This window comes from Melanostigma gelatinosum (assembly GCF_949748355.1).
Source record: "Melanostigma gelatinosum genome assembly, chromosome: 4".
In the NCBI taxonomy this organism is placed as follows: Eukaryota; Metazoa; Chordata; class Actinopteri; order Perciformes; family Zoarcidae; genus Melanostigma; species Melanostigma gelatinosum.
The window spans coordinates 16,344,746-16,488,924 of NC_136637.1; the positions used below are offsets into that span (position 1 = coordinate 16,344,746).

General features: G+C 42.5%; 2 protein-coding genes across 2 annotated transcripts; both read left to right on the plus strand.

Moving 5' to 3' along the window:
- Positions 1–5,915: 5,915 nt before the first annotated feature.
- gpc1a (glypican 1a) lies at positions 5,916–41,717 on the plus strand (the record flags this gene model as incomplete). Its single annotated transcript, XM_079266726.1, has 10 exons — positions 5,916–6,104; positions 32,881–33,039; positions 34,390–34,607; positions 35,451–35,624; positions 37,304–37,469; positions 38,390–38,520; positions 39,117–39,257; positions 39,697–39,827; positions 41,035–41,210; positions 41,536–41,717. The coding sequence occupies exons 1-10, from the start codon at positions 5,954–5,956 to the stop codon at positions 41,715–41,717; spliced, it is 1,629 nt and encodes a 542-aa protein (XP_079122852.1). The 5' UTR covers positions 5,916–5,953.
- A 5,092-nt stretch (positions 41,718–46,809) lies between these two features.
- LOC306776430 (ephrin type-B receptor 1-like) lies at positions 46,810–117,733 on the plus strand (the record flags this gene model as incomplete). The annotated part of the gene is made up of 20 exons (XM_079267123.1): positions 46,810–46,903; positions 74,351–74,415; positions 75,128–75,418; positions 76,042–76,260; positions 76,376–76,556; positions 84,018–84,173; positions 88,526–88,788; positions 91,191–91,266; positions 92,618–92,742; positions 100,002–100,167; positions 100,538–100,643; positions 101,580–101,641; positions 101,723–101,920; positions 106,598–106,845; positions 108,681–108,748; positions 111,214–111,361; positions 111,540–111,689; positions 115,777–115,973; positions 116,061–116,219; positions 117,625–117,733. 20 exons carry the CDS (start codon positions 46,810–46,812, stop codon positions 117,731–117,733), a joined length of 3,081 nt encoding a protein of 1,026 aa, XP_079123249.1.
- Between the last annotated feature and the right edge of the window lie 26,446 nt (positions 117,734–144,179).

The following is a 144,179-nucleotide window of genomic DNA, read 5'->3' on the forward strand; positions in this document are numbered from 1 at the left end:
AAACTGTAAATGTCAAATTCGGAAATGCATGCCCTGCACTAGACAGCATTTCTTTTTTTATCTGAGTCCATCAATCTTTTTTTCTGATTTGCTCGAATCAAGTACTAGTTCAAGTTATGTGTCGGTACTTCTTTATACTGAAGAACAAGCTCTTTTACTTTTCAATAAGTAAGTAGAGTAAACTGTACTAGCCAACCTTGGATCTCGTATCCCTCAGGTGTTCAAATCTTTTAATTACTTTATTGTGACTGTGAAAAGCTAATTGTTTTCTTAAGCTTTTGGGTTAATAAAAGACCCTTGAATGTCAATGACTGCTGAAGGAATCTGTAAGGCAGTGGTGTGGCAATAATTGTGGATCAGGTTTTTAGGACTTATTTAACCCTGAAAGATGATCAGCTTCACAGTGGATGGCAGCCTCCTTATCCACAGTCTATGATGCCAACATAGAGCAGCTCTGCTGAAGCAATCAGAGATCAAATGTCTTGCTGACACATCAGTTAGTTTCAAAGTTCAAAGTTCAAAGTTCACTTTATTGTCAAAGTTTCCACATGTGTTATGCATACAGAAAATTTGAAATGCCGTTTCTTGCAGTCCCACAGTGTAATATAGACATGAACATATAACATATAATAGAATAAAATAGAAAAAAAGTTAAGAACATAAGGGCCTAGATAAAGGATGAACAAGTAGCAGCAGAGAATAAAAAGTGACTGGTGCTGGATGAGGGAAGGGGTGTGAGGGGGAGTAGATGTCCTGGTATGTTCCATTTGAGGCAGTGGGGAAGGTGGGTGAGGGGGAGGGTAGAGAGGTCAGGGGAGAGATGGCAGAGATGGCAGGGGGGGAGAGAGGGGGAGCGAGAGGAGAGAGGGAGGGAGAGAGTTCAGCATCCTGACCGCCTGGTGGAAGAAGCTGTTCCTCAGCCGGGTAGAGCTCGAACGGAGACTGCGGAACCTTCTCCCTGAAGGCAGGAGGCTGAAGAGGCTGTTGGAGGGGTGGGTGGGGTCACCCGCAATGCCGAGTGCTTTGTGGGTGAGGCGGGTGTTGTAAATGTCCTGTAGTGTAGGGAGTGAGACTCCGATGATCCTCTGGGCAGAGTTCACAATGCGCTGCAGGCTCTTGCGGTTGGAGGCGGTGCAGCTTCCGAACCACAGCGTGATGCAGCTGCTGAGGATGCTCTCAGTGGCGCCTCGGTAGAATGAGAGCATGATGGGGGGGGGGGGGGGGGGCTCGTGCTCGCTTGAGCTTCCTGATGAAGTACAGGCGTTGCTGGGCCTAGTAGTTTCTGTGTGAAAGGAGAGCCCTGAATCATCTAACTACCCTTAACACGCCCATAGATTCTCAATCATTCCTTGTATGCTCTAGTCTAAACCACTAATTGTTTCCAGGAAAACCAGCAACTACAGATTTTTTGTTTTAAATGTTCGGGCATATTATCACCTTTTGAGTTGAGCAAAGTTGCCTCTTTACACATCCAGCATCAGCCCTGTCTCCTAAAATGTTCCCACACAGTGATACTGCGTTGAGATTTAAGTTTATTCAGCTTTTGACGTAGAAGAAAGAAGTTTCAAATGAGTCTACTGAAGTCTGCATAGGTAGGGGGTTGGGGTGATGGCTAGAGACCCAGGAGACTGCTGTTTGTGTCCCGTGTGTACAAAGTACTTTTGTTGCCTTAACATAACCAAGTACACTGCTCTGTTGCTGGTCCAATCCACTGCGTTAAGTTCAGTATAAAACTAGCCTGCACAAGCATTGTTAATCAGGGTTACCAGCTCAGCAGCTGACTATTTACAACTGAGTTAAAACATCACGATAAACTGTGGGGCATTCACTGTTTGGGGCTTGAAGAGACTGGTGCTAAAAAAGAGCGTTTCAGACAGAGGGTGAATACAGGTATACTCTGACATACAGTATGAAAAAAGAATGTGTTTTCTAACATTAAAACATATCAACATGTTTTAGAAGAAACCCAAAATACAAGCATGAACCTTATAATGAGCATGATTCACGCTGCCCTGGTTCAGTGAAGTCAGTGCAGTTGGCTGTTTCTGTGTTGAAGATTTGTTCGTACACGTCGTTGAGATATTTCAGTTTGGACCAAACAGCCTCATCACCAGCATTGCTCAGAAGACACAAGCTCCTCCCCCGTCCGTTCCCTTACGTTTTACGCTGACGTTAACTGACTTTGGCCTTCAGCATTAACTTCATGCACTTTTTAAGTTGAAGCAGGTTGACAATGATCTGGATGCCAGCCAGTCATTCTCTCCCATGACATCAGCATATATTGGCTGCGGCTCAGAGATATTATCTTAATTGACAAATAGTTTGAATCAAGTTTGCAAGGTGAGCCATTAAAATGTCATCATGTATGATTTATTGCTACCAAGAATGATTGCATGGGAGTCAAGAGCACCAATGGTTTAAAATCTGCTGACAAGGAAACGTCTGTCTTACAGACTTGAAGGGAGAATGAGTCAAACAGAAAAACACTTCAGCACAACACATTACAGGTCATAGCAGGCAGGCTAAGCTGTCTTGTCTTTCATTATTTTTTCTCCCTGGCATCTTCATGTTCTGCTGCTTCTCAAGCATCGACCTGGAAACGCATGAGCCCTTAAATGTATCTGCATGATAAAAAACAAAAATCATAAAAGGCCAAGTGTGTGTGGAGAGCAAGGTGCAAAGATGGCGAACAGGGAATAGATCTCACCGATCTCACCCGACACTGTTCGAAGGCAGGGTACACCCCGGACAGGTGGCCCGACTATCGCAGGGCACATGGCGACGGACAGCCATTGACGCTCACCTTCACACCTACAGGCCTAAGGGTAATTTAGAATCCTTAAGCCCTCAACTGAACTAACCTGCATGTCTCTGGCAAGATGCCAGTTGGGATGTTATCTGACAGACAGACAGACAGACAGACAGAAACCTGGCAAAGTAACCTCTTCTGTGGTAGTTCCTGCTGCTGTGGGTGTCTCCAGGACCACATTTTAGCATGATGACACACACACAGACACACACACACACACACACACACACACCAACTCACAAGGTGAGAACAATACCAATATGGCTGTCTCGTAAAAATATCCTCGTCCAAAATCTGGCTACATCAATACATTTCCACAACAGGAAGATGCCATGAAGACAGGTGCAGTCTGAGAGAGAAGCTGTTATTTGACATGTTACTCACCGTTTTATCTCACTGACAACTGCTGTAAAACGTCTTTCTCCCTGAAGGCTAAAGTGGCTGGTATATGTGCCAATCGCTTGTAACACATTAATCCCAGAGGCACGTAATAAATCATTGGCTGGATTAACACTTGCCCTCACACTCCATGGGTGTGTATGGAGGGGAGCATGTGTGAGATTATGTGTGGGGCTCTAATTCTCAAATTCTAAAGATGTGGCTGAACCTGTTGATCTAAAATGAGATATTCCAGCCAAAAAAATAAATGGTGTATTTGATCTGGACGTTGTCCTCAAACAGCCAAAGAAGTGGTCTTTAGTTAATTCCATGATACACAGAGGGGTCATGTGAACGTTCCTGACTTAACGAGAGGACCAGCCGAGTGCACCATGGACCTTTTTCTCACACGGCGCAGTGGGAAATGCACAGGTGAAAATAATAAAATGAATGATGTTCTGTTTTTAGCTTCCTCTGTTTCAGAGTCCTGGTATTTTGCATGCGGGCCCGTTGACACATGATTAGGGCTTAGTGGGACGCCTAAATCCTCCAGAGCCACTGCTGGTGTTATCAATAACACCTCTGCTTTTCCTGCTGTGACAAGTCAAAATGTTTGCTGTAGAAAATGTATCTATTGGGTTCAGTTTACACTGCACTACCTGCACAACCAATCAAGTTCTTCAAAACCAAACTGGTTTGGTTCAGCAGTGTTTTTACTGTCTTGAGCGTTACATAGTTCCTCTCCATCAAACTGCGATCAGAGTTTCGAACAACAATACTGTGACAAAGAAGTAAAGACTGTGGTACAGTAGACCGAGTTTCCTAATGTTCAGCATTTATTATTATGAATTAACATGTCTTAACCTTGTGCCTGGAGCATTAGCAGTGCTCACTGTTGCCTACACTCTCTTTTGCCACATCCAATTTAAAAGTATTTAGGGTGCATTTAAACCCTTTTGTGGATTTCACTTCACCTACAATTGATTTGATTTCCGCTGCATTTCTGAGGAGTCAGATTTCAGGACTGCCTGTGACCTTTCCCTGCTGATGGGGAGGATGTAGGACGATTGGGGAGCGGCTGACAGCTCATCGGTCACGTCCATCAACACTGCCAGAGGAAGGCACTGAATCCTCACCAGACGCTGGTTTCCCTGCAGGGATACACAGCGTGTCTACAGCTTTGTGTGTGTTTGTGTGAGTCAGGTGGCTTTGTTATAAAACAAATATTTTTCTTTTCTTTCTTTCTCTTTTCATATATTTACTTGCAGAAGAGAGGGTAACCTTGAACCTCAAATCCAGACCTCGGTATCATTGTTTAAGCGTGGCGAAAGCTTTGACTGATGTTCCAATGCTGCAGGCCGACTATGGTTGAAGAATAACTCAGTCTGGAGCCCTTTAGCTTACAAACTCATCTTTTAAATCTCTTCAAAATGTTTACATGAGACTGTTACCCCTACAGTAACGTTCTAATATGCATTATTATATTCCATCCCCTGTACTCTTAATATTTTATTTTATTTAATTGTAGTACAGAAACTATTTTCCATTGAACTACCTACACCATTTTTTTAATTTTAATTGGTTGATTATATGTTTCAATTAGCGTAAAATGAATCGGGACAGACAACAGATTTGAGAGCTTCTCATGATTTTAGGGTCAATACAACATGCTGTATTTTTTAAAACTATAATGTAAGCAAATCATAAAGGTTTTATCGTTTATTTTCAATCAAAATAACTTGCATTCGCACACATTGCTCTGGCTGAAGAGTTTTTCATGTAAAGAATACTGAAGCTACTTGGGATTCAAAACATGCATCCCCATTTGATTTCATAAAATGGAAAACTTTTTCTATATTTGTGTTTAAGCCTTGATTTTTGAGGACTGTGTAGGAATAATGAAACCAGTGTGTACTCTGTCATTTTCAATTAATGAGAATAAATATTATACATTTTTGATGGGGATTTCCCTGGAATACCTCTCTTATACGCCTTCCTCCGAATAACACGACCTGCAGGTGGCGCTGTTTATGCCCTAGTCCTTGCAGCAGAGGACACACACTCATATTCACACACAAAGAGAGAAAGATAGAGACAGAGAGAGAGAGAGAGAGCATCGACACTCTACCGCACACCATCTCATTTCATTGTCCCAAAGACTGGAACGAGAGATTTACCGCACAGTACCGGCTTTTGCTCTGTTGTTCCCTTTAAACGGGCTGATTCCCATAATCAAGAACCGGTGGTCTACGCGTGGTGGATATGCACCGCTTTGACTAAGCGACACCTGCTGGCACACACACACACACACACACACACAGACACACACACACACTCTCTCTCCTTTCGTCTCTCTTTTGTCTCTGACACCTCTGCATCTCACGGCCAGCAGCGCTGTGGAGGAGGAGGAGGAGGAGGAGGAGGAGGAGGAGGAGGAGGAGCGGGGTGTACCTGACACCTACAACCGCGCGTCGCACCTCTTCTCCCGCAGAAACACACAGGACTTGCCCGCCACGGGTGCCTTTTTTTCCCCCTTCTCTCTCGCCAGGTTGGTCCGTGCGTGAGTTAACCGGAGCTCTGTGCAGTTTGGACGGAGGACACTGCTTCTCCTGACAGACTTAAGACTCTTAACAATATATAAAAAAGCAACACAGAAGACAGGGGGTCTCCTAAGAACTCCTGCTAGATTCACTCGGACCACAAATCTTCCGGATTTTATGACTGATTGTGAGCAAAGAAAAAAGAAAAGGGACTAGACTTCAGAAGATGCGTCTCCCGGTGCTTCTCTGTGTCTTGCTGTGTTTGTCTGCGGCACCGGGCCCGGTGGCCGGGGCGGACAGGAGCTGCACCGACCTGCGGCAGTTCTACACCGGGAAAGGGTTCACTCTCGTGGAGGTCCCCCAGACAGAGATCTCCGGTGAGTTTTTGTGGAGATCTTTCACTTCGCATCACTTATTCAATCAGTCTTTACAATGAAAACATGAAATAGCTGGCTCGCTCAAATAGAACAGGATGTTATGATACAATGTTCTCAACGATGACTTTTCTCGGACATCGTGGGGTTTTGTATCTCATATGGCAACAGTGTAAAAGCTTGGCCAAGTTTTAAATTGCATTTACATGTTTCATCGTTGCAAAAGGCAGGTGTGATTATATTAAGCTACATATATTAAGCTCTCAGTGTATGCCTCTTATTGTGCAATTGTCTTTATACACCCTCTCCTTTTTCCCATTTCCCTCACTGAGCAATGCACCCATCCTAAGTGAGGTGTCTCCCAGTCGATGCTCTGCTGCACATCCCAGTGCTTTCTGGGGGCATTTTCATTGTCTGAAGTCAGGGTTGCAGATGGGTGTGTGTGTGTGAGAAATGTGCCTTGTGGAGCTGTTGTGATCTTTTCAGGGCATTTATTGTTGTTTGCACTGTAGGCGTGATCAGATTTCCATGTAAACAAAAGAGGAGAATATGGATTTGCTTTCTGCTGGTGTCTGCTGTAACTCCATGTTAAACCACAATTATGTGTTGTGGGGCATTTTTCATTGTCTGCTCTGCTCTGGACTGCAGGTGTGGGGTGTGTATGTGTCTATGTGTGCGTATGTGGGACTCAATAGATGCGGAAATGGCCTGTTTGTTTTACCGTTTGCATAAACTAATAATTTCATTTAATAATAAAAAGCACCGGTCAGCAGGCTCGCAGCATAACCTGCTGTCACAAAGTTGGAAACAGTAAGATTTGGGATTGTTTTTCTGTTCTTTTGTTTCATCGTGGCACCCTTCTCAGTCAGACAGCCATCCAGCCATTCAAGCAATCATGTGTTTCATCAATCAGTCAATTACCCAGCCAGTCAATTAATCAATTAGCTCAACCCGCAGTCAGTCAGGCTACCAGACGTCCGTAGCTCATCTCTCTGGTCGCCACTCTTCTCACATACTGATTAAATTGTCCCGGCCTTGAGGAAAGTGCAGATGGGATTTGTGTAAATGGAGTTCTTTCCCCCCTTTAAGGCAATGGTCTGACTCTCTGTCTCTTCCTTTGTTTCACCTAAAGATGTGCAGGAGGAGATGAAAGAGAGGTGAGACTGAGGCGTGTGTATGTACACAGCGCGTATGATCTGAAGGTCATTTGCTGTTGTGTCAATGAAAATAGTCATGTGTGCCGGTGAGTTATTAATATAGGATGTGTGTGTGTGTGTGTGTGTGTTTGAAATAGAGACCAAGAAACAAGACAAGATTGAGCCAAAGAAAAGTGGAGACAGAAACAGACAGAAACAGAGACAGACAGTGAGGTGGGTTGACCGAGCAAGTGAGTCACTCAAGGTCTCAGTCAAACCCGACACGACTCTCTCCCTCCCTTTCCATTAAAAACTCATCTTTTATTGACAGATGAAAAACACAATGCTTCAGTCGCTCGGACCTTGATCTGCTCTAGTTATTTGAGCAAGACTTCCTCCTTCCCAGAACCCATTAGAAAACTGACAACCAGATAGGAACCGGGCCTCTTCAATCTTTCTCATCCCAGAGACCCAAGGTTGGTAAATTTAGCTTTTTTTCTTCCCCGCTCAGGGAGAAACAGACTCCCCTGCACTCCTGTGTCAGTGTCACTCTGCAGGGTGTTAGCGTCGAGCAGGGTTCCTCACACAAACTATACCATTTGGTGCAACCGGCTCATGTTTGCACCTGAAATGCTAATTCATTCATTTGGATGCCTTTTCTGCACCTTCATGGCCATTAGGGGGAATGTAAATTGTTTGGAAGATGCAACTTCATTGTTATAGTTTTTGCATCTTCACCCACCGTTATTTTTGCTGACATGCAAAAGAAGTGCTCAGATGTAACTATCGTTTCCATTCACAACTCAATGTTTTAAAATCTAAGACTGTGTGGATAAAATAATCAGTAAGTTACCGGTAGTTACAAAATCATCACAGGACTCATTTTATTTACTTTAATCACTGTGTGGTTTTGTAAATCATAAGTGGTCTGTCCTGCCTGCACTATTGACACAGGGGGAGCTTAATAAAGTTATATATTAATAGATATATTCATAGAATAAACACTTAAATGTGTTTTACTGAAGGGAAATTACCGGTATGTGTCAAATCAGTGAAAAATCAACATTAGAAGCAAAAATAGTGATATTAAAGCAAAACATTCAGGCTTGCTTTCTAGATGTATCTGTGATCCCTCAGCACTGGAAACATACATATAGATTTTTCAGCCCGTCCTGTTCATGCAGGCTCGTCTTCAGAGGATCAATCTGTTATTAATGATTTGGGACAAGATCCAGCCGTTGCCAGTCAAGAGGAGTTCATGATTAGCATTACCTGCAGAGCACAATAGTGGAAGGTTACTTGTTTTTACTGACTCCACTGGGAGACAAATCCCTGAATATACAGGATAACACTCCTGGTTAGGGATGGCTATTGATTTGGAATTTTTTGATACCAATACCTGCATCTCATTACCAAAACAGTAGTTTTTCCACAAACCCTTTCATAAAGTAAAAAAAGCTCAATAAATGACAAACTTTCATTCAGACAGCCTCACGGATAAGTGATTCAATGTCAAACAAAAGTGCTTTTGATTTTGAATGAGTAATACATGACAAAATTGTGGGCAGAAAGTTATTATTGTTAAGGGCATTTTTCATGAATTTAGATTTTTGCAGGTGAATTCTGGCAACTGCCACCTTCTACTACTACTACTACTACTCTGACTACATTTACTACTACCAACTAGTAAAACATCAGTGATGCAATTCTGCCCAATCTGTCTCGCTTGTTATTTTTTCCAAACCAACATAGTAGCAAGAAATTTGCTCGCAGATTCAAAAAGGAAGTGTAGGATCTCAGTATACTTGCAGCCAATTGCAAAGGAAAGAAGGAATGAAACACAATATAATGCCAGATATGCAGAAGACAGTCTGGATATGAAATGCACATTATTGACAGGTGTAAACAGGTTGTGAGATCTTTATCTGTAAGTGGATATGATAAATAGCATGACACCAAAGTAAACAGTGTGTAATTTGAGAAGCCGATGCTCTTAATTCCTGCGCAGAGTTTAGGAAAAAGCCTCTATTCTTCTCACACCTTTTGAGGTGTAGGTTTTAGGTGTAGGTTTAACACCATGTGAATGGAAGTCGTCTTTCCTGCTGTCTACCCGTCTGTCTTTGTGCCTGCGAGCGTTTTCAGCTCACTCACATTGTACCTGGTCAATAGTTAAAGACTAGCTCCTCCTATAGTGTGTGTGTGTGTGTGTGTGTGTATGTTTGTGTGTTTAAAAGTCAGTGAAAGCCAACACCTTCTCCAGGGAAGACACTTAGTTTCATTCACACATGCATTGTCCATGCAGAGCAGCACACACCCATGTGATCGTATGACACAGGACGGAGAGAGACTTTGTGTCCTGCGCGCTTCATATTCTGCATTGGGAGGTGGTGAGTTTGGACGCCCGTGTGGGTTATGTAGCCTTCATATTGAGCATTCGTCACGTTTCTTTTGAAAGAACATAGTGTTTTACATAGTACACTGTGTTTTAGGTCAGATTACCTGTAGATTATGATACATTACTGGTTCGGTTACCAGTCAATAACACCTTAACCATGCTGAGTCAGCGAGGGAGCCTCCATTCATTTACATTCACACAATGTCAATCCCCTTTCTTTAGATGCCCTGTACCTGAGGCTGAGGAATAATGCAATATATCACTCAAGTTTCCTTCTGAATGAAGTGCATATTTTCGCAGAAAAACAATACAAAGATGTCAGTTTGGGCTCTAAATAACCCATTGATTACTTTAAACAATAATTGATAGGTTACCGTAATTGATGATGAAAAGGATCCATAGTTGCAGACTTACAATTATATAAAGAATGTTTAGAGAGAAATTGTGTGCAGCATTTTATAACGCCACTGCTAAAGGTGCAAATGGTCAGTTCCGCACGTTGCTGGGAACCTTAAGGTGAAACTGCTGGTCAGAGAAAAGCAAACAGCTGATAGTTTTGCTCTGATGAAGAACCTGTGAGGTTCCCTGCCGAGAGCCTGAGAGCATATCCTCTCTGTGTGTTTTGATGGTTTACTTTACCTGTGAGAATACTGCAATACTACAAAGCCCAAGACAAATGTGTGTGTGTGAATTTATGCCAGTTTACCTGCTCTAGCATCCGGTGATGCCGGCTCATATCTGTCCACTGTGTCTGTCTGTCTGTCCCTTGTGTGTGTGTGTGTGTGTGAGCGTTTACGTATGTGTGTGTGTGTGTGTGTGTGTGTGTGAGAGAGAGGAAATTGATACTGTCCATCATCTGTCACACATCACATGCTCACTCAGGCGCTCACAGCATACGCCACCAAGTGGAACGCCGGATATCCAGTCCACACACACACACACACACACGTGCACACATACAATCTCGTTATCACTTTTGCACTCATCCCTGCCCCTGTCCCTTGTTGTCTGTCTTATTCCTGCTTCCTTCTCTGCATTGTTTTCCAAGACAGGCTCAGATCTATGAGAGGAGGGTTGCCTTGTGTTTGTGAGAGAGCGGAGGAGGACGGGAGGTGTGGTTGGCTCGATGTGTTAAAAGCAGAGCTGTGAATCTTTCATGATGTCTGATTCAGCGACATGAGAGAGAGAGAGATGGACAGCGATAGAGGAGGAGGAGGAGGAGGAGAAGGAGAAGGAGGGGAGTGAGCAGAGGAGATCAAAAGGAAGAAGGGTGGAGGCTCTGTCCTGTCATCTCTCCTTCATTGACATGAGATGGGTGTCGCTACAAGTGGTTTGATAGTTCGATACTGATCGTGGCTCGGGTGCTCCCGTAGCTAATATCCAGAATGACTGTGGCTGTAGGCCCAATAGATTCAGTTCCTCCATTGCCAACATATAATCAAGTCAAAGTCACGAATGCAAGAGTAAGTTTCATACAGCCCTCCTGCGTCTCCACGAGGATCACATATTAAAGGAGTGGTAGGTAGAGGGGAACAAACAGGAACGGAGGAGCAAAAGCACAAACCGTTCAATGCCGTAACATCAATCTTTGCACCTAAAATCAATGCGGTACAAACCAGCATCGTCTCTCGATAACCTCTGCTTCTCTCTCCCTCCGCTCTGGTTCACACCTCTCCTCCTTGTTCTCTCTCCTCCCTTTGAATGTTTCCTTCCTCCTTCATATCAGCCGCTATTTTTACTTCCTCCTCCCCCTCCTCCTCCTCCCCCCAGTCCTCCTCTTCTCATCTTTCTCCCCCTCTCTGGGAGTCGAGCGTCCATCTGTTTTCCAAATGAAAAGAAGCACAGTTTGTCTGATGTGGTGGACTCGGTGGTTGCTTGGTTGCTTTATGAGTCAACGTTCTTCATACATATGCTCCACGGGGCCCGATGCATGTGTGTGTGTGTGTGTGTGTGTGTGTGTGTTTGTGTGTGGGATGAAGATTTATTGGTGTAACCGGCATTTACATCGTGAAATGAACTAGTTATACTGGTGGTTTCTGAGCTGATATTTAGGTTACATTAATGCAGTCAAATAGCAATTAGTTGATAAATTGAATAATTTAACAAAAAAAATCTGGTTAATTGTATAATTGAGGACAAGAATTATGAACACAATAATTCATAATGAAAATAAAAGTTACTTGCAGCCCTACATTCATCTATTACTGATTAATTCATGTTCATCAAATAGTTACATTTTCACTGTGTGTTTTAATTGACACATTCAATCTATATCTGCTAAAAAGAATAATGAGATGAGTTTCATTCCGGAATATAGTGCAACACTATATATATAGATGTGTAGTAACTTCACTTGCACTTGAAGCATTTTTAATAACTTCTCATGACAGTGAATCGACAGGACGGGAACGGATGAGATGTGTCGGCTTAGTGCGTTCACTCTGCGTTGCAGCTCTGCTTATTAGCAGTCATGCAATGGGTGGTTTGTAATTTCAGGGAAGGACGCGAGTGCAGTCTCCTCAGTGGGTTATCTACATGCGGTATTAGAGAATGTAGCGAGGCTTTACAAAGTCTCTCACGGCCGGATTCCTATTAATTGGTTATTACAAGGATTGATATCCATCGTTGCAATTCAAGTCTTGGCAGCGAAATAAATGTCGATAAGATGAAACACAATCAGTCCAGTTTTCCATGACATTGATTCATCATTGTGTAATGAACTGATTCTTTTCAATTGTTTTGTATAAATACACACTAAGTTGCCAGTTTATTAGGTACACCGAGTTAAAACGAATGCAGTGTAATACAACTCTCGTGACATAAATCTTGCTGTCGTGAAGGAGGATTTATTGCAGGACACACAGAGATGTTTCTGCTATTCAGCCTGCCCTGACTGATATAAATGGGGTGGGAAATAAATAAAAGGACCACCTGCTAGAAACACCACTATTTCAGACCGTACGGATTTATTGCAGGACTGCTGTGTGATGAGTCAAACATCAATGCGTTGAAGTTTTTCACGGCGATATCAAGCTGCTGCTGCAACACAAAGTAAGACAGTTGAAAGTGAGCCAACTGAAAATGGCTGAAAATCAGTCAAGCACAATTCATGTCAACTTTGTCAAGTAAAAACAATGAAAGAAAATGACCATAAAACATAATGTATTCACATGATAATTTATATTAAATCAGCAGCCAAGAACATGTAACGGTCAATTAGACTCGCTGTACTGTACAGCCACCAGGGGAGACATTACATTCATATTCCCACTAATTACAGAGCTTGTAAGTATTTTCCTCAAACCCCAGCTGGGTTTTTATCTGTTTTATAGCTTGAACGGTCTCGGGAGAAGGAAATATAAAGCAACTCGGTGCTTTCGTGGATAAGAGGATGTTTTTGCTCGTGACATAAGAAAGGAAGTCACAACCACACATGCAGCATGCACACACCCAGAGCACTGATAGATCACTGACCGGTGCTTATCAGAGGCAGATCTCGTTGAGTGCGATTGGGCCATCTGTGGCAGGTGTATCTGTCACAGCTCTACAAGCTAACTTAGCACCAGTTTCCAACAGCAACGGAGGGCAGTGACCGTGACACGTTACAAGCTAGTGGAGTGAAAAGATGATGGATTTTAATGCTGATGAAAGCCGGATCAATAAAGGATCATGCTGAAGCTTTTACCTGAATCCAAGTGTAAGCTCTTTTGCTGCTGGTCACCGCTTCCTGCGATATCAGTAGATGTGTAAATGAATCGAGAACGTGATACTAAATGCAGCATCTAAAGAAAGGATCCATCGCAGTGTGTTTTTCTCATGTGTTTTCAATGTGAAAATCCAAACTCCATGCTGTGTTTGTGTTTCTATGAGCTTTACTGTGCTCCGTACAGCCAGTTCTCCTCTTACTTTTTTATTTTTTGTGTTATTTGAACCTCCTGAGTGTTTGCTCAGAGGCCATTTCATGTTATTCTTTATTGATATTTTTATGGCATTCCTGCTTTATTAGATAGTTTGCCATCGGGAGTGACGGATCATTTTATTTGATAGAGGTGGCGAACTGCATAAAAAACGGCTCCTTGGCTCATAACATTTTGAAGACGCGTTGTGCGTTATAATCCTGACGATACACTAGGGTGTCCCTATCAGTTTCTAAAAAATGTATCACATTGTGTGCAGTAGATCCAGCACAATTCTTACAGAGCCTTGCCCAAAGGCACCATGGCAGGCATAATCATGAATTTCTGTGAATAGACTTCCAAGCGGAAGAAGAAGTGCTCCTTATGAAATTTAAAGAGCTGCTTTGCATTTTCCTAACTTTCCTTTTGAATGATCACATCGAGCAGCCTACAAACCTGTTTCAGACCCTAAATTTGAAGTTACGGAAGATGCCAAATACCTTCACATTTTCCAGCGGTAACGCTGCATTCATTTCAGCTCATGTTAGCTTGTTTGAATGATGTGAACATTTGGCAAAGTAGTCAGGAGTCCTTGTAATCAGCACCATAGTAACTGCTCTAACTGCAAGAATTACCTTCAGATAGTTCTTGTTTTAAATAATAACCCCTCTTTAACAACTGCATACAGATGTACAGAGATACAGATGGTGTTTGAGTGTATTACATCAAAGGCTACAAGGGAGTTTCAAATTTAGTCAAACGTCAGATCACATCGCCGTCCAGCTCCCTCCAAAATCCCGTGTCTGTTCTCCCAGCAGCTGTAATCAGGCGGCGAGTGCCACATTCATTCACTTTCTCCACTGTTCTGACATTGAAGTCTTGACCTGGAAACGGCTGACCTGGGGCTGTGACCTAATGTTCCCCCGACCACAGAGATTTAACGTTCCCTGCTGAGAAAGAGCAGGGACGGAGAATCTGCCTCTGATGTGCCCCCATTACCCCTCATCTCACTTCACACACACACACACACACATATTCCACCCCTCTATTTGCTACCTCACCGTTACCACCACCACCACCAGCACTGTGCGTTTGGATGCCTAATGTCTAATCTGCTGCTAATCCCAGCCTGTTAATCTGTGTGTTAACAGTTTTTCAGCTCACAGCATGACAGCTATAATGCGCTGACCTTGCCACAGAGGGAATAACACACTATCTCACTGAGTCATTTGCATATTTGTTTCTGTCTTTTTGACCCGTCAGCATCTTTACATTTGCCGAAACAGTCACAGGGCAACACAATCCCTTATTTGCGGCCAACTGTAAGCAAGGACTAATCCCGTCAGTCAAAGATAGCTGATTGATGCTTGATTTATCCACCTACTCGCACAAACATGCACCGTCAGACACCGACTCTCCGCAGCGTGGCACACATCAGTTGACTGAGTGAAGGAAAGTCAAAGTAGTAGTTAGTTTAAGATCCTTTAACTACTCCGAGAAACAACATAGAATTATGGTATTATATGGTGAAGTTGGTGCCATGTGAACACACACACACACACACTTGCTGGGCAGCAGACAGGGCTGGACTGTGGCGCGGTGGGGTATTTTTAGTTCAGTAATTGTATAAAATAAGGAAAGCTTCACCCAAAACACTGGTAGCCTACACCTCCCTCTCCTCCACTCTCTGCCTCTTTACTCCGTCTTTCACCCTTTCATTCCCTTTTTATTTCATTTTTTATCAAGCATCAACAATTACATCTTTCATTGCTCTGTGTTGCATGTTTATTTTGTTCTCATTAAACATGCCTGTATTGGCAACAAGGAACACAGTATTTCCTATATATTGACCATGGTTAATGCGCTGTATGAAGAATGAGCAAAACAAGTGGTGGCACTTAACAGGTACTCGTATCCACCACTTTGATTCAGACTGAAATATCTCAAAATAGCATTTTCTTGTGAGAATGTTAGCATCCTGATGTTAGCATATAGCTGCACCACTGTGCCCAAGTACAGCCTCGCAGAGCTGCTAGCATGGCTGTAGACTCTTAGAGTTGTTGAATGAAGGCTTCAACTACAACGATTATTTTCAGTGTCAATTAATCTGATGATAATGATCACTTAGTTTTTTAATTATTCAAAAAAAGCACACGACTGCGTAGCCTGTGCAGCATGTGAGCATGTCTTCCATATGTGTCAGTACATGATGCGTTCAGGTACAATAGGGATCTTTTCTTTCAGACATGCCATGAGATGGATGTGGGAATTCAAAATATTCATTTCATGATCACATAAGACAAAGAAAAGAAAAAAAAAACACTCACATTTGAGTTGGCACTGTTGCTTGAAAGAGAGTTTAAGAGAAAGAGATTAATTAATCATCAAAATATTGACAAATCAGTTCACCCTGACTTGAAGTACAATTTGCATCTACAAAAGAATTTGGCAGTATTCTTTGTGGTAAAGATGCAAATACTCATTGATCTGCATGTTGACCAGAGCTCTCGAATAGCTCTGCTTGCTGAGGGAAAATTGTGATCAACCGTCACAAACTGCAGCGTCAGTCATTTTTTTGTGATGATGGAGAATCGTGTTCAATGAAGTGTCCGTCAATTACACAGTCATTTGTGAGAAACTGTGAATAAATAAGCCCAAAAAAAAGACTTTCAATCACAATGTCACAGAGAAAAGATGTCAACTTGAGATTTATTAGACACTTAGAAGTAGATTACAGCTTTATATTCCCTTTTTCTCCCCCTCTCTGCTTCCACTTCAGTCTCCACCGATGATCTTCCACTCCTCTCTCCCGCCTCTCCCTCTCCTTTGATTTCCATTTTATTGCAATCTCATCCCTCCAGCTCTCTCCCCTTTCATCATTACAGCTCCTCGGCCCCCCCCCCCCCCCCCCCCGCCCCATCCTCGCTTTTCGTTGGATGTAAAAAGGTAAAAGTGTACTTTGGGAGGAAGGCCATGTGGAACGTTAAATCACATACAGGTGCCCTTAAGAGAGTGTGATACGGAAACACACACACACATAGGCACCATCAGCTCCTCATTTAGGTAGCAGTAATTTGCCGCAGTAAGCGACAGGGTTATTGTAAGACGCTCATTAAGAAAGGGAAGCAGTGAATAAACGTCTGACTGAAGGGAATAAATTCAAACCAGTGCACCACTTTTACTGCTCAGCAATAAGCCGCTTTGATGTGGCGTGTCATACCAGCGCTGGGGCAGACTCAGGGCGTGTGAGTGTGAGTGTGAGTGTGTGTGTGTGTGTGTGTGTTCGTTGTAGTTATGTCCTCTAACAATGATTGTACGTTTAACATGTAATGTGATCACAGTATAACGTGTGATCCTAAAAGAAAGTGCAAAGGTGACTTGTTGCGTTGGTAATCTCTTTGTGAGTCCGTCTAGTCATATTCTATGATATGGGACATGGAATGACATTGGCCATGAATGACTTCAATGATTATTATAACCAACAATGTATTTCAGACTCAATCCATATCAATATTATATTTACACTTTTAGCCAGCTAGCGGTGCAGTTCGAGGAAGGGCCATGTTGGTTTGGACTGAAATTTCTCTGGACTAGCATGAACCTTTGTACAGACATGTTCCGCAGAGGACGGACGCTACTAACGTTGGTGATACCCGGATGTTCCCTCTAGCACCATTAACAGGTTCACATTTATTTATTTTGAGTGAAATGTCTCAACAACTGACTTGAATGTGGTGCAGATATCCACAACCCCCTCTGAGCATGTTAGCATCAAGCTAAAATAAGATGTATAGTGAACATTGCACCATCTAAATCACAGCATGTTAGCATTGCCATTATGAGCATGATAGCATGTTTCACTCAAAGCGTTTGCTGTGCCTAAGCTCAACCTCACAGTGTATTTTACAGACAACATATTGTAGCCAGCATAACTTCAGAACACATATTAGATGATGACATCTATTTAGACACACTCACGCACTCTTTATAGGCGCAGATAATTCTGTGTTATTACAATGTTAGTCCTGTTTTTGTTCTGTTTGTCATAATTACTGAGCTCGGAGGACGCAGTAACATTGCTGCACAGTCCAAAAGGGTAAGAAACTGGTTGTACATAAAACCAAACTCTTTCGCCAGATGATCTAAACCATTTTATTTTCAGGTGAAACTCAAAGTGACCGCCTGGTTAATGTCTACATTTGTTTAAAATATGTCGTAAAAGCTGAGTGCTTGTATTTCTTGCTGACTTATCGACAAACTGACTTATTTTAGCGATACTTCCAGATCACTGCAATAAAGCTGGTGAACACGATGTCAGTGACTCCGATAGAAAAGGTGAAACGTGTGACTGATGTTGTGATGAACTGGAATTACCTTTTAGGGGAATTGTTTCATTCTTTTAAAGGGACAACAGTGATGCTCCACCCTACAGGAGAGCGGTTTGTCAAACTCCACGTTTATTCCTTTGTCAGCAGCTGAAACACGTTGAGCAATGTTCTAACATCTGGAAACTAGTGATTTGAGAGACTTCGGTTATGCTTTACGGTGCGCTGATTCAGCACTATACTGTCCGACCTCTGAGAAAGATTGGTCTGCAGTGTTGGTGCAGGTTAGATGTGTGATGGAGCACTTTTGTGGCTGAGACTGTAATTGGATTTACACGTCTCATTTAACCTGCTCGATGCCTCGACAATCCCAGATATTAGAAACATTGCTTGAGTTTAACCAAGTAAAACCAAATTGATCTTGTATTTTTCATGCCACAGAAATAGTCTTTCATTACTGTGCAAACAAAAACAACTTTCAACCAGTTCAGAAAAGTTCAGCCATTTCGATGCTTTATTATGATTAAAGTTATAATTGCAAAGTCTGGCAGTCTTTTGTCTTGATTCAAAATAAATTAGGATCTTCATTTTGTTGAAGCTGCAGTGATCCACAGTTTATGAAACACCAAAAACGGACGTGTTAATGGCTTTACAGAACATATTAAAAGCTGTGGTGTGTTTGTGTGTGTGTGTGTGTGTGTATGTGTTTTAAAAAGATAAGAGATTATCTTGTGTGTACATTCCTTTTAGCGTAACCTACAGCCTCAGGGTATTATGTCTTAAACATTAAATCTCTCCCTACCTTTGTGTTAGTACGTGTGTGTGTGTGTGTGTGTCCATGGATAAAAGCTTACACATAATTTAAATAACTAGTGTGCATGCTTTATGAAATACAGTGACCTGATCTTCTTAATTGTGTTTCTGGTGACCCTGATCCACCTAATCAAGGCCACAAGAAGAGCCACGTGTGTGTGTGTGTGTGTGTGTGTGTGTGTGTGTGTGTGTGTGTGTGTGTGCTCTCTTAAGCTCCCATTCACTGATGGAAATGGGCCCTTTTGCCAGTAGTATTAATCTTACCCTGTTTGGATTATCATTATATATATATATATATTGTGACAGCCCCCGGGGTGGCAAGGGGGTTTCACGACAACACGGACCAATAAACACAACCAGTCGGTAGATAAATGGTGCAAGTGAGGTTTTTACTGAATATAGAGAGTGGATAGAGGTAGGATAGACACTCAACAATACACTGTCCGCTTTCCAGAGGGATGGTCGGTGTTCACTTCCACGGTTCGGTGCACAACGGGTATTCCTCATACGGTCCAGGGCGCGGGCAGGAGCAGGGTAGTCGTACAGGCAGGGGTCGGGAGCCGGGCGGGTAGTCAGACGTTCCAGGGTGATCAAGGGGTAAGGCAGTTGTCTCCAATGGGTTTGCTTTTTCTCCGTCTCCTTCCACTCCTACTCTCTCCTAGTTTCCTGTGTCCGGGGCCCTTTTATAGTCCCCTCCTCCTCCTCTGATAGGGTGTGGTCGCTCCCTCGTCTCTCCTCCTCAGGTGTTGCTTGTTGGGCTGATGGTGGTTTGGCGCTCTTTTCCACTCCCTGACATGGGGGCTCCGCCTCCATGTCAGGCAATATCGTCCCTCTACCACTTCTCCTCTGAGGTTGCCCCTCCGGCTGCCACATACCCCCCCCCTTAAATCCGACCTGGGGGGAGGACTGCTCCAGGAACCTAGGGCGTCCCGTCTTGACAGGGCGTCCGCGTTTCCATGAGCGGCCCCGGATCTGTGGACAACAGAGAAAGCATACGGTTGAAGGGATAAAAACCAGCGGGTGACCCGGGCGTTATTGTCTTTTGAACGGGACATCCATACCAGGGGGGCGTGGTCCGTGACCAGGGTAAAGTGTCGTCCCAGCAGATAATATCTCAACTCCCCCAGAGCCCATTTGATGGCCAAACATTCCTTCTCGACCGTGGCGTATCTCGTTTCTCTCGGTAATAATTTTCTGCTTACGTATGTGATCGGGTGCTCCTCTCCATCCCTCAGCTGGGACAGGACGGCACCCACCCCGGTCTCGGAGGCATCCGTCTGTACCACCAACGGTTGCGTAAAGTCCGGGGTCACCAGCACTGGTTCAGAACAGAGTACTTCCTTCAGCTTCTCGAAGGCGTCCTCGGTCTCTGCCGTCCATATGATCCGATCTGGCAGCCGGTTTTTTGTTAGGTCCGTCAGGGGTGCTGCAAGAGCAGAGAACTGGGGAACAAACCGTCGATAGTAGCTAGCTAGCCCAATGAATGCTCGTACCTGTTTCTTTGTGCGGGGGCGGGGCCATTCCCGGATCGCCTCGACTTTCCCTACCTGGGGCTTGACGCAGCCGCGGCCGATGGTGTACCCCAGGTAGTCAGCTTCCCGGAGGCCGAGGCGACATTTCTTGGGGTTGGCTGTCAGCCCCGCCCCTCGCAGAGCTTTCAGGACGGCTTCCAGTCTTTGGAGGTGAGCCCCCCATTCCTCCCCGTGCACGACGATGTCGTCCAGATAGGCTGCCGCGTATTCTCGATGGGGACGTAGTACCTGGTCCATCAGTCTCTGGTACGTGGGGGGGGCTCCGTGGAGACCGAACGGCAGCCTCTTATAGTGGTACAGTCCCATGGGAGTAGTGAAGGCCGTTTTTTCCCTGTCTTCGGGGGCTACTGCCACTTGCCAGTAGCCTTTAGTCAAGTCGAGGGTGGTTATGTATCTGGCCCTCCCGATGCGCTCTATCATCTCGTCCACCCGGGGCATCGGGTAGGCATCGAATTTTGAGATGGCGTTGAGCTGCCTAAAGTCATTGCAGAACCTGACTGAGCCATCGGGTTTCGGAACCAACACTATAGGGCTGCACCACTCGCTCGTCGAGGGTTCGATGATGTCGGCCTCCAGCATACTCTGTACCTCCCTCTCTATCGCCCCCCGGCGGGCTTCGGGGATGCGGTACGGCCTTAGCTTCACCTTCTTCCCGGGCTCGGTGATTATCCGGTGTTGCACCAGTGTGGTGTATCCGGGGTCCGGGGAGAACACGTCCCGGAACCGATCCACCATTTCCCGGACGTCCTGCTTCTGCCGGGGGGTCAACTCTTCTCCCACGGGTACCTCGACTGGCTCCGTTTTTCCTGGGAGGGTAGAGAGAGAGAAACAGAGCATGGCATCCCTACGCACCCATTTCTTGAGCAGGTTCACATGATAAACCTTCGTCGGGTGCCTCCGACCTGGTTGCCGGACTCGGTAGTTTACCGGCCCCAATTTCTCCATCACTTCATACGGCCCCCTCCATCGGGCTAGAAACTTACATTCCGCCGTGGGTACCAGGACCAACACCCGATCCCCTGGGTTAAACACTCGGGGTTGGGTTCCCCGGTTGTACACGCGGGCTTGGGCCGCCTGTGCCTCGGCCATGTGTTCTCGGACGATGGGCCAGAGGGATGCCATCCTCACCCTCATCTCCTCGACGTGGTCCACCATGGTGCGGTAGGGGGAGGGTTGGTGTTCCCAGGCTTCTTTGGCCAGGTCGAGTAGCCCCCGGGGTCGTCGACCGTACAGGAGCTCGAAGGGCGAGAATCCGGTAGATGCCTGGGGCACCTCTCTGATGGAGAACATCAGGAAGGGTAGCAGTTGGTCCCAATTCTTCCCGTCCTGGTCCATGGTTTTTTTCAACATTTTTTTCAGTGTCTGGTTGAATCGTTCTACTAGTCCGTCCGTTTGGGGGTGATACACCGACGTCCTCAGTTGGGTCACCTTCAGCATGCCACACAGATCCTTCATGATCCTAGACATGAACGGGGTTCCTTGGTCGGTGAGAATCTCCTCCGGTATTCCGACCCTGGAAAACAACATCACCAGCTCCCTTGCAATGCCCTTGGTGGCCATAGAGCGTAGGGGAATGGCTTCGGGATACCGGGTGGCGTAATCCACTATCACCAGGATGTACCTGTGTCCCCGGTTGGTCTTGGGTAGTGGCCCCACTAGGTCCATCCCGATCCTGCTGAAGGGGACGGTGATGATCGGCAGGGGCACCAGCGGGTTTCTGTGATGGGGTTGTGGGGCCACTTGTTGACATTCGGGGCAGCTCCGGCAGTAATCCTCCACGGCCTTTTTTATTCCGGGCCAGTGGAACCTGGCCCTCACCCTTTCCAGGGTTTTCTCCACTCCTAGATGGGCACCTAGGATATGGGAGTGGGCTAACTGGAGGACAGAGGGTATGAAAGGACGGGGTACCAGTAACAACCTGAGGGGGGCCCCGTCCCTTATTACTACCTGGTAGAGGAGCCCGTTATAAATGGAGAAATGTGTGGGAGGGAGGTCTCTTACCCCGTCCAGTGGTCGTCCGTCTACGGCGGCCACCTGCCGAAGGGCGTGGGCTAGGTTGGGGTCCTCCAACTGGGCCGTCCCAAACCTCCCTGTGAGGGGCCCGGGTAAGATGGGCTCCTCCGGGTCCTGGGGAAACAGCCCGGCCAGCTCCTCTTCTTCGAGGGAGGGGGTATCTGCCTCCTCGGGGATGGGCGGCGCCTCTCCTTCGGGCTCACTGGGGCTGGAGGGTCCGTCGTTCTCGACGGCTGTGGCATATACGTCCTCGGGGTTGGGTTGGGTGGCCTCCACCAACGCCCGGGCCACGGCACTGGCGACTCCTTCCGATAGGGGATCGGTGGAGATCTCCTCCCCCAGCCCACAGATGGCTTTCTTCTTGTACTTTCGGTGAGGGGTCGTACCTGGTTTCACCACCAGGCTGCGCCACAGCTCCTGGAACACGGGCAGGTCTCGGCCGACCAGCACCTCTACGGGGAGTCCTTCCACTACTCCTGCAGTGCCGACGTATCTACCCCTCGTCGTGTATATCTCGAGGGCGGTGGTGGGGTATTCGCGGGTCTCCCCATGGATGCACGTGACCGCTCGGGTGCCGGTTAGGAGCGGGTACTGAGCAAACGTAGGTCTCACCAAGGTAATAGCGCTCCCGGAGTCCACCATCGCGGAGGCGTCGCGGCCGTTTACTTTGACCGGGGTGAGGGGCATGTGGTCCTCGTGAGTGGCCCAGCATCCGGTAATCAGTCCGCATGGGCGACTCCCCTCACTGGCCGTGGGCATGGGTGCGTCCTGGCGGTGAGGACATTCCCAGGCGATGTGCCCGATCTCGCCGCAGTGGTAGCACCTCCTCTCTTCCGGTCCAAACGCCGGCCGACGTCGGGGAAAGCCTGGGGGAAAGGAGGGAGACACATAGGTAGTTTCCTCCGTTCTCATCTTTTCTTTGCGGGTGGCCCCCTCCACTTTCGGGTTTCTTCCCCCACGCACTAACGCTTGTGCTGCGTGGTAACCCTCCATGATCTCTACCAGTTCCTCGAGGTTGCGGGGGTTTCTCTGGCCGGCCAATTTTTTTGCCTCATACGGGAGGGATCTAAGGAATTTGTCCATGACGACACGATCGGTGGGCGACACCTCGGTTGGCTCTGCGTGCAGCCAGGCCGTCGTAATCCTCTTGATCTCATGCATCTGGGCTCGCGGAGAAAGGGAGGTGTCATATGTCCATTCATGAAATCGTTGTGCCTTTATTAACAGCGTGACCCCGCATCGCTGTAACGCTTCCGCTTTCAACACCCGGAAGTCAACTTTTCCAGCGCGCTCTAAGTCCTGATACGTTACTTGCGTTTCGTTGATCAAAAAGGGGGCTATCAACTCAGCCCAGTGCTCTTCTGGCCATTTTTCCCGGAGTGCCGTTGTCTGGAATATCTGAAAAAACACTTCAACATCGTCAGCTGCCGTCTGCTTGAGAAGGAAGCGCGCTGGGTTGGCTTTCTCCACGGTACGTTGCTCCTGTTGTGTCTGTAACATGCCCTTGATTTCGCTTTGCATCGCCTCCGCGCGTTCGGTTTGTACCTCCATATACTTCTCCATGTGTACTTGCTGTTGGTATTGTTGTTGCTGCTGTGCTTGGAGGATTTGCATTTGTACTTGCATGGCTTGTTCGTGGCGTTTTTGGGTTTCCTGGTTGCTAGCGATTAGCCCCGCTAGCAGCTCTTGAAATGGCACCGGGGTGGCCATGCTTACTGGGTCGGTCGGTCTATCGGTCAGTGTTGCCAGAACCGGACTGTGCCCACGTTCTCCACCAAATTGTGACAGCCCCCGGGGTGGCAAGGGGGTTTCACGACAACACGGACCAATAAACACAACCAGTCGGTAGATAAATGGTGCAAGTGAGGTTTTTACTGAATATAGAGAGTGGATAGAGGTAGGATAGACACTCAACAATACACTGTCCGCTTTCCAGAGGGATGGTCGGTGTTCACTTCCACGGTTCGGTGCACAACGGGTATTCCTCATACGGTCCAGGGCGCGGGCAGGAGCAGGGTAGTCGTACAGGCAGGGGTCGGGAGCCGGGCGGGTAGTCAGACGTTCCAGGGTGATCAAGGGGTAAGGCAGTTGTCTCCAATGGGTTTGCTTTTTCTCCGTCTCCTTCCACTCCTACTCTCTCCTAGTTTCCTGTGTCCGGGGCCCTTTTATAGTCCCCTCCTCCTCCTCTGATAGGGTGTGGTCGCTCCCTCGTCTCTCCTCCTCAGGTGTTGCTTGTTGGGCTGATGGTGGTTTGGCGCTCTTTTCCACTCCCTGACATGGGGGCTCCGCCTCCATGTCAGGCAATATCGTCCCTCTACCACTTCTCCTCTGAGGTTGCCCCTCCGGCTGCCACAATATATAGTGGTCTATGATTCAATAAAGAGATAAACTCAACCACTATAAGATGTTGAGGATCCTGTCCTGATTAAAAAAGCTTTTGGGAAGTAAAGTGAAGCGTATTGCCTGCAGTATACCTGAGGTTTAGTTTCGACTAACACAGCCAGCTAGTCAGAGACCGGTCTTTTCTGTTGACATTTTGTTTTAATGTTTCGCATCAATAATATTTTTCACTAAAAAGTATGAATTTCAAAGAAACACGTCAACATTTGTGTAAATGCGCCGCTTTCTTTCGGAGAGTGAGATAAGGAGGTGCGTTATCTCTGAGGAGCACTAATTAAGGAGATATAACTTGTTTGTTTAATCCACACCAAACAGTAAAATCTAATTGATAATGTGTTTTAGAGGGAGCCAATCTATACAGCTTTGTGCTAAACGAGGTAATTTGCCTCCTCTGACTCTATCAAAGGAACAAAACACGAGAGTGACTTAGATCTCATCATCTAACGAACCATTCCTATTGACAGATGACAAATGAATAGTGGATTAAAAATACAGATGCCACTGATAATAATTACGCATCCATGATCTCAGTGGAACTACTCGAGTTAGATCAGGACTTTATTTTAAATCGGGCAGTTCGTCACAGTCAGTGTATTGCACTCGAAAATAATTCACTTGAGCTCAGCTACAGAAAATGTGTGATGTTTTTGCAAGCAAATTCCAGTCCATGCTGATTACTGGACCAAAATCGGTGTCGTCAGCTCGCCATGTCATGAAGCAAAGATAAACAACTTGTCGAGCAAAAACATGAACATTAAAAATTCAATTGACCGCAGGGGAAATACCAATTATCAGTCAGCAACAAGACACCATAAGTCGAAACAACATTATAATTAATGTGTCAGAAAGTAGCAAAGAGACAGCTGCTGTCAAGCGTTTTAATCAATTCCTGTATCTTTTATTGAATCTGGGTGTTGCCAAAACTAGAATATTTGACATATTTGAGAGTTTGACTTGATGGGAGTTTAATTTGAGTTTCAGTTTACTTCTGCTTAAGGTAATGGTGTCTAGATTATAGATGTTTCTCTGTCACAAGAGGCAGAAGGCAGAAAGCGTGGTTTTGAATCAGCTCTTGTTGCTTGAGGGCTTACTGTCGACCTGCATTGCGGTGCCGGGTACCTGTTCACCTGCTTGGCACGCGTGCCGATTGCCGGCTCACGTGTTGGGACGGGCTCAGGTGTGTCGGGGTTGCCACGAGGAATGCAGCGAATAACAGGGAGACAGAGCAGGAGGGTGTGACGGAGAGAAGAAAGTGAGAGAGCCAGATGCTTTTGATGGGAAAAAGGAAATGAATGGCCAAGCAAAGTTGTCTTGATGTGGTCTCCATGGCGACCCGTGTAAGCTGTTAAACGTCTGCAGGCAAAACCAAGAACAAGTTTTGAATGAAATGGATTTACTAATGATTAAGTGCACAAATGCCCTGCGGCAGAACAAGGTTCTGCAGTTTCTTTACAGCAGCACTTAGCTCCAGGAGGGCTGTGGGAAGCTATGATCTCTACTTGGCACAATATGCAGCATTTAATGAATTCATACACATTAATATTACATCACACATTTCCACATAATCAATACTAAAGAATTTACCTCATCAGGATTCATGCCAGTTCAACCAGGTGAATAAACTATATTCTGCAAATAATCAGCAGGGTGATCTGAGCTTAGATGTATTTTACCTCGACTACATCCTTTGACTCAGAGGCCATGAGGTTGTCGGTTTGAGTCCCTGAGCTGCTGGTGAAATGTAAGAGGAGAACGTGAGTGAGCAGTGGCCAAAAATAGAAGAATGTGATTGAACTAAGGAGCACTCGGGGTTGATTGTGATGATGATTATATAACGAGAAGCCGGATTTTACTGGATAGAAGCCCAGCTGACCTTTCCTGGATACATAAATGTTTAAAATATGAATGGTAATGATTGTACAAGAGGTTTTTAAGTTAGATTACTTCTTGTTACTTTTGTTTCTTCAACCCATTGTTTTGGGCAGGTGAGTCAAATTCATGTCAGGCAGAGGTGAGACACTCACTGCGTTCTAAATAACATACTTTATCTCTTCAATCTGAGTGCAGCTCCCCTTACAAAGTATAATGCATGCAGGGTACATTCAATTAGGACATGCTACTTCTCTAACATTGGACCCTGTGCAGAAGATTGTGGATCAGACTAGTCAGAAAGCCATGCTGCAAAATGCGATGCATTTGACATATGTGTTTCCTGCCATACTTAATAGTACAGTAGTATAGGCATTGCAATGCACAAAAGGTCTCTCTCTACTTTAGCTGCACACTCTCAAGTTTCATCTTTGTTTACAGTGCTGCAGGAATTCACCTTCTGCTGACCAGGTCTTTTCTAGGAAGCAATAAAAGGTCCACATTTTCACACCGGGGCCCACTTCCTCCACTGTGACGACACGAGTGCCTTTCTGAAAGAATCGGATAATTTCAACGATAGAAGCTTTCGCAGTGGCTGCGCAAAACAAGTCGGTGCTCTCTGATGATGTGAAAAGTGCTGGATCCAGCTCTACTCATTAGGAACAGTTATGAACACACAGTCAGCCTCACACTATCATACTTCTTAGTGATAGTCCAGAAGGAGTTTGTCTTATCACTGCTGGACAGAAAATAAAGCTCTGCATTTATAACTTAGTGTGTTTCTGTGATCCTGTAGTTCTACCCTATCTGTGTGCTGACCAGTTAAAACTTGGTCGAGTAATGCTGTCCCCCATGTCACAAATCAGTTTGGAACAAGGCACCAAGAGCAATGTTCGGTGAGGTCAGTGAGTGGGATAAGATCCTGAGGTGCGCCACAAAGATGGTCGGGGGTTAGGTGACCGAGTGGAAATATTTGAGGTCTTTTGTTGAGGGGATAAGAGAAGCTCCAGATTTTAGAGTAAGAGTTAGTAGCATAGTTGTGATTACATTTTTTGTGACTTTCCAAACACAACAAACACGAATGGTCAATTGCTACGTCATTCGCTTAGCCCCGCCCCCTGCTGCTACCGTGGAGGCCGCACTGTCACTAACTGTACTGGTAAGTTTGTTTGATAGTATGGCTGTGATACCAACTGAACGCAGCACAGACTACCTTTCAAACCAGAACAGGCAACCAATGACTGACAACAAATCCTGGAAAACCAAATTATATTCCAGCATACTTTTTATTGCATTTATTACTCCTGTCTCAAGGTTGATTTATTGTCATTGTACAGCACAGGGTTGAACACAACATTTTTCAGATAATTCGGCCGACGTCTTAACATTAACAATTCAACATCGGGCAAACATTTTCCAACAGCTTGGACTACGTTTGAGCACCGAGCTGTTATTGTGTCTCACGATATTTCCTCCTCTTCCAATGCTCGTAGCGTCTTGTTTTTCTCATCTGAATGAGGCCTTGGGCACAAGGGATTTTTTTAAGTCAATGAGGGTCCTCGCAAGTGTGGTACAAGCTTGTGTCTGTGTGTGTGTGCCTCTCGGGATGTGGACTTTACTAAATATATACTGAAGCTTGAGGGAAAAAATGATGTGAGCAACCAAATCACCTTTAGAAATTGATTTTATTTGGCCCAAATCTCTCCTCTCCTCTCATCTCCTCTCTGTGTTTACACCCTTTTTCCATGCAGCACTTAAAAGCCGTGTTTTCTCTTCAAGGCTTTGCTTAAAAGGACTTTCCACCATTGTGATAATCTCACCCTCTCACTATAAGAAGATTGTTGCCCAAAGGCTTTCCATTTCCCACCACAAAGCCCTCTCATTCACAGATTTTGTGAGATAGCCTGCAATAGGTTTTGGTCTTTCAACTCCTGTGATGTGTCCGTCGGCATGTATTAGCATGTTGCCGAGCTTGCTTTTTGAACATGTGTTAGAGTGTCACCACTGTGTTCAGTTCTGTCTTTTACCAAGTAAATTGCAAAGTACATTTTTATAGCAGGATGCTTCCATTACCCAGTAACACAGGAATGCAGTAAAGCATGTGTCTGTGGTAAACGCCCTGCGTCGTCGAGGTTGGTAAGCAAACCAACAACTAAATGCTACTAACATTAGCTGCAGCACATGAGCACACGAAGAGTGTGTCTAGTGTCTCTGACCCACATGTGTGACCCTGATGGTGTGGTTTGAAACCCCAGCAGAGGACTCTGTTCCCATTGATCTGATCAAAGACAATGACATTGATTGACACGTCAGATCTCAGCTGTGTTACACGTTATGATCCATTGACATTTTAGGACTGGCGTTGCAACGAGAAGCACCAAGGCTGGATTACCAACCAGTCCCCAGACCGTTAGGGCCACATAGTCACTGTATGACCGTATAATGTATGTAGATGTAGTCATCATGACGGCACCCATCGGTTTGTGGACTTCCGTTGTGAAGCGTCGAGTTCGGCGATTTGTCCGTCGCCATCTTGACTTTTTATACGGCTCCGGTAGCAGCAGCGACCTGTCAATCACAGTAAACGTGCCCTAAAGCATACTCTAAGTAGGACCATCATTTACTAAATGAACAGCATGCTTTAGTGAAGAAGGAAGTTGAGGAATAAGTGACAACATCATTGAACGAGGGTTACTGTGATTGATTGTATGAGATTGTGCAGGCGCTGCTTTCCGATTTCAGTAGCATTTATGAAAAACTAAAGATTTCCCTCAGATGTTGATAAACACAGAGGTGATGCAGTAGTTCTCTCTGGGAACTTACAGGCTCCTGGTCGTGTGAAAATGAACAGCCAAAGTGTGAAGAGGCCGTTACATTTTTAAAACTCTTTCCAACTTTCAACAATCAGACTGGCACGCACATGCACGCACACACACACACACACACACACACACACACACACACACACACACACACACACACCCGCGCATGTCTCATCTCAGACTGACTGACCTGCACTTGACACTTGAGGATTACTTAAGAAACGAGAATATTAAATGAGTGTGGTGGTTGATCTGTGGAGTGTGTGTGTGTGTTTGTGTGTGTGTGTATTTGTGTGAGGTTTCAACTTCAGCTCCAGACCTGCATTCCTCTTCCACTTGTCCTTTTGTATTTGTGATAAGGCAAAAAACAGCATCTTAAAATATCCCAAAATGGCACGTGAGAAAATAAGTAAGATGGAACATAAACTGCTATTTCCTGTGACTACTATGACACGCGCACACACACACACACACCAGCCAGTGCCAATGAAAGATTCATGCAGGAGTGATGATTAAGGCGTCTCCTCTTCTGCTCCACTTACCCTGGTGGACAAATTCTGCCCCCAACCCACACACACACACACACACACACACACACACACACACACACACATACAGGACCTGTTAAAAAGAAGGAGAGCAGTGATGCACACAGCTGTGGGGTACTTACTTACCCTTAACCTTCCTAGGCGTGGGCATACACAGACACACACCCACACACACACACACACACACACACACACACACACACACACACACACACACACACACACACACACACACACACACACCTACACACCGAGACACACATCCAGTCTATCAAGAGACTGATGCTGCAGACTGCTTTCTAGGCTGTCTGGCAGACTCGGTGTGTATGTGTTTAAAAAAAAATCATTATTTTGACTCTCCCCCGTAGAAGTATCCCCCATAAGAATAGAAAGAAACATGGTCAGGTTAGCAATTTTCTAGCCTCCTATTCTACATTTTTATAAACCGGTATTCTAAATTAGAGCAGAGGTTCAGGTTTTGCGTGTCTTGATGGTGTTATTTATTGGCTGAAGGGTTAAAGGAGTCAGTGAAAAAAAAAATCAGATTACTGTCAGCAATCATCCCTGCAAAACATTCTGACCGAACAAACAGTTCGTCCTGTAAACTGACACAAAACTGCACATTTAAAGGTTGATAAAGTTACTTTTATTATTATTTTCTGAACATTTGAGTCTTTATTTTGATATTTTCAAAGAAAAGAGGGGCAGAAGTGGACAAACAGCTGAAAAACAAACATGGCTGCTCAATCAAGTTTACTGTCTTTACTGTACAGAGAGCTTTTCTGGTTGGTAACTATCAAAGGATCCCAATAAATGATTCATGCAGTGGTGTGAGAGGCACTCAAATCCTTTACTTGAAAAGCAGCAGAACCACATTGGAAAAACACTTCAGTCCGGCATTCAAATTGTAATTAAGTCAAAGTAAATAAGAAAAATGTGCGCCATACATTACACCAAAACGTTTTCCTCTTGAGGCTGTTTAAATGTTCTGTAAACGTTTACCCTTTCTTAAATAGTTCCTGAAAGGGCTGAGACTTGGAGATTTGAATCTGAATATTTCTATAAAAAGGTGGGAGAATTGAGCATGTAAACTAAAGAACATCAGGTGATACACAGTCGGCTGTTGCTTTGATGAGTATGAGTATGTTTTCCATTGTCACACAGTGCATCTTACAGGCACGGCTGTGCCTAAAGCCTAAGACTAATGTGATTATGCTGACATGTTAATGTTGCAGGTATTATGTTTACCATGTTCAACATCTTAGTTTAGAATGTTAGCATGCATAACATTTGCTAAATTAGTGCCAAACACAAAGCACAGCTGAGGCAAATGGGAGCTTTGAAGGTATTCAGTCTTAAATCTCTATACTTAGAAGTATAGAACACCTTCAAATGGATGACCTGGTGAGAAGGCGAGGGGGGGGGACATGAATGTCTGAGAAAGAATTCATCAAAAAACTAATCAAAGCCACAAATGTCAACCTCTTGGTGGCACTAGAGAAAACGTTAGGGGATCAATGCAATAAGTAGACAGTAGGCTTCACCCTCTGGGAACCATGAATGTCTGGACAGAATTGAATGGCAGTCCATTGAAAAAGATAGTATAGATACATACAGTAGGGCCATGCCACTCATGTTGATAATAATAAAAACTATACACCTGCATTTATAATGACTTAGCTTTTATCTTCCGCTCATTTCTTCAATCTCTTCCTCAATGTGGGGAAAACAAAGGAGATTGTTGTTGACTTCAGGAGAACCCACTCCCAACCCCCCCTCCCTCTGACCATCAATGGTGCTGCTGTGGAGCAGGTGAGCAGCACCAAATTCCTGCGTGTGACAATCACAGATGACCTCACCTGGAACAGCAACACCACTGCACTGGCAAAGAAGGCCCAGCAACGCCTGTACTTCATCAGGAAGCTCAAGCGAGCACGAGCCCCCCCCCCCCCATCATGCTCTCATTCTACCGAGGCGCCACTGAGAGCATCCTCAGCAGCTGCATCACGCTGTGGTTCGGAAGCTGCACCGCCTCCAACCGCAAGAGCCTGCAGCGCATTGTGAACTCTGCCCAAAGGATCATCGGAGTCTCACTCCCTACACTACAGGACATTTACAACACCCGCCTCACCCGCAAAGCACTCGGCATTGCGGGTGACCCCACCCACCCCTCCAACTGCCTCTTCAGCCTCCTGCCTTCAGGGAGAAGGTTCCGCAGTCTCCGTTCGAGCTCTACCCGGCTGAGGAACAGCTTCTTCCACCAGGCGGTCAGGATGCTGAACTCTCTCCCTCCCTCTCTCCTCTCGCTCCCCCTCTCTCCCCCCCTGCCATCTCTGCCATCTCTCCCCTGACCTCTCTACCCTCCCTCCCACCCACCTTTCCCCACTGCCTCAAATGGAACATACCAGGACATCTACTCCCCCTCACACCCCTTCCCTCATCCAGCACCAGTCACTTTTTATTCTCTGCTGCTACTGTAAAAATACTTTAAGGAATATTCTCTTACACTAGAAATATTTGCACTAAAGACAATAATAACCTGCACTACTGTTGACTGTGTTGATATATATCTTTAGATAGTACTTAGTTTCTTGTTAATCCTTTATGTATATTGTGTTTGATATATATCTTAGATAGTTTGATATATATCTTTAGATAGTTTGATATATATCTTTAGATAGATCTTTAGATAGTACTTAGCTTCTTGTTAATCCTTTATCTAGGCCCTTATGTTCTTAACTTTTTTTCTATTTTATTCTATTTTATTCTATTATATGTTATATGTTCATGTCTATATCACACTGTGGGACTGCAAGAAACGGCATTTCAAATTTTCTGTATGCATAACACATGTGGAAACTTTGACAATAAAGTGAACTTTGACTTTGAACTTTGACTTTGACTTTGATTTAAGCCTGGTGTTGATTTGGTGGCAAATGTACACGTTGAAGAGCCGACATATGCAGTGATTAAGATATATACATTCAGTTAAATAAAACAATTAACGCTGTGTCTTCCCCACCTCGCCAGGTGAACATCTGAGGATGTGTCCTCAGGGTCCAACGTGTTGCACCAGCACCATGGAGGAAAACCTGGGCGGTCTGAGCGCCCGAGAGACCGAGGGACTGATTAAAGAGGCCGGCAGGTCGCTGCAGTCTGCCTTCAACGCTCTCCACAGGGCCTTCGACAGTAAGTACGATATGTGTGCGTTTGCAGGACAGATGCTCATTACTGCCAGCGCTCAATACCAAAGTGCCAGCAGTGGGCCCAGAGGAGTATGACATTAGTACGTTTGGTATTTGTGAATATGTGTTTGGAACAAGCTCTGGCTGTGCTTAGCGCTCAATACTGCAGCTTCAATATGTCTGCGTGTGTGTGTGTGTGCGCGCGTGTGTGTGTGCGAGGGAGGATGTGTGTGTCCGGCGCGTCAAGGGGACCCCTGACTGGGTGTTATAATGAGAGCGGAGTCAGCCAGACACAATGAAACGTGATAAGCCGATCCCCTGATCTCGAAAGGACACACATATACACACACGCACACACTCGCACACAAGCAGAGGGGTGTCCCCTTAGGCAGCGGCTGGTTCAGCTAATGAGCAGTTGACCCACTGAGGAGCCGAGGCTGCAGATCACTGCACATCAGAGCGAGTGGGAGGAAGAAAAGAAGGGGAAAACTGAGAAGTGCCACAGCTAACAACAGGACAGACAAATGCAGCGAGTGAGAAAAGTGCCATTAGTAGGAAAGAAACCTAGGAAAGAGTCAAAACAAGAAATGAAGAAGAAAAAGGAGCAGGAGGAGGACTAGTCAGGGGAGAAGGAGGAGGACAGTAGTATTAGACTCAAGGCAGCAGGCCACCTCAGTAGCAGAAATGTGGCCGCCCATCTGGTTGTGGTTACAACAGGCTGGCACCGGTCCAAAGCCTTTGAAGCATGAGGGAAAAAGCCCAGACCAATATACTGTAGAGACAGCGAGCTGACTCCCTTATTCTTTCTGTTTGACCTCTCCATCACTTTGTATCCATCTGGCTGCAGAGAAAAGTTCAAGGAAACCTTTAAAAATGTTAAATAAATGGGCAGAAATGTAACCGCACAGCATCCAAAGCCATTTTCTATATACCATCTAATTCCTTATTTATTTATTCATGCTTGTTATTGTATATTTTTTTTTCAATAAAATAAAAAGACACTATGTTTGATGTGAAAGGGGCTCATAGCGACAAACGGAGAATTATCTCCCAACTCTGCAGTTTGAGTATTGATTTAACAGCGCTCAACTTTTTGGTTTTGGTTGGACCTTTCCGCTCTCATTAGTAAAGTTCACAGAGGTAACAGGCAGCTCTGATAAACCCCCTACTCGCCCAGCATCAAAGAGCACATTAACAAAGGTAGTGGCTACCCGGGGAGCATCGTGGAGCATTTAGCAGCTCAGGAGTTTTCTTACTCCTTCCTCCTCCTCTTATTTCTCTGCTGATCAACTCTTCTCCCTCTATCTTTCCGTTGTTTATTGTCTTTTTTTCTTTGTCTTCTCTCCGCCTCCAGCCTATTTCACTGAGCTGCATGGCCGCTCTGAGCGCTCCCTCCAGGAGATTCTGTCTCCCCTCGGTCCTCTGTACTCCCAAAACACTCGTCTCTACGGAGATCTCTACGCTGACCTGCGACAGTACTACCGGGGCTCCGCTCTCAACCTGGACGAGACCCTGTCTGAGTTCTGGTCCCGCCTTCTGGAGCGCACCTTTAAAATCTCTGCTCCCACAGATGTGAGTATAGAAGTTCAACTTTTTGACACATTTTGAATGACGGACTGGTGTACAGAATGATGAAAAGATAACAATTAAAACGGTAAAGCAGAAATCAGAGTGCTGATTGGATAACTGAGATGAGTGATGAGATGCTAGGTCACAATATGACACTGTCAGTTGTATTTTGGATGTTTAATAAAACCCTTATAACCATCAGATTATACAAAAATATGTTCGAATGGAAATGCTTTTTTAATATTTTCAATTTAAATTCTATTCAGTTGATATAGCGTAAATCATAACAGAAGTTACCCTGAGGCACTTTTCATACAGAGCAGGCCAAAACACAAAAAACTGGTACTTGTGGCAGAATTATTGCTCCCACTAAATCATGTATTGACCACGACGAACTGTAATATATTGTGTTTTGTTTACAGTACAATACAGGAACAATGTTCATGTCATCTTAAGTATCATAATGTCTGGTTCTGAGAGAATAATCACATTGGTTTGTTCCTCCATTGCATTCTGTATTCATCGTCTATGTTTACAGAATGACACGAGATAATAGTGTTTCATATTTAACACATCAGTTTGCAGTTGGCATATGGAAAGAGACATTTATATGGTGTTTGTATGCAAAGTTGCGATGCAAAAATAACATTTGTAGAAGCGTTCATATCGTGTAAAAGTGTTTTCTTCTAGAGATGTGAGATGTTTTGTATTTAGTCAGTTTCTGCTGTTTGTGTTGAGATTTGACAGAGAGTGCTCTAATTTCGGAAATTATGTTTTTTGCAGCTGCAAAAAACTGTAACATTCTTCACCAACATTTTGTCTTCCTGTCACCCTCCTGTCTGGCAGGTCAGCCTGTCAGAGGACTACCTTGAATGTGTTGCTAAGCAACAGGAGACGCTGCGGCCATTTGGAGACATCCCACGGGACACGAAGGCGAAGCTGATCCGGGCTTTTGTCACAGCCAGGTCGTTTGTCCTGGGGCTGATAGTCAGCGGAGAGGTGGTCAGGAAGGTCTCACAGGTGAGAGAGAGAGAGTGTGTGTGTGTGTGTGTGTGTGAGTGTGTGTGTGTGTGTGTGTGTACATGAGACGTAAGGAGAGACACGGAGTGAGTCAGACAGAGAGAGACAGGGTGAGTTGTTGGTGTGACAGAGACAGAGTTCAAGAGTCAGTGTGTGTGTCTTAGTGGGAGAAAACCACTGTGTGTGTGTGTGTGTGTGTGTGTGTGTGTGTGTGTGTGATTGACATGAAGGCTGCTGGGCTGAGTCCCAGGAAGGCAGATGGATGCGTGGTCGTCACACCCTAACTGTCAGAGAAAACGTCTCCACCCTAAAAATGAAAAAAACAACAAAGATCATCAAAGATGAAGCTTCAGACTCTGCCATCAGAACAAAGCTCCCATTTGGAGGGATGACAACAACGTTGTCAAATTACGGGAGTGATGATGTCTTTTCAGCTCTCGGTGCAGTTTTTCCCCCAACACTTGAAGATGCAGTGTGTCAGATGTGACTGTGTGATTGTTTTCTTCTGTGTGTATTGTTGTGAAAAGGCTTTTGTTAATATTTGACACAGCTTACATACTCACAAGAACATTTTCTACACCTTTATTTCTCCATCCATGCCCTATAAGTAAGTATGCTAGATTCAGCAATTCTGCAATGTACAGGACCATGCCAGTGGTTTTCCCCACTACTCCCATGTTCAGTTCTTCACAACACAGTTAATCATTTTGCAAAATGTTCTACTATCTTTTAGCAGTTTATATTAATTTCCCATTGATGTGAGAAACTATACCACGTTCTTGAAACTAGCTTGAAATGTGTAATCTATCACAGTGAACATCGTGTCTGCATGAACTCTTGTCAACGCTGCATTATCGTTGAGTCCAGACTTTTGGTATCAATACTTAAACAACATTACCACACAACAATAGTGTAACATTAGCAATAGCAGAAGCAAGTGTATTTCTACAGCACAATCTGTACACGAACATCCACATATAGAATATGATTAAAAGATACTAAGTACATAAAATACTAATTAAATTAAGGGCAACGTAATTAACACATAAACAACATCAAATAAATACATATGTACATACATATAATAGAATGATTCATCATATTTGATCAATCATGGGTACATTGACACAAAACAATGCAGATGTGATGTTGACAGTGAGGGATTATATGCAACTCAAGTCTGTAGACAATTTTTCAAACTATAAAAATAAATAAATGCATCCAAATATCTAAAACTGTGTCGCATGGATTTTAGAATAGTCGCCACAATGCAGTGGACATCTTGCAAACTTACTGGTGTGATCCCTTCCCTCCCTGCCCCCATTTAGGAGGTGTGCCTCCATCACATCTGTGCAGGATAGTGGTAAAATAACTCCACTGTGGAACTGGACACCTTTTCATGACAAGCGAACATAATCAGAAGCTGACAGTGTAACAGAAACCATGTACTTTCTAAAGACGAGGAGGGCTGTCACTGCTTTCGTGTTCAGGTTGTGTTTATTATAGTGTTACCATACCGCCCTCTGCTGTCTGTCCTTTTCTTTGAGCTATTTCTACACCATTATGCACGACCCTCATGGAGTTAAATACACAGGGCCTTGTATGAACAAACTCCTGCCATATTCAATTCCCTTCTTTTACTGCTTTGTGATGCTAACTTTTCTGTGGAACCTCCGCAGGTTCACCTGAGTCCAGAGTGCATGAAGGCCCTGATGAAAATGGTTTACTGCCCCCACTGTCGCGGCATCGCCTCGGTCAAACCCTGCTCCAACTACTGCTCCAACGTCATCAAGGGCTGCCTGGCCAACCAAGCTGACCTGAACCCCGAGTGGCAGAATCTGATAGGTGAGTATCAGACCCCAAACCAAGACATTGTGGAGTAAAGCTAGATCATCCAGATGGATTTATTAGTCTTAGTCTATTGACAAACATTGGTCCTCATGCAAGAACCACTCGAATACAAACAGATTCATTCTAATGTGGCACATACGAATGATTTAAGAGAATTTGTGGAATTCATCAATTTTCTTCGACTGACAATAAGTTTATTTGAATTTTCCCTTTGGGAATTAATGAGTAGTCCTCATTTTGAGCTACAATTATAATGGCTTAATCTGAATTAATTAATCAAGATATCATAATAAAATGAAATATATAACTAAGACAAGCTTTGTGCGAATATTCTATTCACCATATCATGATCATTATGTCTTCTCCATTTACTGAGAGTTCTTTTCCTGAGCATTTGGCCTATTTCACCACGGTACCTTGCAGTAGTTGTCAGGATATTTCTCTCACTTCAACAGCTACTTCAGGTACCTTATGCTGGTCCCTGTTCATATCATCCTCTTTTGCGCCCAACAATGACACTTGTCCATCCATATATGGCAATTGTAGCAGCGATGATAGTGACCACATCTCAGGAACATGCACGTCCTCATCAGGAGAAATTAAGCGATTTACTGACATGTTTGTCCAGTTCATAAAGCGTCTGGGGAATTCTGCTTGGAAGTCTTGCACAAGCAAGTATGACAGATTTAAGCTAATAATACGAAAATGTTCTATGAGGTCCACTGAGTGTAAGTCACAATGACGTTAAGATTAGAACAGCAGATAAAAAACTGAACATGCATTTTAATGTGGTGCATAGAAATGTATCTGATATGTACTGGTGAACTTTGATTTAGAGGCTCATTTAGAGGATTTAGAGGCTTATTAAATATGACGTTTTGTGACCCCAAAAATCCTTCTCCCTCTCCATTCAGACACCATGATCCAGGTGGCCTCTAGTTTCAGCACGGAGCCCAGTCTCGATGTGGTTCTCTCCTCCATCCCGGCTCGAATCTATGAGGCTGTTCACTTCCTGCAGGAAAACATGGACACCTTCACAGCAAGAGTAAAACATCTCACTTTGATTCGTCACTTACAAAAACTTCCCTGGGAGCATTTTTATCTCCAATCAAATGCCAGCTTACCTCTGCAATCTTAATTCTCAATTAAATTGCACGGCTTTCATACTTTTACGGAAGAATATATCAATGCCCATTCATGAGACAAGCAGTGAGTGCAGCCATGAACAGTCTTGGCCTTGTTTTTAAAGCCAAGCTGCTCTAATCTTCACTTTGTTAAGTGCAGTTTATTTCCAAGTGTGTTAACTTTAATTTTCACATCGATGTCAAATCAAGTGTAACATTTCCATTGATATCTGCTTTTTATAATACTTATCACTGTAGGCAACATCAATGCTATGCTATTGGACACATAGGCCACGGTTGCTCACATGGCAACCAAACCAAATCCTCACAGTTTGAAAGATTCGTCTCTGGCGACATCTAGTGGATGTTATTAGTTCCTACAAAATGTTGTAATACGGACCAAACTATTTTTAGAGGTGTATATCAAACTTCAGAGTTCACCGCTTCAAGTACATGTTTGTGTTGATGTGCGTCTGTGTATCTGTGTGTGTGTGTGTGTGTGTGTGTGTGTGTGTAGGTGTACCAGACATGCGGAACTCCAGGTGAACCAGGAACAAGAAGTCCCGCTCTTCATGAGCAGCAGAAGAAGAAGAGCGGCTCCCTGACCGCATCTGAGTACAAACCCTCTCCAACCGCTGGGCTCAGATTGGAGATGCAGGTGTGTGTCTACCTGTGTGGATGGGGAGATATTATGACTATTCAAGGCACACTCAACAAAGAAGAGTGTAAATGTGAATGTCAGGGTCTGTTATTGTTAGAAGCGTTGTATCATTTCATTTTTTTGTGAAAGAAAAGATGCATTATGTCATAGAAAACCTGGAATTCCTGGCTGTGTTTGAACCACTTAGTGTCTTATGTTGAGACTTCATTCCAGGATGTCATTGCCTATGTTGCATTTGAGTGCCTTTGTCAAATGCATTACAATGGATTCTACACTTTGTATGCAACACGTAATCCTTTCCTGATTACATTTAGAAAGGGTATTTAATGAGATTTAAAACCCATTATGACTTGTTTGGATTCTATACCCAAACCATATGATTTGGGAGTTGAGACTCACCTTTGAAGTAAGAAAGCAACACTGTCTCTGTCCTCAGGTGTCAGATCTGTCCAGTAAGTTGAGGGAGATGCGGCAGTACTGGACCCAGCTCCCTATGGCACTTTGCAGCAAATTGGCAGCAGGAGGTGCTGGTCAGGATAAATGCTGGAATGGCATCACCAAAGCCAGGTGAGGAAGAAACCTGCTCCAGGAAAACGTTGCTTGTCACTGACTGATCACAAGCTATTTCTTCTCAGACAACAGTATTGAATGGAAATGTATTCTATAGTGTTATGAACTGACATTTCTTCCACATACAGCGATTCAAAAGCTGGTGGAGATTCACATCCTGCAACACAAGCAGTCACGGCCACACACGTACAACCCCAACGCCTCCCTAATCCACGCGTTACAAGTGATTCCATGTTGGCATTTGTGCATGTTATCTCAACCTTCACACACACATACACCTTGCATCCTTTACAGCCAACTGATGAGATTTGTGCTGAGCAGAACACTTACAAATATATGACAGTAAAATGCCGTGTGTGTGTGTGTGTGTGTGTGTGTGTGTGTGTGTGTGTGTGTGTGTGTGTGTGTGTGTGTGTGTGTGTGTGTGTGTGAAAAGGGCCATGAAATACAGATGAATCACTGACTACGTTGGACAGATAAAAGAAATGAGTGTGTCGGTGTGGCGGAGTGAATTGTAGCAGTTTGAGACTCTACAGCGACATCTCGTGGATTTCTTAAGAGCTCAATAAATGTCACACACAAAATTATAACGAATAAATTCTCAGATGCAAGATGGAATGTAGCGTTGAAGTATGGAGTTTAAATAGGGTTACATGAATTCTTTCATTCTTGCAGCTGCAAGAACATGAATTAAAATCTCATCACGAAGCACGTGTTGTGTGTGTGTGTTTGCACCTCTATCTTTGTGAGGACAAAGAGTTTTAAATCCAGATGCTGCTATTTAAACAGAGCACAGAGAAGCTCAGATTACAACACACTGAGGGAGAGTGACTGGATTCTCTGCTTAGGTAGATGTTACTGCACTATTTCGTCACATGACAAACAGTTGTTTGATGCAACATTCTTGATCTGAATATTGTATCGAGACTCTCTAAGTTTCAAGCAATGAAAAAGCCAAAAGCTCGATCTTTATCTCTGCTTGAGGTTATCAGCTCGAGGCTACCGGCATAACACACCCGAATCTCCCCGCTCGAACTGTCAGTGATTGAGTTGCATTGTGGGTAATGAAGGCACCAGGGTTTGACAAGAAAGAAAAAAGCATGGAAAAAGACCAGATCTTCCAGATCTACCAGATCTTCTCCCTTATAACCATATAGATTTGTTATCGATTGTTTTCCTTCTATCCCTGCTCTCCTCCAATCAGGTACCTTCCAGAGGTGATGGGTGACGGCCTGGCCAATCAGATCAACAACCCAGAAGTGGAGCTTGACATCACAAAGCCGGACATGACCATCCGGCAGCAGATCATGCAACTCAAAATCATGAGCAACAGGCTGAAAAACGCACTGGATGGCAACGACGTGGACTTCCAGGATGCAAGTGCGTCTCTTTCTAATATTTGAATGAAAGATATAATATTTCGTACACGGCACACCTTTGTTGTTGTGTTTCTGCCTTTCACAAACACAAACACGCACATATACCCCCGTATGATAGTATTTAATGGTCTGATGCCCCATTTTAAACCAGACCAAATACTCCCAACTGACTGATCAATGTAATTAGAACATTGATTCTATTCATGAAGGTCAAATGATGCCCACTCAGCAATTAACACTTGCAAACTGAAAGGTGGGAGCTTATCAGGAGCTGTTGAAGGTGACATCTTTCTTGTTTTCCGTCTCACTCCGATGACCTCCTATAGGTGACGACATCAGCGGCTCAGGAAGCGGGATGTGCGTAGGTGGCCAGTGTTCTAGGAGCAGACCGGGATTGTACGCCTACTCGCCAGACAACAACCGGGTCAGAGGTGCAGCCGCGTTCCAAACCCGCCTCTGTGGCCTCCTGCTCCTGCTCCCTCTGGCAATCCTGCTGCTTCAGCGATGATGGACCGCTGCTGCCTCCAATCCGACTCTAAAGTCTAGAGGAGGGCTGAACGACGGGACGGACCAAAAAGGGGTTTGGTGGGGGGGGGGGGGGGGGGAGATTAGTAACATAACTTTGCCAAAAAATGAAAATGACAATTTTGGAGAATGAATGGACGACATTTTCTTTGAGCAAGAGAAGCAAAACTTGACAGTGACAATATTCTTTTATTTCGTTTTGCTCAGTTTTTTAATGTCTTAGTTCAGTTTGTTGAGCTGGTTTCAATGGATTGTTGGAAGACGATGGAGATGAAGACAAAGAGAATGATGGCTGTGGATGACGATGGTGATGTTGATTTATTGACACTCTATCAGGTCCATTCAGCTTAACTTTCCAGTCAGGAGGTGGCAGAGCTCAGTGAAAAAATGTTGAGTTCCCCGATATGTGGTGCGTTCAACAAGGCTTGTTTTTTTTTATATTTTAGTTTTTTTTACCTCAAGTCGAGGTTGTCTACCTTTACAAACATTGTGTAAGTTGTAAATGTGTGTGTACATTAGCTAAAAGACTGGCACCATATTGAGCCATGAATGTACAGTATAATACTATATAGGCAATGAATCCCCCCCCCCCCCACAATCTGTGATGTTGTCGTCCAGATGTTTTGGTGTGTGTTGGCATAAACAGATACATTCATTAGGATTCATTTCAAATATTGCAGATAAGTTATCCCAGTCCTGAAATGTATGACAACCTTTCTAACAAAACGAGCAGCGTCACGAAAGCCCTTGTAAACGAGCACAGACGCGCAGTTTCCTTAAATCCACTAATGCCAGAGAGGACTCCTTGTTGAACGCACACCTGCATTAAATAACTTTAAACAAAGTCCAAGCAACACAGTGGCTGATATACAGCAGGTCAAACCAAAGCACTTGTCACACTGAACACCCCCCCCCCCCCCTCCCCGAGTACGTTGAACATTAGTGACAACTGTTTCACGATGTTTTGTAACTGCATATGTTAAAGAAGAAATATCAACACTAAGACAACAAATGTGTTGTACAAACAGTACGGGATATGGGCAGAATACTGACGTCGTGTGTACAATCTGCCTGGTGATACATCATTTACTCGGCATGCCTTTCTTGCAGTCTACACTACTAATACTACATATGGGACTCCTGACTCACACAAGTCTCTTGCACATACACACATTCACACACACTGGGGTTGTGTATGAAGCAGATTTTTATTCATCGCTGTATTCAATCACACATTTCATTCATTAAACTCTGTTTGATTGTTGCAGTGGATTTTGCCATGTATATTTTGATTTGATTGTTTCTGATTAGCGTCCATGAATAAGAAGGAAGCTCTTTATTTAAGGTCAGAATTGTATAATGTGCTCTGTGGCTCTGGATGCTCTGGAGCTTTCTAAACGTTTGAGGAAATAAGCCTGAGATGGCCTTAGGAAGTCATCAGCTGGGGCTTGGAGGCTGAAATTGTCTGGAAATGTTGTGTGTTGTAAACTTGGGGCATCAGATTTGGAAGAGGTGGGTTTTCACCAGGCATGGAGGGTCAAACAGAATGATCACGTCTGTAAATTGGTTCATCACTTTGGTCCTAAGTGAAATATCTCAGCAACCTTTTGATGGATTGCCATAACATTGGTGTTCGCCAGCACTTTGATGATGCCTTGACTTTTCCTCAATAGCACCGCAGTGAGGTTGGCGTTTGTGGGTTTAAAGGGAAATGTCTCAACAACTATTGGATGGAGCCAGCAGGATTATTTCAAATCACTTTTGGGATCGCTTAACTTTTAATCCGACGCCATCAGCGGGTCAACATGTACACGTGTCCAGTACTTTTGCTTATGCCCAAATACCTGCAAACCGCATTACATTCACATGAACCTCAGCTGTGCGTGAACCAAAGGTAAACTAAAATGATGAACATTATGCCTGCGTGGCATCATTTAGTATGTTAACAACATTATTGCGAGCATGTTAAAATGCTGATGTTTACACTCGGCTCAAAGTACCACTGTGCCCGTGTACAGAGCCCCACAGAGCCCAGCACGAACACGTAATGTTGTTCAAAAGTCTCTTTCCAGTTACCCTAACTTTATGGAGGTGCAATACGAAATCACTGGAGTACCCCTGGCTATAAGTTCTCTCTGTTCCTCTCAGTGAAAAGTCATCTGATCCAGCTTTTCATTGTGTCTCCAGGAATCTATCCATAAGCCACAGAGATATGACCAAGCACCAGTTGCTGTTGTCTTCACTTTGCCTGTGCCTGATGCTCTGTGGCCACCAGATTTACCACTCGCTCCCTGATTTCTCTCTTTTTCTAGAAAAGCTCAATTTGCCAGCTGCACTACGGCTATAAATAGACATATAACTCTTTGGAACAGGCACTGACAAGCCTCATGTGGCCCTGCTGGAGAAAAACGGGGCCACGTGTTGTGTGTGTGGGGATGACAATCCTGCACCAGTCACGGGGTTTGGAGTTAATGAATGATTTATTGTCCTGATGCGTGCAACAGAATGAAGCAGAGCAGCAGGCACATGCACAAACAAGTTCCTGTCTTTAAATGATGGAAAAGTCCAACATCTTTTCGTGTACAGGGCTCAAATTTCATTTCTCAACACCTGGTCTGAACATCTGTCCTTTTGCTACATCATGTGACTTTCCTGAATTGTATCTTGTCCTGTAATTGTGAATGATGTGGACGTAAAAGTGAAATCTGAACTGAGATTCAATGAGATGTGGGAGGACACACGTGGCAGTCGCAACCGCACTGTTGATTTCCCTTGTCGAGACATGAAGATGCATCGATGCTCGGCAATCGAAGAGTCAAGCTGTCCGTCTACGATCACCATGTTGAGTCTCCCAGGTGAGAGTTACCTCTGAACAAAAGGTGCCACAACTCTTGCTGCACAAATTCAAGAACTGTAACGTAACTCTGGAGACAGCTTAAACATGATCGTTCTGCTCGGGTGGCAGCCGGCAGGTCTAGAATTGATTTCTGGGTCTCCAACGGTTTATAATGCCTCCGACTGCCGGCTTTAAGATAAGAAGCATCTCCCTCTCTTTGTCTGCCTCTGTCTTACATACAGACAACTCTACAATACTGGTCAATGTGTACAAGGATGCGAGAGCCACTGAAGGGGATTGTTGTCGTGGTACATGGTGTAGTGACACGGAAGCTACTGACAAGTGAAATGTACTGTCTGCCCAGCAAATGAACTGTCTGAACTGGAAAATGCAGTGTCACAGCAGTGATCTGAACTGTCGTGTTGTTCAGCAGCTTTTCCCCTTCATACAGACAGTGTAAGAGACAGGAAGCTGCAGGCGATGAAGGAGGCGAGAGACAGGAGAGAAACTTCAAGAGTAAATTGATCCAAGGCCGTCAGGGGCTGAAATGTAAGTTCAACTTTTAGCTTGTTGTTGCAGAGGGCCAAAACAACTTTTTCCTATTTCCTGTTCACTCACTGCTCCATAATGCAGCTATTGGGGATGCACCTATCCTACCTTTTCACTCTCCTGTTACCAATTGCAGTATCTCAAAGCACCAATCCAAGACAGATGCTGTTTTCCCCAAAATGAACCGATTTAAATCGTTTTTTAAGTAAGATGGCGTGAAGCTGGTGATTGTCTGTGGCACTAAAAGCTGTGTCAGTCGTGACTGAATGTCTATGAGTGACTGGAAAGAATAAATTCACTGACATTCACAAATAAACGGTATGTTAATGTCACCTAGAAAATACTGCTTCATTAAAGCAATTAACCTTTTAGCACCACCCACTGTTCTGCCTGTGGGATGCTGAGAATATGAAGAAGTTCCACAGACAGCGAGGGCTATTTCAAGTTCCATAAACATGAGCATGTATTATGTGTTGGATTTGTTTTTTGGGGGGGCGTAATTGTGGTTACTTTAAAAAATAACTCACAATCCAGGGCAGTCCAATAGTGTAATAAGTCTTTAAAAACTTCACGTCTAAATGTATAAAAAATATTTTTGGGGTTTTCATTTGAATGGGCCGACTCCAAAAGGGAAATGGGTTAAAGGTGATAGACTGGAAGGTTAAAGGTGCACTGTGTTGGATTTGGCGACTTCAAGCAGTGAGGTTTCAGATCGCAGCAAACTGAAACTTCTCCCGCGGGCCAAGTGTGAAGTAGAACTTTCGGTGGCCGACATGAAAATGCAAAGACGCAGTTGGCCCTAAATATCTAAAGCCAGTGTTGGTTTGTCCATTCTGGGTTACTGAAGAGGGCCCGCTCCACATGTACATATAAAGGGCTCATTCTGATGTTAAGAAAACACAACAATTCTTATTTTTAGTTTTTTAGTTTAGTTTAGTCTTTAATCAACTTTAATACATGTCTGTCCCAGTACACCAGGACTTTCCAGCTGTGTTGTCTTCATCAGAGTGGTGTCTGACTGTTATCGGTATACTGGTAATCATGTGACTTATAGATCACCATTTTATAGATCACCATTAATTGCCTCAACAGAAACCTCAACTCTGGTGAAGGCAGAGCCGAAAAAGGTCTGGTGAATGAAGTCTATGTATCGCTGAAGAGCGGTGTCGTGGTTTTGTTCTGATGGACTTGTGTCGTCAGTTTACCTCTTGTATGTAGACTTGAACACTTACAATTCATATTCCTGCACCGTGCCTAAAGACTGCAACTTCCCCTCCTGTCTTTAGGCACGAGACGTGTCCTCTTCATAGACTGTGGTCCTCTCAGTTGAATTGCTGTACTTCCGTTTGACCGCTGGGTGTCGCTGTCCCGTCACACAAGCCGCCACGCCAGGGGTAAGGGGGGAGACCTGTCCATTGGGCATTCAGCGTTGGTCAGGTGGAAGGGAACGGGTGATTGGTTTACGATCCGCCATACTGTCGCCTGATTGGACAGAGAGAGGCGAGAGAGCGCTGGAGGTCCACCAGCGAGTGTATCCGCTTCAGTCCCCGCTGACTCTGCCAGTGAAGCGCATACATACACGCGCACCCCCCCACACACACACACATTGGGGGCTGAGATGTGACTGTCAACCAGAGGAATACAGCGTGTTTCTGTGGGATTTCTTTTTTTGGTACTTGTCAGCCGGCTAATGAGAGAGGACAGCCGGGGAGTGATTTTGGCCATGCGGGCCACTTGGGTTGCGGTGCTTCTCTGTGTGATTACTTCGGTGTGCGCAGTGGAAGGTAAGTGTGCAAAGAGGGGGACATTCGTCTGTTCCGATGGTGCAGGGTGACTGCTTGAATGAATTTAACTGTGCTTCTTATTATCTGTGTTATATTCTCATGGACTTTAACTTTCTAACACGAACTTGCGTTTTGACATTTAGTCTGAGTGACACTTCTTCAGGATTCATCAGTAAGTTTTCCTTGTTCGTCAGGGTGCGTCTGGTTTCATATCGGGTTCATTTACCTCGCAACTGGAATTTTGGACAGTACAGGAATGCAGCTGTGGCTTATTAAAGTCACAGCCCACATTTCTGTATTATATGAAATTACAAAATAAGTACGCTATGGGCTCTGTGTGCTACTGCTCCAGCATGCTCTTCTGAAAATGTTTATTCTGCATTTATACAATCTAATTGTCTTCTAGTAAATATATATATATATATATATATATATATATATATATATATAATCTTGAGGGACACAATGTACATGCAATCTGCTACCAAGCATTAAATATCATGACAACATTTCCTCCAATATTATGCATTATGCCAATTATGCATTGTTATGAAATTAAAGGCTTGAATTACACCAGGTATTCACCCATAATCTCATTTTGTAATGTTCTCTGATGCTGATGCATATAGTGTGTGGTGTTTAGTAACATTATTGTGTTTCTACCTTCTGAGTGCACTGGAATATGAACACACTCGCTGCTGCACACTTGGAGTGGCAAAGTGAATGATCATTGTAGCTCACAGCTGTATAGTGGCGGCTGCCACCTTCCCCGCGTCTCCTCCTCCCGCTCCTACCCGACATCACCTCCTGCTCGTTTTCCAAACATAACCTGCTGCCTCTTTTGTTGCACCTCTCCAAGAATGATCTGCTACTTCTCCCAAAGCATCACCAGCTGATGCCCCTGCTGCTCTTTAGCTCCTGCTCCTCCACAAGCATATCTTACTGCTGCTGCTCCTCCACAAGCATATCTTACTGCTGCTGCTCCTCTTTGAGCGTATCTTACTGCTGCTTCGATGCGAGGATCACCAACTGCCCCCTCTGTTACTTCTCCTCACGCATCTCCTGCTGGCAGCGCGTCTCTCTCCAATTATCTTGCTGCACCTCACCAAGTGTGACCTCCTGCTCCTTCTCTCAATGCATTACGAATCCCCCACTGCTCCTCGCCCAGAATACTGCTCCTCCAAAAGCATCACCTCCTGCTGCTCCCTCTCTGACAGCTGCTACTGCTCCTTCCTAAGCATTTACTCATGCTCCTTCTGCCATTTCTTCCCAAGCATCGCTGGGTTGTTTTATCCGAAGCATCACCTCCTGCTTCTCCTTTCCAAACATCCAATTCTACTACTTCTCTTTCTTAAGAATAACCAAGTCCGCCTCCAGCCACCCTTGCCAGCTCTTTCTTATGCTCCTCCCCAAACATTACTTACTTCTTCTCCTGCTCCTCTCCAAGCATCTCCTACTGGCGGTCCTCCTGCTCGTCCCCAAGAATCGATCCTGCTGCTCCTCTCTGAACATTGCCTGCCTCCTCTTCCTCCTCAAGCATGACATCCTACTAATTATCCCTCGCTCCCCCAAACATCACCTACTGTTTTTCCTATTGCTCCTCTGCAAGTATCTCCACTTCCTGTTGCCGGCCATGCACCACTTCCTGCTCCACCCGCTGCTCTTTCTTACACTTTACCTGCTGCTCCAGCTGCATTCCTTGCTCCGACATCCTCGCATATCTGTTCCTCCCGCTGCTCCTCTCCCACTCATATCTCCTACTGCTCCCGCCACTGCTGCTCCCCCACAAGATCCCCCTTCTAGGTCCCCGTAGCAGCACCTCTGTTTGTATCTTAGTTCAGTTTAAAAGGATAGACACTCATCCATTGTTGTATCAAGGCCAAACAGACGGTCATTTTGATTTAGTCTTCTCAACCAACATGTATATGTGTGTGTCATCTGTGTAGCCTTTGGATTTTGGATTGAACTTGTAGCTGAACTTTCACCTGATGGAAGCATATATCAGGAAACAGCAGAGGACGGAGACAGCTTCCTTGTGCATTACCAGCAAGTCATGCCTCACAGTTGCATGATCGCCCAGACTAACAAGAAAAAATTCTACCGTGTTTGTATGAATAAAGCCAATTTAAAGCACTGTCAGAGAGACAGGGACCCATGTCCTCTACCGCGTCTCCTCCTGTTCCTCCTGCTGCTGCTGCTGCCTTACGGAAGCGCTAGATTAGTCTCCTGCTGTGTTTTAATGGTGCGCGTAATGACTGACTCCGTAGTGAGTCTCCAACATTATGAGACATGTAAATGAGCAGGTCTATTTTGATTAAACAGAACACTGTGTGTGTGTGTGTGTGTGTGTGTGTGTGTGTGTGTGTGTGTGTGTGTGTGTGTGTGTGTGTGTGTGTGTGTGTGTGTGTGTGTGTGTGTGTGTGTGGGGGGGGGGGGGGGGTAGTGAGGTAAGAGGTTAAGATGGAGAAGAGAGACAAATAGGTACAGTGTGGGTGGTGGGTTGTTTTGTGGTCACGGTGGCCTTTTCATGGTAAGTAGGTGCTTAATGAACTGGTGCATAAGCTGATCTGAGGCCATATCCACACTAGTCCAGTTTTCCTACGTTTACACTGAGCAGCCACACCACACCGGAGTTTTGGAGCAGCCTTAACGGAGGAACCTGAAAACTCCGCCGACTCCGGGGTTTTGGTTGAGTGTAGACGTCGGATACGGATGTCTGTTAGAAAAAATGAGCCCACACCCGTGCTCGCTACTGGATTGGCTATTACCAGCCATGACGTCTCCGTCCCTGATTCGTCACACTCACTATCACGTGACCCGTACCCGGAAGAAAACAAACAGCCGGGCGACCAGCAGCGATTCATTGCAACATGGATAAGCCTTGCTTGCTTTGTTGTCTGTAGTAGCAGCTATTGTGGAGTTCAATTGGAAGCGAGTGATCGACGTGTGTTGACCACATTTATGGACCATAATCGAGTAAACGTTTCCGTGTAAGTGTTCCGTGTAAGGTGAAATATTCAGTTCATTGACGCTTTATGTTGCGATTATCACACCCAGCCCACCCAAAACAAGAAGAGCTTGTGGAAACAATCTTTTGAAAAGTTTGTTGAAAGTTTGTGCCTGTAGGTCCTCACTACACAGGTATCGTTAGAATCAGTTGTCATAACCGGCACAGTGTGCCTTTTTCTTCTTCACTTTTAATGGACTCCAGACAACAGTACACAGAGATACACGAACACATTAATGACGCTTAAGTAGGAACGGTATCTCAGAGATACAATAGTTCACGGATAAATGAAATAATCGATGGAGAAGCCATGCACTCTCTTTGTGAATCTCAAAAACGGATTGCCAGTCACTTTAAAAATCCGGTATTAGTCATACTTGAGTGTTTTCTCTATTTGCCTCTGTGTTTTTCTGTTTCCAAACCCTGCTGACTGCTGTGTATGAAGTGAGTACGTTGCTAGATTTGAAATATTTTTGTCTTGATCTTTTAGTCTTGATCATATCCGTTGTTTACAAATGTACCCGGCAGCAGCTTTTCGAAAGCCTAAAGTAAGGCAGTCTTTGCAGATTTGGGCCAAAAATACTGGAAACGTTTGCTCTCAGCTATGAAAGCATAATGAAAACATCCGTCTGGCTATAGCTGCTTGCTGTCATCTGGGTTGCCTGCACATACACAGTGACCTTTACATTCCTTCAGGGCTTACACCTTTTCATAGATCCCAAAAATGCAGTACAGTAATCCATATTTTGACCCTGTAATTCTGAAAGTCAATGCAAACCCTGACCCAGCGGCTATTGTTCGGTATAAGTGCTACATATCCCGCAAACAAGCCTTGGGAGGGGTGGCAAAGTCATCTGTGTCTGAACCAAACGGCCAGTCAGCAGCAGGCTCTGGCACTGAAATTGCTGATTTGTGTCAGTGTTGAGAGCTCGAGGAGTTAATTTCTTTCGACTTTTTCCATGCAAGAGCTGCTACTGTAGTCGGAGCCTAAATGAGCTATCCTGAATGTGTTTGTCGGTGCGACATGACTCCATGTAAAAAAAATGCACTGTACGTATGATTAACTGCACATATCATTCTGCTCCTACACGTAACCTATTTTAGCCCCCCCCCACGTAACCCCCCCCCCCCCCCCCCCCCCCCCCACGTACGTGTCGAGCCCCATCTGTCATCTTCTGGGACCGCTAAAGGTTAAATATCGTAGATCCGTTTTGTTTATGTTGGTATTAATGTGTAAAAAGTGTGTGTGTGTGCGTGCGTGCACCTAATGATGAACAAATTATTTCCTCAGGGAAACTCATCACATACTTATTGCAAATAGACATGCAGATGATACACACACACACACACACAGACATACTGTACCCTGCACCATGCTCTGCCAGCTCATGTTTTAAAGATGTGGTTTCTATATTCGTCTGGTGACAGGTTTTCAATGTGACAGACAGATTGTTGAACTGGGGGAAAGTGGGAGGAGCCTGGAAGAAGATCCTTCGCACCGGTCCTGAGGCTTTTTGCTCCAGTGTTTCCCAGTCTGGCTTTCCTCAGGGCCTCCCATCAGTATAAAATATTTATTTCCATGTAGCATTCAAATTGTTTCAGAATACATTTTCTCCTGGAAGGTACTTGGAAGCTGTGGGGATATTTACCTTCTGCTGAGAGACTCAGATTCCTGGGCTTTGGTGCTGTGTGCTTCCCACAGTGAATTGGGCATCAAGAAGCAATTTCTGATCAGTGAGTCTGGTTTTGGAAACTCTGCTTCCCTGATCCCACGCGGGCTATCAGACCGCAAAATCACAGCTTTCAGTAGTTCAGGAAGTCATTTCCAACAAAACATGCTCAATGTTGACTGCGGTGTGATTAATAACTTCTATTAGTGTGAAACGATATCCTTGACGATGTATCTTCACAGCTTGGCTGTGAATTTTCACACAACTCCACAATCCTTCGAGCATTTGAGGGAGAACTTGTTGTGATAAGTCAGTCGTGTCAATTACAGAGGAAAGATAGCTTTTTGTTCATGCGCACTGTTGGCAGAATTTCTATACCAAATATTTGGGTCACAATGTACATCTCTGTCTAATGTGGGTTGTGGATGAGAGTCTGTGCAACTTGATGTTCAATAGTTTCTACTGTAGCTGCATCTTTAGCTCGTTTTTCAGATGGTTTCTCATTCGTCTTTCATTACAGAATGTTACAATGCAAAACGTGAGGGTTGAAAAGTAAACTTCTTCTGCCAAGCCCTCAAGTCTAAAGTTCAGGCTGTAGCAAAACCAGTACAGTGTAACTGAGTTACATACAGAGACCTTATTTGGCACTCTGTGCTCGCAGTATTGTAACTAGTGACTGAGACTAGGACTCAGGTAAACAGAATGTAAAAAAAATCAATAAAGAAATCATAGTATTGCACTAGTGCTGAAGCACATACAGAGTATCACGATGTAGAGGTTACAGGTTTAGATCCTACAACTTTCCCAAAGTCCTTAATTGATCTTAAATTGCACAGAATACATCAGTGTCTGCACATACAACGTAAACCTTTAACCTGCTGACTACATTTTCCTGCACACTTCAGGGCAGCAAAACAATCTGTAAACACAACATTCACACATAATCACCTCACAAAGTAAAGATGTCCTTGTTCCTTCCCGATGCCGATTCGAATTGCTGACAACTTGCTCGCTCTAACGTCACGCTCTCCGCTAGCACTTGCTTGATCGGTACAGCGCATGTGCAACTCTCAACAGAGAGGAGAAAGACGTGAGACGGCTCACTCGTTGGCTACTTCCAACAACTATTTTGGACTCGCCAATCGTTTTTTTTTTCCAGAGCTGATGATGGAAGTAACAAACGAGTGAGCCGATCTCATGCTTGTTTCTCATCACTGTTGAGAGTTGCACATATGACACCTGTTTTTGTTGTGGTAGTTGTTGTGTAGTGTTAATGATCTGATAAACCATATAATAACCTGATATTGGAATAGTGCATATAGACTTGTGGACTTGCAGATACCCAATCCAGTACTTTAGGCTGAGGAACTTCTGATACTGGTATAGGTATCGGAACAATTCTATGATAAGATCGATGTGCATGTTAAGTGTGCAAACAGCTGCCTATTTAAACATCAGCTACAGAGCAACAATAGCATTCATTACAAGTCGTCGTTTTGTTCACCTGATGAATCTAAGTTCAATCTTTTAGCTGTTTTCTTCTCCACCTACTGTCTCTCTCTTTTGCTGCTAATTGCTCCACTATGATTTCACAAGATAGTTGCACATTTGTTCTGCCTGTCACTTGTGCTTTGCAGGCAGTCTACTGTTGGTTTATCAGGGCTTTTTTTGCAGCTGCCTGCTGGAAATAAGGTGGAACATTTAGAGTGAACCAAAAGACCAAAACAATGAGCTGAGAGACACTAAAGTGCTCAGTAGAGGTGAGGGGATCATACAGCAGCTTTGAGCTTGACATGGAAAATCTGCGCCGGTGTCTTAGCTCATCTAAGAAGTGCTGCAACCTGTTCTGTGAATACACGGTTCATATTAACAACAGTCAATCAGCGTCTAAGCACCTTTATTACAAACATTTACCTCCAATCACTATTTCTCCTCCACAGCTGCCATCACTGACATGTTTGAAAAAAAAAAAAGCGTGAATTGATTTTTAGCTGCAGAGAGAAGCAGAAGGCTTGTGCATAATAAAACACTTCACCACCCAAACTCCTCAGGTTATTTGCATAACAAACCGGTCTAAATAGATTATATTTCCCAGATATGAGACTATAATTGATACAGAGCTTTGGTGGGCATAAAAGGAATGAAAGAATCCTTTGTTTTCATCTAAAATTCCCTCTTTTCCTTTCACTTGGATCCATTATGCTGTCACTTCAACTAATTTGCAGCTCAAAGAGTCACATCAATACATCGCCGTACTAGACAGTTGGAAATGGCATGCTCCTGGAGTTGTTCTGTCTCCTCCACATGCAAGGTAAGCGACAGCAACAATTGCCCGTTGTTTCAGGCAAAGGTAAAACCATTTCTCTACGCTCTCGCAGTAGACTTCACCAATAGATAAACACCTTATTTCATCTCGACCTCAGGCCTCTCGCTGACTTCTATACCCGTCGGCCGTAGACAAGAAAGAACAGGGAGAATGAGAGAATTTGAAATATGCATTTACTTCTTTTGAATGCAAATCAGGCATAATGGGAAGGAAAGATGGCTCCAGATTGCAGTTCTTTGAGATATCCTGGAGTGATGCCACAGCACCATTATTCCACCTCAGAAGTGTTACATGCATATTCTTGTGTGGTGCTGGCTTGAAGTATACAGAACGTTAAGTAATACACTTAAAAAAAAAAAAAAGAATATCACAATTACATCCAAGAACAATGAGGTCAACCCTGGTTGGAATGTGAACACGTTTTTATATCATGGCTGCAACTAACTATCCTCTACATTGTTGCCCAAATCCCTGTTATCTGTTGAAATAACTGCACGGTTTATAAAAATGTTCAAATGTATTTCTGGGGTTCTGGTGAAAGCCAGCAGATACCCGGGCCAAGCCTTCCTTTTCCATGCACTGCTCACTGTCTCCAGTCGGATAAGCAACTTGAGATGTGAGACTGGAGTTGAGAGATGTAGGTTTGTTTCACGAGTAGCCAGTTAACAAGCTCATTTCAAACCAATAAAAAGCTAAATCATCATCGGACGATAGCCGGCGTGTTCCAAGATTGAATTTCGGTCAATGCGTTCTGCCTCTTTTGCTCTCCTGATAGTTTACCTGTATTCATTCGAAGCCTGATTGAAACAGAACCTCTGATACCAAAAAATACCAAAGAGTAATTGCATACAATCAGTAAGCCATAACTGTAGTTATGAACAGTCTGAAATTCACGAACATTTCGGTTACTAATCCCAGTAACTTTGACATTTTTGGGGGTTGTTCTCTGTCGCACCGGCAGCGTGACGTTTGTTTTGTGTTTTCTTAGTGTTTAGCGGACAAGACGTGTCAGCTTAGCTCGAGGTGTGGGGAGGCGGTTCGAGGTGAAATGCTTCTCCAGGTAGCTCCAAGTTCTCTTACTTATGCCGTTTTTTGTTAGCTTGCCAACGTCGCAACCTTCCACCAGTAATCACAGGGTTGATCAGGTTTGGCAGGTGTTTACGGTCCCTTAGCTTCACTGAGCGGACAGCCTGTGTGCAAAGTGTCCTGTGACATAAGCTAGAACTGTAGACTGAAAATGGTTCAACCGCATCGTTTTACATGTGTTAAACACAGAATATGTAACATGTGGGTGAGCAGGTTTTGAAGATGTTTAAAAAGCATCCTTGATGGGACTGAGTAATGTAACGAGTGGGACAACAACCTTTGCTGTTGAGTAATCAACAGTATCGGAGTATTATTGAAGGCACTCCCTTCTATTCGGTTGTGTTCTTTCCTGTTCTTCCCTCTGTATGCTGCATACTGCAGCTCTGAGCTTTGGACCTTCATGGCTCAGCATATGATTGAACATAATGGCCCATTATTTATTTGCTGGTTGAGAGTGGGCTCTCTGCCAGCATCTTCAGGGATCCTGCTGTGGGCATATGGTCTCACAGATAGCCATGCTGGATATTAAGGACTGTGTCAGTGTTGAAGCAAAAGAAAATGGGGAGAGAACATAATGGGCGAGACAACGCACATCAGTGAATTCACCTCACCTTGAAAATGTTTTTTTTGGGGGGGGGGATTTGAATCAGTTTTGGATTTGAAAGTACGTTTTGCCGGCTGTATTCATTCCTCCTGTTGATACGGGCCGTATTCCCTCGTGATGTGCTTCTAATCTAAGTAATGGGGGACAAAATCCACAGCCCTCGTTCAGTGGGAAACGGCTTCATCTGAAGTCAATATGAGGCATCAGCATTCGGAGTTAGACAAATGTTGATATCCTTCAATTAGATTCCCTCTCTGTGTTTCCCTGTTAAGCTGCAGTGGAGGAAAACAAGATATTTTCTTTTCTATAAAGGCTGTAACTGAAGAGATATCCACTAAACTCTTTTTAGCAAAGGGACACGGGTGAGGTTTAAACCCTGCTGCGGTAAGTAATCAGCCTTAGTGCTTGTGGAGCATCACCACTAACTACTCAATATTCATATGGGCACCTGATTTTAAGATGGACTTTCCTTTTAAACATTTAGTCAAAAACAGTAAAAAAACAAAAGTCTATCATGATCAAGGTGATGTCAACCAGCAGGCAACAACCTAAACATAATCCTCACACTTGAGAAGCTGGAGACGGCAAATGTCTGGAATCTTTCTTGATAAATGACTCAACGGATTTACTTTCAACATCTTTTTTTCTCTGTTTGCTGTTAATATAATATCATAATAATCAACGGTCTCATTGAAATCTCCCATTTTCAGCAGCTGTCAGAAACCAAAGAATTATTTGTAGTATTTAAAAAAAAAAAAATTTAAAAAAAAAAGCAATATCAGTTTATAGTTGTAGTTCTCTACCTGCACAGAGTACAGGTAATATTATCCGGTGTTGCCATTTCAGTTTAAACTTTATCAACTCACACTCTGTTGACCAAGCGCCCATGCTCTTTTAAAGCTGCTTCACACTTGCTCGGTTTCATCCACACCTGCCTTTTACAGCCACAGGCTGACCGCTGTAAGCTGCTCTGCTGGAGCTGTGGGTATGTTCAGTGATTCTGCTCTGGAATAGATGGAAACTGACCGCAGGAAAAAGAGAGATTACTGTTCAGGTCCGACATGTGGACTCCGAGTGTCGGCTTTTGTCTGGCAAAATGTCACATGCTTGAACAGTGCACGTATCGAGACCCAACAGTTCAGGCTTTTCTTTTCCTTTCTTCTCGACTAAACTTTCATCACAACAGGGGCAAAGCAAAAACCAGGGCAGAGCAGACAGGCGACAGAGGACAATTTCAGTTTGACAGTATTACTCTGCGTGACGTGAGAAAGAAAACGAGTTAAAGCACAGAGAGAGACATCAATGGAGAGACGATGAACCCGGTGGTTAGCCGTCTGCAGTTTGATATATGGAGCAGAGAGCCAATAAGTGTCAGGTCCCTCCCACTGGGGAGCCATTTTAACAAGCTCTTAGTGTTTGAGTGGCTGTTAGCAGCCTTGTAATCCAGACTTGCAATTTCTGACTGCTGTGGAATTAACATGTTACAGCTGTGAACTCATACAAAGGTATACACAAGTAAGCAACATATTGCCACCTCTTTTTTTATTGTTATTCTTTCAGGTATCGTCTTAGATGAAGATAGAAGAGATGTGAGGTGTATACAATGCATGCAACGTTCTGTTGGTCGTGAGCCAAATTCAATATCCACACTGCAAACATTGAGCTTCATTGCAAACATACAGTGTGTGCTTTAAGCCAATGGTCCACCTGGACACTTCTGAGCTCTAACACATTTCTTCACCTCAAAATGAGAACATCTATTTTGTATGTGGCTCCTGGCCTGGAGTACACAGTAATGTACAGTATACTTGATTGTTTGGTGAAAATCTCCTTCACTGGGACACTGACCTCTTTGGTATATACTCTTCAAGCTCATGACTCTTGCAGCTCTTTCTGACAGAACCATCGGTACACTAAGGGTGAGCTGTCATGCCGAAGAGAAAGTCAGTCTGCCAGGAGGTTTACTCCAAAGGCAGCGCATACCAGATCCACTCCTTCCGGTCTTACCTTTCACAATACAAGCCCAGACATGTACAATGCGTTTGACAGAGGGAACGCAAATTAACTTTGAGCATTTTGCCAAAAGGGAAACTCTATAAAATAGCTTACAGTAGCTGAGGCTATAACAACAACTTACCTCAAACGGACTGCAAGACGCTGCTCTGGGTCAAGAGGATCCCGGTTGAGTCCTTTGCCTGTGTAGCACAATTCACATCTCTGCCGGTATGAAGGCTTGTGATACCAAATATTTGCGGTGAAGTATTTCGCTTTTTCATGTTGTTTATCTGCCACGCCCCCCGGGTTGTGTAAAGGCCTTTACTGTGCTGCATTTAACTAAGTGTTTAAGGTGTCTTGTCTTTTTCTATATTTATAATGAATGCATCATTCATTTACCGTACTGACCTGCCACTAGCTTATTGTTTAAAATGGCTTCCAGTAAACATTTCAAAGGCAAACTCTTCAAAAGTCTTCAGCTTGCATTGGAAGTATGTTTAACTTGCTGCATAACTGTGAACCTACACACAGTGACGGAAAAGGAATGGTAATAGTTATTTGGTGTCCCCAATATGCGTTTGCACCCTGACTGGTGAAATTGATCAAATATTTCCCTAATATTTTGTCCGGGAAAACACAACGTCAGTCATGTGTTGCAGTCCAACTTGTACATCACTTGCTCTACACTGCTTCTCTGAGTGTAGACTATATATTTAAGGGATTTAGGAAGGCCACAGCAAAGAGTAGGCTTGCACTCAGTCGGGGACCCAATTTATACTTGAACACTGACAAGCTGCGCTTCAAGACCTTCCGAAAGTAAAAGACAGCAGTGATGGGGCAGAGGGTGGAGATGGGGAGGGAGGGAAGCAGACATTCTCAGAAGGAAAGTGGAGTTGGATGCAGCTGTTGTGTTGCAGCCCTGAGGATGGATCCAGGAAGAGTCACAGGCTCATCTCTATTACAGTAGATCAAACTGTGTGCATATATGTGTATAAATGCACTCGAGCGAAGCAATGCGGTTGACTAGACTCCAACACTTGACTTTGACAACCCACACACACACACACACACACACACACACACACGGTATGCTTGGTTTACCTGAGCTTGCATGCGGCATTTACATAACCATCGTCACTGACTCCGAAAATAGCTGTGGCATGTCACGGTACAGGCCACCTTTGGGCGAACTCTGCTTCTTAAACTACATATCTTCACGTCTAAATCTGTTCCCCTCACCTCCGTGACACAAAACTGGTGGGTTTATGAACAGAGAAATGGATTTTGAAGAGTTTTTCTGTTCAGTGTTGGCACTTGATTTCGCAGCACCTCTCCAAAATGTTGAAAGTGGCCTCTCAGAATTTAAATGAGTAACAGGAGATATGAAATGGTACATGTTAAAGTGGCTCGTACAGCAATTGAAAATGTCTATTCCACTGTTTGGAACAGTGATGATAAATTAGTAAAAATGTATTAGGAATCTATTTGCAACTACTATTTCATAGAGGCGGTTTAATTTTATTTACAAGTTGTGGCGGCCGTAATAAACTGTAGCTTTATCCTAAATTCTTAATCCTAATTCTTTGGACATACGTTGTTCTTGTTTTTTACTGTGTTACGTGGGGGGGGGGGGGGGGGGTATTGCATATTGTGTTATTTTATTGCCAAAGTGATTGTGTAATTATCTAAAGACTAAAGCAATTTCCATTTTAATTGTATGAATGTATCATCCAGCATTTGTAGCTCCACTTACAAAAAAGAAGACGTCGTAGTTCGTAGATATCCCACGAAATTATTTTGTATTTTATCCATCAATCATGACCGATGAAGTAAAAAGATTGCTAAAGCACACACAGGGCGGGTGGATGGGTCCAAAAACAGCAATCTCTCACCCAGGAGATCGGTGCTGGTTCCCCGTGTGATACGAGACGTCAACGTTGATTTGAATAAAGTAAAACAACACATGCAGTTCTTTCCACTCTCCACTGGCTCCCTGTGTAATATGGAGTAATATGAGTTTTTTAAATGATGGTATATAGACTTTGGTTAATATTGGGAATGAGTGTATAGTGCAAAGGGTAGTGGTATGGTAATGTATAAAACCAGCAGAACAGAAAGTTCCATGTCCTGTATTAATGCTGTGTGGAGGATGAGGTGGAGTCTCAGTCTGAGGAAAGAAGCTGCTCTATAGTCTGGTGGTACGGCAGCTGATGCCTCTGTCGCTTGCCAGCCGGCAGCAGGGTGAACAGGCTGTGGCTACGGTGGGTATTGTCTCTCAGTATCCTTTGAAAATAATTGGTTGGTAATCCACAGTTTGCTCAGCAATGTGACGTCTTTTGATTTTCTGTTGATCACGATTAAGTTTCTCTGCCAAAAGCAATCCTCAAAGGTGGAATCTTTTATGTACTCTTTTAAAATAAAGACACAGATTTAGGATGGGTGATATATCTGTGTTTTGTCCATGTCTGGATATGAGGATAGATATTGTCTTAGATTTTTGGAGATTGTAATATCGTAATATGGCAAATGCGATTCACAAATGACTGCTGCCCAAGATTACGTCTTCAAATGTCTTGTTCTCATCTCAACCAAAGATATTTAGTTAACATTGATATCAGATAGAGAAAAGCAGCAATTTATCACATTTGAGAGGTAGTTCTGTGAATTTTGGTTTGAAAAAAAGGAAATATTAGTTTTAGCAGTGGATTTCTTGTTTTCAATGTGAGCACCACAAACACTTTTAATCTCACATCCATTTTATTAGTGGAAAATGCACAAATTGAAGAAGTCTCAAAGCCTCAACATATACAACGAAAAATATCTGTCTGCATGACAAGAGAGACTAATAGTAGACTTTCTATATCCATCAGTAACATATAGTCTAGAGTCTAGACAACACCAACCCTCTTCCTGTCTTCCTCTCAGGGCTCCACCCTCACATTGTGGTCCACAGTGAGTCTGGTAGTGTGTGCAGCTCCACGCTGACAGGACCACGCTTCATACTGTGCGAGCATGTGTCTCTCAGACATGTTGCACACCGAGTTAGCACAAGGTGTCTCGCTGAGCGAGCGGATGTCTTCCAGGCTGGCTTCGGCAGAACATCTGTCAACAGATTGAGCCCTCTGACAGAGTGAGACTGTCAGGGGAGATGCAGCAGAGGCATGGTGGCATGTGGTCAGCTGATATCTTTCTCTTTCTTTCTTTCTTTCGTTCTTCATTTCTGTCTTTCTCTGGCTGTCTCCGGGGAGACAAGCGGAGACACATGCTGACGTGTGATGAACAGATCTGTGACTAATGGTCTGCCTTAAATGAATACCAATTAGACGATTAGACAACCTCTTTTATGCCAAGCAAGGAAAAGCAAGGTTAGCAGTCTCATGCTTAAAGCTGGAGTCTGCTTGTTTGTAATTATCTTCTTGTATCCCAGATATGGGAGGGGGATGGGATAAGACTAAAACTGGCATGGCTTGGTGATGGGCTTTGATTTTTGGGAAATATTGATTGGCTTGTCTGGTCATGCTTGTTCTGGTGTATAATGTCAGTAAATTAAAGAATATGTTCATGTTTAAATAAATCATATTGTGACTAAATCATATATTGAGATATCAATTTAGGTTGTCTAAATTAATAATGACAAGCACATACTACTTTCCATTTGTCATGTATTTAATTCACAAGGGGGTATACAAAAATAGGCTTTGCCGTGTGGTTATTTCATTGATTTTATTTATTATTCAAGATATTAAATGACACATTTATGAATAGGTTAATAGCTTAGTTTTACCTTGTTTTCAATCTTACCTGGCAACCCAAAAGACAATGGAAAAGGAAAAGAAAAATATGATGGTCATGCTTTCATTATTAGTTGGTGTCAGAATTTCAGAGGGTGGTGATGATACTGACACAGGAACATTAATGACAGTTGTAAGAACATCCCCGTTTCGTGTTCTTATGATTATGTGAATGACGGCAATAATTAACACTCAACACCAAAATTGCCTTGTTGCTTTTTGCATGTTTGGCAAGGCAAGGGTCAAATATGTCAACTGATGAAAAAGACACGGAGAATACATTAATTAATTAATGCTGTCTTTGAAAAAACAAGTCGATTCTGACACCATATACATATTATTGTGGCTAGACTCAACAAATACATACTGTAGATAAGAAATGTGTGAATTACAATGGATAATTATTGATGATTTCAATCAAAGCTCTATTTAGTCTTTTTTGAAGTTGTTAGTACATTTAGTTAATAAATCAATTAGTTAATTTATAGAAAAGTAATTGATAACTATTTTTCAAATTGGACAATTGTTTATGCAATTCTTAAGGAATAACCAATGCCAATGTTTGCCAGCTTTCTTTCATTCTGTCTTCTATCATATTGAACTGAATATCCTTTTATATGTTTTCTTTTATGGTATTTTGTTTTTTACAGAACAAATAATAAATTGATTACTTCAGAAGAAGAGAATACATTTAATCAATAATACAATTTTCATTCCAGAAATGATCATTAGTTGCTGCCCTAGTACGTTTTTATATTATTTGTCAAATGTCGAATGTTTGCTAAAACAATTCGCTGATTTTAAGAACGCAAGCACATTCAGCGCAGTTCAAAGGAACTCTTTCTTCTGACAAAGACTTGTAATTGTGGGCTCGGATGAAAATGTCGTCTTGTTGCATTCTTCAATACGCTGAAGATGTGTCGTTTTTTTTAAACTTCTTTTTCACGATCCACATTGCCTCCTGAATGCACTTCTATAAGCCTAAGAGGCTGTAATGCTGCTGTGGGTGTGTTCTTTGTGAACAGGATGATCTTGTCACTGTTTGAGATGCGTTGTAGATGTACAGTACTTAGACACACAATGCACACTGTGGCCCATTTCCTTTCAGCTACGTTCTATTCAGCTACCAAATCCTCTTCTATCAGGCTTTGTCTGAGTCGTCCAATTATTTTGACACCCCACTTTGATGGACTCCAGTGGATTTCTAAATTATTGTCAGTTTACATGTCAAAATGCAAAATAAGTACATAATGGGAGTATATTTACTCAAGATTGATTTGATGAGAAGTGTGGGGGATTAGGGCTTTGATGTCGGGGGGCATGGAGATTAAATGTTGGCGTTTGGAGCTGTAATGCTTCAATGTGCAGCTCTCAGTTCGGAAATCTCTTGATGCTCTTAAAGCCCTGCTGGATTTTTCTGCGCAGTTTTATGAGTTTGGTGAACGTTGAAGTTGTAGTATCATTCACAGTGTACTCTCATTTCAAAAATGACGACAACAACAAAAATGTTTCTGACCATCAAACAGATGCCAGTAGAAGTTCACTTGACAATTATAATCATTATCAGCCCATTAAATGCAGTAGTAGTAGTGGATGTGGGTGGGTGTGGGTGTTGGGCTCATGAAGGGAGGGGTTTACCAAAAACATGATGTTGGTTGTATTATGAAAAATGTGATTCATCATTTTTGGAACTCGACCCATATTAGGGACCAAATATCCTGATGTCTCTGCTTCAATATTGACCAATCCTTTTTTTAATCTGTCTGTTATTAGTTCCCCAACTTTATGAGAGTGCAATATTAAATCGCTGAGATACCCATTTAGCTTTAGATTTGCCCTTTTGAAGCGTTCATCTCCTATCGAACGCAACTGAAGCACATGTTGAGGGCTGCATTGAGCAGGATTACAGTGCATTTCAAGTGTCAAATATTATTATTTTTATTATTATATGATATACAAGCAGCAGCTTGGGATGTATCAATCCGACTTTGCACTCTCCCGATTCAAATCCAGATACCGAACCTATAGTCTACTCCTTATCCGAACCAATGTTGTTCCTGTTTCCCGAATCATTATAATGCTTCCCTGCTGCGTTGCACATATGTGGCTCTGTCATGTGAAGAAACATCAGGCTGGATCTATGACTGTAACGATATCATTGTCAACAACTCAGGTTTAACAATGAAATGCGTTCATTGTGAAGCACATTGTATCTCCAGTCTCCTAAATAAGGCCTGTATCAGAATTGGTGCATCTCTTTGCTTCAGCATTCAACAGCTGTTTCCTCTCTCGCCTGGTTTTCACTCCGATGCCTCCAGATGTATGCTGACAGCACATGGAAGACACTCTATTCAGCCACACCAGAAATCAAACAACAACCAAAGTATATATCCATTGTCCTTTAGCCCCATCACACATTGCTTCATTTTTAAAATTTTATTTTATCTGTTTTTATACCCATCTAATAAAATAGGACAAATGGCTGCCCATCCCACTCATCCATATGCTCCACAGTGAGCACATACACTTGGACTTGCGCCTCAGCCTCACCGGTGCCCACTCATGCAGCCTTTCTGAATTACCCGTCCAATCAAAGCAGTCAACGTTCACGTTAACAAATGTTTAATGTGGTGTCTACAGGCGCCGCTCTCCTTAAAATACAGAGCACGTCAGTTAGAGGCCTGTTCCCCTTGTCTTAGTCACAAAGGCACAAAGGATTCTGCAACACTGACAGTCTGGATGCTTCACACAGAGCTCCTGTCTCTGAGTGAGCGTGTGCACATGTTTGTGTAAGTGTGTGTTTCTTTTTGTGGGAGTGACAATTTCATGTTAAGCTTTCTTCTTCTTCTTCTTCTTCTTCTTCTTCTTCTTCTTCTTCTTCTTCTTCTTCTTCTTCTTCTTCTTCTTCTTCTTCTTCTTCTTCTTCTTCTTCTTCTTCTTCTTCTTCTTCTTCTTCTTCTTCTTCTTCTTCTTCTTCTTCTTCTTCTTCTTCTTCTTCTTCTTCTTCTTCTTCTTCTTCTTCTTCTTCTTCTTCTTCTTCTTCTTCTTCTTCTTCTTCTTCTTCTTCTTCTTCTTCTTCTTCTTCTTCTTCTTCTTCTTCTTCTTCTTCTTCTTCTTCTTCTTCTTCTTCTTCTTCTTCTTCTTCTTCTTCTTCTTCTTCTTCTTCTTCGAGAGAGAGAGAGAGAGAGAGAGAGAGAGAGAGAGAGAGAATCAGGACTCTGCTCTAAAAATACAAACTCAATATGTTCTCGTTTTATTGTTGTGCCACTTTTCTAAAAGACAATAAGTTTGTTATATATTTATTTTACAGTGACTAACACACCCTGTTGTCTAAAAGCTCATTATGCTGCAGTTGTATTTATAGTGACAAGCCTCTACTTTGACAAGCAATCATATTCTGGAGGACCACGATACATCTTCTGTGTTTTAAAGCCACAAACCTGCCCGGCTTCATTAAAGGTTATGTATTTTGTTGACAGGTCTGCCCTGTTTTCCTGCGTTGTATTGAATTATCTAACATATAATATGTCTTTCTGACAAGTCGTCAACTATACTATTGTAAAGAAATCCAACATTATCAGAGCTATGTGCCAGCATTTCTCAACCTTAATTTTCTAGACAGACGCGATGAAGAAAGCTGTAAAACGGGCAGTTATCGGGGCATTTAACCGGCCTTTTTTTCAGATTGCAGGTTTCTGTAGGACAGCGATGATGGGATATGTTTTTCCAACAGTGACGAGCATGTCCTCCTTTCATCAAGCGAAATCGTGACACCACAAATTTTCTAGGTCGAGGCTGTTAACAACGGAGGGAAGAGGGGAATAAGAGGAGAGGTAAAATCAGAGGGTGAGGGACACGGTAGAGAAAGAAAGAAAGAGTCTGAGCCTGAAAGTGTGTGTGTGTGTGTGTGTGTGTGTGTGTGTGTGTGTGTGTGTGTGTGTGTGTGTGTGTGTGTGTGTGTGTGTGTGTGTGTGTGTGTGTGTGTGTGTGTGTGTGTGTGTGTGTGTGTGTTTTTTGTTCGGGATGCTTGTTCAACAATAGACTGCGACACAGATAAATGCTCGTGTGTGACAGCCTGGTTGTTCTTTTTATCACAGTGGCCCTGCACCTTACCCAGCTCCCATTCACAACAGCGTGTCAGCAGTGAGAAAAACAACCTGATAAGACAAGGCATTGGTTACACTTGTGCTCACATCCGATCCTACAGATCTGTAGCTGTGACAGCAGCACACTGCTCTGTGGACACATTTGGCCTGAAAACGTCTACAATGAGTGTGATGGATGGATGGATGGGTGGAGGAATGTCTTTAAATCTGGGTCCATTTATTATCCGTTTATCACCTGTGGTCAGGTTGTTCATGCTGCTGCTTTGGATTGGCTTCATGGAAGGGTCAAAAGTTTCACATGTTTTGAAGATATATGAATCATGTTGTGAAACTGTTTTTGGCCACTTGTGGGGAGCTGAACAATCTATAAACACAAGACTGACAACTCTTTAACATGGTGTGTGTGTGTGTGCGTGTGTGCGTGTGTGTGGAACAGCTACCTATTTACACATGCTACTGTAATATGAAATGTTTACTCGTGCAGCTTTAATTCAGCTCAATTCAATTCAACACAGGTGGTAGAATCTGTGCAACAGCACAAATCCAAAAACATCACATGATAAACAACAACCTATATATACTTAACCTTCATATATCACACAACATGTTGCATACACAACAGCATGACAGTATATATCAACATGGTGCATTGGTGCATAATGCTGTCATGTGTGCGGAGATCAGCTGAGGAGTTTTAAATTTGAGGAGTTGAAGATGTGTTCTGCGGGGGGAGTCGTATCTAATTACTACTTACATTAAATTATAGTGGCAGTTGAAACAATGATACGGGCGTACACATAAAATCATTTGTATCAGGCCCTATTATCCGTTTTTATGGTTCAGAAATAAGAAGAGAACCAATATGTCACTGCAGTGGGCCCACTTATATCAAGTGACCAATTAGGCTATTCCCATTTGACCTGCTTTACTACAACACTATGATATGACTTCATAATTTATCGCATGTCGTTCAACTGAACTGCTCTATTCAGAATGGTCCGTGTGTCTGTGTTAGCAGGGCTGGAGTCTTGAATTACCCTTCTTGGTAAAAGGAGTTTAAATGTGCATAAATAAGAGTGGAGCGGACAGCAGCTGAAACCAAAACTACTTAAAGAGGCATAGCACCTAATTTAGCAGCTCGGAGCCGGAGAGCAAAAGCTGAACACCACAAGAGCAATTCAGCAACCTCAAGTGGAACTTTGACACAAAGACGCCTTCATTGATAAAGCATCACCTCGAGTTAAAAAGGACCCTCCGGTTCTGCCGAGTGAAGCCGATGCAAGTTTTAAATGTCTTAAAACTCTACTTCTCACTTGATTTATTACCCGAGTAACGATGTAAACATGAGTTAATGGTCTCAATCGCTAGTTTCAAGTCTTCTTCAACACGGCATGATGTTTATTTCTAAAATTTTGGTCCCTTTTTAGAGTAAAATAGACCATAAAGCGGAGTATGCTTAAGGGGGGGGGGGGGGGCTTACTGTGGGTGACGGGTCGCTGTAGCTGCCAGAGCCGTACCCGGCATCACTACGTCAGTCTTTTGCATTCCAAATATGATAACTTCTGTTCATCTGAAACAAAAAAGCGAGGATGGCGATGGCCCTATTCCAAGATGGAGACGGCGTCACAATGACTTCCTCCACTTCTTATATACAGTCTATGGTTACGTGCTATGTTCACACTATCAGTGACAGAATCAACTAAATGGCCACGCGTGGCCAGCTACATGGCCAGCAGGCTGCTGTTGAAGTGTTGCTGAAGCACTCCTTGATGTATTATGTTGCTTAAATCGCACTGGCTAGCTGCATTATTTTTTTTTTTTGGATGGAACAGGACAGGTTGAGGACCAAACACATGATTGGTTGACGCTTGACTGTGTCATCGGAGCGCTGAAGAAAAGTTGAGACCAACTTTGATTTAAAGTGTGTCAGGCATCACTTTGTAGCTTCATGTCACCAGCAGCCATGGAAAATAACTTACTTAATAGACCGACTGACAGTTTAAATGTAGCTCATACGCAAGTTCAGTCAGGAAGACATTCGCTTGTGATCGCTGTCTCTCCTCTCCTTGTAATTACTCTATCAGCTGATTGGGGGCGTGCACTGTTAAGCAACCAACCAGATCCGGCACACCGGTACCTTAAGCCAATCAGCTCGTTGCTGTCAAACTTTAACGCGTTCTCCTCTCTGCTGCTGGCAGTTGTCATTTCAGCGTTAAGCAGATGCGACCCGCCTCCACCCCAGTCACCTCCAGTCAGCAGCACAGTCAGGCTCCTGATTCATCATCAGATGGCAACAACTCCTTTCACCACCAGTGTCTGGACTCCAGGGGGGATGAGGCCTGTTGGACCTCTGTATCCCTACCCTCGGTGATAGTACTTCCGGATGGAGTCCAATCGCCAAAGACTTTGCACTTTGCATATTTGAAGCTTGTATAATAAATCATTGTTAAATTATAAAACAAGTCTCTCCTGATTGAATTACTAGTAGTTGAATTTACATCAGCGCATCAGTTATAAAAGAGGTATCAGTACGTGTTAGTTTCACTCTGATGGATAAAATGAAGAAAATGCCCCAAAACCAAACTCTGTCCTTCGTTCAAGATATGATGGTGTTGTAGCAGAATTGTAATTTTGTCCACAACACTCCCTGTGTAAATCTACCGTTGTTGCATAGTTATGTCTATTTTGTGCTGATACAACGTGGTTTTGAACTGCTGAGCAGACTCTTTTAAGACAACAGGGTCAGCCCATTAGCCAGTATACTTCAGATTGTTGTTGAATGTGAAAATGATCAGGTGAGACTTGTGTACCAGCCGACGCCGAAGGGAAGGGAACTGCGTGCAAATAAGTAGCAGTTTTGAGACACTGGGGCATAATACAGAGTCTGCCGGAGATCCTGTGGGCCTAATACAAGAAAACATTTTGACAGCAGCTGGAACTTGATAAGGCTTGTTGTATACTTGCTTTTGTTCTTTTTTTCTTATAATCCAAGCCATTTTTTAGTTTAATTATAATTGCGCAATTTCCTGTAGATACGTAAATGTTCGCAAAGGTTACATGTGTGAAAGAGTTTTTTTAGATGTTAGAGCAGTGTGCCCGGCCTCATAATTGTTTTCATAATTGATTTTAGGGGGAATGAGAGAAAATAAAAGCTGCTCTGTGTGAGTCCTGCAGAGTTTATTTGTGTGTGTGTGTGTGTGTGTGTGTGTGTGTGTGTGTGTGTGTGTGTGTGTGTGTGTGTGTGTGTGTGTGTACTGCATATCTTGTATGTGCATCTGAGAGAAAGAAAGAAAAGTACGCCTGGGAGCATCGTATTTATGGTTAAGGAAGCACGCACACCAGCCGGACGCACGCTAAAAGCCCTCCTGGGGTCAAAGACGTCATGCCGCCAGCAGAGGCAGCCGTTGACCAATCGGGCGTTAAAGTGAAATGGCACAGCATCACGGCAGGACAAGTGCACACACGCATTCAGACGCAGATGTGCACTTACATAAATCAAATATATGTAGGCTATACACATACTTGTGTACACCCTCATATTCTCACACACACACACACACACACACACATTCAGAGGCATATAAATCAGCACTTATTTGCAGTCTTTGAACAGTAGACTAATCTGGTTAGAATACTCTAGGCTAATTAGCATAAGAGGAACCAAACGTACTTGCCAAATTATTTGATCACCTGTACTTCAACACACACACACACACACACACACAGAGAGAGAGAGAAAAAAAAGAAATAGGAGTTGGCAGTGAAACAGTAAAATTACTTCTAATTCGGCGTCTGTGATGGAAATACTTTTATTCCTCCCTCTTGGGCCACAACAAGGATTTAACGGCCTCTTTGACTGCTACAATATCGTACAGATTTACCTGCTGTTTCCTCTGCCACACAATGGTTTTGGTTTTGTTTAGTGGTGTGTGGATTTGTTTGAGGAGGTGCAGCACTGCGGGGGAGGTGGGCACACTGCTATCACAGCCTCCAATATGTCAAAAGTAATTAGGCTGATCGGAGAGTATACCCTATCATGCACAAAGCGGTGTGTGTGCTGTGCGCCGTTAATTAGACTGATGAGTGTGCACTCTAATAAGCCAAGCGTAGACTTCTTCTCTTTCAAAATGAGAATTCACAAGGCAGGTTTGCAGATGTGGTTTGGTTATACTGTGCCCGTACTCCTTGTAATTGTACAACGATAAGAAGAAAATCAGCCAATGAATTGTCGATCGAAAGAAAATTTGTCAGTTAATGGATAATTTAAAAGAAATTGGGGGCAAAAAAGGACGAAATGCTCACATTTCACTTGTTTAACTGACTCAAAATATGCTTATACGTTTCGATACGAAGCCTTCTTCAGAGCGCTTGACGTAAACAGATTCAGTTCAGTAATAAACACAAGGGCAGAGTTAAAGTACAGCCGAGTGTTGGATTCAATTATTTAAGAACCAATCACTTTTCTTTTCCCACGGCTCTAGATACAGGGACCAATCACAAGCTTATCATCAAATTTGATCCAAACGCCGTTACATACAATGTTGAGCTCCACAAAACACTGTTTCTGGCCTTCGTTGTGTTACTGTTCAAATAAAAAAGGGGACACTTCAACAAACATCAATGTTTTTTCAGAATGTTTAGTTGCTGGTATTACTGATGATCATATATCATCAAGAGGTCAGTGTCGGCGTAGGTTTGCTTCAGCAAAGTGTTTTGCGATTGTATATTCCATTCTGCTTGTGCAGATTGCAGTTTTATGCTCAGATATTCAGTGTTTAAGGCGTTGTTCAGTTTCTCAGACATATGCCACACCACAGGGACATAGTAACATATAGAGCATATGTGTTCATTTACAGTTTAGCGGACGGGAACTTTCCTCCCTTTGTGGGGAAGATTGATCGATTCTGTGCTTGTTGTTTTGCTGCAGCAGACGCAGTTCCCACATGGACACACATGCCAGTTGTTGTCAGCCATGTGGTCTTGTTTTGAGTCATATCTTTGCACGTGACAATACTTTTAATTGTGGGTGCTCTCCTGAATGAGTAGAGGGGCAGTGATTTGCATGTGTTTCAAGCAGAAGTGGTTCTGCTTGAAACACATGCCGGTGTCTCCTGAGTGCCTCTTTAATCTGTGAAGCACAATGGTCGTATTCTGCAGAGAAACAGGCCCGGCTTGAAATCTTTGTTGTTGTTTTTGCTCATTAGATAAGAGATCAGAGTGAGAGGTGGTGTTTACAAGATGCAGGGCTGTCTGATGTTATGTATGAACAGTTGTGTTTTAACCTCAAAAATTGACCAACTGGGATTATATTTTACTGGGATGATTGCTAGCAGCATGCGATATTGAGTTGCATTGTCTTGTCTGCAGATGGAAGTATGGCTCCAGTTTCCTCTGCTTGCACGGTCAAGTTCAAGTGATTGATTTGGGAAGTGCTGTATTCACAGGTTGTTTTCAGGAAACTGGAGCTGTTATTCAGATATGACACACTTTCTATCAATTCCCCCTGCACCCCCTCCCAACATAACACAATGCCATAAACAGACCATTTGTATAGCTTTGTCTTTGAGTGATATGCGTTGTTTTTGGGGTCATGTATAACCGTTTCTTTCCGTTTTCCCCACAACCAATCCCGCCACAGAGGGCACTGTCCCCATTGCAGTCCATTTCTGTTGGAGGTACCAGTTGTATTTGTATTGCATCGTTACAGATTATTAGCACAGCGACTCAGAACGAGGTGTCGCAGTTCAATAGGAATGCGTTGGTTGGACTTTGGGTTGTTTGTGTCTCGGATCGGTAGAGTTCAAAGCCTCTTCATGGGGAATGCAACCATATACGTTTTCTACATCAAGGGAAACCAGTTTTCTGTTCTCATTCAAAGCGCAATCACTCAGAACATTCAGTACATTCCTTTCTGTCTACATGACAGGGTACTTTTTGACAGAGCCTCTTCATGAGACTGTTGGCCTGAGAGTGGGTTCTGTAGCATGTTTGGGGATTTTGGGAATGCTATAAATAACGGGGGTAACTGGATGCTAGTTGGTCAGATAGGCACACAATTCTTTTTTTGATCGCAAATGAAATATCTTTGTTTTTTTCCTGTTTCTCGACAAAACGAACAGTGTAAGAATGTTACCCTGCGCTTTGGGTAATTATGAGGAGCATTTTCACTTTTTTGCTTTGCAGATGTTCCATGCTTGAAACCTTGATGTTTTATAGGTAACTAGTGCGGTGCCTGTTCAAAACGTGCCCGTTTCGAATGGTTGAAAATGATTGCTTGGCCTCCGGGATTGTTATTTACAGCTTTCTCGAGAACCTCTCAGTTGCATCATTTGTCATTTGATGTGTGTACATAAGTCACTACTAATTAATATATCTCGTTCTCAAAAGATAACACTCGACACTGGAACTCAATACACTGGAAGTATGAAGTCGACCGGATGAACGGTTGTCGAGAAAATCAAAGAGCCGCCAGCCAGAAAGAGACTCCTCCTATTTCAGTTTGATAAGGTGCTGCTGTCATGGCCCGGATACAAGAGATTTTGACTGTTAGTGAGATTTAATAAAATAGATGAATCAACAAAATTAACATAATCAATGATGAAAATGATGGTTCGTTGCAGCCCAGAAAGAAGATCAGACATTTGGTAGAGTTTCTTATTTTCATGAATTTATTGAATATATGATAAGAAGTCTTTTCAATGTGTACACCCACATTACTCTCCCTGCACTTGTTCTTAATGCTCCAGCTGTGAACAGTATGCAATAACATGAAGTGATGAATCACAGAGGTCTCCCAAGAGTTCCTGGGCATTGTGGTGCAATCAATTTTCAATATACGTATACCAGCTGGGATTGTATGCTCCAAGTGCGTGAGAATATGCCTTGAATACCCTGTTCTTGAAATAGAAATATGGTGTTATGGTGGAGTATGACACTGCACAGCCATTGTTCTATTCTTTAAGCAAAGCCCTGAATCAAATCCTGTCTTCTCTGCTGGAAGGTACAGCTTGTAAGACTACATGAACTATTCCAACAGCTCCTCTGCCAACATTGTGGATTTCTCTCGATATTACCATTTTTCTTTTAAGCCTCCTTTTTTTTCTTTTTTTTTTAAACCCAAACTTCAAAGACCTCTGAACAAGCAAAATATGCAAGGCATAAATAAACTTGGTCTATATTCTGCTGTGGATTGGTGTTTGAAAATCTTTGTTGACAACATGCCACTAAACGCACTGAAGCTACAAATTAGATGGTGACAATTGTCACCGTTTGAATAAGCTTTGGTCCAAGACTTTTGATAGTCAACCACATTTTCGTGTGACAAGCATTTTTATATTCACAAACGACCTTCTCTCCCGAGGGAGAGCTGGAAAACTGGGTTCTGCTGTAATTAGGCTCGCTGGCTGGCAAGAAAAAGAAGCGCCCAAGGTAGAGGGTGAGATAAAAGACGGGGAGGTAGAGTGAAGGTGGCGGGGATGTGAGGAGGGAGGGAGGGAGATAATGAGAGGCAGGGTGACGGATTGAAAGGGTGCAAGAGGAGGAGCGTGTCAAGAATCAAGGGGGCTGTTTGCCTGTGGCTGCCTCGCGGTGTGATGTCGTTGAATCGTCTCACTGTGTTTTATTACAAAGGACGATGTGTTGAGGTCTGTATTGTCAGCATGCCAACTAACTTATGTCGACTTGAGCGTCACAGCCGGTCCGCTCACTGTACATTTTGCATACAGCAGCTTATTTCACCCACAAGTAACGTAGGAGAGCTAAGAAAACGCCTGAGCAAAATGGTGTTTGAAAATAAAAATTATACAACAGCTTCCTATGTGGCTCAAATATTATTTCGTTTTTTACTTTTAGTCTCGTCTTTTAGTTGCAGGAGAAGTAGCATTTCATGCACATGTTAAGGATTGCCATCTTGCTCCTCTGTCTGCACTCTACCAATATGTAATGAAAAGTGTCTCCCATAACCTCCATCCTACGTGTTAGATATCATGTGGTTTTCCTTTACTTACTGTAGGTTGCCATTTCAACATTAATATGAATGGACATTGTTGGCGCGTAAATCATTTTTTCTCTCATGAAATTTCTCACATTTTCTAATTTTCCAGCCTGCATTGCTTTGCACATACCAGACAGAAATGAATGTTGACATCTGTTTTTTTTTTGTTTTTGTCAAGTCGGCTGGCTTTGCGTTTATCCGTGTTGCCGTCTGAGAGGGAACATTTAGCTTAGCGATGCAGTGTGTGTGCAGCGCTCAGTGTGTCGCCCTGCTGTGATTTAATCAGGTTAGCATGTGAGATTACTGTTGCAGATGAAGCTGATAATGTAGGTTCAGGTGGGGACACGCGGTCATTAGTGGCACCCACATCAGCAGACTTCCTACACACATTCACATGATATCGTTGTCTATTTAATTGCTATTGCTGGCACTGACTGATTTATCCTGAATGTAGTTATTGTTTAATAAATAGTGGTTAAAACGATACTACCGCCGCCTTCACCCTCACCCTTGGCCTTTACTTGACGTAAGACAATGGCGCCGGTAATTGCTTTCTGTTGCCGTGTGCTAGTGCTAATACTAACTGCTCTCTGTTGTTGCCAACTATTACAGCTGTTGCAAAGCTGTTTCCTTGTTACTTTTGTGTATTTGTTTCGGTTTATTTGTGGCTATTATCTCTTTTTTGATAGGATGGAGAGAAACAAAAGGGGAGAAGCATTACAGAAAACAGAGTAAAGCGGGATTTTATGAATATGAATGACCTGCATCACGATGCAGTGCTAAAGTTGGTGTCTGAGCGGACTGTTGCTTAAACTCATACCTCCCTCTTTTCACCTCTCTCCTTGTCTGTTTCTCTTTTTGTCTGACAGAGACAGTGATGGATACAAGGACAGCGACAGCTGAGCTTGGCTGGATATCGTTCCCTGCCAACGGAGTAAGAACAATGTGGAGAGCTGTAATGTGCTTGTGTGTAGTCGTACGAACGTGTGTACCCTTGGGGAAAGCAGTTTGAGTACACTTTACAGCGCTCTAATAAGGAGTCTGTCAAAATCCTAATTACAGTTGCAAGGTGACACCAATTAACCGCTGTTGATGCAGAACAGAATGGATTCCAATAGATCAGGGAGGTGTAGCTTACAAGAGTCTGCAAATTAATAGAATAGATCAAATAAAATGGAATAAGAGGAAATAGAACAGTGTCTTCCACCCCCTTTCTTGAACTCCTTTGATTTTTTTTTTTTTGAAATGCTGGCTTGGCTACTAGCCCATTACAATAGAGTGTGTGTGTGTGTGTGTGTGTGTGTGTGTGTGTGTGTGTGTGTGTGTGTGTGTGTGTGTGTGTGTGTGTGTGTGTGTGTGTGTGTGTGTGTGTGTGTGTGTGTGTGTGTGTGTGTGTGTGTGTGTTGAGGTGAGCGGCTCTAATTGTGATGAATGGTTGTCCCTCTTCAAAAAGGAACAAGGTAGCGGGGAGAAAAAATGAGGATGGGAATTGGGGAGGTAGGAAGAGAGAGAGACAAAATGGTAGGGAGGGGAAAAGAAAGTTTAATTTGTGTCAGGTCTTGGTAAACCCATTCATCATTTTGGCCTCCCCTCTCATCCGTACCCCCTGCCCTGTCCTCACACACACACACTCACACATTCCCCAGTGGGAGGAGGTGAGCGGCTATGATGAGAACCTCAACACCATCAGGACGTACCAGGTGTGCAACGTGTTTGAGCCCAGCCAGAACAACTGGCTCCTCACGACTTACATCGACCGGCGGGCGGCGCAACGCATCTACGTGGAGATCCGCTTCACCGTACGCGACTGCGCCTCCATCCCCAGCGTCTTGGGCTCCTGCAAAGAGACGTTCAACCTGTACTACCTGGAGACTGAAAGGGCCGTGTCAGTGGGCATCAAAGGGGTGGAGTACTGGGCCAATGCCCCTTTTCTCAAGGTAATGAGTCCAGAAAAGAAGAAAAGTGTGTTGTCGGATTATAAATTGGCATTTCAAAGTATAATTTGGATGGTAATCTCAATGTTAAACACCTTGCTTTTTTTCATTTAACATGGGAGTGCTAAGTGCTGTAGTACACATGGCCCTCATCAGTTCACCCTGGAGAAAATGGAGCACAGAGGCTAGAAATCGGACACCTTGCTAATTCAGTATATTGGATTGGAGAACCCATTAGATCAGGGGTCTCCAACTGGCGGACCGCTGTCCGGATCCAGACGCAGTTGCATCCGGACCCAGGACCTAAAATCGATATTTCGGAATCATACATATTAGGCAGCGAGTTTGTACTTTCACCGGCGCATCTTATTCAGCCGTTACGGTACTTGTTCAGCGGTGCAGGACACACCCACCAATGCGTTGTAAATCCTGACTAAATTCTAAAATAATGAATTGATAGAGTATGTGATCATACAGCATTTATCCAATATTATACAGCAGATTCAAACGTTACTTCGTGAATCTTAATTAAGAACCAAGAAACGGGGACAGAAGAACCTTAAAGAATTCTCTTTCTTTCTTTTGCCACGCCCATCCTTCCCTCTGTCTGTCTCTGTCACTGTAAGGTGGACACCATCGCAGCAGATGAGAGTTTCTCCCAGGTTGATTTCGGGGGAAGGCTAATGAAGGTGAACACAGAAGTGCGGAGTTTCGGGCCACTGTCCAAAGGCAAAGGCTTCCACTTGGCCTTCCAGGATCTCGGTGCTTGCATGTCCCTGCTGGCTGTCAGAGTATTCTACAAGAAATGCCCCAGTGTGGTGCAAAACTTTGCTTTTTTCCCAGAGGTATGGACCAGAACTAACTGAAAACTGCGGTGCTCTTTTCATCAGACTTTGGTGCAGCATGTACACAGACATTCAAGTATATATACATATTTTTTATGATTCTGACTCTCTGCAGACACTGACTGGAGCAGAGTCCACTTCATTAGTCATCGCGAGAGGAAACTGTATCCCCAACGCTGAGGAGGTAGACGTGCCCATAAAGCTCTACTGCAACGGAGACGGAGAGTGGATGGTACCCATCGGCAGCTGCAGCTGCAGGGCGGGTTATGAACCAGACAATGGCAACGTGTGCCGAGGTAAATCTGTGCTCTAATGAGGCTGTGCCAGTCCAAATTGTGCTTGTGAAAAATGAAGAGGCATGTGTGCTGTGTTAATTCTCCTTGTTCAAAACCTGTTCTGAAGACCTTGCTACAGCAAACACTGTTGCATGCTGCACACAAAATTTCATATTGTTTTGTAGCACAAGCTAATGAGCCGCTATGACAGCAAATCAATATCCAGCAAACATGCTTCTCATCAATCGTAGCAAACATGCTATAGCAGCGGGCAATATCTCACAAAGCCTACAACACAAAGGTATCACCAAACATGCTGGAATCAAACTAATCGTTTCAACCTTAATCTTATAAAAAGTTGTGCGTGAAACAAATATGGTATTGAAATTATATTTTGAACAAAATATTTGCATATCCATTGTCTTTGTTTTTCATTCACGAAGACAAATGTGCCATATTGAAGTGCTGGCCTGCTTTACAAAACATGCTGGACTACAATGCTGAGTCAATTCTGTTGAAAGCGCAATTTATGATGTGTAAGTGTGTCATTTCTGGCAGTCCTTGCTGTTTAATCACATGCATGTATACATTTTCAGATGCCCAAGTGTGAGATGTTCCATATGTTAATATTAGTAGAAGCAGACTTGGGTGAACATGGCACAGAAATAGCTCCTCCATCTCATTTACCTCCTTTTTATATCTGGCCTCCTTCCCCATTTCCTCTCCGAAGTAGCACCCATCATTTCTTATTCTGCCTGTAGAGTCTCATCCATTTTGGGTGTGTGCAAGAGTGTGTGTGTGTTGGGGCGGGTGGGCGTGTGAGCATGTGTATGTAATGTAGGTACATATGGTGAAATGATAAGTGAGGCCGCTTCATCCCATGTTAATTACTTTAGCCTGTTCCAGCCAGATTAGTCTGCTGCAAATGTGTCCTGAACTGCTAGAGAGTGTCGACAAGATAGAGGGGCATCTGGAAGGAAGGAAACAAGGAAGGAGGGAGGCAAGGAAGGAAACCAGGAAGATAAAGACAGTACAGCAGAGCCCTCTGGAGAGTTGGACTGGCAAGGAAGTAAAAAAAAAAAAAAAGACAAACCAAGGACAGAAAGGTAAAAACTGTCAGAGTTGAAAGAGATAGAGAACACAGAAGGGACTGATGAATGGTATTCTATCTATCTCCAGTGAAATGTGTTCAATTTGAGCATTGCCTTTTGGTGTCAGTGTCTCTTTTGCACAGCAATACTTTTTCTTCTCATCATATTTGTGTGCATAGAAAGCCAGAAAAGATTCATGGGAGACAGTGATTAAATCTGACAATATTACAGGGCTGTTGATTGCCACTGCAGAAGGAATTACGGCGAAATCTTCATTTTCTGTCAATCTCTTAAAAGATATCGAGCTTGCAATTGCTGCCCTTGAAAAACCAAACCAGAAAGAAGACATGACAAAATATTTTATTGCGATAATAGGTTTCATATAAATTGATACGTTGAGTAAATTGTATATTCACGACGGTATAAATTAGTTGCGTTTCAGCTTGAAATGACCTCATAGGAGATTCACAACCTGAAACATGACAAAAAACAAATCATACGAGCAGAAAACAGAATATCTAATTAGATCCATAAATTAAAATCAAATTGTAGACGGCACCCATTGGAGCCATGTCTTTTGCTATTAAAAAAAGAACAGCATGTGTGATGTAGTAACGGAGGAAACACGACTGATGTTACAGTTTGTTAGTGTTTCTGGTGATGGGTCTATTGCTGGTGAGACTGCACTTGCTTATGCTTCAGGTGATGGACTTAGGTCATGGTATTTCCACAGGTTTTCCCCTTTCTTAACCCATCTGCTTCGTGTCACTTTAAATAGCGTTAGCCGGGCTCTTTCTGATACTGTATCATCCACTGCGTGACCAAACAGGACATTAAGTAGCCAGCGGATCTCCACATTTTGTCCACAATCTTTCCATGTTGTAACTATGTAGCTGCTGATCTGGGTGCCGACATGAAATAGTTTCCTCAAAGGGAGTGTTTCTCTCCCATCCAACTTCAGACAGCAAAAGAAAGTGGTGTTTTAAGCTACTCAACCAATTTTTCAGTTCCTATAATACTGCTAAATGATTGGTTAGAAGCAGCTTTGTTTCTGTGTTGGGATCGGGTTATTTGTAAGTTGTCACGCAATGTAACTTATGGACATGATATCAAAGTTTCACATCTTCTGACAGAGAAAATGTTCCATTGTGAAAACTGTTCATATTGTTTGTGTGGCCCAGCTGCACTGGAAAGTCATACTGGATGCAGTCTTGACAGTTTCCAGGTACACCTGCCTCGTGTGTTTTATTTAAAGCTTTAGTGCTTAAACGGTGATTTGAGATCTCGTGGGACGGAGCCTGTCCCGCCTGTCTGCATCAAGCTGGCATCTTTTGGGTGTGCTCTTCTGCCAATCAGCTGATAACAACTTGGCAGGAAACTGGACTGACTATTGGAACAGATGGTTGTCTTTCTCTGTGTGTGTGTGTGTGTGTGTGTGTGTGTGTGTGTGTGTGTGTGTGTGTGTGTGTGTGTGTGTGTGTGTCAGGCCACAGAGATGGTGTTTATTTTGCACCAAACCAGCATATTGTGCAAACCATCCAGCAAAACTGGCTCGACAGTACAATAACTGTGTGTGTGTAAACACATTTAAATAGCCCTTACTTCAAATGCATCACACTGCAAATGTCAGCACAACCATTGAATACACACAAACAACTCCCCTGCTGTGGACTTCGACGATGAGAGTTTTTTAAAAATCTGCAGCCGTTCACCACACACACACACACACACATACACACACACACACATGTAAGTCTTAAATAATTGATCAGTGAGTCTGTATGCCAACTTCAGACAATTGTCATCTACATGGTCGCTGTGTGACTCCACACAGCTGGCTAAAGGCACAGAGGAAAACAGAGGGAATAATCTTTTCCCTTAACTCTCCCTTTCTTCCTTCCTTTCTTTCTTTCTCTGGAATGTGCTTTGCTATTCTTTTGCCTTTTTCTTTCTGTTTTTGTGTCACCTTCCATTCTTAGATTTCTCCCATTTGCATGATGGATTTTCTGTCTTGTGAGCTGCGTCAGTTCAAACTCCAAGGCAAGTTTCTATCCACACCAAATATTTTACATAAAACTACAAGAATTAGAGTAAATCTATCTTCTTCTGTAACGGGGTTCATAGCTTTTTCCATTAACTGATATTCAGTATCAAAAATTTCCACAACAAACGTTCAACTAGTGCCCCTAGAATGTTACTCTCCAAAGAGTTGATTTCAAACAGTGGTACACGATTGTGTGTGCACGTAAAGGCCGTCACACACTGGGGACGGTTTTATTGCCTGCCATTAATTCGCATGTCAATATCATTTTTTGAACCGTTTTTGTTATGAGTACTTTCACACAGTATGTGAATATTATGCAGCAAAAAAGCGACAAATCTTTTTCAGAACGTCAAATGTTTTAACTTTGCATCTGGAATAAAGGCTTCAACCAATCCCGTTTTTGCAGAACAGATATATTCCAAATGTACACCATCGTGTACAACAGCATGGAGGCTCAATAAACTGTCAAGGTTGAAAGGAGAAACACAGTTTGCAAAGGCAGCGCAGATCCACTCCTTCCGTTTTTACCTTTCACACTAAAAGCCCGAGGCATGCATGCTGCGTAACAAGAGGCAAATTCAATCAGAGCATTTTGCTAAAAGGAACCTCAACAGAATAGCTTCCTGTGTCTTAGGCCAACAACAATTTACCTTAAACAGTCCGATTGGTCCTCTGTCTGCACAAAGCTATTTGAACCTTCAATTGAAAATGTGCTTCGCCTATCACAAATTCCAATCGCTGCCGGTATGAATACTTTTGATGCAAATATTTGCTGATGATCTTACATGAATGAATGTCTTTTTAACATATTGGAGGCAGATCAGATTTTGACAAAGTCCCTCTGTCGTCAGACAACATTTTGACGGTTTTATTCTCTATAAACGGTACACTACCATTCACGTGTAACAACATGCACGTGTAGTGTTCGTATCGAGACAGCTGGACCCGAGGTGAGCGAGATAACTATCGGCTACAGAGAGTCATTCAACAGAGAGGAAGGGAGCGAGACTTGTTGCCATGGTGACACGCCCCAGTGCGCAATGAGCAAGGTTGTTGAATAAATGACCTCGACAAGCCAGATGTCTCTCTGCCCATTCAAGGCACAAACAGGTAGAGAAAGGTACAGGCCACTGGCACTTCAGAGAGAGGTGTGAATATAAAGGAACTGATAGAAAGGGAGACTGACACGGACTGACACAGAGGAGGAGTGAAAGTGTGTCTGACAAATAGGGAGATAAGAGGGTAACGTTGGGAAAACCAGCTGAAGATAATTTGAATGAGTGAGATGAAATAATGGCTTGAGTTGAATTTCAACCACTACACACACTTTGCAACCGGTTTCAAGGGTACGAGACTCTGCCTTTCACAGCTGTTCACTTTTTTTAGAAAAAAAGTATTTTTGGGGCATTTTTATGCCTTTATTAAAGACAGTTGAGAGATGACAGGAAAGGAGGGATCTAGAGCTGCAGCTGCCTCAGTCAAACTGGCATTGCAGTTCATGGTCACCACTTAACCCCTAAGGTACAGGTGCACCCTCAGCATCTACAAAAAGTTCCAAAATCCTAAAAATACAGTCACAGCTAAACATTAGCTGAGGAACAGTTAGACTGTTCTTTTTATCAAACTCCGCTTTGGCAAAACTACCGTTACCTGCAGTGGACGAGGATGGTCGATGGAAAACGTTTTTGCAGATGTGTGTTCTGCTTGTTGGCCAAAGGTATTTATAGATTGCTGGTATGATACCTGTCTTACTTCTATTGCATTTCAGACGACGGCATCTACTCATCAGCATCTACTCAAGTAAAATGGGGGGAATCCCTAGACATCCCTCGACAGATAAAAAAGGAGCAGAAAGTTCATGTTGAATACAAGCTTGATAAAGTCCTGCCATATGATATGGAGTGTACTTATATACTGTACTTATAATATCTGAGATGTGAGTAGTTTTTTCAAGCTCTGCGGATCATGCACAATGTAATATGCAGTAAAAAAAATGGGGGCAGAGCACAGCATCCTCCATTGTAAGTCATGTTCGAACAAAAGAATCAGCAAGACCAAGAAATAACATAACAGCGTTTCGGTAACGCGAACACAATAGAGCAGAGCTGCAGAAACAGTGATTTTGAGAGGGAAGAATAACAGCATTTGTCTTTGTTCCCCTTATTATGCTCTGCTCGATTTCTTCGTCTTTTCTCTTTGAGTTTCTGTCTTTTTGTTTTTTCCTGGCCCTTAAATCCTTTAATGTTTGATTAAGTGACACTTTGAGGCTCTTAGCTCGCTGGCACTTTGTCTAATTTACCTCTTCCCCTCAATTCCAGTTATCATTTGGGCTCCAGTTTATACAGACTCCGTAAGAGCCTGCATGTGCAATCCTCCTCTGCCCGCCACCATTAATCTGTGTAACATTTGCATTTTGGTCTTACAGCATCTAAAGCATCTCCGAGATGAAGTGAACATTCATTACAGCGGAGGAAGTGCTAAAGATTAATCAAACCTGGAAACAAGTAACTCATTTGGTTTTTCCCTCAGCCTTTTGGCAGAGCTTTCGTTTCAGTCTAATTTCTCATTTCACACTTCTGTTTCCCTGTTCTGCTTTCTATTTTACTTGTAGTCATTATTCAGAACGTGTTTGCCCTCATCAAAAAAAAGGCACTCATGAAATCCCATGTGTTAATTAAAAGCACGTGTCCTCCTGGGATGCAAAGTACTCTCACTTAATGTGATATATTTGATTTAAGATGTTTGACCATGTCACGATGTTGCATTTAATTTGTTTAGTGAATCTTTTTCTACTTTTGCTTTGAACTAGATGTAAGACGTTTATTTAGAATTGGCTGTCAGTCACGCAGTCAGCTGTACTGGTGCTGCTGAGGTGGCTGTGTTTTTGCACAAATTGGAGTTTTGAGGTGTTTAATTTACCTGAGCTGCTATCAAAATGCCTCGGACAAGAAACGTAAGATTATGTAATCTAGCCTGAAAAGTGAGCATGAACTCATGAACTAGATTTATTAATTGATTGAAAGTTTTTTATTTATCTATTCATCATTCATTATTTGTAAACTGTTTTGGCGTGGACTTGCTTGAAAAACAGTTTTCCTGATCTCAAGAGACCCTTCTAGTAAAAAAAAGAAAAAACTAAATAAATATTACCAGCAAACGGTTCCAGAAAATGTCTTTGAGGCAAGAGAGACATGGTATTTAACAGCAGCACTATTACTAACATGCTGTGATTCATTTGATCAAAGAGATGGTAAAATTGATACAGATGGATACGTTTAACTGAAACAGTAGCAGCCATGATTCTGGTCTGTGACATCATGTTCAGACAAAGGTCTAATAATAAAAAATGAATGCCAGAAATTAAAAATGCAATGGTACTTTCAGCAGACCAGCTGGAAAAAAGGGGGCTGATGTATACATATAGGTATCATCCCATAAACTACAAATACAGGAAGTGGTGTGAATTGGCAGTTGTGTAACAGATGGGTATTAAAGGCACATGATCCAGTGGGGGGTACCTACAGAGGCTCAGAACTATGTGTAAATGGGCGCTGTTCTTCCTCAAATTCAAGGAAGCAGAGGGACACATAACAAGACCTGCTGGCATTCACATTTAATGAAGTGAAGGGGAAGGCCTTCATACAGCCTAAACACTGGAGGTGAGAGACAGGATCCCTTTACATTCTCTACAGAAGTGACACACCGACTCCAACCTCTATTGCTGCGCTTGTCTTATTCCAGATGAGTTGAGTTCAGTCGTTATTATCCCAGATGGGAAACTTGATGTGCAGTCAGGTGCACAAGATAGAAAACACGGGTACAAAACAAAAATAAAAACAGCAATATGCTAATGCAGTGCAAGTGATGAAAGTCCATGAAGGTGTATAAAAGCATGCTGTGAGCTCAGAACCATCCATTCCTGGAATGTTGGATGAAGGGAAACATCATCTTTAAGAATGCATATGTGTGTTTCATGTCACAAAGAATAATTCAATAATATTTATGGATAAACAACGATGACCCAGTTAAAGGAACCAGATAAATGAAACTATAATCTACAATGAAGACAATCAGTGTGACACTGTGAACGTGCACCAAATGTTTTTGTGTATCTTGTTGAGATAATGTGCTGCTATTCCCAGAAAATCCCCCTCTGTGCTTTGTCAACCTTATACCACCAGTAATAACTCCACCATTGCAGGGTCCTTCTAAAGCAAAGTTTGCCAAATGTCTTGCAATCAAGACAAACAAAAGGCGCAAACACATCGTTTATTTGTTGTGTTTCACTCATGTCCATGGTTAGTTAGTTTTTAATGTGTTCTCTCTCTCTCTCTCTCTTTTCTTCAGCTTGCCCTCAGGGCACCTTTAAGTCGTTCCCGGGGGTGGGATTGTGTCAGCAATGTCCGCTCAACAGTCGCTCTACCATCGAGGCCGCCACAATCTGCGGTTGTCGCAACGGCTATTACCGCGGAGACATGGACAAACCGGAGGACGTGTGCACCAGTGAGTCTGTCTTTCTCTGTCGAACAAACGCACACAAAGAACAAAGATACACACTCGATAAACCTTTCAGGAGCATAGCTGAGTGTGGCTATGCCTCAGCGTGACCGAGACGGGTTTGTGAAGGCAGGTTTTTGGACTGAAGTTACCAATAGCTGACATATTACAACATAGCATCCGGTGACATCACTGACAGTCCAATATCTCATCATTGAATTAAAGGCCAATATCGGCTTTGATTTATTATTCCAACCCTAATTCCATGCACCTCATTCAGGGCTGCTGTGCCGCAATGTTCCCATCCTTGTTTGGGGATTTGGGGAGCAGTAAGTAATAACACTGCCACACTCCTCAGGCCTTCCATTGAAGTGAATATGTGTTTAGTGTGTCAAAGAGGCTATATTGCTATGCAAGACGAGGCACCGAGTTTGAAAAACGCTGCCTGTGTTCCACAGAGAGATGGTGTAAGTAGGTTGAGACATGAATCATTTTAGACTGTCTCTGTAGCTAGTCTCAAACTGTGGAACTGTGTGTATATAGTCTGGGTGTGTCGGTACGTGCCCGTGTTCGTGCACGCCCTGGTGACCTGAATAAAACTTCATGTTTTTCAAGGCTATAAAAAGCTCTGCTTCATTCGTGGGCGGATCATTCTTTTTCTGTCTTACATTCATGAATGAATTTGCAACATTCTGCCAGGAGAATGTATAAAAGGTAACCTGAAAACTGTTTGCTGCAGTGTAGAAACGTGTGCAATGTTCGAATTATGACAGTGAATATTGCCGACCATTTTGTTTCTCCACTTTAGGACTCGTTTTGATCTGTTGGGATCTGGTAGGAGCAGGTTTGGTTATTAGCAAGTATGAAAACTAAACTATTGACATTAATGCAATCATTATTGTCGATACAAGTATCAACATATATTAATAATAGCGGACCACCCTGTGATCAGGGACCAATAACCAAACTTGCCTCCACACGGCTCTCAACATAGTACGGTGCTAACAACACGAATAGTGCAAGCAACGGCAATATGAGCGGCTGCCTGGTGTTGTAGGCTCGCCTTTGGAGCACACACACACATGGGCTTGCGTGCACTAAAAGCACCTGCAGACGGACCGGCTACATAAACAAAGCACAGAGAAGCTCAGATTGCAACACACAGAGAGGAAGAATGACGACCGGTAGAAACGGGATGAAAAGGAGATGTATTGTACCTTATGAGGGGCAATAGTTACTGCTTGGCATCCATGTTTCACTCACTTTTTAATAGCGGACTGCAAAAATACATGGAGCACCTGAAGCAGATGCAGTTTGCAAGAACCAACTTTTGAGGCAATCGTACTCTTTGTAAGTTGTCCCAGAGTTTGATTGATAGTTTCCTCTCTAGTCTATATGAATTGAACCAACAGCTTAAATGCACCAGAGGTTCGGTGTGAAAATAGGCTTTGAGGCATACAGTAAGCAATGTTGTTTTAAAAATAGTGAGATAATGATCCATGAAAAAATCCATCGAGGCAATAAATGATGTGATTTGTCATCAATAGATGTATTCCAGTTCAGAGGGATCAAAGTTATTGTTATTTTACTGTTGTTATATTGGGGCTACATTACAGTAAAGTTCCTTTACTGTAATTTCACAATCAAACCATGTCAATACTGATGATCTATTGCAGTATATTAGAGAGGGAACATAACAAATATTTTGCCTCAGTAGTTATGGAACAATTTCTGAGGTTATCCTTTTCTGACAGAAACAGAGAAATCGCATGAAAAGCCTCACCTCAACCCAGCAGCAGCACATTGTCAAATTGATGCTGACAGATGAAGAAAAAAAATCTACTTTTCCAGTGAAAAGGTGTCGTGTTTCACCTTACTCAGCCTTCTGAATTAACTTGATACTTTCAATTTAAGGTCACAAGTTTTTTTTTCAAACAAAAGCACTGGAAAGGAAGGGTTAGACTTTAACAATAGGAAAGAGCTTCAATGTATTTGTATTTGGTAAAAATAATCCGATATAAAATCTGATCAGTGAGATGGAAGCGTGAGCGTGCAGTGTGCGAATGAGCTGCCTGACGGAAAATCATTCCCTTAGCTTGCCTCATTGACCGCATAGGTACGGAGGACGTGTGTGTGTGTGTGTGTGTGTGTGTCTACTGTATCTGTGTGTTGTTTTTTGTGAAGTGCATTTTTGTGTCAGATTGATTCTGCGAAAAAGACACCTTTAAGACAGTGAGGAAGCAGAGTGGTTGTGCAGAGACGGCATTACAGCTCACCCTTTGAAGTGGAGCGGTTTCTATTGTTGCTGGAGTTCAAACGGCCAATTTGAAATGATCATTACGACTTCTCTTACTTGTTTAGCATTTTAATGTCCAGTGTATTTGCTGTGAACTCGGTGGATTTCTGACACTGTAAAATGTTTTTTGATTCATGCTATTCACATCAAAAGTAAGATTGAGTTAATATTGATTATTGTGAGTATGATTATAATGCACAGTTTCTATCTCTGTTTATAAAATGGTGCTACTTAGATTTTCAACCCGTCACTGATTGTTTGCACTTTGATTCTGCAGTGTAGGTGTAATACACACATATTCATATTCCACAGGGCTATATGAGACGTTTCTTATGACTCTTTGATTTAACATAAGCCAAGGTTGAATACCCATTTCATTTCTTGTTCCAGCATGTCTTGTGGGTGTGTCTGTGTGGGTCTCGGGTCTGTGTGATGTGTGTGAACAGTCGAGGAGAGATGAACCCGTTTAACCTTGTGAAAACTCTGGGTGTGCGTTTAAGACTCACTATAACACCCTAAAAACCAGAGTTTCTCCTCGGATCAAAGGGATGAGCTGACAGGAAGGAGAGGGAACCACCAAGAGAGAGACACTGACTGACTGAGTGAAGAGCGACAGATAAAGAGATCCTTTGGCTGGCGGTGAGCTGTTAGGTCACCTTCTGACTGTTAGAGACAGGGTTCGCTGAATTAGTACAGCACTGACTGCCAGTAAGGTAAAAGCAAAGTTGCCACCCTCATATTCACCGGTCAGTGTGCAGAAAACTATTCCAGACGTACCTCCACAGCGACGTGTCAGCGCTAAAGAAAAGTCTGACTCCACACATTATCATTCTGGTATGGGGGGAAAAAATGCTCCTGCCGTGTTGATGATTGTTTTGAAGAAATACAACAGTCTTGAGCGACACTAGGCCCACAATGCAGCAATAGATGCCGACTGAAATAGGCGACCAATTGCAGGGTTTTACCCAAAGTTTACATCTGGTGAGTCAGAATGTCCTGTTTTTGTATCTCTTTTCTAGGACTTTTTCTATGGCCAGGAGTGTGAACCACTGTCCGCACTTTAATGCAGAATATAATCCTGGTAAATAGTGAATTAAGAGTTCCACAAATACACAGGATTGATGGGGCCAAGGCGATATGGAGAATATCACAATGTCACAATATTTTGACAGAATACCTCAACCATTGCTGCTTTTACAAAAACAATGGAGAGGAAATGACTTCACTGAAATGCTTTCTTTTAAACCAGGAAAAAGACGACACTCGTGCCATATTGCAATATTACATCCAAAATCTGGACAATATCTAGTCTCATATCACAAAATGAAATATTGACATATTGCCCAACCCCTTTCTGTTGCAGCCCCAAGGGGTGTAAGAAGTATTTAGCTTCTTTAGATTAATCTTATGTTTTGTATGAATAATTGAGGGTGCAGTTTATGATAATATCCGTATTAAAGAATTGTTTGAAGAATAATAATTTATTAAGATTGTTGTCCTTTTCATTTTCTGTGGACTGGCTAACTGTTTTTGTTCTATTGTCAAATCTTGATTTAAAAATGAGCTCGTAGCTATCCTGCCATTAGATACATATTTCGGGTTTTACAAAGTTGCTCCTCATATGTTTTGGAGGTGAGTCAGTCATGTGATGTTTCTTCTTTGTCAGCCTCAATTTAAAAGAGTATTTGTATATCTTATCTTGAGCCATGGGACACAAACTGTACTGTGTTTGTTAGTTTGTTGAATTTTGTACATTAGTTCGATAATGGGCCAGACTTGCTTGTGGGAAATATTGTGGGTAAAATGATGCGCTGCTTATACAACAGCTTGCTTAGCTGTAAAATACCAGACATCCTGTGACAGTAAAAAAAAAAATAGTGTCCATATGTAAGCCATTAGTAAGCACTGCTTAATGAAAAAACAAATTATTTTCTCAAGTGCTTACCGTAATGAGGTTTGATAGCATCCAGGTGTGGCGCAGTGATTCACTTTAAGTTGACAGACTGACACAAACTCTGCAAAAATGTTGTCAACCCCGCAACGTGCCATTATCTTTCTCCAGGTGTCCCTTCAGCGCCTCGCAATGTGGTCTCCGTCGTCAACCAGACATCGGTGCAGCTGGAGTGGCACCCACCACGGGACATCGGGCACCGCGACGACCTATCGTATAACGTCGTGTGCCGCCGGTGCCACAGCAGCGAGCGCCGGGCGTGTCAGCCATGTGACGACGGCGTGGCCTTCGTTTCGGGCAGGCAAGGGTTAAAGGAAACGAGAGTGGCGATCAGCAAGTTGCGCGCCCACACATCGTACACCTTCGAAATACAGGTTTGTCCACTGAAGTTCCTTCCTGAAGCTTCAGTTACTCAACACGCCTGCTGTACAGTGTTGTTAAAGGAATACTCAGATGGAAATCTTCATCTCGACTACCACACGGTTACTGCCCGCAGGCTTGAAATGTGTGTTGAAAGTCAACGCGTCCTTTCTGTAGTTAGGTTTGGATCAATTCTTGTGTTAATATGCAAATAGCTGTCAGATGTTCACTGTGGTGCTCAAGGATACTGACTGCTTGCTGACATGGAGGCTTTTATGCACAGTTTCCAGTTATATTATGTTCCATCAAACCTCAAGGCCACTCTGATGCAATATAAAGCCAGGACGGTGGTGAACCTTCAATCTCCTGCTATTGGCCGCCTCTACCATCAAGGCTGGGTGTCCAAATCAAGGACACCAACGTTGTAATTGCTAAGGGAGTTGCCGAATCTTTTGTCAAAGTCTGATGGACCTATTAATAATAAACACGTTTTTTTTTTTTTTAAAGGAATACATGAGTTGATCCATTTTAAATGCAGTCTGTTGTGGGTTAGGGCGGATCAATAATGATGTATGAATGAATGACTTAAACAATGACCAGATTGTGAAAGTATTGATTGTTATTCAATGTGCTCACTGGAAGCAGTCACTGTTAAAGACTGCTGAATATCCATGAAGATATCCATCAGAAATGTAATTATCCAACAAGTGAAAACACTGACAGCAAACTGCTCTTAACTAAATGAATGGTGCAGCCAAAGTTCGGAATCCTCTGAAGACTTTAACCGACCAAATTAGTTTTTGATAGTGAAATTATTTGTGTATCTAGGAAATAGTCACGAGTGAAATGTAGAGAAAATGTTAAATATTGGCAATAGTGATATTTTTTTAATCTTCAGAATCTCAAGGAAAGGAAAGACACAAAGTGAAATGAGAAAGAAAGAAAACAACATAGAATTAGAGCTTGGAGTAAGCCATTAAGCTAGCGTCACTAATTATCACGTCTTTGTTTAATGATTTGCTGTGACTGAAGACATTGTTTTGGCCGTCAAAATGATTAACTAAGCTCATGACAAACAATATCAGGCAGCAAATTGGGTGGTCTTTAAAATGCACTCGGAAGCTGTTAACTGTGTCTTTGTGTTGGCAAGATGAGACGGACGGTGAGACTTTACAGTTTGATAAAGACATCGGCAGCGCCTCAATGCTGAAATTCAAACCATCTCATTGTTGCTGTTGAACTTACTTGTTGTTGAATCCCTCCCCTGAACAGCGACCCTCTAATCATAGCTTAGCAGTGTCAGTCTGTCTTGTTCTGTAAAACTTAACCACTTATCATGATGTTAAAAAAAGAAACTCATCCTAAAAGCATTTCGCTTGTCATATTTAAATAAAACATTTTTTGAAAAATATAAAACAGAAATAAGCAAAGGAAGCAACAGTTTGATATTACATTTCCTCATCATACTTCTAATTGTAGAACTAGAGTTTTTACAGTGAAATACAAGAACAATGCTGTTTCTTTATTTCCATGTATCATCAACAGGACATGCAGCTTTAGCCTTATTCTTTTAGCACCATCTTAATGAATATGTCCTTTGAGGTCATATTTAACATCCATTTGCGGTGCCATGACATTGTTCAGACGGCCCATTATTCTGAAACCTAATATTCCCAAAAGTGTCCAAATCGACTAAAATCCAATGTTTCTGACAGCCTGTTATACCAAAAACAAAATGCTTGTACTTTTGAAGGCCCATGGCTTCAAAACGACACACTCTCCCTGCAACAAACAGAACACATGGCTAATTATTATGCTAATGAGAGGGAAGGCATGACCCGCTCTCCTCTGCCTCTGATTGGTTTACCCCGATGTTTGACCCGTACCAATCTCACTCCTCATGCCTAAATCCAACCAACCTAACCAACAAAGGCAACGAGTACTAGCCAGTCAGAGGCAGTGTAGGGCAGGCAATGACGTCGCCATAATAGGAAATAATAAGTATTTCTGGAGCGATTGGCCTTCGGAATAATGAGCGTTTGTTTTTGGGGATAATAGGCAGTCGCACAGATGGGCTTTCGATCCAATGGGACACTTTTCCAACTATTGGGGTCCTGAAATAATGAGGCGTCGGAACAATGGACAGTCCCCCCAGTTACACTGGTCTCAACTAAATTGTTTGTTCAGCTAAAATCAGCTGCTGGTTAGAAATGAGAAGCATGCTTTTGTCTACCTCTGTCTGACATCAAGTGCCTATTTATAGAATTACTGAGAGTTTTGAGTGTGATATCTGACACCGGTAACATTGTAAAGTGCACATGTGCTGTGTGAACGCTTGACAGGCCTAGCAACAGCAAATATGGGGGTTAATGTCTGTCGGGTGGAATAGCTGACCATTACACTTTTTACTCCACAGGCAGTCAACGGAGTCTCCAACAAGAACCCTTATCCCGCCCAGCAACTGTCAATCAACATTACAACCAATCAGGCCGGTGAGTGGGGAGTACAAACGCTGTGTGCATGTACATGCATGCATCTGTGTATATGTGTATGTGTGTGTGTAAGCACACCCTGGGGCACAGCGGATTATGCGAGGGAAGGATGGCAAGGGGGATAAAGGAAATTGAGCTACAGCTTTTTAATTCATAAAACATGGTACAAGCGTGTCATCTCTCTCCCTCTGCCTCGCTATCTCGTTGTCTGTCTTTCCTACACATCCACATCTTTCATCCTGTTTTCCTTCTTCCCCCCTCTGCCTGTCTCTCTTTCTCTCCCTGTTCTCTTTTTCTCGCCTTAATCCCCTCGCCCTGCCCTCCCCCCTATGTCCCCCTTCTCTCCGTCTCTGACAGTGTAATTCTTAGAGACTATAAAGTGAGCCGAGTTACCGCTCCGTCAATACTTTTATAGAGACAGACACAAGTGATATCTTCACCGCTACCCAAATTTAGATTTAAAAGCCGCTTTGCTCTGATGGAAAACACATCATTTCCCTCATCTACAGCAACCCGGCTCATTCCTAATCGAAAGATGATCCATTGTCACACGGCCGCTTTCTGAGCGCATTTTTTTACCACTGGCGGATTCAAAACTCTCTTATCCCTAAAATCTTTTAGTACTCAACAAAAACTGATTTATTTTCAGGTTGACTGCATTTGTGGGGGGGGGGGATTATGCAATAGGTTTTAGCGTATTTCATGGGGCCGTAGGATATGAAACTCACTCGACATGTAGAGAACCCTATAAAATGTCAATTGTGGCAATATTAGAAATGACTGTGAGCTTTCCAGGCACAGAGCGCTCACTCTGTCAAATTATGACGACAGAGGGAGATGGCTCATGAGGTATCGCAGCATTTACTGAGGATTATGGCAGCCCCATGGTGTCCTGATGACTCAGCTGTGTAAGATGGATACATCCACAACATAACTTTGATCAATTTTATACTAGTTACTCGTGTTGTATCAATCTCTGTGGCTTGCTTCCTTCCTCTCTTCACTGTATGCTGTGACGTGAAGTACAAATGTGATGAAAACCATCCCATAAAAAGACCTAGGAGGCAAAAACCATGAAATACACTACAGCCAAGAGCTACTGGTTCCTAAAATTATCGGTGAAAATGTGTTGCAGACATAACTCTTGCTTTCCAATCAGTGACAAGTGCAGTAATTTGTTTTCATGAGCCTGAGTTGAGGAAACATTTTACCTCCTTTGGGTGTAAATAATCCTCGGCAACATGTCATTACATTACACACAATATTTCCATATTTACGGAGTTGAAGCATGCTTGCGAATCTTCTAACTATAGATAATTGATTGTGTGTACTTGCGTGTGTTTCTTAACAGCTCCCTCACTAGTTCCCATAATGCACCAAGTGAGCTCAACAAGCCGCAGTTTCTCGTTGTCATGGCCACCGCCCGAGCAGCCCAACGGAATTATCCTCGACTACGAGATCCGATACTGTGACAAGGTAGAGTGGGATGATGAACGTCTGTCAGTGTGTTTGTGTCCGTCTGCTTTTTTGGTGTTATGGTCACAGGCGGTAATCCATTCGAGTCGATAAAACGGGAGAATCAATATCGGCTACATCGAAGTCGTCTGTTATCAGGACTCACTGACGTGCAGCAACAGTCTCACTGCTTCAAACACGGTCAAGTACTTCAGCTTGAAATAACTGTGAAGTAAACCTCCTGCATGCTGTCTCGCTCAGTGCTGCTATGTTGGTCTTCAGAGCCTCTCTTTATTCCACCACGCATCACTTGTTGATCGGAGTCATGCAGCAATCTATTCATTAATAAGTGTCGACAGCGGGATTCTGTAAACTGTAAGACTGCATCACTCCAACTACATTGTGAAAGAAACGTGTATTAATGTATTGACTCTACAAAACGGTGTATGTTTCTCTCATGAACCACTGATGTAGTTTGAGGTGCCAAAGTTCCATAAGCTGTAACACACAATATGGAATTGAATTAGGATCTGTTGGCTCTGGAAGATCCAATTAAAACCATGTTATTGGTCAAGTAACTCATCTTGTGTGACTTGTGAAGGCCACACTTTAGTCAGAAGACGGAAAAAAAAAAACTCAGACGATTATGGGCAATGATACAGACGAACATCAATTAAACCAAAAACATTTACTTCTGTTTCCATCCCAGTTGTATTATTAAATATGTTGATGACTGCAGGAGATAAAACTATATGTTTTATATAAATATAAGTCTTAAATATATATAAGAACAGCTTGGTTGCAGTTCTTCACTGTAGGCTCTTCATGATGATGGTTGCACATATTCCAAAGTGCACAGGGAGGAATGTAAACAGTGTTTGTGGACTGCAGCTACCAATGTTGCCGTTTTGTTTGTTGAGTGAAATTTCTTAAAGTCAATTCTTCAACTCACTGTTGATGTGGCCTTCAACGCATTGTGTTGACTTCGGTGTCTCATTATGTGCCAGAAGAATCCCTGGCCACCGATTGGTTCGCTTTACTTCTGAAGTGTCGAGTCTTTCCTCCCAAATAGATCGACTCACCGCCACAGAGAGTAGCACATCACTGCAGGAGGATCTGTTTGTCTCAAGTTGCTGAGGTGGCAGGGAAACAATAGATATCCAAAAATGATTTGTTTTATTCTCTTTGCAATTGACAATGCTCAGCAGATTCTTTTTTTATTTATTTAATCAGGCGGTCTCATTGAGATTAAAATGTTTTTACTTCACAAGAAGCATTAACAGGAACACAATCAGCAGAACAGAAGGAGCACAACTACACGACACACAATAATCAGGAATTAAAAACAATTACAAGAATTATCATAATTAAACATCAGATAATGAAGCTTTCAAATCTCCAAGGTTAATGTCAGACTCTAGTTTGAGGACAGTTTGCACAAAAGGTTAAAAAGGTGCTGAAACCATTTCTGCCAACATTGGTGCATACTTGAGGGATAGCCAAGGCTAGGTCGATACTGGATTGTGTCCGGTACCAGATTTAAATGAGTGAAGAGAAGTGCGGTAGATAGAACAGTAGAGCTTTATAGATAAAGAACATGAGATGGCTGTTTCTCCTTGACTGTCTTGGCTGACAGGAGGTCCATCCAACCGTATGATACAGAGAACAATGATGAGTCTGAAAGTGATGATACAAGGGGTTTAACAGCTGAAGTGAATACAGAATACCTCCATAGTCAAAGACAGACATGAAGGTTTAATTCTAAACGAAAAGCCTCGTTTGATTTTTTAATGATTGAGTCAAGTGTTGAATATGAATATTGAATGACTGATGGAGAGAAAGGTGCTTATTGAGTAGTGCCATTATGTCCTTCTACCAAACTATTTGGAAGTTAGCTTTATCCTTCCCACCTTGGACCACTGTGCAAGAGGCACTTCCACTACTCCTCCATCCATCCATTTCTCTCTGCTTCTCCGGGGCCGGTTAAAGTAGTCCAGACCTCCCTCTCCCCAGATACGTCTTCCAGCTCCTCCTGGAGGATCCCGAGGCTTTCTCAAGTCATATGAGATATATAATGCCTTCAGCGTGTGCTGGGTCTTCCCCGGGGTTATCTTTCAGTTTGACGTGCCCAGAAAGACCTCCAAAGGGAGGCGCCCAGGAGGCATTCTTAACAGCTGCCCAAACCACCTCAACTGGTTCATTTTTAATGCACAGGAACAGCGACTCTGCTCTGATCTCCCTCCAGATGTGTGAGCGCCGTACCCTATCTGTAAGGGCTTGTTTTTTTGTTTGTGTTTTACAAAAGACAATAAACTGTGAATGTGGTGATGAAAATGTCACTCCACCGCTTTTTGCTGTGTATATCAGCACCTTGAGAGCACAGGAAGATCTTTCTATCCCCCGAGCTGAATCACTTAACGACAAGAAGACCGAAGCACACATTTATTCGCGAGTGGATGCTGCTGAAATCAAAACTCCTACCAAGCCTCCAGCTGTCCTGTCGTGGACAAGGTCCGAGCATGTGTGAACCAGGAGAATGAGACATAAAACACTTCACTGCAAGGGTCCAGTGATCAAACTAGCCTGCACAAACCCAGGGCACCAATGAGGGCCTCTGATTCAGGGGTGAAACATGCAGGACCTGATTGCTGCTCCAGGACAGGAAAAAACTCCAAAGAAAGGACATATCTTGTCGTCTTTATAATTCAGTCGCAATGTATTGGAAGGACTGAAAGTTAAATTAAAAGCATATCTCTATCACCCAAAGCTAAACATAAGAATATCCTCATCTGTTCTGAAGCTGAGCCAAAAGCTGCAAATAACAGATAGACTTTCACTGCAGACAGATTAAAAACAAAGAGCAAAGCACCTGCAAGGGATTGTGTGACTTACACCAAAAGAACAACATGCCTCCTCATCCACAGCCCACGTTTGATTTCCTGCCATCTAGCTTTTCCCTTTTCACAAAGCAGAAGGAAATAGTTTTGGGCATTTCTTTGGGATACCACTGCTAGTCCCTGTGCTCATTTCTTTCTTTTTAATACATACTGTCAGTGAGTTGGTGCTTCCATAACTCACTAACATTCTTTGATACGATCATAACTACAAACTGTAAATGCTCAGGACTGTTGTCGACCCTCACAGTTCTCGAGTCCATGACGCCAGAGGGCTCGCTCACAGATTCCAATTGTACAGCACAACACAGTGTAGTGTGTGTGTGGCTGTAGGTGCACTGTGCTGCACAAGGGAAAGCGAGAGCGTGTGTTGTTTTCTATTATTGTGGTTTAGTGTGTGTGCTATGTACTAATATTTATATCCAATAACTAAATGATTATATTATATATAGATTATATTCAAACCATGCTCTTTCCTGTCTTCCTCTCACGAGCCTCGTAGCTGATTTTCTTTTATGAAGTGCGATTCAAAAAGATCTTCCAGAGTTCATTGACTGTTATTGCAATTACTGAAATACATCCATGTCATTATCAGAATGTGGTGTGTGTTCAGAGAAGAACTATCACAGATTGAACTTTGCAGAACTGTCCTCACCAGATAAACAGCAGTGTTGTTTGTTGAAGCTCCTAAACATTCATGATGTTTGAATTCTCCTGAGTGCTAAACTTTTGTGATGATTGCAAACAGTGACTGTCCTTTCTTAGAGAAGCTTGACATTGTTTTGCTGTTGCAAAACCTTTTAGGAAGACGCTAAGGTGGAAAGTTCAACTATGGCATCACAGAATACACTCTAATGACGATAATGAAACATTTTAGAAGGCATCGAACAACAATGGTGTTGTTGTCACATGAGGGCTGGAATAATCGTGCACAGTAAAAGCCACTTGGGTAAAAGGGGGAAATTTAACTGAATAAATCACATATTGGAACATTAGATGAACACAAAAAGCACAATATGGGCTCCTTGCAACATTGTAAATCACATTTTTACTGCACCTGGTGCGGTGATGTCGGTATGTCAACATGAAAATGGCAAATTTCGGACATGTACTTTAGTCATCAAGATATCTGCACCGATATCTTGCCACTCATTGCAATGCCGTGCTTTTTGAAGAGCAGCTATTGGATAAAAACTGCATTCAAACATGAAGATTATGTCCATGCTGCAGAGACTGTCTGAATCTATCGGACCTTGTGCACAATTCTATAGGAAACCATCGAGAAAGCTCACGCTTCTAGCGATAATTAACATAATAGCAAAACAATACAAGATGTTGCGGGTAACGGGGGTGTGACGTGTAAAACATGTAACAATGTAAATGCATGCCCCGGGGTGGGGGTGCTGCACCTAGCGTCGATGGTGCTACTTTTGCACAGTTTGTGTAAAAGTTGCAGGGATTAACAGAGAATAGCAGAGAGAGAAAGAGAAAGTTGACACTCTGCCTCGCGGAGAGCAATTAGAGTGAGTTTGAGTTCGAGTTTAGGACAGAGTGAGAAGAACTGCACTCGAGAGATGTCCTGTAGCTGCAGCCTGACAGTCACAGATAAAACACTTACATTGTCAAAATCAGGGCAGCGACTTTACTGTAAGCCGGCCTTATGTGCTGCTGCCTTTGCTTTAACATTATTTAACATGGAAGCTAATAAAGACCCAGAATCAAAAGCTGGCAGTTAACTTCTTTCATTGTTTCTTCTTTTCATTGTTCTTCCTTGATACACATCTTACGAAGGGGGAAATAATGCATTTTACATGCGAACCACTTAAAGTGACTAATTTTAGCTCATGGCTTCAAGTGAAGAATTCCTCGGGGAGCAGTTTGATAAGCCTGGCGAAAGAGAGCGTTGCACCAGTATCTCCTTTTCGCATACTTTTCTCCACCTGCCTTCCCTCCCATCTCCTCCATCCCTCCCTCACCTCCTCCTCTCCCCTCACAGCCACTCTATAGATAATGAGGTTTTAATGTTGTATATTTGATATGGCACAGTGAGGCTGGATTTTTCCCCACTACTTATCTCTGGCTTCCAGACCTTCCCAGATGGGTTGCCCTCTAACCTTTTCACTGTGGCAACCCCCCTCCACACACACACACACACACACACACACACACACACACACACACACACACACACACACACACATCTCCAAATCCAAACCCCACCCCAACACAAAACCAATGTGGCCTCTTCCAAATATAACTATTATTATCTCCCAGGTTTCAAAAGTGCAAACTGTGTACTTGTCCCTGTTGTGCGTCCTAATTATGACAGTAGGAATCTGCCTGGTCATAGTGGTTGAATACAGTCTATTAAGATGCTGTAGGTAACAATACTACATGACACAAGACATCTCATATTTTATAGTAACAGAAAAGACAGCCACAAGCAACAACAAAAGATGACAAAATCCAGAAGAACAACAAATTGTCTAAGACAATGTTATTAAGAATTATAATGATAACAGCAATGAAAACTCAGCCGTCTTTAACCCCTTTTTATTCATGTGCATGTCCTCTTTTGTCCCACTTCTTCTCTCTTTCCACCCCCAACCCTCATTTTCTTTCGGCTCTTTTCCCTCCTGAACTCTCCGCCTCATCATCTCTCTTCCTCTCCTCTTTGCTCTCCCGTTGACCCCTCCACCTCCTTCATCCTCACGGCATGATTCCCTCCGCCATCATTTCATGCCATCACCACACCATATCTGTCCTTCCCTTCTGGACAGTTTCCGTCTTGCTGCAATACAAACCTTTTTTATTTAAAAGGAATGGGTGAGAGGAAGCATATAGGAGGAGGGCCTGGAATGATGGCGGTAAATGGTTGTAGCTTTGGCTTCATCAGATAGGCCTGATAGGTCTGATGCCACATTTACCTCAGGAGGAGGAGTCTGTGAGCAATAACTAATTCTCACTTTGTTATATCTGAAGGAGATGGAGGAAAGAACGGGTAAAAGAGGACGAGATTTAAGAGGTTGTTTTTTCAAAGTATGAAGAAGGTAGTAGTGGACAAAATGACTTTGATTGATGATTTTATTTGCAACTTAAGTGGTGTATTGCATTGCAAAAGGTTTTGGTGCCAAGGCTTTTAATCGTGTCACTATTCTAGTAAAATGGAAGTGAATACAATTGTGTGCTGTTTGTGCTGCACAAAGCATCACAAAATTACATTTTGTAGGATTTGATGGCAGCATGACCTTCCAGAAACAATGGCCTTGTATCTCTAAACTTACTTTTACCAGTTTTTATAGGAACAACTTATTTAGTAGACTGTAGTTCACATGAAAGCTTTTCACACCAAGGCTCGATTACCCGGAGTAAGACAATATTTCTGCAACGACAACTTGCTGTTGAGTTTTTTTAAAAGCCATTTTAAACCATGGCAAGGTACCACTTATAGGGTTAGTTACCAGCAGCTGTAATCTGAAAATCATGTCTCTTCAGTGGTTTCTCACCTTGCTGCTCTGATGTAGAAGTTAACTCCTGCCTATGTCTGTACACTATGAAATGACTGTGAGATGTGGGATCAGATGCTCACACCCATCAGTGATGCTGGATGTGAGCAAATTAAATATATGTTGTCACTCAACGCCAGTGGTGTTTATGTGCCGATATTTTAAGATATGCCCCTTCTTGAAACGCCCCACCCCAGTACGTTGAGTGTAAATCGATATTTTTGTTATGCTGCTCAAAATACTCAGAAATATGATTTGGAAAATACAACATGACCCGGTCACTCTGGACAATCTACACAGTTCTCTGTGAACTGTTTTCTTCATGACTTTCCTTCAGTAGAAAAGAATGAGGTCTGTGGATTATTCTGAGGAACTGGGACAATATTTTTGGAAAACAAAGAATAATATTTATATAATATATATATTTTTTTTTTTATTTGAGCACCACAAACAAAATTCTATTCTCTTACATTGTATCGGTGTGAAGGCAGATGTCTCCATATGGACAAATAAAACCCAACATAATTCTATGAATAGACAACAAAGGGTAAGTGTGAAGATGTCTGTAGGAATGTTGGTGAACTGACCCTTTAAGGTGTGAATTGAGAGAAATGGATGGATGCTCAGAAACAAAATTGCCTGAGGGTATTTGAACTGTTCTTTTTTACTGTTGGAAATGGACAATGACAAAAAATGTGACAGAGACTGGCATGGTTTGACAAGATGAATGAAAAATCTTTGGAATACTTAATCTTGTTTTAGCTGAAGGCCAAAACTGAGTACTAAATTGAGTCCCTCTCAGTCAGTGATTGATGAAGTGTTACGGTCTGTCTTGGCTTGCTGTGAGACATATTCATCCCTCTCTCAACCTCCTCTTCAGTCCCTGTCGTCAGTGCAGAACAGTTCAGTGGTCCTGAGCAAAACACCCAATGTTGTTCTGGAGGGTCTGAGGCCGGGGACCGGCTACATGGTCCAGGTGAGGGCCCGCACTGTGGCCGGCTACGGATCCTACAGCAAGGAAATGCTCTTCCAAACGCTCACCGACGGTAAGTGGGTGGGTGGTGTGTGGAGGTGTGTGTGTGTGTGTGTGTGTGTTGGTGGGGGTTTTATGGTGGAGAGGAAAGAGAGTGCAGGACTGAGAGGAGGAATGTTCGAGGTGGAGCAAGAGTGAAAATCTGGTGGTGAAGTAATTAAATTCTGCCCTACTTTGTGTGTGCATGAATTTGGGTGTTGCAGTCATGTAAAATGAGCCATGGAAATGCTAATTTATGAGAGCGAGAGAGAGAGAGAGAGAGAGAAACTGTGTGTATGTTTTCCATTCCAGAAATACTCAGTTGTGTTTATGTAAGAGAGTCTAAAAAAATAGAAAGATAATACTGTGGCTGATTGTGTGTGTGTTTGTTTGTGTTTCTGCAGATGAGTATAAGTCAGAGCTGGGACAGCAGCTCTCCCTGATTGCAGGCTCTTTAGTGGGTGGAGTGTGTATCGTCTCATTGGTAGCCATCACCATCATCTGTACCAGGTAACGCACACACACTCATATAAAAAAATAATAAGGTGTGAAAATGTGGCTATTTGCAGTGTAAACACTCTGTATCCCAACAACGTATTGGCCCTTTTCACAGAGGACATTTTGATTGTCATGTAGGCAAAGCAGGCGTGTTACTAATAACATTAGCAGTGGCTCCTTTCTATTCAAGTGTCACAGCACGTCCTGACAGTGTGACAGTGAGCCAGCATGCACAATACCCAAATCCTGAAAGTGAAGCAGCTAAATTGGAATTCACCCATCATTCATCGATGCAAATTGTGACGATGATTCTTAATTCAGATTTCATTCACGAGCATTTTCCAGAGCTTTTTCAACCACACCTCACGGCCTGGAAGCTCAGTCACGTGATAGCAGGTGCAGAATCCCCACCACCCCAAACACACGACCATCTGTTACCATCAGCTACATACTTTGGCCGTCAGGTTATAACTGAGCCTTCTCTATGAGAAGCAACACTGTGAGACGTGGATGACAGGTAGTGAGTGCACCTTGAGTTAAGAGTTTTATTGTCCATAACAATGTTACCAAGATAAAGGTTACACTTTCACATCAATCATTATTATTGCTACATGTATGTCACTGATACTGTTTGCGTACACATTAAATAAGACCTACTGTTGTAATGCATTACACTAAAATATTTTTATATAATGCAGATGAAAATGCCCCTGTAGGAGAAAGTATTTCTCAGCTGGACATGGCAAGTATTTAAAATAACTTGATAATAAAATTAGTCATTATTAAAATTGCCATCTTTGAACAATGACAACATGGCTTTGCACAAAAATGAGACCTCCCAGATATAGCACAACCGATTAGCATTCCTAACTTTTCTAAATTTTGTGCAACATTTCTGTCTGCTTGCATTTTTTTCCCAAAACTCTCCGTTTGTGTTTGTGACTGCAGAAGAAGGCAGTGTAAGGAGAGTGTGTACGGTGACAAGCTGCAGCAGTACAACGCAGGAGGAGGTATACGACCAGCACTGAAACTTAAATAGAACTTTACCTTTATACACACCAAACTTCTAAAACAGCGTTTATCTTCCTCAGAGGTGACTCTGAGGCCTGACATGTTCAGTGGTCCCACCCCCACGGTGACCTTTCCCACGATGTCTGAAGGCCATAGTTCACCGGGGGTCAAGATCTACATCGACCCCTTCACCTACGAGGACCCCAACGAGGCTGTTCGGGAGTTTGCCAAGGAAATCGACCCCTCCTGTGTCAAAATAGAGGAGGTCATTGGATCAGGTAGAGATTTTCATAGACTTCGTGTCTTTGACCCACGGCTTGCCCTTCTTTTCTTTTCTGTTTCTATAAAGTGTTCAATATTAACTCAACAGCTACCTAAAATGAAAATCCATGATTATTTCAGTATGTTTCAATTATCACCATGAATTCATTCACAAGAGCTTTTGTTCAAGAGTAAGATAAAAATCGAATGTACGGTCCATGTTCATATATGTTATAAACTGCCTCAAAAGGGAAGTTATAGAAAAGAAAACCCTGGTTTCTTCGAATGAGACCAACTGCACTTGAAACAGCAGATAGTCTACAGTAAATTAATACATTTCTTCAACTGTGCCAGACATTTGTGTCAATGGAAAAGATCTGGAAACATGCAATGTCAGTTCATTATTTTGCTTTATTTTTTTCCTTTGAAGTCAGGAGAGATGTTTTATTCATACCGAAAACTTTCACAGGAATAAATTAAAACTGCCTTCGTGCATTCTCTTTGGCTATCTGATCTGAACCATAAAAATGCTGTGTGAAGTTTGGCAAATAGAGAAATATGGTTGTGAAATGGAGTCCCAGAGCATCCTCTGATTTTTTTGGGGACAGAGTTTTTGCTTTCAGATGGGGAAAAAAAGATGGAAATAAGGTACAAAAAATACGGACATATTTTAAAGTTGCGAAGATGAAATGCCTTCTTTTACCATTGATCCCTGAGTACTACAACTATGCAACATCTTCAATCAATCATTTCACTCAAAATGCAGGAAAAATGTGTCTGTCAAGAATGCAAATACTCAAATACTTGAGAACAACCTTGGTACTTGGTTGCCGCGGACACACCCCAGGTCTAGCTTTGCTGCTGCCTTCGACCTGCAGTCGGAGCTCCAGCCAGAGCGGGAGAGCTCGGCGCACAGCAGCAGCATCTCTTCCTCCAGCCAGGAGCAGAGCTTCGATCCTCTGCTACTCCGGTCCCCGCCGGGGGCCAACACCGACATTGCGGTACTCCTGGCACAGAAGAACCAGGAGTGAGCGGAGCAGACTGGCAGACCCCGCCACAGTAGAAATGAGAGGTTTTCTAAAGGGACTCTAGTGCTCAGAAACGCTACCACTTTCATCCACAGGCAAAGACAAAACTGACACAAAGTGAAAGTTCGACCCCGTCATCCGGCTGCAGTGCATTTTTAACGAATAAACAACTCATCATCTTGAGCACATTTTTTGGATTGTTAGGGATATTTGTCTTATGTCTCAATCCACAACAAACAGAGGAATTTGTTTTACAAATATTATTCCCCAGTTAAAGCATAACTTTTTTTTTTCTTTGGACCAAAACCAATCAAACCCAAATGTTCCATGGAGCTCTTGGTGTTAAAGGTCATGAACTAGACTGAGACCCTCACCGCTGTGACTATGTGCTTTCGGCTTTGGTCTGTTGAGCCGCTCTGAGAGGCTTTCTGTAATCCCTCCGTTTCTCGCTTTATTTCTCTCAGGGGAAGGTTTCTCACCTCAGCCAGAGGTGACAGAGGAGGGATGAAAACAACGGGTAGGGAGAGGAAAATATGAACCGGTGATATGAGATGTGGCCAGACTTTGAGCCCTTACACTGTTGAATCTCTCCTGCGGTAGAAAGTAAAAATATATCCACCTCTCTTTCAATGGTTTTCCCTCTCTCCAACTTTCTCTTTTCTTTTTCTTTCTGTATTTCTTTGATACTTCCTCTTATTTTCATATCTCTCTGTGATTCAGCCCCTGTGGAGTTTTAGAGTTTGTTTGCGTAGAGAGAAATGCTAAAACAAAGAACCAAGGGGGGAAAAAGCAGAACAGCAGATTGAGGGAAGATAAAAGAGGAAGGCACCCTTAGGAGATGATAAAAATATCTCACCTCACTTTCTCTTACTCTGTCTCTCTCTCCGCGATAACACTTCTCTCTTTTTTTCTTTCCTTCATCACTCGTAAATGTTCCTCATAAAAAGCACTTTAAGCCCTGAAACACTTTAATTTACAATAGAAACGAGCGATGACATCTCCCCTGACAGGCCAGTTAATTTACTTCGACTGTGTTTAGAAATACAGGAGATTTAAGACAAGATTTTAGAATAAAACCAATGACTAATTATTGTAATGCTCCATCTTCCCATTGACTATTTTAGAAAAAGAGGAAGTGACATGTCACCTGATCTCGTCTCCATCTGATTCCGTCCACACTTCCTTCCATCTTCTCCCATATTTTAAATACTGTCTCATTTCCATCCATCGCTCTTTCATTTCTTCACCCTCTATCCCTCCTTCCTCGCCCCATCCTCTCTTTCCATTCTCCCTCTTATTTTGTCCTCCATCCATCTCTACGTCAGGTTGATTTACAACAGTGACAACAGATAGTTTTTAATGAGCAGTGAGATGTGGAGCAGAGATCACAGTGACACAGGACGACACAGCCCGTCATCCAATTCCCATCACTCATCCATTGTTCACACATGATTTATATCTCTGAGATGGCGACTTTTATTTTGAAGTGATATTCAATTTCCACGTCCCCAAGCAGCATATGGCTGCATTTATTTTGACAAAAGACATCTGTGTCTCCAGCACTGTAGGAAATTGTCTGTACATTGATCAAATTCAAGACATATCTTTGGCTTTGTAACCGACTACAACCAACCAATTCATAGCATGCATTAAGAAAGCAATAACAAAAGACACATGAAGAATTTCTTCTTTTGTTTTGCATTAGTCTCTTCCACACTTTGTTGCTTTTGTTTTTACCGTAGTGCATTATGGGACATTGCACTGACGGATCCAAATGAGAACATGTCTCATTCAATGTCAGTTCAACATAAATAACATGGGACACCTGCTGGATGACAGTTTCATTTCTCCCTCTAACTATTTTTCTCATTCTCACTCTGCTTTCACTTTTCCAGTGAACAAACGAGTACAATACTATGAATGTCTGTAAATGTGCATCGTAATTCCAGTATTTAAATGACATCGCCACCCTTCTCTATGATACCCGTCTTTTCATCTGTTGTCTAGATGGCTGTTCAGTACAACTATCTACAACAATCTAGTTCTAATTTAGCATAACCTGACCCTGAAGTCTTCTTTGACTCTGGTGGATCTTTTCTAAAGTCTGACAAAAAAAAACAACAGATGGTGTCATTATTGGGAAATAGCTAACTAGCCTAACAAGCTGACAAAAGGCATACTATGCGACAACAGGGACCTCAGTACAGGTAATGAATGCACCAGGGAACATGAACAGACTTAGAAAACTGCTTAGCCTACAACATTAAATTAAACTGCAGGCAGAGATTGAACATATAAACATTTGTCTCTTTATCCATGAGGTCACCTTGCTTCCTTTGTTTAAACTGCGAGAGGAAACTTAAGGTGTGGTGTGCAACGCCAAATACCTTTGCAATAATAAAGGCATTGTCCCTTTTATCTCGTTTGCCACCCCACAAACCTCTTATTACCCCCGAGAGGAGCTATTGAGGGGATTCGATTTTTGTTGTTCTTTCGGACGACAAAAATACCATCAATGTCCCCTTTACCAAAGCCCCCAACCTCAATCTGCTTGAGCAAAGCTGCTCAAAGGACATCAGTATGAGACTGAGGGGCGGCTTTTGCAGTCACTAAACCTGCACAAATAAGACACAAAGAGACTCAAATAGCTCGATCGGGTATCAGTGATGATAGGCCGATATGCTATCGGTGACCATTATTTTAATAAAAAACAATTCAGTACATTTAGATCTATTCATGTATTTGTTGCATTTTGTTTCACAAAGTTAAGAAAACAATGTTTAAGTCAACCATGATGTTGACTTTCATATCAAAGAATTGGCCGATGCCTGAAGCCAAGATATCTAAATCGGGACTGAAAAATGTTTGCATACATTTGCCGTCAATTAAGCCCCTTTCAATGCAATGAGCCTCATTGCAAAAACAAATCGTATTCATAAAAATCAGCGCAAATGGCTACTCACAGTTACAGTGAAACTATCCCAAATACATTTAAGCCCTGCCACGTTTATATTCCTTGCTTGAAGTTTTGAGGAAGGCCTCATTTTTCTGCCTACAGTGTTCTTAGCGCAAAGGTAACATTTATACTTTGCCATATAGATAATTGCAATCAGATGCAGAAAAAGGAAAATTGCACTGTATGGATGTGTTTGCGCTGTATGGGCGCAGATAGTGGTTCATTCATTGTGCTATTGGTGGCCGCAATGTATTCTTTGTGAATTTGCCCATTAGGGTGCAGAGGGCAGCTCCCATGACTGAGAGAGTGTTTATGTCTTTAACACACACTGCCCTTCTCACTACTGCCCAACTCAGCTGCTGCAAAGGACAATGTGCTCCTTCTCGTTTGATCGATGTAGTTTGTAATAATGAATGGTCGCCAAATTGTTTGAACTTCAGCCCACCTGATTTCTCAGCCTGGTGACTCATCGCTACATCTGAAAATGAGATTGAAATGGAATTATTTATTCACCCCTTTTAATATGTAATAATTAATTTCAACATTTTGAGTTCAGAGAAGCATTAGAAGAAAAGCCATCCCCAATAATGCACTTGTATTTTCCTGCTGAGTCACATACTGTTTCTGAAGAACTTTAAATGTAAACTGTACCTTTTTCATTTAGCTTTAAAGCTTTAATGTCAGCCACATCATGTTTTTTTCTTCTTCAGGTGAGTTCGGGGAGGTGTACAGAGGTCGCCTGAAGCCTGTTGGGAAAAAAGAAATTGCTGTGGCCATCAAGACCCTGAAGATTGGTTACTCTGAGAGGCAGAGGAGGGACTTCCTGTCCGAGGCGTCAATCATGGGCCAGTTCGACCAACCAAACATCATCAGACTGGAGGGCGTCGTCACCAAGAGCAGGCCTACGATGATCATCACAGAATTCATGGAGAATGGAGCACTTGACTCGTTTCTCAGGGTAAATACTCTACACACACGCGCGCACACGTCTATTAGATATTTGAACAGTGTCCTGCTGAACTTTATTTAATATCTTCACTGTAGATGTTGGCGCATGCATACACTGTACTACTACAATGAACCCAAACACAGTTGACAGTCTCAACCGAATGTCTACATCCTGAGCTGAGATTAGTTCGTCATCTTATGAAACAGCCCTTTGACACTTTAAAAACGAGTTCAGCAGTTTGACTTTCTTACACGAGGTGGGATGGGTTCATTTTACACACACAATGAAGCTGTTGAGGCAAATCACATCATTGTTATTATATCGATGAAAAATGTGGTGAACAACATCATCATTTTTGCAAAATAGCTTCGAAACATTACATAACGTATGTATTGATGGTTTTGCCTACAGTATCTATACACACACTTTCCTTCAGTTCAAAATCACCTGTTGTCCAAACACATAGATCCCTAAATGGAGAGACGGATGGGAAGCGGAGTAGAGGGAGTTTTTTGAGAATGGGACTCAAAGACAGAAACAACTTCCTGCTCTTCTTTTTCTCCTCTCTTTCCCGTCCTGCGCTCTTTCCTCCTCATCCTGCGAGGATGTCTGTCTGTCAGTCTGTTCGTCTCTTTGATCCTGCCCTCCTTCCGAGGTGCCTTTAAAGACAGAGAGAGAAACCCTTTGATGTTTGGTTCTCACAGCGTGACCCCTTTTGACTCAGAAATCATCCGCTGACTCATGCACACACACACACACACACACACAATGATCGATCTCACTGGTGTTGCTGTCCTAGCGTGACCATCTTGCAAGCACAAGACCCAGAGGATCAATGTGTGTGTTTGTGTGGGTGTGTGCACGTGTGTGTGTACCGAAGAAGGTTTTGCATGCAGAGGATTAGGCTAGAAGAGCATCAAAGGCGAGGTTTGATGCACAAAGTGAATTAAAAGGCGCACGCACACACCTTCGACTGCAAGTATGTCAGCAGGGATGTTTTTACTTTTTGGCCCAAAGGTGAAAAGAATAAAATAGCCAAAAGGTCAACGTATCTGCTAACTACAACAAACCTCCAGCTCCTCGAAATGTGTGTTTATTTTCTGTTGATTTCCAATATTCAGATTATAGGATGAACCACTTTTACATCATATTAAATCCTGAACATCTTTAGGACAGTGAAAGATTATCTATGAATGTTATCAAAGTCCGTGTTTAATAATTCCAGCTCAACAAACGTCTTTGGCCAACTGAAATATTATTCAAGGGGAAACAGCATTAGAGTAACTGCACACTTGTACATATTTTTCAAGCTGTAAACTAAATGATATGACTGTACCGTGATGAAACACATCAATTTGACATTTCTCATCACATTTATAAAAATCGCCATTTCATGGTTGAAAGTGGCTCAAATCTTAATTATCTTGCGAGGCCATTTTCTGAGATAGAGTCGACCGTTTGGGACTAATCATGAAATAAAATATTGGCTTTCATATGCCGTGACAAGTTCAAGTTGCTACTGTCACGAAAGTTTGTCTCTCAAGTTATAATAAGTTATATAATTATAGAAAGTGGTATATTGAATCTTTAAAAATGTTACTGTTTGTACTGTGTTTCTATGCTCCTTTTTCACGTCACCTTAATCACATTACAGCCACATTTTGTAACATAGCTGTCATCTGCTTTGAAAAAAGGGTATTTTTTTCCACCCAAAATTGTTTGTTATAACCCCTGTATGTGAAATACTGACACATATTTGACTTTCTCAAAATAACTACATGGAAGTGAAAAAGTCAGATAACGGAAAAATATAAATAATCCTGTCACGGTTCATGGTTTTGCAGCAAAATGACGGGCAGTTTCCAGTGATCCAGCTGGTTGGTATGCTGAGGGGCATCGCGTCTGGAATGAGGTACAAATACACACACAAACACGCAGACATACTCACACTCACTGCTGCTACAGAAATCCATATTTATTATAAAGATGAAGAAGAAACTTTTTTCAAACATTTCAATGAAGTTATATATTTTTATTTAACAATACCAATTTTACCATATTCAATCCAATCCATTTTGTCTAGCCTAAAATCCTAAATCACAAATTTGCCTCCAATCCTCTGTCCCAGGACCCTCACATCGGTACAGGAAAAACTCTCCCCAAAAAAACCCTTTAAGAAAAGAAAAGAAGAAACCTTAGGGAGAGCAACAGAGGAGGGATCCCTCTCCCAGGATATACAGAAGTGCAATAGATGGCATGTGTACAGAATGAACAACATAACAGAGTTACAACACATTCAATGCATATGATGTAATGATAATGAGAGTAGTAGGCAGAATAATGACGGAAAGATTACGAGTACTTATAATAACAGCAGCAGTGAATATAATACATTAATAATGATAACAAAAGCATTAATGGTGTCAGTAATAGTCATAGTAATGTGACTAATAATGATGATAGTAGCAGTGGGTGTCAGCAGGGCCACGGCAGGAGGCACGACCATGGTCCAGGTATAACCACGATCCAAAAGCACAAAGACTCCGGGGAAGAAGCAAAGTTAATAGTAATGTGCATTGATGGGACATGAATTCAGACAGAAGGAGAGAGAGAAGAGGAGAGAGGAGCTCAGTGTAAAAACAGCAGTCCTTGAGATTAGTTTATCTGTTGAAGTACATATCCTGATTAAAGATAACTCAGAAATTCTTTACAGTGGTGCTGGATCATTAGATAATTGATTTTGGAGGTGTTCTGGGCCGTGTAGAATAACTTCAGTTTTGTCTGAATTTAACATCAGGAAGTTGCAGGTCATCCAGATTTGTATATCCTTAAGGCATGCTTGAAGTTTATTGAACTGGTTGGTTTCATCTGGCTTGATCGATTGATATATTTGGGTGTCATCTGCATAACAATTAAAGTTTTGGGAGTGCTTTCTGATAATATTGCCTCAAGGAAGCATATATAAGGTGAATAAAATTGATCCAAGCACAGAACCTTGTGGAACTCCATGACTAACGTTGGTGTTCATCGAGGTTTCATCGTTTACATTATACAAACTGAGATCGATCTGATAAATAGGACTTAAACCATAGTGCGGTTCCTTTAATGCCAATCAAATGTTCTAGTCTCTGTAATAGGACGTGATGGTCAATGCTCAGCTGCTCTGGCATTACGGAGGGCCTTCTTATATGTTTTAAGACTGTCTCGCCAGACTAACCAAGATTTTTCCAAGTTAGTGGAACGCCATATCATTTCAAGTTTTTGCGATGTTTGCTTTAATTTGCGGCTTTCCGGGTTATACCTCCTTTGTTTTATTATCTTCTTTTTTAGAGGAGCAATAGAGTCTAGTGTCATTCTCCTTCAACCTGTAGCAATATCGACAAGATGATCAATCTGGGACGGAGTAAAGTTATCACAGGAGTCCTCTGTTATATTGAGGCAAAGTATTGAATCAAATGCAGATGGAATCCCTTTTTTACATTTAGCTACAGCACCATCAGATAGACATCTAGTGTAGTTAATGGCCTACACTCGGAGGTAAAAATTCAAAGGTTTTTTAGGTAATGGTCCGATAAAAGAGGGTTCTGTGGAAAGTCTGTTAAATGTTGTATTTTAAGTTCATATGCCAGAACGAGGTCGAGGGTGTGGTTAAAACAGTGAGTGGGTTTCTGTACACTCTGACAGAAGCCAATCGAGTCTAATAATGAAATAAACGTACTCGTACGAACAGTACTAAGGCTAACATTATGGACGTCTACATGAATGTTAAAATCTCCTTCAATAATTACGTTATCTGTTTTAAGGACTAAACTTGAGGAGAACTCTGAAACTGTCGATAGGAATTCAGAATAACACCACAACAAATATAATTGGCTGTAGTGTTTTCAAGGTTGGGTGTGAAAGATTAAGAACAAGGCTTTCAAATGAGTTACAATATAATTTAGATTTAGGGTCTGTTAATAGGCTTGATATTGAGATTTCAAGTGATGATATCGTATACTGTCTGGTCTGTCAGCAGATATCTCTTCTCTCCCACACACATACACACACACACACATGAACACATGAGTCTATTTATTTCAATAAGAGTGCCACAAATTATTGGCTTGGCAGCTGGAAACTGCTCACACATACACACGCACACACTCACTCGATCCTATCTGTGTTTTATTGCAGGTATCTGGCTGTGATAGCACACCAATGTGTGTACATGTGCACAGACATTAAATCCCATTCCTATTTCATCAAAGGTGGCTGGAAGTGATAACACACACTGACACGCACGCACACTGAATCCCACTTGCTTATTTCTGTAGCCTGGGTAGCTGGCGATGGATAACACACACATCCACACAATAAATCCTGTTTATGTTACAGGTACCTTGCGGAAATGAGTTATGTTCACCGGGACCTGGCTGCTCGGAACATCCTGGTCAACAGTAACTTGGTGTGTAAGGTGTCTGACTTTGGATTATCCCGGTATCTGGAGGAGGACACCTCTGACCCCACCTACACCAGCTCACTGGTAAGGACTCGCACACCAAAATGAAATTGTCTCACAGGAGGCATTATCAGACTGAGTGCTGTGTGATGCATGCGTGTAGGTGTTCATTTGGAACTCAACAGCAAATGAGTTTCCATTGCTTTCCTTCCATCATTTATCGTCCTCTCTCTTCTTGCCTTTTCTCTTCATTTTCTCTCAGGGTGGTAAAATCCCAGTGCGGTGGACGGCTCCAGAGGCGATCGCCTACAGGAAGTTTACGTCGGCCTCAGATGTCTGGAGTTACGGGATCGTGACCTGGGAGGTGATGTCATATGGAGAGAGGCCTTACTGGGACATGAGCAACCAAGATGTGAGTCACTGCGTGTGTGTGTGTGTGTGTGTGTGTGTGTGTGTGTGTGTGTGTGTGTGTGTGTGTGTGTGTGTGTGTGTGTGTGTGTGTGTGTGTGTGTGTGTGTGTGTGTGTGTGTGTGTGTGTGTGTGTGTGTGTGTGTGTAAGAGAGAGACAGACAGACAGACAGACACAGAGGGAGGGAAGGGGAGAGAATGGGAAAGTCTTTGTCTTCTTTTCTTCTGTTCTCATTGATTTCGAAAACTGTCTTGGAATGTATACGTTTACCCTTTTTTGTCACACGCTGTGTGTGTGTGTGTGTGTGTGTGTGTGTGTGTGTGTGTGTGTGTGTGTGTGTGTGTGTGTGTGTGTGTGTGTGTGTGTGTGTGTGTGTGTGTGTGTGTGTGTGTGTGTGTGTGTGTGTGTGTGTGTGTGGAGGTGGGTATGGGTTGGGGGTGTGCATGTTCGTTTCCTTTGCCGTCTCTCACAGCGGGTGTCTGCGGTTCTTGGAAAAACACTGAAAATAAGGGCATCAATTTAAGTGTCACAGAAATGTTTGTTTCCTGGATCATCAGACCAAAAGGCATCAGGATTTTGGTTTTCCAGCTGATCTTTTCTTCAGGGAACAGCTCATTGTCTTGACAACTTTATTCCAATTACCTTCACAGTATGATACATTTGCTGCAGCATTTTGACACCTTTTTATTTCTTTTTGCTGGCATCTCAATGATGTTATTAAGTGGTTTGAGGTTTCATTCATCCCTGTGCGGTTTGGGCTAGAATTGATTGGCATTTATTTTCTTTTTAAAGTGTTCACTTCTCTGCTATTGTTGAGTTAAAATGTGTCGTAAAAAACACTCTCGTCCTTTCTTTAGGCTGAGTATTCAATTTTACTGTTAAACCTAAGGGAGACCACGCACCGTACATGAAAAAGGAGATTCCAGAAGATCGGATTGCTGACATTTTTATTTTTAGGTTTCTATTCCGAGAAGAAATGTGATACTCAGATTATAGTTAGTTTTGGCACTAAAACCCACTTCAAAGCAATGAGGCTCTAAATCTCAATCCTTGCTTTCTGAAACTTTCCCAAAAAAGTAACATTTTCAGACACACAGCTCCACTCCAGCAATGTTTAACCTGCTTTAGACCTCATTAACTTGGACTATGTGGGAAGTTTCCTCTTTCTGGTTACCTATCCGATGGATGAGGAGGTAATCAGTAGCGAGATGTCTTTCTAACTGTGAGACAGACACACATTTTTAACTGATGGAAATAAATTATTCCCCCATTTTTGTCAGCAGAAAACCATTTCCCCGCATTAGCATCTACATCACTTAAACCGCCTCTTTTCCCCGTTATTTCACACTTTCTCCCCCGGCTCTTGGCTCCCCCCTGCTGTCTCTCCTCACCTCCTCCCTTGCAGCCTCACCCCTCGTTCTCCTGCGGTTGCTCCTCCGAAATAGAAGCCGTCTCTGCAGCGGTAATGACAGAGAGTCAGTCTAATGACAGAGACGGTTTTATAATGGCACACACAGTATATAATAATGGGGAAAGTGTGTGTTACCACGATAGCTAACGAGGGTCTGTTGGGGCATTAACTATGCATGAACCTCACACCCTAAACTCACACCTGCTATACACATGAAGCCGAACCACACACATGCAGGCAGACATGCATGAAGGCACATACACACTTCAAAAAACGGTGAGATTGTCAGCGGAAGCCACCACAGGTGCCGTGTTCGACATGAATTAATCATGAAAGAGACCTGTGATGTTTTACTACACTCGCTATTTTTGATTGACAGCTGTGCTTCCAGAGAATTTATGCGGCACGAAGCCTGAGAAGTGTGTCGGGGTCAAGTAGAGTTCACTCAGCGAGCAGACAAATCCCCCGGCTCTGAATTTAGTGGAAGCTTCGCATTCCCTCAGCTTACTGTTAGGTAGGCTTACAAGTACACTGACACGGGCTGGTAACTTTAAATTTACGGGATGTGCGGGAAGTATTATTTCAAGGAATTTAACGGCCCATCTGCTTTGTTAAAGGCAGAATCTGTCTTTACAAACGTAGCAGCAGCACTCCAAAGTAAAGGCACAGTCTGAAGCGAGGTGTGGACTCAAACAGGCAACATAGAGAGCATTGCTTCAGATCAGTTAAATAGGGAATAATGAGCATGTGTGCATGTGATGGAGAAACACACTGGGGACATCTAAGGGAATGGCAGGGTAGTGACCGGCAGACAGAAAACATCCCAATAAGATGTAGGAAAGCCAGAATGTGTTGACCTTAAACTCATTTTCCTATAACTCCTGGCTTATCTGACTGTGACGGCAACATTTATTTCAAGAAATAGTTTAACGCTTTGGGAAATAAGCTTATTTGCTTTCTTGTCATGCACAAAGACTTCAAACGTAACAAAAGCTGTCTCCCAGCACCTCTAAAGATAAAAAAAAAAAAAAAGTCAACACATTATATATCTTTGGTTAAAAGTGTAAAAGGTAAATGAGGGTTTGTGAGTGTGACTATTTGTTGTCTGGGTTCAGGCTGCTGCTGTTGGCTTTATATGTACTGTACATCAGTGGTCTCATCTCACGCTATCCAAGAAAGCAAATAAGCAAATAAGCCAAACATTTCCTTTGAACATAAATGAATGGTTTGAAAAGTGCTTTCGAAAGTGTTTTCCCATTCTACACATATCATGATTGCAATCGAAGGAAACTGATGCTGCCACGTCTCTCGCTTCCAGACAGTTGTCATTCCAAAAGTTTTGCAGCCCTCCTGCTTCCTAGTGCTATGAAGGGTTTGTTTACATGACAAATATTCATTGGGCCTCTAAAGGATAGAGTGTGGAGGGCAAGAAGAAAGATGAAAGATAAATATCGTCTGAAGTCTTTCCAAAGACAGAAGAAGTTAAAAGCAAGGCAATCGGGTTACACAACAATGTGAGTTTGACACATTACAACTATCATAATTAGAGTGTGGGTGACATTTAAGAAGAATATTCACACATTCCTGGCACAGCTGACTAATTTGAGATAATGATCGCAGAACTTTCTCCTTTCCTTCATTTTTTTCTTTTCTTCTTCTGTTGTGTGGCGAGGCAGCTCGTTACTCTTTCAGTCAAAGGAGTTTTTGAATGCTGTGAAGTTCTGGATGATTACATTCTACACTCAAAGGCATGCTGGCGTATTTAGCACAACTTCTCTGCAATACAATTTTTTTGCCGAAAAGTTTTCACAGAAAAGCCTTGACAGATGCTTATCTTTCTCAATAGCTGCGTTGGCAGAATGAAATCAAAAGCTCCTCGGTGTAAAACTACCTGCCTCGACATCAGAGACTGCAGCAGGCGTCACCGCTGCTTAGCGATGAATATCTGGATATACTGTGCGACTGCACGCTGTGTCAGGATGGAGTTCTCAAATGGAAATTGAATCCTCATAACTAATCCGAGTTTTCTTTTTTTGTTGTCGTTTTAATTAAAGCTGAAGGAGGCAGGATTCTTCTGTAAAGATACACCTTCCAAAATCACAAAGGAGTTGTAACAGAGAAGACTGAACTCTTCTCTGCCAACAGGAAGTCACAAATCAAAATTTGAGAGAGATATCGTGTCCCCGAAACAGCAGCGAGACAGCAGGTCTCTACTTCTTCATCTTTCATCTGTCTGATATCCTCAGCATCATAGACCAGCACCATGCTGAGTGCAATTTACTGATGTCTGATCACAAACAACACATTTCTTTCAAAAATATTTCTTCCACTAGTCATTGGACATCTCACATTTTCCAGTTCTCATTCTTTATCCTTATATTCTTTCTTCCTGCAAATCTATTTTTGATAATGCATCCTGCATGAAGTTATAATGAATGTGTTAATAATACAGTTTTTTGTATTTACACATCCAGCAGCTACAAAGAAACAACTAGCTTTTTATTTAGAGTCATATATCTGGTGACCTGCAAAGTACCAATGGGAGCGGTGAGACTGAACCGAAACACTTCAGTTGCAGGTTGTAAAACCAAAATAACTGAGCTGAGAGTCAGCGATTAATTCTCTGTGGGTTTGTCTCTTGCTTCTGCTCCCTTCCTTCCCTCTCTCGCTGTGTCCCAGGTGATTAATGCCATTGAGCAGGACTTCAGGCTGCCAGCTCCCATGGACTGTCCGGTAGTGCTGCACCAGCTGATGCTGGACTGCTGGCAGAAAGACAGGAACGCACGGCCCAAATTCGGCGATATCGTCAGCATGTTGGACAAAATGATACGCAACCCTGCATCTCTCAAAGCCGGCACCAACATCGTCGCCCCCGGGTGAGGAGAGCTACAAATTGACATACACAAACTCTCAGAATTAGTTTTGAACACCTCTTTGTCTCTCCCAATCTCTACTCTCTGCAGTCCTTCCCATCATCCCTTGTTAGACCGTGGGGCTCCAGACTTGAGCAGGGTGAGCTCTGTGGACGACTGGCTGGCTGCGTTGAAGATGACCCAGTATCGAGACTCCTTCCTGGGCTCAGGCTTCACTTCTTTGCCGCTCGTCACACAAATCACAGCCGAGTAAGTCCACCCATTTATCCGCCTCTCCGTTTTTTGTGCGTCTGTCTCTACCTTCCTCGGTGGTCGGTGTCTTGTTAGTTGGACAGCTGATGAACTGATGCTGGTTGGCTGACTGCTGGTCCATGTGCAGGCCTATCTGTCTCTATGAACAATCTCCCAGACTTTCTTCCATCCTTTCTTCTTCTTTTTATCATGATATGACAATTACAAAACACTAAAACAACTCTGTCAAATAAACTGTAATTGCTGTAAAGGATTTGAACCAGTGACAATAATAAGAATCGGTGTGTGATGCTGTTGTTTCTTTAAAGCTTTCATGCAGCTATTTCCCATACCTGGCATACCTAGTGTTTCTGCTCGTGGTTTGTTCTCTCTTTTACTCTGATGACTGTGTTTTAATCAGAATTTCACTCCTTTCACCATATGCCATTGTGAGGAATTCTGAGAGTTTATCTTCATTTCCTTCGTATAATGCACAGTGGAATCAATTTGGTTGTTAGCTGTTCAAAGAATTGTAGATCCTTGCTTTTCCTGCTTAAACAAGCCTCTATAGGAGGCAAATTAGCACCTCTCCTTCTGTCTGAGAGCTACACGGTGTGGCTCCTGCTCCTGCCATTATCCTTGGACGAGGCACCAACCTCAGAACTGGAGTTGGTCCCTGTACACTTCACTGTGGGTCAAACATATAGGATCATTTTCCCCACAGGGATTAATTAAGTATGTTTTAACATAGAGCCAGTGTTGAGACAGCAGATATAGAGCCACACAGAATTGGCTATGAGCCACTGAACTGTATTCAAAAGGCTTTCAAAGGATGAGACACGACTATGCAGGGGGGGAAATGGACGCTGCACCTTTCAGATTTTTTGTTCCTGGAAATAAACAAAGCATTGAAAGACAAATGAATGATGTGCTGTGGGAATTTAATTATATTTTAAAAGGCCCAATTTAGATCCTATGCTTATATAGGCTGGATAGGTTTGTTTTTCATAGTGGTTAAAAGCAAATTCAGTAAAATAATATACATTTAAATAGGAAGAAATAAGACATTTCTTTGCTCTTTTTAATTAATCCTTGAAGCAGTTTATTTACAAATAAATCTCTCCATTAAAAAGCTAAGAGAGAACTATGCGAAATATTTCATAATTGTTTTATTTTCTCTCCAGAACATTTGAGTTAAACGTAGGTTACTGAGTCATTATTTAATCAAACCAAACACAGTCCTTACCCAGCATGCTCTCGCTGTGCTAATTTAACACACAGGTACCTCTTTGATTCCAATTCAAGCACCACTCATGATTACTGTAGTAGAGATTTACTGGAGTCACATACCACCTTTTAAAAGTAGCCATGTTTGTGATGATGAAGCAACCTTATATCTGTGCCTCTTTCTGTGTTCTTCCAGAGATCTTCAGAGGATTGGAGTGTCTCTAGCTGGACACCAGAAGAAAATCCTGACCAGTGTTCAATCGATGAGGCACATCGATGACCAGTCTCCGACTGAATCTGTGTAACCGCAGAGGGGAGTGACACAGTGTGAAATATTTGACAAGTGTGCAGTCGGAACGAGCAGGCTGTCACCTTTACACTTCTGTTTTACCCTCATACACCTTAACAATGTGCCGCTCTTGGAGATCTAAACCACCGTGTTTTTTAACAATCGCTGTGGCCATGTGTGTGTCTGCGTGGCCTCAGCAGTCACCGGGTCATCCTTCAGTCATTGGACAGACTTCTTTCACAACGTTTAGCAAATTGATTTGAACTAAATGCCTCTTGGAGGGAATTCAATGCAGAGTTCGTGCATGAGGAATAACAAGGCAGACATGGTTACAATCCCTCTCCCCTTAAATCTCCCCGCAAGATAACTTCATCCGTCTTTGAATTCGACAGACCAGTTTTCACCAGCCTGACTGTTTGATTCAACAGCCTGGTTTTTATTTCAGGATAAATCACACAAACATGCTACTGTGAAGAGGAAAGTGACTGAACAGACAGTTATATGAAGGGACACAAACTGGACTACAAGCTCGACAAAAGGTGATTTAAAACCGTGATTCTGGAGATCCATGGCAGGCTTTGCTGAATCGCTAACATCTGAATCCAGATAAGAGCCAACAGTTAAATGGGACTTTGTGAATCCATCTTCATATTGAAGAGTCTGTACATATTATGATATGGGATGTTTATTTCCTATTTGCTTTCACTTTTTGCCAACAACGTCGTTAACATGTTAATTGCCACTGGAGTATTGTGTGAGTTCTCTTTGATTATCTTCCTCTGATTCATCGCTGGAGTGAGCGTTTAAGTGCTGTGGACTGCAGACAAAATAGATAGAAACAAATAGGTTTAACAGTGCTATTTTTTGTGCTTTCCATGCAACAAAAGGAAAAGATAAACTCCGCCATGCAGAGAGCTGGAAAAGCTTGGCCTACTTAACATACTTCATTCAGAAGTTACTCATAATGGATGAAGTTTAACAATCAGAGGAAAGGCAATTACAGACCAGGAAGAGGAAGCAAAATCAGGTAAAGGTATATGAAACCATTGCAGTGTAATAAGTCTTTTTTTCCAAGTTATCAAGCAACTGCAGACATGAAAGTAAAGAGGAAAAAGGAAAAACATGTTTAGCGAATGTAGATAGTGAGTCGTTACTAGCTGCTGAGACGCAAATGTTGTGAACACACAAAGGCAGAAACAGGTATACTCATCCAATGTTCTTGTGATTTGGCTGCAAATCCGAAAGCTGACTGCCAGTCAGGCATTAATACAACGCATGAACAAACCAGGAATCCAATGCTCGTGTTCTGTGTCCACGCATGAAACAAATCTCATTTCTGTCAAAACTGTACGGCTGCCCTCCAGATGGTAATCACTCTACATCAGGCGGGCAGGGGCCTTTGTATCAATTCATTGTTGTATTCATTGGCTGCTGAATATGTCATCGTTCTCGGAGTCTGTTTTGACAGACGCGTCTCCTCCCGATTGACATCAGTGATTAATACTGTTTGTCAGTTTGCAGATGAAATGACATGAAGTGACCTGTCCACGTTCGCGCATCTGTGGAGAGCAACCTTTTCAGTGGGGTGCTTACGCAACACCCATTTACAAGCAACAAAGACTGATTTCTCAGACATGTCAGAGACATTATCTGACAAGCAAAGATAGGGAAATACAAAATGCTGGCGGTGGGGGGGGATCTCACTCTGATCTCACTGTGGGGCACACTGGTGGAGAAGCGCTGAGAGATCTCTTTTATCTCAGCGCCGGGCTGATTACCAGTTGTGAAACAACAGCAGGCCCGCTCTGCCTTTAGCCCAAACCTTTGGTCATGCGTGTGCCCCGCCCACACATGCCAAGGATTACCAGTCTGCAGCCCTGCATTGTATTTGGTGATTTTACTTGTCACCCCCTTGGAGCCGTGCTCACAATAACAGAAGCGACAGTGTTTAGTTGTTTGCGTTCAACACGTTTTACTGCTGGCATGTCCTACAGGACGACGTGTTTGCGTTTGTCTCGCACCACTGCTCTCCACTGCTGGGACGGCCCAAACTCTTTTATTTATGAGCGTTGTGATATTGAGAAAGACCTCCAAACATTTAATTTTTTTCCGCCGGAATTGCATTTGTTGCCCGGGAACGTTAGCTTGTTGAACCTGTTTTCAGAGAGTATTGAGGTGAACTGGGGTGGTGTAAGTGGTTCAGAGGCATACTTCGTTGTAAATAGATGTCTGTGGAAAATAATGTTTCAGCGCTGGCTCGGGGTTTTAACAAAGAGTGAGACAACGTGTGCGCCTAAAAGCTCATATTGAACGCCATCTAATAAATATGTCATGCAGGTAAAAAAAAAAGCGATCAACCCAGAGAGGCTTCTTAATACATTACGTAACTTGAGGCTATTATGATGTGTCAATACTTTGCGTCATGTTTTTTCTTCTTCTTTCTAACGAGATTAGATGTGAGCTACAAGTGTTTGTGAAAAGACAATGAATGACGTCTTGTATTTATACTATGATGCATCGGTTTGACCAGAAATATACACCACAGAGAGGATATCTCAGGAACACGACTGATGTGAGTTAAGTTCACACTGCTGCATAAAATGGGGTCGTTGATTGTTTAATCGTGCACTACATGAAAAGGTTAATACAGGATGAAGTGCTTTAAGAGTTCATGGAGAAAACTGTGTTTGATGTTAGTTTTCTGAACTGCTTATTAAAAGTAAAATCCACCCCGAATCAAGCCCCTAAAAGAGGGGAACATTTGACTCAATCCTTTGAGAGTTTTCTATTTGGGTATGTGGACAAGACACTTAGAAACAAAGAGATACACTGTTGGGCAATGAACATTAGTTAGAGTTAGTACACTTTCTGATTATGTCAGTGCTGAATCTCTGGGCACATTTTCTAGTTCAAGGCAAAATGAGAATTTTTTTTAATCATTTTTTATTGAAAGTAGAACGTTTTGACATGCTTTTAAAATGTTTCACATTTTGCTTCTTTTTTTTGTGAAACAACAAATGAGCTTCCAGTGAAAGTCCAGTCTTTGTTATTTTTTTCTTGCTCTAATGTACTGCAGATTTTTTTAGACGTTAGCTGTGTCCTAATTACATACTACATACATACTGAAATCTTAGCAGGTTTTTATGTAGATGGAGCAGTGCAGTCACACTGAAAACATGTATTAACTCAAAAAAAGACATTGATTTGTCAGCTGTTAATGGATATTTGACATTTGAAAGTTGCAGTTTTACTGGCATGCATCTATTTAGTGTTGCTCACCAAAACGCATTGTTTAAATCCTTGATTTCTAACAAGTATGTTGAATGCAATTCTTTCCTTATAAAACACAGTAGGTTTGTTTGTTTGTTTACTGCCACGCAGTCTTCTTCTACTACTTCTTCTTCTTCTTCTTCTTCACCTTTTGCTGGTGTATTAATGTGAAGCCATGAGAACGAATGTGAATCACGTCACCCATGTGCATGTGAAGAAAGAACCACCCCTCATACAAACACAGTGCTACTCCACAGTGCTACTCGTGGTTTTTGACCACCAATGTGATTCAAGACACTTTAAATTGCACTGATCACTCTGTTTTGGTTTTACTGGGCTACATGCAGATTAGAGGTGGTAACGAAGCTGAAGCTGTTTAGTAACTGCCAACAGCCAGAAGAGAGCTTTTGCACTTCAGCCAGTTAGTTACAACAACAGTTAAGCTGGTGCTAACAACCATCCAACACCTAATGAGTGAGACAACCTCTGTCTCCAGAGTTGGTTTGAACAATCTCATTCCAATCGTTCTTAAATGCTTCTCGGACGCATTTACACTCAGCTGTTTTGAGATCGGACACAGCGGTGGGACTTGGGCCATTGTCTTTTGGGAAAATGAATACGCATTTAACTTGCAAACCAGAGGCACCGAAATTGCTCCTCCCACTTCACATCCCGATGTAGTATCGGTTTGGGACACAGCTACTGCATTGTTTTAGGTGGGTTACTCCTTTTAAAGGAAAGATCCACCTTTGAATATCCTTTAAGGTTTCTCTATTTGTAATACGTGGTGTTCATTAGGACATCATTTTGTTATGATGTGTTGCATGTTACTTTAGTGTTGTGTGGGAACTTGCTGCTCTGAAAAAAGGTTGGCCTATATATCTGTCACCACAGTCTCTCTTCTTTGCAAAAACTCATGCGTTCTAGTCTGCTGGGATCACTGTCAATGGGGACGACTATGATGAATACCTTATTGTTGAATGCGGTGCAAATGGCAGCTGCAGACAAAAGCCCTCGCTCGGGACTGACACCAAAACCTGACATTTAGTGCAGATGTGTTCGATCGAGAACTCCGTTCAGACTCCACTGTGAAAATATATCATGATGTCCCATTTTCTTTTTGGCCAATCAACCACTCTAACGGGATAAATATACCAATATACAACGAAATAGGCCCAGAAATGAAAGGTGCGTCTCCAGAAGGACCTGTACGTGCTTTCGGGTGGATTTATCTTTTAATTGCAGTTTCTCTTTTCTGAAAGCTGGACGGACTCAGCTGCTTCTCTCTTTTCCCGTTTCTCTGGTTTAATAGATACTGTAGGTGAGGTTGGAGATGAGAGGAGAAAAAGTGAAATGGAATGGGTAAAAGAAGGAGCCAGAGGAGAAGCAAAGAAGAGAGAGAAAAGGAGGGGTGGATGGGCGAGAGGCAAAGCTTGACACTGGTGTTTGAATAAAAACGAGCCTGGGTGTGGAGCGATTGCTCTTTCTCTTTTTGTCTCCCTCTCTCTCTCCCTCCTCCACCCCGGCTGTCCTCTTTCTTCTCCTAATGCCCACAACCTCTCTGTACAACTCAATCTGCTTCCAGTCTGCATCTCCACAGTTTCAAAGGCAAGCAAGTTCAGCACTCATTTTATTCCTAGATAAACTATTCACAAACATTTCATGTATTAACTTTTAAGGATGTATTGGCAAGCAACACTTTTACACACACACAAAAAAAAACCTGCAGTGTGTTGTTCGTTTTCAGAAGCAATTATCATGAAAGTAAAGGTCTTTTCTACCCAATGAAGGGTATGTCGTCTAATTTTAGCCTTCAATCCATGTGTTTAGACATGTTTCATCGAACTAACCTGAACTAAAACAGTCTGGCTCTCTGGTAATGCACAAACGTCTTCTTTTGCCTCCTTTTTAATTATTACATTTCTATTTGTTTTATTTTCTATTGCTTGCCATTTTTTCAATATGTATGTAATGTATATTGGTTTCTCTTGAAGAAAAAAAAAACAGCTCAGTAATCAGCTGTAGTCTGCCTTTCTCTGTTTACCTACGATACTGTTTTAGGAGTTACTGCATCATATAGTCAGAACATCCCACTGTAATGTATTATGCTGTAATATAATGTGAGTATGTGCACGCCTGTGCATCTTTTGTGTGTGTGCGCGCGTGTGTGTGTAATATAATGTGTGTGTGTGCTGTTTCAGTGTGCAGTTAAATGTTTGTGCATCGTGCGTGTGTGAATTTGTAGCTGTTAACTTTCTGAGTCTTACATTTGCAATGCACTGTTTGTCAATAAAGAAGACAAATCAATCACATTGACCAGCTTTGGTATTTAAGTGTTTGTGCTATAAGGTAATATTTTTACCGGTTTACCGATAGTTCACCGATACTTACCGTTCAGAAAAGAGAGACGTATAGATCATCGAACTCTCAGCAGGAAATCGGATAAACATATTTCCTGAAGGGTCAAACTATTTCTTTAACAACTTATAATTTTGAGATCAAATCCCCGATCCAATCATTTTACGTGTGATTACGTAAACTGGTATCAACTAATTTCAACCAACAATATCATGACATCCATCTATCAATCCATCTGCAACTTTTAGCAACAAGAGGTGTGTGTGTGGAGTCTCGGTCCTCTGTAGCTCTGTATTGCGCTTCATTTTGAACCCGCCCACATTCTGTTTCACTGGGGAATACGTCGCGTACAGAAGCTAAAGACGCTCTATAAAAACTTAAAATATAATGGATTTTGATCTGATCTACAGATTATCAGTTTGTTTTCTTTACCAACACTTACCTTGCAAATCCCAAATATCAGATTCCTGTTTTTGGAGTTTAATAGTTTGTTCTTAAGCAGTCTATCAGGGTGTTAGACACTTACACAGTTAACTGTTAATAATTTGAATAATGCTAATAATAATAAGGGAAATTCAATATTCTTTGCTTGCTGTTCTCTTCTGGAGGCAACATTCACATTCATAACTTACACACTGCAATAAATTCCTTCATTGATTGTAGAAGACAACTGCATTCTGAAAAGTAATAAAAAAGGTAATAAAACTCTATCATGAGTTCCACTTGTATGGCAGAAGACTAAATGAATCACTGATGGGAGTGAGAGTCTGTTTTTTAAATGTGTGAGTCTCGTGTTTTTGACTGTAACTCTTTCTTTATAAATGGCAACGTTTACAGCCTGAGAGGACGACTTTGAATGATCCACTGTAGTTCTTCAGAGCGCTATAGAGGCGTTCAACACAGCTGAGCTGACAAAAGATTTACAAAAGCTCAAAAACCCACGAGGCGGGCTAAATTGAATCACATTTAAAGTTAGATTCACTTATAAAAGAAACCCATTGCCTGACTGTGGAGTCTGCTGCGGTGTATTATTCAGAGCAGTGAGAGCCCCATCAATTCATACCGAACAGATTAACAGCACAGGAACTATTGCTAATGTGTGCCATAAATACACGTTAGCAGCGTAACTGACATAAAGCCGTTATCTGTAGCTAAGTGACAGGAAATGAAATTTGATCACAATAAAATGTGGCCTGTGAGTTAAAAGTATTAAATACATTAATTTCACTGAAGCACTGAATTGAAAATGCAAGTCAAACACCCATACAGCTAATCGGCTACATCAGATGAACCTGCCCTCTAAAACAACCATTTAAAAAACAACTCATAAGTGCTGATCTGCCACCTGTGATTAAAGGATAAGACACTGTCAACAAATCTCAGTAACAGATCAAAACCAACAATTAACAGCTTTTTTCTTCCAAGCTAAAAGAATGAGACAGACCATTGCACTTGGCGACACTTTCCTTTCTTACTGTGGACATGGGCGCTGTGGTTTATTTTGAGTCGAATACACCAACCTGCTGACCTAAATACTCACTAGAGCATGCTGTCGATTTTTCTGTTAATCCGCAGCTGAAAATAATCCCCAACAAATAACAATGAATAATTTAGACCTTTGTGGTTAAAGGAAACCAATGTCTACCGCTTGAGACAGGACGCAAACAGCTGCTTTAAGCTTGCATTGATGTAATTCAAAACTTAATCCACAGTTACATCTTCATCTGTAGTTTATTCTTCACATATTTGCAGCCTGTGTCTCTTTGGCTTCTTTAGTTTAGAAAAAGCGGCCCAGAGCTCATATTTTATGGATGATACTGTGCGTGTTGCTGCAACACTCGAGGGTTAATGGCTTTCAGTAGTAACAACCAAAGTCTGCTCAGGCAATGTAAGGGGGGGGGGGGGCACAACACCGGGCGTGGTGGCATGGCTTCATCGCCGGTGGAAAGGATGGGTGACAGAAGGAGGTGAAGAGACATAAGATGGAGGAGGGAGGGGAATGTGTGTGTGTCACATAGAGTGAGTCATCTTCACACAACCTCACGAACACGTTTCTGTCTTTGCTCTCCTCCCCCAACAGGCCCCTGGATACATAATTGACTCTCTCTTACTCCACACCGGTCCACTGGTGTGAGGCATTCTGCTCTCCCCACTTTGTTCCCGGAGATGAGACAACGTGATTCTTTCTCTTCCTCTCTGGCTCCGTTTCTCTCTCTTTCCATTCGCCTCTATCTTTCCCTCACAGAGCTCTCTGCAGGAAAACCATGAATAGTGAGCACATTTTTCTTTTTTTTAAAGGGAATGAACGGTTATCTATTATTGCGCAGCAGTCAGCAGCAGCTATCTCTATCTACTATAGGCTGCTAAAATAAATATGACACAGCACTGGAGAGATTTGCACAGATCTGAACTGAGCCCTCTCGTGCTCTTGAGTTACACGTTCAACAGCAAAGCAAGACAATAGCTCAAAGCAACTAATAAATAAAATGTTTGTGTGTGTGTGGCAACATTAAAAATGAAGAAAATAAAGACATGTTTTGCTTGTCTCATCTTTGGATAAAACTCTCTTGATTCTGAGTGAGTGAACGGGACTCTGGTAACACCATTGTGAATCTGTTGCAGGTGGTTTTGCGTCTCTTTCTTTAGATCTACATGTCGATGCAGTATTTCACTTGAACTGGACTCATCCTAAATCCACTGTGTCTATTTCACCGAACTCCTCCAGTCATTTTAGACCCCGTCCCCCACGTGTCCTGCAATTGCTTACAATGAGCTTCCTCTCGTCATTCACCTGATTAGTCTGCAGCATGCACGCATGCACCTTGTTAGTCAATTACCGCAGTATATACAGCATTCTCTCCATGTGGAAACTTACAGTTTAGCTGATGAGCTGTGTTGCCTCTTTGTTGGTGCTTTCCAGCCTTCTTCCCTGTGTTGCCTGCGTTGGTTGTTTTAGTTTTAGTTTTTTCCCTGCTGCCTTTGCCCCTTTTTTAAAATTATTTCTTTCTAATTAATTAGTTTGCTCATTCTGTCACATGTCTCCTAAAAACTAGGAACGTCTGGTTTCCCTCAATTCAGTTTAATCCACACGACCTGCTCTGTTCACCTATCTGCTTCTGAGCAATGTTGCTTTACAGGACTAAATAGAAGATCATTTTGCGACATTGGATTTTCCTAAATTGACCTCTGACTGGTTGAAGAGACAACCTTGTCGGAAGCCCAAGAGCCAAGTCCTTGGGGTGATGCTTGCAGGTGAAAATCCAGACAGACTCACTACCTTGTGGAGTTGCCATCTGCAAGGTACAGAGTTGGGATCAGGAAACAGATTTGGGCATTGTGGGACTTGGCAGTGAAGAGGCAAGAGCGTGTAATGTCACCTCTCTGGGCATCAGAGGCTGGAGCTGGTGTGTGAGGCTGATCTTAACATGAATGTGAAGTTGTTGGATTAACACGATGCAGTGTTGGCTTGAAGGCCAATCTCAGCGGTAAATTTAAACATACACGTGCTCCTCTGCACTTGCAGATTTGTGGACTTCAAGTCAATTTTACAAATCAAGTCTGTTCACAGGTCAATGGGAGTACTTCTGCATATGTGATACCTATTGTATAAAGCCTTTTGTGGCTCCAGAGAGAGCTGCGCTAATTCTGATAAATGTCATTAAATGATGTCACTTAGCCCAAACAGGTCCACCACCAATGATCACACACCTGCCATTCCCTAAAAACACTGAAGCTGTGTTATGAGTAAGAGGGAATCAAGTAATATGAAGAGAGACGAAACGTGATGAATAGGCTACCTTCAAAAAGTGCCATTCTGAAATTGTAAACCCCACTTTGATAAACAGGGTTTCACTACATACACACAAGGGTATGTGGTGGTCAACCAGTGGGAATAAGCCAGCTAGGAGGTGCAGTGGGCCGTAAAAGCCTAAAAGTGGTGGCCTCTGGCACATTCTACTGCCACTATTTTCACTCTGACATCTTAAATATTGTTTGAATAAGTTTGCCTGCCTGATTTTAGTGAGTTATTGTAAAGGAGAATTAGCCTTCTGTGTTTTTTTTAGCCCACACAGACTGTTGATATCTATTAATATTTAAACCAACGCCTCCTGACTGACAAGAACATGTGTGATTAAGAATCACCAGACCTTAATTATTATTTAGCAAGGATGTATTGACTCCTTTGTTGTAAGGTTCATCAGGACATGCCACAATGATGGTTGATATGAATAAAGACAATTCATATGTTCATGCGTATATAGAAAGCACTTTCCGTTGACTTTTTAATGCTTACTGCGAATCGTCAAGTTAATGCCACCGCTGTTTTCTGAAGTAGCCCGTCATATGAGGGTGTCCCCTGTTGGTGCAATCAATGCAATTCTTATTGTGTTTTGTCATGTTTCCAGTGCAACGCCCTCCCAACCCACGGCATCGTTGCAGAAGGGTATCAGCTCACCCTCCTCTTCCTCCACATGTTATCTCCGTCAGCACTGTTGACTTTGTTTGCACTTTTATTGTTGTTGGCACCATTAGCCGCCGACTCAGCCATCGCCATGGTGAGGGCAGTGTGGAGGCAACAGATATGCTCTGAATCCCTGATATTTCCAGGAATTATATCAACATGTATGTGATCATGTAAAAGTGAATGAGTAATAAGTTGCGTTTGATGTTTCATGTGCAAACAGAACATGCATAGGGTCATTATTTCGATTTGTTTATTATAATCTGCAACGTTTGACCATTTCGATTTTTGAGATTGCTTCTGGATTAGTTCAAGAACTTGCATTCGTAAACATGAAATGAGTTATAGGTTTGAAGTCCTGTCTCATGGCGTGTTGTATCCGCTCACAGCCCAGCAGCCTTGTTGATGTGACATGATGACACTGAGCGTGCCACTGTACTTATGACCAAATTGTAATTGCACGGTCATTTTTTGAATTCCTGAACTGTGTGCCAAGATGCATCACCCCTGCAAGCTTTGTCAAAGTCAGACCCGCAGTGTCTTGAGTGATCACGTCTGAGGAAAAGATTTTGACCTTTAATTATTGCACTCCATTAGGCTAATCACTTTAATTTGTAATGAATACAAAATGTGTGCAGAAAGCTCAATGTCAACCAGATTCACAGCGTTGGAGTTTGGGCCCTTTAAAGTTTGACAATTTGCTCTTTAAATATAAACGGAGTCAGACCACAATTACGCAAAAGGCCACGAGAGGGATGATTTACAGTGATTTTAAAGCAACGAAGGGGCGTCGCAGAGCAATAATCTATTGATAACAACGAAGCATTCTTCCGCCAAACAATGTAGTTCTTCAGCGACATTTAGCTGAATGGTTGCCAAACGACACACAGGCACAGTGGAAAGCCTGCTTGAAGATTGAGGTGATTATTGCCATTTATCTGGTCATTGCCATTAATTGGGCAATTGTTGAAGTTATTTTCAACCATGTACATGGACTCTCCAGTATACTTGAGATGAAAGAAAAGAAAAGCTCTTACAATGTTGCAGTTACATTATAAATACATATGAATCTGCTCACTTTTCTGAGCTGTTGTCACTTACCAGCAATATCATTTCTGTGACAAAATAGCCCTGTCCCTCTGCTGAGTAATCAAGCTACACTATAACAGAAAGTATATCACCAGCAATTGACAACATAGCGAGAGAAACACGAGTGTAATAGGCTACATAGTTAACATTTGGATGGAGATAAAAGGCTGGTTGATCGGGAGCGGCAGCAACAACAGGTATTTCTCTCGTGTAGCGACCGTTGGTTCCCTGGCTGCTCAAACAAACATCTTTGTTTATTTTGCTGCCACTTTTGGGTTTTTGTGCATTAATTGAATGACAGCGTAGGCCGTTCTCATCCAGGTGGATGATCAGGTCTGAAAACAGTGAACAGATCAAATAGTCTGTTTAAAAAAGACCCGTCTATGTTTCTTGACTTTTCCAACCTCAATTTCTCTCTCATTAATCTCAGTCGTCTGCTTTCTTTTCTTATCTTCCTCCTCTATCCTGTCCATCTCTTCCAACCATTTATCCACGCTTTACCCAGTAGATGTGTCATCATCACTGTCATGAATCAATATATCATCACACCAGCTTTAATATATATATCAAACATGATGACAAACCTTCAAGAACAGATGAAGTTCTACGGAGAAGGCGAGGGAGCAAGTGTTAAACAGTCGAGGAAATTCCAGAAACATCAGCAACAGTGCTATAAATGTCTGCTCAGAGTGGTCCTCGACCCAAGCAGGGAGTAAACACTTTGTTCTAAAAAAAACTAAAACTTGTGGTTTATGGCATTCCTGCCTCTTTGAACCGTGAACTGCCTTGTGACGTAAATCCCTTTTGACCTCATCATGTCAAAGCTGAATAGAAAGGGCTTCCAGTGATTCACAGCAGGGTCATACAACATTACTGAGGGTTTAGTCTGAGTTTGGCCTGGTATGCAATGTCTTAAAATGTAGCCTTCTCTTGAATCAGGCATTGTTTTGCATTTGTTGGACCATAATATACAAAATATCCCACACATCGTTTTTGGAAAGTCTCCAGGGTGCATTGTACCATAGAATAAAGAATTAATATTCAAAGTGCACGACTGAGCAATTCATTACCAAATTGTCCTTGCTTTGCACTGTGCTATTAATGAATTCAGGAAGTATCATCTTGCATCTTGACTAGATTTGCTCGGGTCCAGATGAAATGAACACATTCTTCAGCTCTGAGGACCTTCATTTTAAAAAGTGTGATCAAATGTAACTGTAATGCTCAACTCTCTGAACTTCATCTAAACTTAGTATCCTCGTAAGTCTTCCCTGAAGTTGACGCAGAGGTAAGATAAACAACTTTGTCTTCAACGTGGTTCAATGCCGCACAGGCTGTCTGCCAGCTTCTTTGTGCCGAGAGAATAATCTAAAATTAAGATTTTATCCATATTTAAACCTTGAATGTACTTACCTGCTTATAACTCTAAGTTAATAGCAATATTCATTTTTAGTGGCTCAAGTAAAACCTAAAGTTTGAATCAGTGTCAAAGGTCAAAATATCACCATGCTATCTACGGTCTGTCTGCATATTCACACTTCTCTCTTCCTCTTTCCTCTTCGAGCCTCTTCATCTCTTCCTTCCTCCCATCTTTACCCCCCTTTACCTTCCTCTCCCCCCTTTGTTTCCTGCGTGCCATTGTTCTTTTCTACCCTGAAGCCTCTGAAGTTTCAATTTAGCCAGTGATTCTTCTGGAGGGATCAGTACTGTGTTGCTTTCTGAGGACACACTTAGTGTTTGCAGGAAGTAGTTCAGTCTGATCTCATTTTCACGGTGCGAGTCTTCTTCTGAGAATATTTTATAAAGTATGAACCGAACCAAGTTCTGCTTTAAAACTAACACTAACACAGCCCAACTGCATGCAACTCAGCCATTAAAGGTTTGAATTTCATCTTGTGGAACATTTTTTTGTTTATTTTATGAGATATTTTTATATATTTCTATTTCTCTCGGTGTCTCATGGGCACAAATTATCCTGGAGCCTCATTTATAAAACTGTGTTTAGAATTCACGTCAGAAAGTTGCTTACTGGCCGAACAAAAAGGTGCTTACACCCATAAATATTCTGATTTATAACACAGTGCGTACCCAGGTCCCACGCCGAATTCCTTTTATAGATCCCATCAACTTGAAAATTGGTGCACATGACTGAGCTTCTTGCCCCACCCTTTCGGCATGCCCATACAAGTGAAACACCCCCAACTAACTATTAATCGATCCCGACTTCATGGAGAGAAGGATGGCGAATTAAGAGAAAAAGGCGGAAACAGAAACGTCACCCAGTGTGAGATTGAAGTACTTGTTGGGAAGGTATAGGCAAAAGAAATATATGTTGTTTGCTGGACACAAATGCCAAAAAGCTTTTGGCATTTGTGATGGAGGCAGTGAATAGCCCACTGCCAGCTCTGAAGGTCGGACCGGCTCCGAAATATAAAAGAAGTGGTCCAACATAAAAGTCAAAGCCAAAAGGTGCATAGGTGTGCAGAGTGATTGTGCCACAGCGGGGGCAGGAGGACACCGGAGCTCAACCCCCATGATGAGCGACTTGCTGCCTGGGTGGGGTAGTGAGGGAGGTGGAGGGGGACACGGATATGCAAGAAGCACCGCATGACCCACGAAGGTAATTTGTATAGGCCGTTGTTTGAAAAGTGCAGTAAACCCAATGCATTTATTATGAAGCTGTGTTTATACAGATATTAACACAAGAAACAAGTGAGAAATGTTGTATTTTTGTATTCTTTAGGTGCTCCAGCAGACATTATCTCTCATTTGTTTAATCGGTTCACAAACAGAAAAAAAAGGCAAGTTGTCTTGAGAGGTGTCCCTGGACGTAGCCAGGCTAGCTTTTTACCCCTGCTTCCAGTCTTTATGCTAAGCTAGGCCAACTGCGGCCTGGCTGTAGAGCCAAACTTAACAAGCCTAAGAGACGTATTGGCCTTCTGATCTAACTCTTGTAGAGAAAGTGAATAAGCTGTAAACCCAAAATGTTTAACTGTTCCTTAAAAAAAACCTCAAATGCCATTTTTGGTGAGAAACAGCTAATACATGCTTTCATGTCTCAAAGTTACTTGATAAGTATAATCTTGTCCTGTCACATTTAATATGTTGACATAAAGAAACACTGCAGTCACTTGATCGGTGATCTCTGAGGTATATCAGTATATATCTTTCATGAGGTTATGATCCATAACTTCCAGTTTACAGGAATTCATTGTTATTGCAAATCCATTCTGGAGATACAAGGTTTTTCGACTGCAGCAGCAGCAGTGGTGGTGCGAGGAGGTCCGCTAACATGAGATCACAGCGGCCTGATTCATTCAGGCTCCAACAGCAGCAGCACACACACACACACACACGCACACACACACACACACACACACACACACACACACACACACACACCCTGCAGTTTGCCTGCCTCTGTGTTCAGGACTGCACCCACATGTTGATTTTGATGATCTGACCATCAGAAGGAGAGAGAGAGCGAGAGAGAGAGAGAGAGAGAGAGAGAGACTCTATTTGGTATCACCATAGCAACGAGGTCAGTAGAAAAATCTGGTTCTCGCTTTTAATCTTTTTAAATCATCTTTGAAGAGCGTTCTCAGTCACAATGTGTGTGTGTGTGTGTGTGTGTGTGTGTGTGTGTGTGTGTGTGTGTGGTAGAGAGAGAGAGAGAGAGATACTCTGAGTATGAGAATGAATCTCTTCAGTAATTGTGGCCTCTCTCCACACCTTCTCACACTCACACTCACGCACACACACACCCTTCACTTCTTCCTCTTTTGTCAGGGTACAGACTTTCTCCCTGCACAACGCCACGTTTCAGAATAGCAATCAGTCTGCCTCATTTGGCCCCTGTCTCCTCGTGTACCAATGAATACTTCTGCTCTCAAGTCAAAGGCGGCTTCCTGGAGAGGTCCAGGCATCCCTTCACAGAGTAAATTAAATATCTAAGTGGTGAGATGCTTTGTTGCAACTCGGGTGGTGAAAAGTCGAGATTAAAAACAAAAAGCAAAATCACTTACAAAAACGGCAAAGTTGAATTAATTAATGGAAGATTGAAATTCAGTTTGCATCCTTGTTTGCATTTCATATCCTCTTCTCTCACCCATATCGCCATCTTTGCTTTTCCCTGTTTCCCATTATTCAATGAACAAATGTCAAGTCAACTTCTTGGTGTGCAAATTTAAATTCTGGTCTCTGCTTGCAGCGATTAACAAAGGCTACAGTTTTGCTGATATGAGCATCATTGTGACTTCTCGAGGGGGCAGCCTTTGTGCTACATCGAGAATGAGTCTTCTGGTTTACTAATACGACCAACATTATGATGAGGAAAGATATTAAAAACACAAGACATGCATATATTAATTGTGTAGTCTGCATATTTTTCTCTGTGTGTGTGTCTCCATTACAGGATTGTTGCATCATGTTGGAGTTCATCTAAGTGCTGAGCTCAGACTGACTCACAAGCAGTCTGGCTCAGAAGGTTATTTTAAAGTATCCGTTTGCAATTAGTCATTGATTACCTGTGTCTGTAAAGGAATCTATCAGAGGACTCCATTTAGCCATGAATCCTCAATTAAGTATTCACAGATTTTCTTTCTTTGTATTTAGTTTTTTTTCAGCCTTTGGAGCTTCAGAAAATAGCGGTTTCACTGTGGCTTCCCTTCTCTTATTTATATTCTTCCTCTTCAGAACAAAGTCTCTTTTTAATGCCGCCTCTGTCCTGACGTGAGGCAGAGGCCAGGGCTGTGCAGCTGCTGTACAGTCCCCGGCCTTGTTAATATTTCACATGGTTAGAAGCCAGAGCAGACGCCTGGTTTTCTCCCAAAAGGAAAGTCTTCTCCTCATTTAACCTTCGGCAACACATCATACTAACCGGCCCAGGCAAGGGCACGGCTAGAGACACACTGATTGTTGCAGTGTGGGTCCCTTGTTGTTTTCTTCAGCACTGTGCCACACTTCATTGCCATGCAAGATAACAAACACTTTAAAGGCAAGGCAAGGCAAGTTTATTTGTATAGCACATTTCAACAACAAGGTAATTCAAAGTGCTTCACATAAAACCATTAAAAGCATCAAAACATAAGGCAAAAGAAAAGGAGATTTAAAAACAATTAAGAACATTCATTAAAACATTAAAAAAGGCGCAAGATCCGAGATTGGGAGCATTTCGATTGCCTCTCGACGGCTCTCAACATGGCGACTCGTAGCTAACGGTGCTAAATGCGGCTATCGTGCAGACAAAGCTAACACTTTTTACCTGAGAGAGAACTGGAGGGCGGGTGCTACGCCAACACTGTCGGTTGGGTCGACATTATCGGCTGTAATCATCGTTACGAGCGCAGTGCAGAGCAGCGACTATGAGGTGGCCAAAGAAGAACGCTCATATGTCGTGGTTCTCTGTTCAACTGCAATTTCAATTAAAATAGCCTAAATTATGAATTACATGTACGTGTAGAAATCGTGCCTCTTCTTCAACATAATTAATCATCTCTTATAAAATGCAGTTATTTTCTACATCACTGAGGGTTTTTATTTAAAGGTCTTGTCAGAAATGCTTGTCTCCTGCTGAACCAAACACGGCATTTCCGTTTGATTGACAGCCAAGGGGGCAGACTGAATCCCAGCAGGGGAGCAGGAGACAAAGTAAATACATTTACAGGAAACGTACTTTACAATGAAAACAAGTTCTGCTGTTACGTAGACAGAGAACCAGCAGCTTTCCGACTGGTTTATGCTAAAAACAGAAAGAAAATCAAAACTATAAATGACTCATTTAGTTTCTGATCTTTTCTCAAAGGACAACACGGGACATGTGATTTACAGATCAGATCTCTTTGTTGTGGCCGAAAAAAAATGATTTCAGTTGGACTTTAATTAAGCTCCTGTAAGATGTGAAGCTTTTCACTGCATTAGAACACAGGCAGCCAAAAATGCCCAAACCAACAGCAGCTTGAATCCTGTTTGCCTGGTTTCTTCACAGGTTCATTGGTCCTTTTCCAGATGTTGACACCAGCTGAGTGCTGGAGCTATTTCTCAGCCGAACTCTACACTCATAGCACTCCACACAAACATCTTAACCAAATCTGGCAGCCATATACGGGCCAGAGCTGGCTAACATTTGGTCTTTTGAAGCCAGAACACAGGTGAGTGCACCAACTGCCCGCCGATAACATTCTCAGGAAGACGATCAGCCTCTATTGGACGCTAGCCTACAATTTACTTTATTTGCCCAGTTAAATTTGACGAGAACTGTACTTCTTGGTTTATGACACAAACCAGGAAGAGATTAATGTTCTTCATGCACAAACAGAATGAACACTTCAGTTTATCACAAAGGCAGATGGTAGGAGGAGTGAAAGATAGATGGAAAATCACTTTCCAGCTGTTTATCCTCTTCAGTAAAGTAAAAGAGATGTTAAATATTTGTCTGAAAAGATAACATCGTCTTTATCGTGAGGAGGTGTTGCTTCACAGGATTTAAAGTTTCTGTTTTGGGGAAACATGGCCTTGATTTATAGTGAGAGCATCAATGGTGCAAGGCTCCAATTACCTGATCATTTGCACATTCAATAAATGTGCTGAGCGAAAATAAATACAATGAAATAAATTAAAATTTCAGCATGAAACCAATAAATTGCATTTCATGACTATTTCACAAACAGCCGTGAGAATGTGTGGCACAGACAGAATGACTGCGGTTTAAATAGCACCTGTATTTTCATGTGTAGCCTATGTATTGCAGAGGAGCTACCTTTTCACAAAACCATTTCATGACGCTGTCACGAAGCTCTCCTCACTCCTCAGAAAGAGAGTGGGGTCAACGGTCATACAAAACAGCTTTTCATGATGATCATCTCACTCTGCTATTATGATTTCTGGGATGGATTTGTTAAACTCAAACATATGTTTATATTTTCTGACTGTATTTTGTGAATCCCATCTTATGGACAAGGTTTGGAAGGTGGTGATATATAGGCCACAGAAGTGGACTTCACAGTCTGTCTATTTCGTTTAAAGTGAGGCCAAGGACCAGATTGGGGATCATCAACTGAGCATGTTGAGTTTTTGATTCACATGGAGTCAGGCTGACGTAATCAAAGATCCTTTTTTACAGGTTTCAATAATTCGTATAAATATTGTTTTCTCTGTCAACTGCATATATGCAGTAACTACACTATGAATGGGCAATATAGCCGGACCGACATAATTATTACCTTTTTAAATATATTATTTCATGAATCAAGAAGGAACTTTTTTAATTTATGATTATGTTTTTTCAGGTCAGGAAACTTATTTTGATTCCTAAATGAGCCTTTTGTTTTTTATTACATTGAATCAACACACACAATTGCAATGATGGCTCCATGGATTTGATTATGTTACTTAGATTAATACACTGGTCGTTGTGGACACACACACATTAACCTCTGCAGAAATAATCATCTGTCACCAGAAATATATGTGGATTTGTGGAGGATTTATGACAGTCATTTAGGGAGAGGTTTACTGTTGCAGGAACCGGGGAGGAAAAGCTGAGGAAAAATAGTCTGTCAATCTGTCCGCCCTGGGTAGAATCTCAAACCTAGGAATCTGACGGTAAGAATGACATATTATGTGAAAAGTGAAATATTTCAGTGTTGAAATATTCTGCTTGGTCTGTCCTCATTATATCTCTCTCGCTCCCTGTCTGCCTCTCTCTTTTGTCTCACTTTCTACTTTTCTCTCCGCTGACTGCTGTCTTCATCGCTCTGCCCTCCCAGTCTCTTTTTGTCTCTGTCTGTCTGTCTGTCTCCCTCTCTTTTCTATCCCACTCAATGCTGCACGGAGGTATTCGGCATCAAATTAGTTCCAGTTTTCACAACTAAAGAGGAGAGGAACAGAGGAGAGAGTAAGGCGATGGTGAAAGGGCATTACCCATCTGTATGTTTTCTGTTTCCTTACATCTAAATTTATATTTTCAAATTATTTATGAAGATAAAAAGCGAAGTAGAATAACAGCTTTATTGAGAAAAGGGTTGTGAAAGTCAACACTCAACTCAACATACTGCACTCCTGGGAAATACTGTGGAATGTGATCTACTGCTGGAGATCTACTGAATATAAAAACGTTAAGAAGTCATTGAATCATGGAGGTGCTTTAATAGAAAATGGTCATCGCCGACGCTGTCATAAACACAAGACTGTGAATAGCAGGGAACCTAATTAATTTGATTTGACTTTAACTGAAATGAAACCAGAGAGTTTAATTTGTATGGCAGGAAGCGGGAATGATTTTTAGCACAAACAATTAAGCTATTAGGCCTGAGATACAAAAGACTCAAATACAAGTTGACAGAAAGGACAGCACAGGGTGCATTTGGTCTGCTAGGAAATGCTCAAATTTGATAACTAGGAAAGGAATGGACATTTTAAATCATTATACAGGCTATCCTAAGGTCTTGCAAAGTCTTAGAAAGCATTGCATTCCTCAATAAAAGGCATCAAAGAACTCTTAAATTAAATTGGAATACATCTTAAATCTTTTCTCTTCCCTGCTGTGGTCAGTAATTTAAGACGTAAAATGTTTTGTATCTGATTGCATTGTTTAAAAAGGGTTGTTTTTACAGTGGACAATGTGTGCTGAAAGCATCTTATGTGGGCTGTCAGCACCATTTACTCATAATATGCAAATGTCAATATCAGCAAAAACTTAAATGAATGATTTAAAAAACTTTGATTATTGCATCAATCCCTTTCCTGTCAATCACAATTCATGTTAATTTAAATTCACTATATGATTAAAGCTGAGAAAAACTGAAAAACGACGACCACGGGGGACACTATAGGCTATACTGTCCCCAGTGGTTTTCGTTGTGAATCGTTGTGAAACAGGTATTATAATACTCTATGTGGTATTAAATGTCTTACATTTAAATGACTTAACTCTGCTGAAGCGTTATAGTTTGAATCACCTAGTGCATCATTAAAAATAACGAAATATGAATTTTGAAAATACGCAAAATCAGAGAATACAATTAAGGTAAATAACTAAATTTAGGCTAAAAATAGAACCTGACCTGACCTGAACAAAATAGCAAGAAATGCATTTACAATATAATTGTATAGTGCTGCTGTATGCTTTCAACAGTGTAAGACATTTTTTATTGAAATGTGAGTTTTCAAAGCTCCATTCCATTTAACAAGTCAGTGCTGTCCGTGGTGCTTATCAGACACTGCTGTTCGTGGTGCTGACAGCAACGCTTGACTGCATTTATCCAGGTGCAGCACTCACAAAAGCACTTTTTAACACTTGATAAGCTTTTTGCTGATGTAATTGATCGTGTCATCTCTTTTCTCCTGGGGTGAACCCCATCCCCCCCTCCAACACATGAGCCCTGAGCCTGCCAGCCTGATAGACAGTCATGCCACATACGGAGTTAATTCAAAAGTTTGCTCCCGAACGAGATGAAAGATTGTATTTGTGCCAGTGACTTGAACCGATTCCCTTGACGCTGTAACACTTGATGCGCCATAGCTTCTTTGTTGCAGGAATTTTAGTTGGAAATTAGATTTTCTGCAGGTTTCAGCTCACCAGAAAGCACCAGAAAGTGTCTGGAACTTGTTGGAAGACATCAATTTTGTGAAGCACACACCCACACACGAACGCACACAAAAACATGCCTCTCTCCCGCCCTCCCTCCCTCCCTTCCTCTACCACACACTCATCCATGTGTGCATGAGCACGCACACAAAATAACACAGACGGAATAATGAAAATACCTCCGCACTCATGCTGAGATGAGAGCTTGCAAGTGGAAAATAATGACACCTATTGGGAGTCAAGAATCCCTCTGTGCAACACACACACACACACACTTACACACAAGAATGCACATGAGCACACAGAAGTTGATGAATACGCTAATTATCCTGTGCATGTTATGCATATTGGATTGAAACAGTTCTGCCAGTCTTTTCAGTCCAAGTGGATTCAGTGTGTGTTTGGCAGGCATCGAAGAGTTGCTGCTGTGGACATTAACAGGACGTCTCTGTGTCACCTGTGGTACCTGATGTGCTGCCATGGCAGAAGCTTTTCTTGGCTCAGGAATCCAGTGCTGCTTGTGTTGTGCCAATTTTCTGTGTCATGCCAACAAAATAAATGAATCTGCCGATCGTTATTGCAGGTAACTTGGGTGTACTGGAGAGTCATTTGGTAATATAGAGTTCCAGTACGTGTCCGGCCTATTTTTTTTTCTCCTTTCTTACTGGTGCCTCCACAACATCGAGCAAACTAATCCTGACTGCAACGTAGAGATAAGGATTCATTGTACGGCAGGGGATAATCTCCTGATGCTGTGTTGTGTAGCAGCGTGATATGCAGTACATGTAGCATGTGGTAGTCGTTTAAAAGTCCTATTATCTGGCAAGTCAACAGCCTTAGTGGGATTTTCCAAATGATGATACCTGAGAGAGGCAGGGGTTACCAACAACAGTGCAACAGGAGATAGCTCCACCCTGAGTGAGTCACTCTGACTTTTGAAGGCAGACTCAGACTAGTGAGTTGAACAAGTTATATTTATACATCTCAGCTGATAAACCAGAGGAGAAATGATCTGCTGTGGTGTCGATCATATCAAATGATCTTCATCAGCAGATGCAGTTTGGCTAGTTGTCTTCTAAACCTTTAAGATATTCACATTAATATGCTCATCATGTCAGAACACTGCAAGAGACAATAAGGGAAGATTTACTTCTGCTTTCTGTTTTACAAATGTCAAAAGAAAATCACCCTAAAAGAATGGTATGGGTATACTTAGTGTGGGTCAAGCTCAAAAAATACTGGATCAAACATGTCAGTCCTGCATTTTAAAAAAATGAGGTCAGTCCATTGAGATCGCAGCATTGGAAAGCCAGAGGATTCCTGCAAAGAATACACTTTTCTGGCACATAACTTTGCCATAAAAGCCATATTTCCACTGTTTACCTCCCGATCGTCACGCCGAAAGAAACTGATTGCAACCGGGATAACTGTCCAGGGTTGTGATATTCTGTCTTTCAGGATCATAAACTGCTGTTTTGCTGTCTGATAAGCGTTTAAACTCACAGATCTGTGCCCCACCAGGGCTTGAAACAACACAAGAGATCTCCAAATGCGACGCAGAGTAAGCACTGTGTCATGATGCAAAGCTGGAGGACAAAGCAGGAAATGAGCAAAATGTTGAATCACGCTCAAGTTATGCTTTGACATTGACCTCAATGATGGAAGCAGCCCTTCTCCAAGCATATAGCTTTATTTCTGTAGCCCTTCAAATCAAAGTAGTGGAGAACTGGGAAGCTTTGAATGGTTGTAATCAGTTTCTCGTCCATTTTTCACCCGCCATTGTTCACGAAACAAAATTACAGTGATGGTGTTACAGCGAAGTGTGATAATTTGATTGGCTGTTGACGGCCCATTGATTCAGAGAAGTTCCGCCGTGGCCAACTTTCTGTTTTTTGAAGGGTTTGTGTGACATCCAACAGCCAAGTGTGGTTACTCAGCTCTAAGGGAAATTTATGGTTTTCCATGTGACTTGCTGATTATGGTACTTGCAGTGTGAACGCAGGGTTAAGAAGGAATATGAGTTTTTACAGCAGTAAAAGGAAGCAAGTGTGTGTTGGATGAATACTAAAACTGAGAGACACAAGCCGACCAACACAATGAATTAACTAAACAAATGAAGCATTAAAATGAACGAACCAAGCAAAAGACGTTTGTCGCTCCTGCTTTGTATCTATGTGTAGTTCTCTTTATCACTCTTAATCAGTTAGTCAGCTTTTACCGTTCCATTAACTGTTTTCAAACCTTGTGAATGTCCCACTGTAGAGTGTGTTTGGGTGTGTTTTTTTGGAGTAGCAAGGCACAGACTGTGCTCTGAGTCAGCAGACAAGAGTGGAGCTGAATGTTAAAATGACTAAATGCTAAATGTCAGCTCAGTAATGAGAAACTGTCTGAAGCTGTCAGATGCAGCCCGGACCAAATGCTCCACTTTGATTAAGACAGCTATCGTCTGTGTCCCACAAACAGAAAACACACTGCGCTCTAAAATGGTCAAGCTTTCAGAAAGTCTGAACATTTGTTCATTTACTCAGTGACATCTAGGCATTTCTCAAAGTATTCCGGTGTGTTTATCAACAAGTCAAAGTTTTGCAGAAGTTAGTGCGAACATTGAACAACCTCATGATGCAGAGGACGATCAGAATGAGTTACCGAGCAGAGACTGTATTCCTCAGACAAATGGGTCAGTATGGGTTCATTTGGCGACACCCATGCAACCAAACAAACACACATGACTTCAATAATTCATGGTACGTCGTTTTCCAAACAACAGCAGGACACAGTGAAGTTAGGTTACCTTGCTCAAAATATGCCAGAAATGAATCTTTTCCATCTTGGTGGACACACTTTTGATGAACAACATGGACATTATTTTGTCAAAGTGTGTATGTAAGCATTCATTTATACAGTATTTAAGTAGTAGATTATGTGTTCCTCCAACTTTCTTTCAGATACTGTGTTCTTCTTTTTGGACTATGTATATGTGTGTGGGATATATGCTAAGACATTTAAATTTGATTATACAGTATGTTATTGTTGCTTTCCTTCTTTCCTTTCTTCCTACCTTTCCTTCCTTCCTTTGTTTTGTTGTTGGCTTTGCTTCAAAAATAGCCTCCATCTCGATAGTTTCTGGGCCATTAGAAAGTACCAGGACACAAACTATATGTAGACCCGGATTGTAGCGGTCAAGTTCTTGAGTGTCTGAAAATGTTCCTGGAAAGACTCCTGCTGTGAAAAGTGGCCATTTAATTAAGCAGAACGTTGTGCAGTGTTTAAATGTGTAATTTTTACTTGAAGATTTTCTATTGCGCACACTGATTATTTGAGGTTTTGCTGGGCTTGTTAAGAAAGACATTATTTCCTTTAGTGAGTGCCTCAAAACTACATATAACCACCAAGTTGTTTTATTCCTTTACCAAGCCAAACCTTAAATGTGCCCTGTGGACTTCTCATGTAAACAAACTAAAAATGTGTCACTCACCAAAACACATTGTGTGTGTCCTTGAGATCTGAGAAATGTGTTGAATGAAGGAAAATGTATATTTTAAATCCTGCATTGTTTCCAGACACATTTTTCTTCTCAGCAATCTTTTTCTTCTTTGGCTTTGTTTCAGCATTGCACAGCTGCAAATTATTTTGATCCTGCCGTTTCAGATCAGAAAACACTTATATGTGTTGTAATCTAGAAGAAACAAATTTTACTCGGTTTGATAGTATAGAAAAGTACATTTACAATCCTATTGTATTCTGTTTGATAACGTAGCTTTGTCTATCATTTGGCATCAACCTGCAAATTCAGTCCAGCTCTATTATTTCCATGATGACCGCATAAAACCTTTGCTCATTAACTTTTGGTCATTTTGTTTAATTCATGTTCATGTTTAATTCATGTTCAGTCAGACCAGAAAACATTTTGATCCATCATTGGAAGATTCTCCCACCCTGGTCGGCATCAGCCTCTCTTATCAAAGCCGGGGAAACCTCTTTGATTTAGCAGGCAACACAGAGTCAGTAATGATGTTCTCAGTGGAGCATCCCCTCTGGAGTGATTGCAGGCTATGTTTGTTGGTGTTGTTTAGATGCATCAATCTCACCGCTCAATGGAGTGGACTCCTGCTGCCACTGTTCAGCATCCAAATTATCTTCTAGTCAGTTATTCATAAAGTTGAGAAGAAAAACTGACATAGGAAGTTGTTGTTTTTCTTTGTAAAGATCTGTTATTCCAAAGAAGTGACATGTAATCTGTGATCAAAAAGCAGAAAGTCACCGGAGCAGACAAAGATCAAACTTCCCTGCTGTTTTGCACAGATATGGAGTTTACTTTCATTTCAAACTGGGATATTTTAGGGGACTTTTATGTTCCACACACACACACACACACACACACGCGCACACACACACGCCCTCTGACATATAATCATATAGATAGATAGATAGATAGATAGATAGATAGATAGATAGATAGATAGATAGATAGATAGATAGATAGATAGATAGATAGATAGATAGATAGATAGATAGATAGATAGATAGATAGATAGATAGATAGATAGATAGATAGACTTTATTTCAGACTCGGGGTCCATACAGACAGATACATAAAAAGACAGACACAAACAATAAAAGTACATAGGCCTAGCAATGCCTTACAAAGAGACAGCTGTACCAATGTCGCCACAGCTGGGACTGGTAGCGTGTGGTGCTAAACCTTATGTTGGTTAAAACAAGTATGATCCCATTTACAGAGTCATTCAGTCTACAGATGAATTTGTACATGAGATTTCTTAAAACTGTTTGGAAAGTGTTGACTCGTGCAGCCACAAACATTTCACTGGCACTACTCCATCTTTGTCTCTTTAACAGTATTCTCATGGCGTCATTGTACGCTACTTGAAGTCTCTGTAGACTCTTTGTTCTGTAGTTTGACCACAAGTGTGCAGTGTAGAGTGGAGTACAATATGCTCTGAACAGAGACATCTTCACTCCATCTGTACACAGACCAGACTAACGTGAGAGACTGTTTGCTTGTGCATACATCATACGACATTGCCTGGAAATGTCGTTATCATCGGTCATGTGTTCTGTTAAAAAATGACCAAGATATTTGACTTCACTACAGACACCAAGATTATTGTCAGACAATTTGAAGTCAGGGAAGTTTAGACATTTGTCCTCTTTAGTTGGACAGATCAGGATAGCACTCTTACTGGCGTTGTATTTGATGTCATGTTCCACACCGTACACAGTACATATAGTGAGGAGCTGCTGAAGACCAGTGCTAGAAGGACTAAAGATCACCAGATCATCTGCAGACATGATGTGATTAACCAGAGTATTTACAATCATGCACCAGTATTACAGGCTTTCAGTTGCTTGGACAGATCATTAATATACAGATTAAACAGAACTTGTCTGACACCATTGCAAACCCCAAATGGGGCTGAGACACTTTTACCCCATTTTACTCTCATACTCTGGTGCTCATACCAGTAAGCCAGAATTCTCACGATGTATGTGGGGACACCTCTTTGGCTCAGTTTAAAAAATAATTTACGATGATTAACACGATCAAAAGCTTTGGAGGCATCAATAAAACACATAAGAAGTGATGAGTTTTGACCTCTGTATTTGTTTACAATGTCCTTTAAGGCATATATACACAAGTCAGTGCCATGTTTGGCTTTGAAGCCGAACTGGTTATCT